Here is a 136394-nt window from a genome sequence, read left to right as displayed (position 1 = left end):
GAACTGATCCTGAGGAAACTGAAACACCATCAAATGTACCAATATGCACACTGTAGGAGTCCCAGAAGGAGAAGAAAGATAGAAAGGGCCTGAGAGAATAGTCAAAGAAATAATGGCTGAAAACTTCCCAAATTTAACAAAAAGCATGAAGATACACATCCAAGATGCTGAAAGAACTCCAAATAGGATGAATCAAATAGACCCATACTGTGTCATTTTATAATCAAACTGTTCAATTCCAAAGATAAAGAACCATTTCTGAAAGCTACAAGAAAGAAGCAATGTGTCACGTATAAGAGAGCCCTAATAAGACTAACTGCCAATTTTTCATTGGAAACCATGGAGGCAAGAAGGCAGTGGCAAGACATATTTAAAGTTCTGAAAGCAAAAAATTGCTAACCAAGAATTCTATATCTAGCAAACTATCTTTCAAAAATGAGGGAGGAATTAAGACATTTCCAGATAAACAGAAGTTGAGGGACTTCATCACCACTAGACAAACCCTATGAGGGAGTTCTGTAGGTTGAAAGGAAAGGACACCAGACGATCTACTGAAGGCACATAAAAACATAAAGATCTCTGGCAAAGATAATAACATGGGTAAATATAAATACCAATACCATTGTATTTTTGACTTGTAACCCCACTTTTTACTTCCTACAGGAACTAAAAGGGAAATGCATAAAATGTAATGATAAATCAATGGTTTGGGTCTCAAAATGTATAAACATGTAATTTGTGACAAGAACTACATAAAGATGGGGGCATGGTTAGGTATAGGAATAAACCTTACTAAAGCTATTGAAGTTAAGCTGGTATCAAAGCAAACAAGATGGTTAAATTTAAGCCCCATGGTAACAACAAAGAAAATATCAGAGACTATGAAAACTCACAGGCACAGAAAGTATAGCATAGGTTAGTGGGGATAAAGAGCAGGAAAAATGGGGAGTTAATGCAAAATGAGTGTAGAGTTTCTGTTTTGGGGAAGGGAAAATTATAGTAATGGATTGTGAAACATTGTGCAACATTGTGAAAGTCATTAATCCTGCTGAGTGGTATGCTTGGGAGGGGTTGGGATGGGAACATATATGTTGATATATGTTTGCACAATTTATAAAAAAGAAAGAAAGATAAGTTAAAAAGAGATTATGACAAATAAATGCAATACATGGTACTAGATGGGATCTAAGAAAGGCTCAAAAAGACATTCTTGGGACATAAGAAAAAAATGGAATATAGAATTAAGGTTCAGGAAGCAGATGTGGCTCAACTGATAGAGCATTCGTCTACCATATGGGAGGCCCAGGGTTCAAACCTAGGGCCTCCTGACCCATGTGATGAGCTGACCCATGCACGGTGCTACACGCGCAAGGAGTGCTGTGCCACACAGGGACGTCCCTGCGTAGGGGAGCCTCACGTGCAAGGAGTGCGCCTGGTAAAGGAGAGCTGCCCTGCATGAAAAAAAAGCACAGCCTGCCCAGGAATGGCGCTGCACACATGGAGAGCTGACGCAGCAAGATGACGCAACAAAAAGAGATCAGATTCCCAGTGCCACAGACAAGAATACAAGCAGACACAGAAGAACACACAGCAAATGGACACAGAGCAGATAACGGGGGGAGAAATAAACAAAATAAATCTTAAAAAAAAAAAAAGAATTAAGTTCATATCAATGTGACTTTTAATATGACTGTACCTAAGGTGACTGTATAAGTGAATATCCTTATTCATGGGAAATGTACATGGAAGTATCATGTGCTGAAGGAATACATGTGCAACCTGCTCTCAAATATTCAGAAAACAGTAAGAATGACAGAATGATGGATAAATGACTAGAGTGATATGATAAAGATGGCAGAGTTGTTAAAATTGGCAGATCTAGGTACCTTGTGAGGGGCATATTGGAGTTCTTTGTATGGAGTGTTACTATTTTTGTAACTGTCCTGTAAATTTGACATTATTACAAAATAAAAAGTTAACAAAATAAAAACCTGTTGGTCCTGCCTCATCTAGGACCTCATCCCGACCGGTGGCAGCACCTCCGCGTTGAGGCGATCTAGGAGGGGCCATGGCCTTCTTAGACGACAAGTTGGATGATCTTTGTACCTTGTTAATCCTTCCTTAGGCAACGTGATCGCTAATCTCGTGTGGGTGAAGTGGCAGACACATTGCTCTATGTGGGCTCATCTCTCTTCAACTAAATACCCTGCGCGTCTATCTGGATTCCCAGGCTTTGACTCCCCGAATCCGACCCATGCACAAACCGCCTCCCTGGTTTTGACAGTTCCTGGCTCATGTTATGACAGCCTATTTCAACACAAATTAAAGTACTTAACTCGATTACCAGTAGAGTGGTTTTGTGTTTGAGGATCCGGAGAACAAGAGGTCAAATGGCACAGAGAAGAAATAAGAGAACACAGAGATTTCTGTCCCCATCTATTGGATGCAAAGCTAACCAACCCAGGGCACGTTTTTAAAGTAGGGGAATGTTGTCGCCTCCATCTACCCCCTTTACATCCCCATTTCACCTCCAAAGTACTGGAGCCCTGAGGTGCCCACACTGAGCCACGCTTCCCAGGCTTGCCCAATTCAAGTCCCTATACCCAACGCCCTTGCTACTACCTGCCTCACCTCCTCCCCCAAAAAGCTTCAGCTTCGCTCAGTGTACCTGACCCCTGCTCAGTTTCAGGAAGATACCAGTCTGAACTCAGAGTCTCTCAACCTGCCTAAGGGTCTAGTCTGTGTTGAACATGCTGCTCAGCAGAACTACAAGGTTTTCCAGTGGACAGTGTTTGGGCAGCTTTGCAGGAGGTGAGGAGGATTCCACTGGGCTGCCAGCCCTCTGCAGAGTTAGTCCCCTCAGCTGATTTTTCTTTGCATGACTCTCTTTGACTCCTGAATGCACAGATTCTCTAAAAGCTCAAAGTTCTTTCCCTGTTCATCAACAATTGAGGAACTGGGCTTGCAGGAGACCTTGTACATGATTATATTGTTCATTGGTTGGGATTTTGTAAGCAGGAGTCTGCTCATGGAGCAAATTAAAACATCATTCAACTAACCTGGAGAATAGGCTACTCTTCTGGAGATACCTTGCACCAGAAAAAGAAATGAAGTTAGACTTGTCCTCAAACAATAGCTCCTTTTCCTCACCAGGTGGCAACTACTTTCATGAAAGGATCTGATAAACGTATGCATATTTGGATTGTAACAGGGGGCAATGTCTTAAAACAGTGCTTCTCAGTAGCTATAAAAAGACTTTTGTGAGATAATTGGGGACGTTTGAACATTGCCTAGATATACGATGATTTTAAGGAATTATCGTTAGTTGTTTTGTTTTTAGGAGTTATATGGTATAAATTTAAAAGCCCTTATCTTCTCGATCTACATAATGAAGTTTATATAGATGGAATATGATATCTGGAATTCACTTTAAAATAATCCAGAGTGGGAGGGAGTGAAGCACGAGGAGGTATATTTGAGACATGAATGGTCATATGTGGATAATTGTTGAAGTTGGCTTACAAATGCATGACGGTTTGTTATCCCTTTTTTTTTTAGTACCTTACTTTTGTGCTTGCTTGGAAAAAAAAAGAGATAGATAAAAACCAGGGCTTCTCAAACTGCCATTTAGGTACTGTTAACCACAGAGGAGAGCAAAAGTAGGTACACACGCGCCAGAAGGAGCCTGCAGGCAAAGCAGCTCTCTCTTTGAAATGGATTTCATAGTCTACTAAATTACCATTTATTTTCAATGTTATTTTTTGTTTTAAGTTTTAAATTACTGGGTGGAGGAAGAAAACAGTTATTGTAGCAAGCTGACAGACGATTCCTCTGAGGAAGAAATGTGTCTTGGAATACCTCTTCTTGGAACAGTTTTTTTTCCGGGAACCTGAAACCGTCTTTTATGACTAATCTTGACTGGCAAGGCACCAGGGTGCAGGTCTGGTGGGTGCGCTGCTAGGTGTGGTCCTGCAGGTTGGCTTTCTTCTCGGCCTGCAGCTCTAGCATGCCCTCCATGGTGGGTGAGCTCGGTGGCATCCTGGCGAATCCTGCCCGCCTCCACACACACGGCCTTGCCCTACACACCGTTGAAGTCACTGGAAGAGTTATGTTAAAAAGATAAGGCTCGTGTGTGGTAGCTGGGTTGGCCTAAAGTGGAACAGAGAAATGGGTCAATGCTCGCTCTGAGGGAACCTGATGTAATCAGAGGTTCCAGGGATTAGGTCGTGGATATCTGTAGGGGCCGTTACTCTCCTGCCACATCGATGTCTCATGACACACTCAAAGAGTGTTTGAATTTCTGGTTAGTTTCTTTTACTGTCTCTGGGAAAAAATGATCAAATAATTTTCTCAACCAGGAAGGGAAAGTTGAAAGTATTTTTTAACCACAATTTCCATAATTTAAACACATATAAAGACAATAGAAAACACTTTATTCATGATCCCAACCAATCATTTCCATCCAACTCTTAAACTTAATTTTTGTTGAAGCAAAAGCTCATGTAGAGTAATTCCTTTTCGTTTTACAGTTATTGACTTAGATAATGATACTGCAGCCTTAAAAATACCTGCAAAAAAGGCAAATTTGTGAGCCACTATTTTTGTTGTGGTAGTTAAGAACTTCCTGTGTTGTTCATGGGTTTGTTGTAGGAAATAGAATCTACTCTAATTGGTTTAAACAAAAATGAGTTTATTACAGGATATTAAAGGACTTAAAAATCATTAAAAGGGTAGCAGATGTAGCTCAGGGGTTGAACACCTGCTTCCCATGTATGAGGACCCAGGTTCTAAAAATAAATCATTAAATGACTTTAAAAACTGAGGAAATAGACTCTAGGAAGAAATTTCTGGAAGAACTCAAAACTGGGCCATCAAATACATTACTTCCTCTTCCTTTTTGTGACTGTAAAAGGGAACCAAGAAAAGGAAGAGGAAAAGCCAAGCTTGTTGGTATGGTGGTAGTGGTGGAAATCGATTGAGTAAAAAATTAGATTTGATGTCAGGGAAAGGAAGAGGAGAGACTGGAAAACTTAATCTAATAATTTTATTTATGTATCTACTTATATACTCATTTATCTATTTTTCTATCTACCTACCTAGCTACTAATTAATCAAAGTGGGAATCTTATGTTTATCTCTTACACAATGTAGAATTACATAAAGCTCCTTCCTGTCAATTAATCTCACACCCAGAGGTAACCTCTCTTAAGAATTTGTTATGAATCCTTTAGACTTCCTAACGTAGATATACAAATATATATAAGCGTATTATATTTATATTAAACAAATAGGTAAACACGATACATACTTTTCTATAACCTCCATTTTCACACTTAACAATACATCATTCTCAGTTGATGGGCACTAAGGTTATTCCAAATGTTCTCTATTGTAAACTGTATTGCAAAATATTTTTTAAAATATTTATATGTTTTTACACACTTATTCTATTTTCTTGGGATAAATGCCTTAAAATTGAATGTCTAGGTCAAATGTAAACATCCAAAAATTGCATTGACAGCCCTCTAGAAAGATTATTTCTATGTATACTCCTACCAACACCTGAGCCATATCAAATTACATCTGCCTTGTAAATCTTTGCCAGTTTTATAGATGGAAAGACTGTTCCAGAGATTGATCTATAGTATTTTTGTGATGTTTTTGTTACTTTTGATAACAAAAAGGGGTTGATAACCTTGCAAAATTCACAAAGACACCTTCCCTCTCCCTTCTGCCTATCCTTTGGAACAGTTGAAATAAGAGAGGAATTATTTGCTCCTCCTTGACCTGGTGTTTTATTGGGGATGAAGGTATGTAGGTGTTTGATAAATTCTTCCACTTTAACTATGGTTGTTGGGGTATTCGGATTTTTAAATTTTCTATTACGTTATTCATTTTATCTAAATGTTCCGATTTATTGGTATAGATTCTTACATTAAAAATTGTTTTACCTGTTATTACACCCCCTTTTCACTTCTAATGCGCTGTATTTATGGTTTGCTCTTGTTTTCATAATCAGACTTGAAAGAAGATTTTCTACTTAATTGTCCTTCAAAGGAACAACTCTTAGTTTTTTATATTAAGGGTTCTTTAGTTTTCTAATAAATTAGATTATGCTTTTTTGTTTTTATTAAATATTACTTTCTCCTTCATATTATTTTCTAGCTTATTTCAACATTTCATGTTTATTAGTGAAAGGTTTTAACTTTATGAATTTGCCCCTAAATATATCTTTTATTGTGTATTTTCCTTTGTTAATATCTAAATTATCTGTAATTTCAGTTTTGTTTTCCTCTTTGACATAAATTTGTATGACTATTTCCAAGTAATTTAATTTTGGAAGAGGGAAAGTTGCTTTTTCTTATTAATTTCTTGTCTCATTGCATTGTGGTCAGAATGTGGTAGTGTAATTTTACTTTTTCAAATTTTTGGATAAGGATATGTATTTTAGTTAGATACAAAATCCTAGATGTATCTACTCATTCAAGCTAAGTACGTATAATTCAAATTCTCTACATCTCAGTTATTTTGTTGGTTACTGTAAATTCAGAGGGAGATTTATTCAAATTTCCATTCTAATTGTGATTTTGTCAAATTCTCTACAGCTAACAATTTTTGCTTTTATTTATTTATCTATAAATGGTCACAACTATTATAACATCTTCTTGTTGTACTATACTTTTGTCAAAATAAAGTATCCCTCTTCATCCTGCTCTTTTGCCTCAAATTCTGTTGTCTGATATATATATTGCTTTTGTCCAATGTTTTCTCAGCCTTTTTTTTAGTGTTTTCATTTTTGCTTAAGTATGTCTTGTTAACAACATACCTCACATTGCTTTTTAAAAATAGCCTTTGAAAGTCTTTAGGTGAGAATTTAATGTATTCCTATTTTCAGTGGTCACTGTGTTTCCATTACAGTTTAAGTCCCTGTGAGGGAATCGCCCTGCCTTCAGGGACTTTCTTTCGAACTGGGGAGAAAATAAGTCATGCAGATGATTTTACCTCATACATTTAGCCTTAGGGGTTCATCTAATACTAGCTGCTTTTTGACCGATGAGGAAACAGACTTAGTGGCAAAGCTGGAAGTAGCTATTAAATCTGAATTTAAGACTGTAATAGCTAATTGCAGTCTTTCATGAAGATGGATAATTTCATGAAGATCTTCCTCAGATTGAATGACAATCTGTAGCATTGACTGTGACATAAATATGTTTAATGTCAATGTTCGTATAAAAACACAGTGTTTCCCGTGGAGTGACACATGTGCCACAGAAGGCATGATATAATTTTTGATGGTACACAGATAAATAAGTTTAATTTTAATAGTTATATATTTATTTTTGTGTACATTAGGAAAACCTATGTATCTAGCACACACTTTAATCCTTGTTAAAACTTAGAATAACATTGTTTAAAGAAAACAAATAAATAATTGTAGAGGTGACACTTAGATATGAAAAATATCATGAATGTTTGGGAAATGCTGATTTTAAGATAAGAAAACTTTTGAGGCTTAGATAACTGTGAGTTCACTCCTAGATCTGCCCCTTATAAGGCTTAAATAAAATAAAATATGTAAAAGGCCTGGCTTAGTAAATCTTTGATTGTGTAATTTCTCTAATGTACCTTTTGTTACTCCTGTCTCCTCAGATTGTAAAATCCTTCAGTGACAGGAAAAAGAAAATAATACTTTGCACACGTAAAAAGCATTATAATATTGGTTTTTTATGTTCCAGAAGAAAAGTGACCCAGATGAGCCAAAGAACCTATTTATTTATGAATCAGATCTGAGTTTTATTTTTTCAACCTCATTAAAGTCATTAAATATATTAGCACCAACAGAGGGGATAGATTTATTGGTTTTGGATCAGGCATATGGCAAGATCAATAGAAAGGATCTTTGCCTCCTAGGATCCAAATTAGCTTCCACAGTCACATGATTATTGGGAAATCCAGCTCGCCATTTAGTGAGATTCATGAGCTGCTTATTTGGCTCTCAGTTTCCTTAACAGCAAATTGAGTGCTGTACTAGTACCCCTGATTTTGGACAATTCTGACTTATTATAACCCTTTTTATATAAGTTGTAAGTTACCACTTATTATGCTTCTCTTTGATCCCTCCAGTAACTACTATTCTCTAATTAATTCATTCGTTCATTCACAGTTGCATGTGCACCTACCATGTGCCAGGCCCTTCGAGAAAACATGGTACCTGCTGCCCTCCAGGATCTCACTTAATATCAGTCAACTGGTTTATTATCTGGCTTAAAAATAATAAAGATTTCTCTCCTTAAGGAAGTCATTATACTGTGTAACTGTGGACAGAAAAGTATATATATATATTTAACTATTAGATTTCTTAAATTAACAAAAAAAGTTTCATAACAGAAACTCGGAAAGTCATTTTTCTGAAGACATACCAAAACTGTATGAGCTAGGTGATTTTAGAAATCCAGTTTGGAATTAATACCATCTTCATCTGGGTATATCCAGTCCAATCCAAAATTCTCTAGTGGAGTCAAGTGAAAGAGGAAAGACTGTCTTGGAGAACTTTCCAACTACTTGGAAAGTTAGGATGGGCTCACAGGGCCTCCCCACCCGATAGCTCAAAGAGCAACTTTATACAAATTAGAAGAAGGCAACCAATCGTGGCAGACGTTACAAAATGACACCCTGCCAGAGCAACAAATTACAAAAAGACATCCTTTCTCCGGACTGACCTAGCAAGAAAGCATCTTGGCAAGTGGAGTTCAGGCTGATTTTAGCCACATCCACTCCCTTTGTTGCGTGGCTTTGCGTAGGGCATAGTGGACACAGATGTTTGTGACTGTGCAGCTAATGGGAACAATTGAATAACAGAGCTAAACACGAGGAGATACTCACGTGGCTTGAACTGTGATCCTTGTGAAAAAGAGGTTTTAAAAATGTCTGATTTTACAAATCTTTTCAAAATTGAGTATGGTCTTATCCCAAGAAGGAAGTTTCCTCACATTGTCTTTAGGAAAATAGCTTTAGAAAAAACCTCGCATTATTCAGATTAGCCCTTTTGTCCAGAGATTACTGTCATATCAGCCACAAGAAACCCTGACAGCGTGAGGGTTAAATTTTTAAAATCTCTTCTAGTGAAAGCCCTATCTTGTTGCCTAGTGACTGTGGTGTTGCATGCTGCTGTCACTCACCTTGTCTCCTGAGAGTTATCCTCCACTCTCATAAGGAAGGTTATGATTGGACAAAGGTGACATCATAGTGCATAAAGGAATGGCTTCTCTTTGTCAAGACAGCACCAATAAGATGATCCAAGAGTTGGTACCAAAGTGTTTGGGTTCCTTTGTTTTGTTTAATATAGAATTAAAATTTTTTTGATGAAACATTTTCTTCATTTCTTGCAGAGCCAATATTGCAGGGGTTAGTAGTGGATTGTTGTCCATAAAATATCTATTGAAGGCATATAGATTACCTTCATGTCCATTTAGTCAATGCTAGCCCAGCCAAAACCTTTTCCCCTCCAGCTCTTGGTCAGCACTTGAGAAACTGAATAGATTACTGGCAGAAAATGACTACCCTGCAGCTCATTATCACACCATTTGTTGTAGAGTGGAATTTCACACAAGGCAGGTTCTTGTTGGTGCTTATCTGAGAAGTACCTAAAGTGGTTCCAAAGCATCAATTTCAAGGACAGCCTCATAATAAGACTTCAGGGTACATACACAAAGCATCAAAAGAGTATAAAAAAATGGATTAAAGGTGAAAGCAGTTGGAGAAATCTTGCACATTTTAGATAATAACCAAACTCTTTCTGATTGCTTTTGAAATTTCACACGTTTGCATTGCTTTAAGACTCACGATGGATAGTTTTTATTTTATTTTATATTTTTGCACTGACTCTTGACTATTTCAGCCATTGAAGATATTATCAATATGATTGCAGTGTCAATGGCAGATTCATTATGCCAGGCTGCTATAGTTAATCATCTGTTAAATGCTTTCTTTTCTTGGTAAATATTCAGTATACAGCATAGTCACAGCTGGTATAATTGGATAATTGCTTCCAATTAAAGCTCTATTTCAAAAGCTGCAACTCTATATAAAGCTTATAGTAGAGCTGTAACAAAGGCAGCCCCCCGTGGGAAACAGAAGAGGGAGTAAGAATTCTTTCTGCAATTCTACTGGAAAGCAATTAGAGAATACTAATAAATTATATATGGCCCTGCTTTTACCTCCACTGATAAGAAACCTGTAGTGTGTCAGCTGACATGTGTACACCACTGCCCTTCCAAAAGCTGACCACAAGTATTTGAACATTGTAATTTCTTATTTGAATAACCAACCTTATTCTTGAAGTGATTTAAAGCTGACTATACATTTCCTGGGAGAAAAATTCATCTAAAAGTACGTAAAGTAGTATTTGCACAGAATCAAGTTATAAGGAAACACTTATTCTCAGAATTATCATCTAAAACTTTCATGTAGGAAAAAATTATTTTGTACACAATTAAGAATTTAGGTTGGTATGCAAGTGAAGGCAGAAAGTGGGCGAGAGTTCTTTTAGACGAAATCATACTGGAGGGGGGGGAGGGGGGGGAAGGGGAGGGAGGGGGGGAGGGGAATTAAATAAAAATAAATCTTTAAAAAAAAAAGATTGTTTTGTATTTACTTTTACTCTACTTAAGGAATTTAATACTGAAAACAGGATCATAAGAGAATGTTTAATGAATTACTTAATGAAACCTGCCATATAGGTTAATTGTAAAAATTATCCATCTCTATTCCTTTAATACCTTAAAAAACTTGGATAGCTTAGTTCCAGTTATGTTCAAAAGTAATAAATACGTATTTTAATAGACTTTTCAGTAATGCAGGCTGACCTTTTACTAATCAGAAGTGGTAACGTTGTACCCTATGGCAACACTTGTTAATGAGATACAGAGATATATGTTCCAGGTTCAAGAGACAATCCCTTCTTTCTTAAATTCCTAGAGTCATTTGGACTTGAAGGGTATTCATAACAGGCTCTAGTATACTGGCTATATTGTTTCGTCAGATGGTATTTAAGAATCTAGTTAAGATTTACTATGAATGATTTCCAAATCTCAGGAAGTGACAGTGATGTTTTAAAAATGTAATTTTGATCCCATCACGCCTCTGACCTTAGATTCTAAGTTCTTACTATGGTAAGAGCTCTGCATGAAGTGCCTGGGAACCTGGATTCTTTTCAGACCCCCTCTCCTACAGGTCTTTCTTTGGCACAATTGCTAGTATGAATTGAATTGTGGTCCCCTCCTCCCCCAAGACACGTTCAAGGCCTAACCCCAGGTCCTGTGAATGTGAACTGATTTGTAATTAGCACCTTTGAAGATATTATTGTTTTGGTTAAGATAAGGCCAAACTGGATTAGGGTGGGTCCTAGTCCAATATGAATGATTTCCTTTTTAGGAGGGGAAAATGGATATGGTAAGAAAGAGACAGATGAATACACACGTACACACAGAAAGATATAGCCATATGACAGGAGCAGAGGCTTTGTCGTCTGCCAAGGAATGCCATAGACTGGCGGCCAGAAGCTAGGGGACAGGCATGGAAGCCTGACCCTGCCAACACCTTGATGTTAGACTTTTGGCCTCCTGAACCATAAGATTCAGTTTTAGATTTACTTTTTTTTTTTTAAAGATGTATTTATTTATTTCTCTCCCCTTCCCCCCTCCCCCAGTTGTCTGTTCTCTGTGTCTATTTGCTGCGTCGTCTTCCTTGTCTGCTTCTGTGTTTGCTTTTGTTGTGTCAGCTCTCCGTGTGTGCGGCACCATTCCTGGGCAGGCTGCACTTTCCTTCGTGCTGGGCGGCTCTCCTTACGGGGTGCACTCCTTGTGCGTGGGGCTCCCCTACTTGGGGGATACCCCTGCATGGCAGGGCACTCTTTGCATGCATCAGCACTGCGCATGGGCCAGCTCCACGCAATTCAAGGAGGCCCGGGGTTTGAACCGCGGACCTCCCATGTGGTAGAGGGACGCCCTAACCACTGGGCCAAGTCCGCCGCCTAGATTTACTTTTACTGTACTATTTTTACTACTGTAAAACCCAGCTCCTCTTGCTTAAGTCAGCTAGTCTCTGGTACTTTGCTACAGTAGCTCTGGCAAACTAAAACGCTCTTCCTCATGAACCATCACAGTGCTGCACCTCTGCTTTTGTCTTTGCCATTTCCTCTGTCGTCATGTTCCCTACCTAGATTGTTTTTCCTCCATATTTGTAGATCTTGCTTTTTCATTTCCTTCCGACCTCTGCTCAAAGAACACCCTAAAAATCTCCCTGTCCACCCATCCTAAAATTGCAAGCCTCACCTCTCCTTTTCCTCCCCTTCCCCACTTTATTTTTTTCATAGCATTTATCACTTCTTGGTAAATTTATTTCAAATTTTTATTTTGTCTTTTTCTTCCCCCTGGAAAGTAAGCTCCATGAAGGCAGAGACTTTTGTCTTTTTGTTCACTGCCAAAACACCAGGGACTGGCACATTGAGCGTATCTAATAAGTAAAGAGTGGTTGAACAAGTGAACCAATGGGCAACCATTTTTCTTATGCCTGGACAATCCTATAACCTGGTCATGAAGGCCCACACAGATTTAGGAATTAGACTTGAGTTCTAGCCATTTACTAGTTAGTATGACTATAGGCAATTTAAACCCCTTGGGTCTTGACTTACGTAAAATTGATAATATTTATCTCTTTAACTTCATGGGGTTGATGTAATGTGAGCATTGAATGAAATAACAAACAGTATATAAAATGCTTAACTTAGTGCTTGCCATGACTGGCAAGAGAAAAGACTCAATAAGCCATCATGACATTCCAGAGGATATCCATCACAGATGCCAAAAGCATCAGGTAGTTCTTAATTTAAATAAACTTTTTAAAAAGCCATTTAACAAACTAGCAACTGTTTCCACATCTCCCCAACTCTCCTCAGAAACCTTTTAATGTTTCTTTGCCTCTGATCCATCTCATAGTCCACATGGGAATCATCAGTGTGACTTGAGGGTTTTTAATTTAACTATCAGCTCTGAAACCATTAGAAACTGCCCAATTTATTTTGATTTTTATCATCTGTAACTTACTAACAAATTTTTATTAACTCCTTACTCTGAAGTTCAAATTGGGCAAATTATTTTTGTTTTGCAAAAAACAGACTACCAAGAAGCTTTCACCCCCTCAAATATGTCTAGCTCTTAACTCTTCTCCCACACCTAAGCCCTGGCTTTAGGAAATCACTGATGTGTTTTCTGTCACTATAGACGGGAAATGATTTGTCTTTTCTAAAATATATGTAAATTAGAATCACATGGAATGTATTCTGTGGAGACTGCTTTCAATTACGTTGTTTAGATCATCAGTAATTAATTTATTTTTATTTCTAGATAGTAGTCTACTGTAGGAATTCACTGTAATGTGTTTATTATTCACCTTTTGATGGACATTTAGGATGCATCCAGTTTGGGGCTATTATGAATAAAAAATGCTATGAATATTTGCTGCTTTGAACATTCTTGTACAAATCTTTCATTTCTCTTGGGTAAATAGCTAAGAGTGAAATTGCTGGGTCATATGAAAAGTGCCTATTTATATAGGAAACTGCCAAACTATTTTCAAAAGTGGTTGTACATTTTACATTCCCACCAGCTTTACATATATGATTCCCAATTGTTCTACATTAAAAACAAAACAAAACAAAAAACAAAATGTTTTCAATCTTTTAAATTTTAAACATTCTAGTGGGGGTATAGTGGCATGCCATCGTGGTTTTAATATGCATTTCCCTAATAACTAATAATATTGAACATCTTTCCATAGACTTATTAGTCATTCACATATTTTCTTTTGTGAACTGTTAGACTTTTTAACCTATTTGTTTACTAAGTTTTTGCCTTCTTAATATTGAGCTCAGGAAGCTGATGTGGCTCAAGCAACTGAGCTCCTGCCTACCACATGGGAGGTTCTGGGTTTGGTTTTCAGTGCCTCCTGGAGAAGATGAGCAAGACAGCAAGCTGGTGCGATGGGCAGGTGTGGTGAGCTGATGCAACAAGATGATGCAACAAAGAGACACAAAGAGGAAAGATAAAGAGACACAACAAACCAGGGAGTTGAGGTGGCTCAAGCAATTGAGCACCTCCCTCCCATAGGGAACCAGGTTCTGTTCCTGGTTCCTCCTAAAGAAAAGACAAGCAGACAGAGAAAGCACATAACAAATGGACACAGAGAGCAGACAGTGGGCGCAAACAACAAGGGGGGTGGAATAAATAAAAGAAATCTTAAAAAAAAATTAAGCTGTAGTTCTTTATATATTCTGAATATACCACTTTGTCGAATAGATGTATTATGAATATTTTCTCTCAGTAAGTCGTTTGCCCTTTCATTTCCTTAATGAAGTCTTTGGAGATCAAATGTTTTTTAATTTTGATGAAGTTTAGTGTCTTAGGTAACTAGGGTGGCCATAACAGGGTACCACAAACTAGTTGATTTATAATAGACATTTATTGTCTCACTGTTCTGAGGTCTAGAAGTACAAATACAAAATGTTGGCAGGGCCATGTTCCTTCTGAGACCTGTAGGGGAACCTTCCTTCCCTCTTTCTAGCTTTTGGTGGTTTGCTGGCAATTCTTGGCATTTCTTGGCTTATAACTGCAGCACTTCTATCTCTGCCCCCATTGTCACATGCCCACCTCCCCTGTGTCTGTCTCTTCTTACAAGACACCAATCAGTCTTTAGAACTGTGTAATTTGAGCACCTGCTCTAGCCATTTTTAGCCAAGAAATAATAATTTTGGGGACTCATGTCATATACCACTGAGTAAACTAAAGAATTAATATGTCAAGGTCCTGGTTTCTACTTCAAACCTTGAAGCCAGGCCCAAGGTATTCCGAATACAGCTGAGGAAAACTCTAGACACGCACTTTCCAACAAGACCATCCCTTGGCCACATGTGGCTAGCAAAAACTTGAAAGGGGTGATTCAGGCTTGAGATGTGCTATAAGTGTAAAATAAACCTGGATTTGAAGATTTTGCACCCTCCAAAAAAGTACATAAAATACATAAAATATCTCACTAGTTTTTCATATTGATTACATATTGAAATGACAGTATTTGGATAAATAGAGCTAAATAAAATATATTATTTAAAAAAAGATAACAGTCATATTGGATTAGGCACTTGTCTAATCCACTTTGGCCTCCTCTTAAGTAATCACATCATCAAAGATCCTATTTCCAAATAGGATCACATTCCTGGGACCAGGGGTGAGGACTTCAAGCTTACCTTTTAAAGATGGGAGTGGAAACACAATTCAACCCCTAACAATCAGTTTACCAATCTTTCCTAAGTACTGTTGATGGCATATTTAAGGTATCTTTGCCTACTCCAAGATCAGGAAGATTTTTCTCCTATATTTTCTGACTTCTTTCACATAGCAATATATATGTAAGTCTCTTCCATATTCTTTTCTTGGCTTCCTAGCTCTTTTTTCATTGTTGAATAATATTACATTGTATGGCTGGACCATGGTTTATTTATCTATTGTGCTATTGCAGGACATCTAGGTTGTTTCCAATTTTTGTAATTATGAATAATGCTGCTATAAACATTCGTGTGGAGGTTTTTGTATGTATTAAGTTTTCAACCTATTTGGATAAATACCTAGGAATGTGATATCTAGATCATATAGTAAAACTATGTTTAGCTTTGTAAGAAACCGCCAAACTGTCTTACAAAGGGTTATTACCATTTTGCATCCCACCAGCAATGAATGGGAGTTCCCATTGCTCCATATCCTTGTCAGCATTTGGTGATATCAGTGTTTTGGATTTAAACCTTTTTAATAGGTGTGTCATGATATCTCATTGTTGTGGGTTTTTTTCTTTCTTTTTTTTAAAATTTCTTTGTCTTTATTTTTTTTAATGTTACATTAAAAAAATATGAGGTCCTCACATATCCCCCCACCCCCCTCACCCCACTTCTCCCCTAACAACAACCTCCTCCATCATCATGGGACATTCATTGCACTTGGTAAATACATCTCTGAGCACTGCTGCACCACATGGTCAATGGTCCACATTATAGTTTACACTCCCCCAGTCCACCCAGTGGGCCATGGGAGGACATACAATGTTCAGTAACTGTCCCTGTAGTACCACCCAGGACAACTCCAAGTCCTGAAAATGCCCCCACATCACATCTCTTCTTCCCACTCCCCACCCTCAGCAGCTACCATTTGGCTACTTTCTCCATCTCATTGCTACATTTACTTCCATTACTATTCACAATAGTTCCAGAATAGAGTATTAGTAAATCCACTCTAATCCATACTCTATTCCTTCATTCTGTGGACCCTGGGATGGTTATGTCTGCTCCACCTCTGAGGGTGCTTAGATTCCACTTGGATAATGGATGTAATTCTCCTGTTTGCAGTTGTAGGCACTCTTGGCTTCCTGGTGTGGTGGCTGACCTTCTTTACCTTCCTGTTAGCTGGCCAAAGTAAGTCCAATAAACCAGAGGGTAGGAGTTGCAAGTCTGTTGAGGCTCAGGGTCTGGCTATCACATGGACAGTCCAGAGATTCAGGTCCCCTGAGTATACACTAAACCCCAGCACCAACCACAGGTCCAGTATAAGTGACAGGAGAGGCTTGTGAACAAAGATCACATCTGAGTCCAACTCCATCACACTCAGGAACACAAACTCCAAAGTAGGGCCAAATGACATGGCACTGAAGTCCATCTTCCATGACCATAGGACCTGTGGGTCTCTGTAACTCTCAGAAGAACCAATACTTGGGGTTGTATCTACTTTAGCTGTCTCTGGGACTCTGCTGAGGTGTGTATAAGGGCGACTCTTCTGATGACCACCTGGCTCTTTTTTGGAGACTCATAGCCATATAAACTCATTTGTCCTTTCCATTTCCCCCTTTTATTCAAGGTCAAAAAGCATTAACTCCTGATATTACATGTAGGCTGAGATATTCTGCTGGTGTGAGTTGACCCTTTTATTCAAGGTCGTTCTCCAGCCACATCATCAGCTGTTACTTGGTAGTAATTCCTCAGTGCCAGGGAGGCTCATCCCTGGGAATCATGTCCCACATTGGAGGGAAGGCAATGCATTTACATGCTGAGTTTGGCTTCGAGACTGGCCACATTTGGGCAACGTGGAGGCTCTCAGAACGTAACTCTTAGGCACCCTGCAGCTCTAGGCCTAGTTCTTATTTCATGCACATAGGCTCACAAGCATAGTCATTAGCATCAAAGGTTCATTGTTGGACCATCCTTCCTTATTGGTCTTAGACATTGCACTTGGGGGATTGTTGCTGTTCCATTAGGGAATGCGACAGAGCTCCCCCCGGCCAGGAATTCAGCACTTCCCCAGCTGTCATTCCCAACTGTAATGACTATGAAAATAACCAAATATTTTTATGCACCTGCACATATGCCCTGGAGAACTCCCTCCCAATCATGTGCTCCCCACCAATAACACCCCACACCAGTATTCCTCCCCTGCCACCATCGAACCCCTCTGTGGTCCAAAACCTCCTCAAATATGAAGTCCAATATATTACCAGGTGAGGGACGAAACGGGGTCCCTGTTAAGGGACGAGCGGGGTCCCTGTTGCGGGACGAGTGGGGTCCCGTTGTGGGATGAGCGGGGTCCCTGTTAAGGGACGAGTGGGGTCCCGTTGTGGGACGAGAGGGGTCCCTGGCGTGGGGAAGAAAGCCTCGTACGGCCACTGATGCTTCCCTCGGGGGCTCCGAAGGCGTGGAGGGCGCACGACCCAGGAAGAAGTCGTGGAGACAGGCTTATGGCACAAGTCTGGTTTATTGCGGAAGGGGATGCAGATTTATAGGATTGGGGAGTGGTGTGGCAGGTTCTGATTGGCTAGGGCAAATGCTGTTTCCATATAAGGCAATGTTCTGGTGTTGGGCTAGTGATTGGCCAGTAGAGTATGTGCTAACTCTTGATAGGCTGACACTGTTACTAAGCTGATAGGTGGTTGTAAGCTGTTGCTGGGCAAACAGCGTACTAAGAGATTAGCTTTAAGGGAGGGGGGAGGGGAAGTGAGAGCTGGGCTAGGCGGGAGATAGGAAGGGGGAGGGCAGTGCCGGCTAGCCGTTAGCAGCAAAGGCCTAGTCAGGCGTGGTCACCTTGTCTAGGCCCAGTGGGCAGAGGCGGTGTCACCTCTTGCCGCACTGTTTGCCACTGAGGCAAGCCGGGTGCCCCTCCTCCCACAACCAGGTTCCATTAATAGTAAAATGGAACATAGTGATGGGTTTAAAGGTTAGATATAGAATATATACTAATTTAGAAAAATTAAAGTAAAAATAAATTGGAGTATCAAAAAATTAAAAAATGAAAAAGCATTGTTTTTGATGTTTTGCCTTCCATCACGGCAAAAGTGTTGTCCTGTATACACATTGGTAAGGCAACTTCTTCCATCTCTTCCTCAGTGTCTACGTCCTTTCTTTTTCTTTTTCTTTTCTAATTATTAAGCTTGTCTTCCCCAAAGTTTTAGACCACAGTAATTCATATATACAATATACGGTACTCCCACATATTCAACATCAGACACTTTGCCCCTTCCCCGGCAATAATCTTTTTACATGTTCATACTATGTTTACTGCAACCGATGTACAGATATTGAGACAATAGCTTTCAAACAAGGTTATACTTGGGTTTACATTGTGGTTTATATTTTAGACTATACAATTTTCTAAATTTTTAGTTATCCTATGTTTTACATTATGATTTACATTTTAGCCTATAGGTCTCTATACATTTTTGGTGTAATTTAATATGTCCTATATCCATCCTTGCATAATCTTGTGGAACACTTCCATTGTCCCACTGTTACATTGATTCCACCTATTCAATACCTCTTTCCCCCTCCCCTCAGGGCCCACAGTGACAATCACTCTTCATTGCTTGAAGGGCCATGTTCAGAGATACTTGCCACAATGTTGAGGGCTTGACATGCTCAACTGCCCTAATGCTTCGGGAGCCATTATTTCTCTCGAGAGATACAATTCCCTCTATTTGAGAACATCAGTCCTCCCCAGGATGTGGGTATACCTTCACTCTCATTGTATGCATCTCCATCCAATGATATAACCCACTATGACAAAATGAATACTCACACATTACCTAGAAGCCTGTCCTGTGTCAGATTCTCCCCATTAAGCATCTTAAACAGGTAACCTTCTTTTTTATATTTTTGAAAAAGTTTTCTCTACATTATACTCTCAACCACATACCTGACAATCTCCTATGTTCATATGTTCCCCCACCCACCCCCCAATTTCTTGGGCCATATTACCCATCCTCCCATCCCTAGCTCCCCTCAAACCCACAAAGCCCCACCCAAAGGTATCCTCATGCCCCCATTTTATCCCTTCCCTGTACAAATACTTACCTCCAGCTTATCATAGATTTCACCCAGGTAGGTGTGAGCTCACAACCTTCCTCTACTCCCCAAATTCCTTTAAGCCTATCATCTGGTCTCTAGCTCTCTGAGGCAGCTTGGTTTACTTATTTCATATCAGTGAGGTCATGTAGTATTTGTCCTTCAATGCCTGGGTTGCTTCATTCAACATAAAGTTCTCAAGATTCATTCATGTTATCACATGTGTTTGTAGTGTATTCCTTCTCAAAGCTGAGTAGTATTCCATTGTATGTATATACCACAGTTTATTTATCCATTCACCTGTTGATGGGTATTTGGGTTGATTCCAACTTTTGGCAATAGTGAACAATGCTGCTATGAACATTGGTGTGCATGTATTGGTTTGTGTTCTTGTTTTCAGTTCTACTGGGTAAATACCCAGCAGTGGAATTGCTGGGTCATATGGCAAATCTATCTATAGCTAGTTTTTTGAGAAACTGCCAAACTGTCCTCCAGAATGGCTGGATCCTTCTGCATTCCCACCAGCAGTGGATGAATGTTCCCATTCCTCCACATCCTCTCCAGCACTTGTATTCTTCTGTTTTTTTTTTTCATAGCTGCCAATCCTATGGGAGAAAGATAGTATCTCATTGTAGTTTTGATTTGCATTTCCCTAATAGCTAGAGATTTGGAGCATTTTTTTCATGTGGCTTTTAGCCATTTGTGTTTTTTCTTTGGAGAAGTATCTGTTTAAATCTTTTTCCCATTTTTTAAGTGGGTTGTTTTTCTTTTTATTTTCAAGATATAGGAGTTCTTTATATATGCAGAATATAAGTCTCCTATCAGATATATGGTTACCAAATATTTTCTCCCATTGTGTAGGTTCTCTTTTCACTTTCGTGACAAATCCCTTTGAAGTATAGAAGGCTTTAATTTTGAGGAAGTCCCATTTATCTATTTGTTCTTTTGCTACTCATGCTTTGGGTGTGAAGTTCATGAAGTCATTTCCTATTACAAGGTCCTGTAGATGGTTCCCAACATTGTTTTCCAAAGTCTTTATGGTCTTGGCTCTTATATTTAGGTCTTTGATTCATCTTGAGTTGATTTTTGTATAAAGTGTGAGTTGGTAAACCTCTTTCATTCTTTTTTTTTTTTTTTCATGACATAACCATGGCGACTGGTCATCACAGAATTTTTTTTAAAATATTTATTTATTTATTTATTTCTCTCCCCTCCCCCCCACCCCAGTTGTCTGTTCTCTGTGTCTATTTGCTGCATCTTTGTCCACTTCTGTTGTTGTCAGCGGCATGGGAATCTGTGTTTCTTTTTGTTGCGTCATCTTGTTGTGTCAGTTCTCCGTGTGTGTGGCACCATTCCTGGGCAGGCTGCACTTTCTTTTGCACTGGGCAGTTCTTCTTATGGGGCGCACTCCTTGCATGTGGGGCTCCCCTACGCGGGGGACACCCCTGCATGGCACGGCACTCCTTGCGCGCATCAGCACTGGGCATGGGCCAGCTCCACACGGGTCAAGGAGGCCTGGGGTTTGAACCGCGGACCTCCCACGTTGTAGATCGATGCCCTAACCACTGGGCCAAGTCTGCTGCCCCTCTTTCATTCTTTTACATATGGCTATCCAGTTCCCCAAGCACCATTTTTTAAAAATAAAGATTTATTTTATTTATTTCTCCCCCACGCCAGTTGTCTATTCTCTGTGTCTATTTGCTGTGTGTTCTTTTTTTTTTTTTGTCCACTTCTGGTATTGCCAGTGGCATGGGAATCTGTGTTTCTTTTTGTTGCGTCATCCTGCTGCATCAGCTCTCTGTGTGTGTGTGGCGCCATTCCTGGGCAGGCTGCAATTTCTTTCACGCTGGGTGGCTCTCCTTACAGGGTGCACTCCTTGTGCTGTGGGGCTCCCCTACAGGGGGGGCACCCCTGAGTGGCACAGCACTTCTTGGGCACATCAGTCCTGCACATTGGCCAGTTTCACACAGGTCAAGGAGGCCCGGGGTTTGAACCGCAGACCTCCCACATGGTAGATGGACACCCTCTCCACTGGGAGATGTCCACTTCCCTCTAAGCACCATTTGCTGAAGAGGTTGTTCCCTCCCAGTTGAGAGGATTTGGTGGCCTTATTGAATATTATATGACTCTATATATGAGGATCTATATCAGAACTCTCAAGTCAATTCCATTGGTCAGTGTGTCTATCCTTGTGCCAATACCATGCTGTTTTCACTATTGTAGCTAGTTTTGAAAGTCAGGTAGTGTGATCTCCAATTTCATTTTTCTTTTTCAATATGTCTTTGGCTATTCGGGGCCTCTTTCCTTTCCAAATAAATTTCATAGCTAGTTTTTTTAGTTCATTAAAGAATGCTGTGTTGTATTTTATTGGGATTGCATTGAATGTGTAGATCAATTTTGGTAGGATAGACATCTCAATAATATTTAGTCTTCTTATCCATACCAGGGAATATTCTTCCATTTATTTCAGTCTTCTTTGATTTTCTTGAACAGTGTTGTGTAGTTTTCTGTGTATAAGTTTCTTACATCTTTAGTTAAATTTATTCCTAAGTATTTGATTTTTTAATTTACTATTGTAAATGGTTATTTCTTTCTGGATATCCTCCTGAGATTGCTCACTATTGGTGTAAAGAAATGTTACTGATTTTTGTGCATTGATCTTATAACCTGGGACTGTACTGAACTCATCTATGAGTTCTAGAAGCTTTCTTGTAGACTTCTCAGGGTTTTCTATGTATAGGATCATGTCATCTGCAAATAATGAAATTTTGACTTCTTCCTTTTCAATCTGGATGCCTTTTATGTCTGGTTCTTGCCTCAGTGCTCGAGCAAGTACTTCAAGGCAATGTTAAATAGAAGGGGTGATAGTGGGCATCCTTGTCTTATTCCTGATCCTAGAGGGAAAGATTTTAGGATTTCACCATTGTAAATGATGTTGGCTCTGTTTTTTTCACATATACCCTTTATCATGTTCAAAAAATGTCCTTGTATTCTGATCTTTTGCAGTGTTTTTACCAAGGAAAGGTGCTGTATTTTGTCAAATGCTTTTTCTGCATCTATAGATACGATCATGTGATTTTTTTCCTTCCATCTCTTTATATGGTGCATTACATTGATCGATTTTCTTATGTTGAACCATCCTTGCATACCCGGAATGAATCCCACTTGGTCATGGTGTATAATTCATTTAATGTGTTGTTGAATATGATTAGCAAGTATTTTGTTGAGGATTTTTGCATCTAGGTTCACTAGAGAAATTAGTCTGTAATTTTCCTTTCTTGGGGTGTCTTTGTTTGGCTTTGATACTAGGGTAATGTTGGCATCATAGAATGAGTTAAGCAATGTTCCTTCTGTTTCAATTTTTTGGATGAGTTTCAGCAAGATTGGCATTAGTTCTTTCCAGAATGTTTTGTAGAATTCACCTGTGTAGCCATCTGGCCCAGGGCTCTTCTTAGTTGGGGGAGGTTTCCTTTTTTTTTTTTTTAATTTCTGTCTTTTTTTTTTCTTTAACGTTACATTAAAAAAATATGAGGTCCCCATATACCCCCCTCCCCCGAGTTGGGAGGTTTTTAATGACTGATTCTATCTCTTTACTTGTGATTGGTTTGTCAAGATCATCAAATTCTTCTTTTATCAATGTAGGCTGCTTATGCATTTCTAGTAATTTGTCCATTTCCTCTAAATTGTCCTTCTTGTTGGAATATAGCTTTTCAAAGTATCCTCTTATGATAGTCTTTATTTCTGTGGGGTTAGTGGTGTTATTTCCTTTCTCATTTCTTATTTTATGTATTTGCATCTTCTCTCCTTTTTTCTTTGTTAGTCTAGTTAGAGGTTTGCCAATTTTATTGATCTTCTCAAAGAACCAGCTCTTGGTTTTGTTTATTTTTTCAAGTGCTTTCTTATTTTCTATTTCATTTAGTTCTGCTCTGATCTTTGTTCTTTCTTTCTTTCTTCTTCCTTTGGGGTTACTTTGTTGTTTTTTTTTACTAATTCCTCCAAGTGTGCAGTTAGTTCTTCAATTTTTGCTCTTCTTTTTTGATGTAGGAATTCATGGCTATAAGTTTCCCTCTCAGTACTGCTTTTGCTGTATCCCATAAGTTTTGGTATGTTGTGTTATCATTTTCATTAGTTTCAAGGTAGTTATTAATTTCTTTTGAGATTTCCTCCTTGACCCACTGTTTTTCTAAGAGCGTGCTGTTTAATTTCCACATCTTGTTGCAAAATCTGGGCCTCTGGCCCTTGCAGATTTCCAGCTTCACTCCACTGTGGTCAGAGAAATTATTTTGTATGATTTTGATCTTTCTGAATTCATTGAGACTTTCTTTGTGGCCTAGCATATGGTCTATCTTGGAGCATGATCCATGTGCACTTGAGAAAAATGTATATCCTGCTGTATTTGGGTGTAATGTTCTATATATGTCTATTAGGTCCATCTCTTCTGATATACTGTTTAAAGTTTTTGTTTCTTTATTGATTCTCTTTTGAGAAGCTCTGTCCAAAGTTGATAGTGGTGTATTAAAGTCCCCCACTATAATTGTAGAGGCATCTATTCCTTCACTTAGTTTTTCCAGTGTTTGCCTCACATATTTGGAAGCACCCTTGTTAGGAGCATAAATGTTTACGACTGTTCATTCTTGAAAGATTATCCCTTTCACTAATATGTATGTCCATCTTTGTCTCTGATATTAATATAACTACTCCTGCCCTTTTTTTGGTTATTGTTTGCTTGTAAGATTGTTTTTCAGCCATTCACTTTCAACCTCCTTGAATCCCTGGGTCTAAGATGAGTTTCTTTTTTTTTTTTTTTTTTAATTAATTTTTTTTATTGACTTTGTAATAATGTTACATTAAAAATATATATGTGAGGTCCCATTCATCCCCACCCCCCCACCCCCCCTCTCCCCCCCCAACAACACTCGTTTCCATCATCATGACACATCCATTGGATTTGGTAAGTACATCTTTGGGCACCTCTGCACCTTATAGACAATGGTCCACATCATGGCCCCCACTCTCCTCCATTCCATCCAGTGGGCCCTATGAGGATTTACAATGTCCGGTGATTACCTCTGAGGCACCATCCAGGGCAGCTCCATGTCCCAAAGACGCCTCCACCTCTCATCTCTTCCTGCCCTTCCCCATACCCATCGTCCACCATGTCCACTTTTCCCAATTCCATGCCACCTCTTCTATGTGGACATTGGATTGGTTGTGTCCATTGCACCTCTATGTCAAGAGGAGGCTCAGATTCCACATGGATGCTGGATGCAGTCCTCCCATTTTCAGTTGTAATCACTCTAGGCTCCACGGTGTGGTGATTGTCCTTCTTCAACTCCATCTTAGCTGAGTGTGGTAAGTCCAATAAATCAGATTGTAGGTGCTGGAGTCTGTTGAGGCTCAGGACCTGGCTATCACATTGTCGGTCCAGAGATTCAAATCCCCTAAATATAAAAGATGAGTTTCTTGTAGACAACATATAGATGGGTCATATTTCCTTATCCAATCTTCCAATCTGTGTCTCTTAACAGGTGAATTTAATCCATTGACATTCAGTGTTACTACTTTCAAGAAAGTACTTATATTAGCCATATTTTCTTTGGATTTGTGTTTGTCTTATGTTGTTAGATTTTTTCCCCTCTTTTTGTAGTTTTAGTTGTTCTCAAGCACTCCTCCAACTCTGTCTCTCCTGTTTGTTTCTTTCCTCCTGCAGAACTCCCTTTAGTATTTCTTGAAGGGTAGATTTCTTGTTGGCATACTCTCTTAGTTTCTGTTTATCTGTGAATATTTTGAACTCTCCATCATTTCTGAATGCTAGTTTTGCTGGAGAGAGTATTCTTGGTTGGTAATTCTTTTTTTTTAGTACCTTCTTGCCTCCATGGTTTCAGATGAGAGATCACACTTAGTCTTATGGAGCCTCCCTTGTATGTGATGGTTCTCTTTTCTCTTGCTGCTTTTAGTATTTTCTTTTTGTTTCGTGCATTGGATAATTTGACAAGTATATGTCTTGGTGTGGGCCTGTTGGGATTTATGCTATTCGGGGTGCGTTGTGCTTCCTGGACATGTACATCCATCTCCCTCCATAGATTTGGGAAGTTTTCAGCCATTATTTCCTCCAACACCCTTCTATCCCCTTTCCCTTCTCTTCTCCTTCTGGGATGCCTATAATGCATATATTTGTGCATTTTGCATTGTCATTTAGGACCCTGAGTCCCTGCTGGATTTTTTTGATCTTTTTATTGATTAATTCTACTGTCTGTTTGATTTCAGATGTACTGTCTTCCACATCACTAATTCCTTCTTCTGCCTCTTCAAATCTGCTGTTATTTGATAAGAGTGTATTTCTGATTTCTTGGATTGTGCTATTGATCCCCATCATCTCTGTGATCTTTTTGTGCATGATCACAATTTCTTCTGTATGCTCTCCAAGTGTTTTCTTAATATGCTTAATCTCTTCCTTTACTTCATTGAATTGGTCCATGATACATGTTTTGAGAGCTTTAATTACTTGTTCGGTGTTCCACTTCTCTTCCTGGTTTTTAGTTTGTTCATTGTATTGGGCCATGTTTTCCTGATTATTGGTATGGTCTGTAGTTTTTTGTTGCTGTCTGGTCATCATTTTATCTTGTTGGGTTTATTCTGTTATCTTCTTATTCTAGCCTTGGGGTTTAATTAATTGTTGTTTTTGTGTGCAAGTTAAGTCTTCTCTGTCACTATTTTCTTCTTATTCTATTTCTTATTATTGGCTAAGTTCCCTCAAAGGAAAATATTAGGTCCAGAGAAAGCAAAAGGGGTAAGAAAAGAAAAATATAATAGTAGAATTGATAGTGAGTGTTAGCAGAAGAACCATGTGAGATCTAGGAGAATGGATATAGAACTCATGGAAGCTGTGTATAGTTATAACCATAAAAAAGTGGAGTACCTATAATGAGATATTAAACTGAATATGGGGAGGAATATACTATGAATTAAAAGGTCAGTGTGGTCAGGAAAGAGAGAAAAAGAAAAGAGGACAATAACATAAAGCATGAATAAATTATAGAAAACAGATTAGAGGTATTAGAGATAAAAAGTCAGAAATACTGGGGGCTAAACAGAGAGAAGTGGAATGTAAGAGAAACAATAAATGATAGAGGAGAGAATGATGTACAGGAAGGGGATAGTGTTGGTAGCCAAAATCAGTATCACAGAAAAGAGAAAATTGAGGATCAGGAAGCACAACAAATAAGAAATGTTGCCTGCAACATGAATATGAAAAAAGAAAAAAGGGTGGGGGGTGGAGTAAAAAAAAGAGAGAAGGGGAAAAAAAAAAGCAGAGAGAGGGGAGAAAAAAGAAAAAGGAAAAAAAGGGTGGTGGGGGGAATAAAGAAGAAGAAAAAAAGAGAAAACAGACCAACAAAAAAGACCAGACAAGGCCTCAGGCAAAGAATCCTCTTTGCAATTGAATAAACTGCTTAGGAGTCTGGCCTTCCCCCTTTCTCCCTTTCTCACCTCACTTCCTTTTCTCCCAAGGCAGCAGGAAGGCTGTGTGAGGGCTCCTGTAGGAAATTCAAATGGGTCCCTGGTGAACCAATTCACCAGAGAAAATAATGACTCTTAATTTCTTGAGAGCACCCACCCATTGCCAGGAACCCTAAATATGCTATTGGAAGCCTGTAAAGCACGTCCTACTGTCCCTCTCCCTTAGGTGTGCTACAAGGTGGCTGGTTAATTTTCTGACTCCACCTTCTCCCAGACCAAGTTTCCTATCCCAGGGCATTTAGGTAAATTGGGCTCTCTCACCAGACTTGCCTCTTCTCTATTCCTAGGCTCTCCCCAAGTCAGCTAATATCTCTTCCAAACTCAATAAAAAGGGGGGAACCAGAAAATTGCACCTGCACTCCTTGGCCCCTCTGCACCTCCAACCTAGACTCTCCCACTTCTGGAGTTAGTCTGCATCTGGAGCAGTAGGGCAATGCCCGATTTCTGGGAGTGCTGGGCTCAGGAAACAGAGGCCCGGGAGAATGTGGACTTGGGGTATTTAGCATGGGCTGCGTGGGTTCAGAGGACACAGGCTTGGGGTTCATGCATTTGGGGGACACAGGGCTTGGAAACTCCAACCCACGACCGGCAGTTCTCAGTGAACTTTGTGACTCTTAGCCCTAGGGGGAAGGGATTTACCTTCCCATGGCTTCTGCATTCAGTGTTAGAAACTGCACTTCTACCTTGAGCAAACACCAATTCTGCTGCAGTCTCTCCAGATCGATGTCCAGACACCTCCTGCCCTGCAGGTTCCCGAAACACTGCTCCGGTAGGACTCTGTCACCACACAGCTGGTCTTCTGTAAGAGAGCTGACGACGGTGAATTTACTCAGATGCCATCTTGCCCCCTTCCTCTTGTTGTGTTTTAATTTGCAATTCTCTAATTACATATGATGTTGAGCCTCTTTTCATATGCTTCTTTGCCATTTGTGTATCTCCTTTGGTGACATGTCTCTTTAAATTGGCTTTTTTTCTTATTGTTGAGTTTTAAGGATTCTTTGTATAATTTGGGTATGAGTCCTTTATTAGATGTGTTTTGCAAAGATTTTCTCCAAGTCTATGGCATGTCTTTTCAATCTCTTAACAGTGTCTTTTATAGACAAATTTTTAAGTCCAGCTTACCATTTTTTTCTTCAATGGATCATGCTTTTGGTATTGTATCCAAATAGACATCATGAAATCCAAGGTCACCTATGTTTTCTGTCATCTTATAGAAATTTTACAGTTTTGCATCATACATTTATGGAATTTTTGTAGAAGGTATTGTCTGTATCTAGAGTAATTTTTTCTTGCATGTGAATATACAGTTGTTCCAGCACCCATTTGTTGAAAAAGACTATCCATTCTCCATTGAATTGCCTTTTCTGTTCAGTCAAAGATCAGTTGACGATATTTGTGTGGATATATCTCTGAGCTCCCTGTTCTGTTCCATTGATCTATTTGTTTCTTCTTTCACCAGTATCATACTGTCTTGATTATTATAGCACATTTTAAGTTTTGAAATCAGGTAATGTCACTCTTCCAACTTCTTCTTCTTTGGTATTGTGTTGGGTATTCTGCCTCTTTTACCTTTCCATATAAACTTTATTTTTTATTTTTTATTTTATTTTATTTTTTAAAAAGATTTGTTTGTTTGTTTGTTTATTTATTTATTTATTTCTCTCCCCTCCTCCCCCAACCCGGTTGTCGTTCTCTGTGTCTATTTGCTGCGTCTTTTTTGTCCGCTTCTGTTGTTGTCAGCAGCATGGGAATCTGTGTTTCTTTTTGTTGTGTCATCTTGTTGTGTCAGTTCTCCATGCATGCAGCACCATTCCTGGGTGCTTTTTTTCGCGCTGGGTGGCTCTCCTTATGGGGTGCACTCCTTGTACATGGGGCTCTCCTATGCGGGGACGCCCCTGCGTGGCAGGGCACTCCTTGTGTGCATCAGCACTGCGCATGGGCCAGCTCCACACAGGTCAAGGAGACCTGGGGTTTGAACCGTGGACCTCCCATGTGGTAGATGGATGCCCAAACCACTGGGCCAAGCCCGCCACCCTATTTTTTATTTTTTAATGTTTAGAAGGCCTGGTTCTTTCAGCAGTACTTATTGCCACCCACTCTGCCTGGCTCTGGGTTGGGCATGAAGAAATCACCTGAGGGTAAGAGGTAGCCCTTACCCTGGAGAGAGTTTCAGCCTCCTGGGGGAGTCAAGTAGGACAAAGAAGCCTCATACTGAAGGGGCTGACCTGCAGGTTGACAAAAGGTAGAATCTGGGTCAGGGAAGGCTTCCTGGAGGAGGAAGCATTGGGTTGGACCAGACCTCAGGCCCCCTGGGTGCCCTAAAAGAACACCTGTGCCTGGGTGGGTCTGCCCACAGGATGGAGGCTGATGGGGAATCCTACGTGAAGTACCAGGTCATTGGCAAGAACCATGTGACAGTGCCTACACACTTCTTCAAGGTGCTGATCCTGGAGGCAGCAGCTGGGCAGATCGAGCTCCACTCCTACATGGTGCCCAGTGGGCCTGTGGACGAGACGATCCCGCTGGAATGCTTTCTGGTGCCCATCGAGAGCATTGAGTGGGCCTCGGCTGCTCTTCATGCCAAACATCCTAGCACGGGCAGGCAGCCTCAAGGCCATCACTGCTGGCAGCAAGTGAGGGAGGCAGCCTGGTGAGACTGAGGGTAGATGGGAGCTAGCTTGCATTAAAGGTGGTTATTTTTGGAGACAAGTCTTGGCTGTGTCTGTCCCAGGTGACATGTAGGAATTCCTCGCTTCAGTGCTGCTTCTTCAATGTCTTGGGCCAGACAGAACCTTCAGCTGGGCCGGACCACCTGCCTGGGGGAGGCCAGGTTGCAGGGCAGCCAGGGAGATGAGGATGGCTTCCTCAGTGTGGATGGTGCGGCTGCCGTGGCTGGGACAGGTGTTGACATACAGGTCGAAGAGGACACTGGGTTCAGCCACCTCCAGGTTCAGGTCGGGGTCCACTCCAGCTTCTCACCCCTGAAGGCCCCCAAAACCCACGAGGGCATGCCCGAAGCTGGGGAGCTGGGCAGAGGCCCCATCTGAGCCTCACTCTGATGTCCCAATGGTCAGGTCATACCCATCCTTGAAGGGGGCCTCAGCCAACACAGCACTGAGGCAGGAGGCCAGCTGGACAGCATAGCCCCAGTAGAGACCAGCTTTGCTAGGAGGGTCCTGTGATGATACAACTTTTCGACGGGAGGTCTTGCTTTCTGGGAGTAGCTTCTGATTCAGTTATACGGTAACCCAAAGTCCAGGCTCTAAGTTCTGGTCAGTCTTCACCTCCTTCTTCATGCCACAGTTGACAAAGAAGCCGTGGCCCGGCCGGGTGGGCCGGTCCAGCACAGTGCCCTCTAGGAACTCAGACTCCTGCTCCTGACGCATGTGACGGGGGCTATCCAAGGGGTTCACGAGCCCTGCCAACTGCAGATCCTGGTGCTTGGGGAAGAAGGCCTTTCGCAGGTGCTCAGTTCCTTCCACTTCCGCCACTCCGCCCTTCCGCCGTGTTCACCCGGCCAGCAGGGCCGCCCCAGCGCGCTCCGCCATGGTCCGCCGCCCACTGCCCTCCATGTAAGCTCTAGAACCAGTTTGTCCATGTGCACAAAGTTGCGGAAATTTTGATTGGGTTTGCATTGAATCTATAGTTCAAATTGGGAAGAAATGACCTTAACAATACTGTCTTCCTACCTCTGAACCTGGATTGAAAAAAAAAAAAATAGATAAAGGACTGTTGAGATTTGTTCTTTTTTAAAAAAAGCTTTATTTTATTTATCCTCCCCTACCCCCGCTTCATTGTTTGCACTGGCTGTCTGCTGTGTCATTTGTGTGATCATCTTTTTAGGCAGTCCTGGGAAGCCAACCCAGGACCTCTCATGTGGGAGGGAGGTGCCCAATGGCGTGAGCCACCTCTTCTCTGCTTGTTCTGTCTCCTCACTGTGTCCGCTCACCACACCAGCCCTGCAAGCCAGTCGTGTCTGTTCGCTGTCTTGCTCATCTTCTTTAGGGGGCACCAGAAACGGAACCCAGGCCTCTCATGTGATAGGTGGGTGCCCACCTGCTTGAGCCACGTCTGCTTCCCTCTATTTCTTCTTGATTCAGTTTTGGTAATTTTTCTATTAAGAAATTAATTTATTTCATTTAAGTTCTGGATTTATTGGTATAAAGGTTGTTCCCAATGTTTTATTATCTTTCAATGTCTGTAGAATCTGTCCTCATGTCTCTTTCTTTTTCCTATGTGGTTGTGTCATCTTTTTGGTGTGTTGCTTCGCTGCGAGGGGGCCTGCGCTTCCCCACGCCATGCAGGACTGGGATGCCTTTTTTTTTTTTTTTCACCAGGAGGTTCCAGGGATCAAATCCAGGTCTTCCATGTGATAAATGGGAACTCAATTGCTTGAGCCACAGCTGCTTCCCATCATGTCTCATTAAGTCATCCCTGATTTTGGTGATACGCCCTCTTCCCCCTGCCCCCTCCACTAATCAATCTGTGTAGAGGTATATAACATATTTATCTTATAAAAACTGTTGTTTCATACATTTTGTACAGTTTTCTAGTTGTTCATGGAGAAGCTTAGTCCTCCATTATGGCTGCAAGTCATTATAGTGATATTTTTAACTGTGTAACACCTTCAATGGCCTCCCTATGTTCTTAAAATAAAAGCCCAAATTTTTAAACTTGACTTCAATGTCATTGCAAGAACTGGCCCCCTTTTTGCCTTGTAGCCACAGTAGATTTTAATTCATTTCACTGAAAACTGCATGTTTCCTCCTTCCACAGGGATCTTGGTGAATGCTACCACCCCTACCTAGAACAATTCACATGCTTCCTTCCCAAATTAACATCTCTGCTTCTTTCAGATTTCAGTTTAAGTCACCTTACGGTAGCCTTTCCTAGAACTTCAGATTAGATATGTTACATGTTCTCATAGTCCCCATATAGTTTTCTTTCATGGCAATTACAATTCATAATTGCAGTTTTACTTTTATATGCAAGGGATCATTTATATTTGCTCACTAGGGGCACACTGTATTTCCAACACCGAAAGCACAATGCTTGGGACTAGGCACGCAAACCCTTAGTGAAATGATACTCAGCTCGTTAAGGGGGAGGAACTTTTCTCCAGTCTTCTCCAATATACAAGATTATATGAATTTAGTTCCATTCCAGAGTGCTTTAACCTGGTTGCATTCTTAACTCCTTTTTCCCGGTAGACAGCAATTTTGCTTTAGTTTCTTAAATCTTCCCTAAATGAATACTACTTTCAACAATCTTTCTCTTTTCTATCCAGCTCCCAGTCTCCTTTTACTAAGCTTTCCCAGAAATGACTTAATACAAGTATTTTATTGAACCAAAATCTTGAGGGTGAGGAAAAACTGTAATTGAAGTAAACTGACAAAAATTTTGTCACTTTCAGTTAAGGAGGGATTGTTATCCACTATATTCTAAGCTAAATCAGGCGGGTTTTTTTGGTTTGTTCTTTTAAAAGATTTTATTTAATTTTTTCTCTCCCTTTCTGCCCCAGTGTCTGCTCTGTATCCATTTGCTGTGTGTTCGTCTGTGTCCACTTGCAGTCTTGTCATGTAGCACCAGGAAACTATCACTTGCTGTGTCATCTTGCTGTGTCAGCTCTCCATGTGTGCGGCACCACTCCCGGGTGGGCATTTTGTGCGGGGTGGCTCTCCTTGTGGGGTGCACTACTTGCGTGTGGGGCACCCCTATGTGGGAACACCCTTATGGCATGGCACTCCTTGCACACGGCAGGACTGTGCATGGGCCAGCTCAACACATGGGTCAGGAGGCCCTGGGTATCAAACCCTGGACCCTCCATATGGTAGGTGGATGCTCTATCAGTTGAGTCACAACAGCTTCCCTAAATAAAGTTTTATAACTTGTCTTGAAGTTCACTGGAAAATGCTTCTACTTTGCAAACATTTGTAAACAAACTTTAGGAACACAAACTGCTCTTAAATATAGTAATTGAATTATCTCTACATACAGAAGTTGTTAGCACATGACTACTTGTCACTCGACAGCTTCAGGCTTCAACTTTCATGAAGCATAATGACAAAATCGGTATTCTTAAAAATCAAATTTTCATTCTTAAAGATTTTCATCAATTTAAGTTTGTAGTTTTTGCTAGTTTTACTTCTAATTTGTGAAAATTTACAATGGTGATAGATTATGTACCCCAGAAAAAAATGTTCTTAATCTTAATCCATTCCTGTGGGTGTGAATTCCTATTATTTGAGGCTTTACGAAGAGAAATTCACACAGAGAAATGGAAGGTGGAAGCCAACAGAACCCAAGGAGAAAGGAGAGGACACCACCAGTGACAGGAAGGTCAAAGAACTCAAAGACTGCTGGCCAGCCAGAACACTACCAATCCTTGCATCTGAAACCCTAAGCCGATCAGGTCCTATTACGTCAACCCATTGTACGGTATTTGTCACAGTAGCTGAGAAATTTAAGGTGATAACTATCAAGTTAGTATGTCCTGAAATTCTTGAGGAAAATGCCGAATGCATTATTAACCCATATTTTAATAAGGGAGTTTCTTCCTAAAATATGTATTTCTTTCCTCTTCAGAGCTAGTTTGAGCTAAAAACTGGTGACTGCACAATAGTGACAGTAAGTCCTTTAAGGAACAAATATGACTCCTAAATTGTTATATTTTTAAATGAGTGTTGTGCTTGAAAGGAATGCCTTGGAAGGAATGGGGGCAGAAAGAGAGCAGTGGTAGTTTAAAATCAGTATGCTGCCTCATTTGACTTATTTTAAATAACTCTGTGTAGAAAATACTATTTAAATTACCAGCCCAGAGCTTAAGGGGGGATACAAATAGAAAAAGTTCAATTTAGGAAACTTAAGGAAGAGGATCATTTCCTTAATGACTTTGGCGTACAGTGTTTGAGGTGACATGTAAAAACAAGGAAAAACAACACTTTCAAAAATGAAACAGATTTCTAAAAATTCTGAAATTTAAATATTTTTCATTTGCATGACTCCAACTTTGTAACACTGCAATGGAGAGTATGTGTATATAGGAATATGAGCCACCTACATCTACTTTACTTCCCCAAAGAACAAAAGAATACAAAAATGTTATAAAACAAAGTTTATTCTGCAATACTTTATCATAATGAATTGCATCTCTTTGGTAAAAATAAACTTTATAAACATTTTAATAATCAGAGATTAGGAAAAAATCTAAACATTTGAAAGATGCTTTTAATATGAGCAAAAAAGACTGGCAACTGATAAGTGGTTCCCTCATGGCTGGGTCATCTACTGGCAGTTACAACTCAAACTCAGGACAACTTTTAGCTACATCAGAAAAGAGGATAAGGAAACAGTTTAATGACTCAAATGTCTTGCACTTAAAAATAAATAATACTTACAATGAATTGGCAATTATACATTTTATACACTATATGATGGCAACATAATACTTTAAAATTAAGCACTTAGTTTAAAAAGAAATGTACAACAATTTAAAAACAAAGTTTTGGCAATGGCCCTGGCAGTTAGATACAAAGAATGTGCTTTAAGAAAAAATGGCAGGTGTAACATTAAAATACTCTATGTTCCCTTTCAATAAATATTTTGACTACATGGTTAACATACTGAAGTAAACTTTGTTTTAATCAAAGCTTACAACACATTCCAACCTAACAAAAACCATAAAATATGTGCAAACCAGAAAGCCTCAAAATTTCATAATGAAATGATATGGTCTCCACAAAAGGTTAAGTTACTGCAGTATTTAAGACGATAGTCTCTACAGTTTTGTGAAGTATTCACATCTGCTGCTTAAATTGCTGAGAAAGGCCTCCTGGTTTACCATGACACATACATTCTTTCCTTAACACTTCTCTAGCATTGAATCCGTGCTAACATAAATTCAACTGACCATCTAGCATGAACCCTTTATGTAATGCCTTAGAAAATAACAAAAGAAAAAAAATTTATATATGTAAACTCTAATATATACAAAGGAATCTAAATTACGAGACATCATGCTGGCTATAAGGAGGGAAGAAAGGCTCAAAGGTGGAAAAAAGGAGGTGGTTCACCAATAGTTAGCTTGTCCATGAAATACAGGTTTTCTTTTTCTGAATTTCAAAAGTAAAACAAAATGTTAACTAATTTAGTAATATATTGCACAAATAAATTTCAAAAATATATATCCAAAAACACTGATTCTACTTGATGTGTGACAGATGAAGACTAATTGTGCTGAGTCAAATCTTTTACTAGGGATCTATTATGAACTGGAATCAGCTGCAACACAATTTATTGACATAAGGAAAATTATGTTCACTCAAATCAGTTTTAAAATATGTTGGGAAATCCCATATATAGCCTCTCCAGAGTTTCTAAGTCATTTTTATTGTAGTAAATGTTATTAATATATTATTGGAAATACAATTTCCAGTCCATAGGCCTTAGAATGACTCTTTAATTGGGTGGTAATCAGCCATGTTTCTCACCATTTTTGAGAAATGGGATCATAATTTTTAAGAAAGTAAAAATAGGGGATATGGATTGTGTAATTACAAAGGTTCTTCCCCTTTGGAAGTATCTGTCTTGGTATATTAGCAAACAGTCAAGGACTGAATTGTGTAGAAGTAAGTATAAAATAGCATGTACCTTCCTCCTATTAGCTTTTGGTGCACAAGTGTTTATCCTCCTTGTTGTTGATGAAGCCAATTGAAATATTTTTATTTGTAATAAGGTACATAAAGAAGAAAAGAAAAGCAAGGAATTTAAAGAGTAATTATTACTTACATTAAGACAAAATAATTTTGAAGATCCCTTTTAACAGCTGGGAGTGACTCCCCTATTCTTATCTCTGATCATTTTCCTTTATTTGTAAGAATTACCTAACAGACAAGAACCAGGGAGAATATCTGTGGTACAGAATTTCAACAGAATAAAATAAATTGGAACCGGATCAATGAAACACTGTTATTAAAGTCTATGCAAGGGACATGGTAAAGAACTTAGAATAACTGCAAAAACCTCATTCCTGCATGCTTAAGGATTATTTTTCATTATCAACTATTACTAAACTTTAACAGCACCATTTATTAATGTGGGTATGAAACAGAACAGAGAACATTAATGTTATCCCTGACTTGAAGTCTTGTCAATTGAAACAGATACTTCGTTTTTCTATCATGCCTCTCATTTTATAGTTTTACCCAAGTAAAATTTTGAAGTAAAATATGAGTATTTCTTGCCCCCCTTGCCCCCCAAAAATCCAAGAAAATACTTTTTGGTTCTAGAAACAGATGAATGCAGCAAACCAATATTATGAACCTGATTCTGTGTACGGGTATGTAGAGATTTAGGAAATTACCAGAAAAAAACCAAACAAGGTTATTGTCTATGAAACAGAATGTAGCACGAGGTATGACTGAACTTTCAGAAACTTGCTTCCATCACTGTAGGAAAAAATATATAATAATTGTTTAGTTTTACTAATACTCCTTATTCTTTCCAAATAATATAGGGAAACTATTCAAATGAAACTATGAAAACATGTTTTGCACAAGCAGATTTTTTCAAATACTTAAAACACCTTAGTCAATGCACTTTTCAAACAGTAATACACAATCTTTTAAAAGGATTAATGGCACATATATAGGTGTTATACTGTCCACTTCCCCAAAACAATGTATTGTATATGATTTACTTTTATATGCATTTTGAAATCCATAAAGGTATTTGTCTTTACAGTTTTGTTAAATCCTTTGTAATTAGGTATACATACAAATTTAATTCATACAAAGCTTGGACAGAAGTTTTTTCCTAAATGAACTACTTTTATTTATGAGGACATAAGTATTAATAATAAGCATTCAAAATGTTTATCTTAGCTTATACTCCATTCCTATTATAAGATTCTCAGAATGCAGTATATTTACCAAGCAAATGAAAGATTCTGTTATTGCAAAAATGTGTCAAAATGGGTGTTACTCCATAACACACTCTATGGCTATCTCCTTTCATTGGATAGTTTTTATTGACAATGACAGCCAGTGGCTAAAACAAAACAATGGAGGCAAAGCACTCTGGGAAAGAAGAACAAAGGGCCCCAATAAATGCTATGTAATATTCGTGAAGTAAAAAAATTTCAAAGGTAACATTGTAATAGGAATTTCAGTGGTCTTGATAAAAATTATACCACAAAATTGCATTTTCTCAGTCTTAGAACTCTGTTGTATTCTAATTCTATGTAAACAAAAAGAACTTTCTAGACATCTAAGATTTTTTCCAATTTATATTTGACTTTGTTCAGGCAATTAAAAATAATTAAAAACAAAAACTAAGAAAAAATAAAAATCCAAATCTTATCCTACTGGATTGTGTATGCTGGGATTATTTGAGAAAGATATCAGCAAAAATTTAGCTGGATCAGTGACTATCATCAATTATAGATTGGAAAAATAAAACGAAAAAAGTTAGAGTTGCAAATTCTCACATTTTGACATATTGATGAAAGATCTTTTTTTACAATTTTAAGACAGCCTGGGGATTTTCTTATATAAAAAGTTCCAAATCTTGGAGACATTTATCACAAAAAGTATGCTCTTAGGACTTCACATCATATGTTTATGATTGGGCATGATCCCAACAGCAATTATGTCATAAAAATAAAACAAAAATGTTTTGAAAGAAAAAAGTAATTAGCACCCCTCCCCCATCCCAAAATGAAAGAAGTCCATTATGGCTTTGATATCCCTGGTAAAGAATAATGTAGAAGAATATTGCCACACTTCAAATAATTTCACCAAGAAAGTATTTCTATTTTTTTCTCTGCTTTTGACTTTGTATCTTTGCAGTACTTATTAGAGAACCCAGACATGTACGAATTCCAGCAAGGTGGAGCAGAGATCCAGCTGCCTCTTTGAGCTCCTCATCAATTTCTTGACATGACTGTTTCCGCATCTTTTTGCCTGGCTGCCCTTTTTCAGAGGTATCTGCACAAGCCTGTGATGCGTAGCCACTGTCTCCAAGAGGATCATCTTCATAATCAATGTCTGTATCTTCTTCACTATGAAATCCTTCACTGCCATCACTTCCCACATGGCTACTCTTTGGGATAAATTCATACACCTCATCCACAGACGACAGGGAAGACACACTAGACCTGGATGCGCAACGCTGTGCAGCCATGCTGTTTGCACTGTAGTTGTGATCTTCCTTTGGATCAATGCTGGTGGCTAAAGAATCACTATCTTGTAAATGCACGGCACTGGGATGATTAAATGCATTGCCATAACTCCTCTTCTTTTGCAGTGCTGTTTTAAGAGGAAGAGGCTTCTCACCTGTGGAAAATAAATCTTCCATCAATGGCATGTGATTACAAAAACCAACAGGCCACTTAAAACTACTCTATCACCCCATGCTGTAAATGCTTTAGATTAGTAATACTTTGCAGGATTTTTCTTAGTTACACAGATCATACTATTCTGTAAGCATTAATCTGACATCTTTTAAAACCATGTAACAATATGTCTTGACGTTCTCATGGAGAACATATTTAAAACTGCTGCACTGAAAGCCTCAGTATGAATGTGCCACTGTTCAGTTAACCATATGCTTCTTGATATTTAGATTGTTCCCAGTTTTTCACTAGAATAATGCTGTAATGAAAATCTATTTTGATGCCTTTTCTCACACATACAAATCTTTTTCTAAGACAGATACCAAGAAGTAGAATTGCTAAGCAAAAGATATATACACTTAAAATTATAATTGGTACTTTAAAATTTTCCTCCAAAATGCCCGTACAAATTTACACCCAAACAGTGTCTATAACCATACCCAGTTCCCATATTTAACACTTTACATTTTCAATCATTTTAGTTTTTAATAATCTGATGGACAAAAATATTAGTATCTCAATATTATTCTCACTTCACAGTTTCCTGACTACTAAAGAAGTTGTACATCTTTTCACATGTGCATTGATTGTCCATACATATTTCCTCTTCTGAGACCCACCTATTCATACTGTTTGCTTATTTTTATGCTGAACTATTTCCTTATTTCTTACTTGTAGGAGCCTTTTATTTATTTTAAAAAAAGATTTATTTCTTTCTCAACCCCCATCCCCATTGTCTGCTCTCTTGTGTCCATTCACTATGTGTTCTTCTGTGTCTGCTTGCATGCTCGGTGGCACTGGCAATCTGTGTCTCTTTTTGTTGCGTCATCTTGCTGCGTCAGTTCTCTGTGCATGCGGCACCACTCCTGGGCAGGCTGCACTTTTTTCATGCTGGGTGGCTCTCCTTGCACGTGGGGCTTCCCTACACAGGGGACACCCCTGCATGGCATGGCACTCCTTGTGTGTGGCAGCACTGCGCATGGGCCAGCTCACCACACATGTCAGGAGGCCTTGGGTTTGAACCCTGGACCTCCTATATGGTAGGTGGACACTATCAGTTGAGCCATGTCTGTTTCCTGGTGCCTTTTAATTTATATACTAGATATTTGTCCTTTCTTTGTCTGATGTTAAAAATATATTCTCTCAGGGAAGTGACTGTAGCTCAATTAGTTGGGCTCCTGTCTACCATATGGGAGGCCCTGGGTTTGCGTCCTGGGGCTTCCTTGTGAAGGCAGGCTCGCCTGCATGCCTCAGAAAGCCACAGGTCCACAAGCGCCATGGAGTGCTGCCCAGCCTGCAAGCGCTGTGGAGAGCCAGCTCAGCAAGGTGATGCAACCAAAAGGGAGACAAGTAAAAACAAAGAAGAGCGCACAGCAAACGGACATGGAGAGCAGACAGCAAACAAGTCGCAAGAGGGGTGGGAAATAAATAAAAAATACAAACAGAAGAATGCACAGCAAATGGACAGAGAGAGCAGACAGCAAGTAAGTCATGGGGGGGGAGGGGATTAAAAAATATATATACTATAAATATTTTGCTGTTAATTTAAATTTACCAACCTTTCCTTTGTGGATTTGCATTTTGTATCTTAAAGAAGGATTTCCTATTATAAGATTCTAAATATATTTCCTATATTTTCTTATTTATAATATTTATATTATTTTTCTTTATTCACTTTGGGTTCTTTAAACTTACTTTCTCAATATCTATTTATTTCTCTATTTCTTAGATAATGTAAAAAGATCTATCACTGCATTAACCCATTCTCTCAATTGTTCATATAAATTAATGGAAACATAATAAAACAGAAATTAAGTTATTCAGATGAAAACACAATTTAGTGGAAAAGAAGTAACTTTGCCTAGAAAAGGCATTTTTTTTTGGTCTTTATTTGCCATTTATTACAGAAATTGAATCCTTATTTTACATAAAAGGTACTTTAAAACCAATAAAGCTTATCAAAATCTACTGAATTTTAGGCAAAGAGATTTATCACTAAAGTACAGCTTTACATGGTAAACCTGAGGGCCCCAAACATGAAACTCATTGCAAAAATCTTACATTTTCTAAAACAAAACAAAACAAAACAAAAACATTTTAAAGTTACATTTAAAAAGGTACTCACAAAAATGTATTTAAAATATAAAAGCATGATTGCTTACATTCTAAAATTCCTTGTTCAATAGAAGTATTTAAAAGCATCATTGCAGTGGCAGCATCAATATCAGATTCTGGAATGGGAAAGAGTCGTAATGTTAATGGTCTTTATAAAAGAGAAGGGTATTATTAAGTATTTTCATGTACTCAAAGATAACCAATGTTAATATTTTGGTATATATTCTCATTAAAAAGAAGTATAAACACATATTAAACAAAAAAATGGGGTATAAATACACATTATTTTGCAATCTACAAATTCACTTAAAGTTATGAAAGTTTTATGAACCGTATCATATAAAGTAGAATGGAGACATACTAGAGGTAGTAACAGTTCTCTTCTTTATTCACAATAAAATGAAAATGAAAACCTGAAACTACATTTCAGTAAGGTTTGACTTTAAACAAATTAAATTAGCTAAAATATATATTAAGGCATTACTATCTTTTAGCATTTTTACCTTGAATAATATCCTTATCTCTCTCTCTATATATATCTGCAGTTGTGAAGGTCTGTATTAATTACATACTAGCTACAGAAGATTTAAAAAACTGTAATTGGTCAGTCTATATATGTGAAATCTATAAATGATAAATGAATCATTATTGCAGGCATATAATTTAGCCCTTAGTTATAATTATACATGTGCCTATAAGCAACTACAGATTTCCATGATCCTCAAGAGGTCAAACAGCAAGAGTACTTCATAAGAAAAATGGGCTTTAAAGGGCTAATAATATAATCAGCAGGTTCCACTTCAGATAAGGTCATTTTCCTCTCATATCTACTTATATACTAATATTGAATGTTTCCCAACTTGGTGATCTATTAGGCCACAAAACTGTAATTCTATGAAAAGTGAAATGGTATATTCTAAAATGTGAGGAAAAGTTAGAATGTTTATCAATTCTAGATTATAAAGGATTTATTTAAAATAAGACTCAGATATGAAGCTTTCCCATCACTACTTCAAAGTTGAAAATTTTTTTAACCCAAAGTCTTCCATTTTACTTGTTATATCTAATTCTAAAGTTAAGGTAGAAAATAAAGCCTGGAAAATACTGGCTTGGATTTTCTCCAACTTAAAGGTAAACTCTCTGAAGGCAGGAAATGTTATTATTATTTACTTTAACAAACAGGTTTAAGTAAATCAGAAGATGGTTGCTATGAGAGAGCACACGACTCGATAAGCTCATATCCATCAAACAGAATGTGACCTCATGAAACAACACTGTCTACAGTAAGATCTTCCCAATTAAACTGTCACCTTCTTTAGGGAGGGAACATGTCTTATCCTCTATGTTAACATAATGCCTAGAACAACAGTAGGTACTTGATAAATGTATAATGAATACGGATATTATACCTTTGCCCTCTTTTTCTTAGATTAAGTTGATTATCATCAAAATAATAACTACCATTGAGTACTTTCAGTGCACCTGTCATGTTCTAAGTATTTTACTTGTATTAACTCATCTAATCTTCATAATTTTATGATGTGGGTACTATTAATATTTCCATTTTAAAGATAAGAAAAGCGACACAGAGGTGTCTAGGAACAGTGGAAGTAGGATTTGAATATTGGCAGTCTACTTCCAGAAACCAGGCTTCTAATTATTAGTCTATCATCATCCCTTAGTATTTACTAAGCATTCATGATTAGAGGAGGAAAGTTTGCAGAATATTACAGAATCACTGGGAACTCTCTAATCTGCTATTCATTAAAAAAATTGATTGTGCTAAGAACCTGACAACATTCTAGGCTGCGAGAATATTATAGAAAACAAAACAGGAAAATCCCTATCCTCTAAGAACACAAAGAAATAACTATAACATAGCATGTTAGATACTGATAACACTAGAAAGAGAAAAATTAAGCAGGATGGGAGATAAAGATAGTGTTGAGGTAGGTAGCTGCAATTTTAAGTACAGAGTTCAGGGAAAGCCTCATATAGAAGGCAATATTTGAGCAAAAACTTGAGGGAGCTTGAGAGAATGAAGTCATGTAAATATCAGAAGGAAGAACATTTCAGGCAGAGGGAACAGCAAGTACAAAGGATCTGAATCAATGATGCCCTACATTCTATAGCAAGAGGCCAACAAAACAATGACCTCTCCAATTCTTGTTTTTTAGAATGAGAACTAAATAAAATCTGAGAGTACAGTATTCTAACATGTTTTTGGAAAAAAAAAAATTATAACTGCTAGCACATATAGTGTCTCTGTGTGAATTGGAAAAAAGGCAATGTTTCCTCTAGGTGAATCCTTCCCCAATTATGGCACAGCTTGGAAAATGGAGAGTGAGCTAGATTTCAGACCCTGCTCATTTGCCTCAGTCAGGTGTCTTTTCCAGGCACAATTTGCATGGTATTATGCAAAGGTGCTGGTGGAGGGTGAGGTATGGGAACTCTGCCCATTATGTATGATGGTTTTGTAAGCTCACAATTTCTATAATAAAAATATTAAAAAACAGCAAAAAATGAACCACTATAAATCTTTTGATTTTTTAAAAAAAGAGTATATCTCTAAATACTTTAAGAATAGGTTCTAAATAAACACCAGAAATTACAAAGAAAATGTTATATGTCCAAAGAAACAAAATGCTGGGTAAATTTTCCCTAATACCATTCTCAAAATATGTATATAAACTGGGCTGAAAGAGTAAGTGTCATCTTGGGATAATAAAAAGACAAATGAGGGCAGCGGACTTGGCCCAGTGGTTAGGGCGTCCGTCTACCACATGGAAGGTCCGCGGTTCAAACCCTGGGCCTCCTGGACCCGTGTGGAGCTGGCCCATGTGCAGTGTTGTTGCGTGCAAGGAGTGCCCTGCCATGCAGGGGTGTCCCCCCATGCACAAGGAGTGCACCCATAAGGAGAGCTGCCCAGCGCAAAAGAAAGTGCAGCCTGCTCAGGAATGGTGCCGCACACATGGAGAGCTGACACAACAAGATGACGCAACAAAAAGAAACACAGATTCCCATGCCACTGACAACAACAGAAGTGGACAAAGAAGATGCAGCAAACAGACACAGAGAACAGTCAACCAGGGTGGGGTAGGGGTAGGGGAGAGAAATAAATAAATAAATCTTAAAAAAAAAAGACAAATGAATATTAGCAATATCTAAATGTAAAGAGAAACGTATTTACCCATGCAGGTAACACCAAAATGTCCACTTGCCTTATGTCAAGTCAGAACTTTATACGAAACAGGCTCTGCCTAACTTCTTTGCAGAATTCTCTGAAGCTTTCACATTCTTTCCCTCACTTATTTTTATATACATCAGCATATTGCTTCTGAGGCTTAGCTTTGTGTAGTTCCAAAAAGTCTCTGACACATAGAAGGTCTTTTAGTCTGAGAATTCCTATTTTTAAAGTTCATGAAAACATCTCTAGGATCCAAAGCAACAATCCTAGAAAACATCATTTTAATATACTACTAATCTTATGATATTAACTATAAGGAGAAAACAGATAATTCACATTTTTAATATTCTTAAGGGAAAAAAGTCTATAAAATTCTGAAAGTTTGCTGATTGACTTTTTTTTGGTAACCATATTCAAAACTATGTATTTCAGTGCTGTTAATTACCTTCTCAATGTTGTGCTACCATCACTACCATCCATTACCTTTCCATTATCCCAAACAGAAGCTGTTTAGGATTAAATATTAACTTTCTCACCCCCCTACCCCAACCCTAGCCCCTGGCAACCTATATTCTACTTCCTGATTCTATAAATTTGCTTATTCTAAATATTTATTATTAGTGAGATCATACAATATTTGTCCTTTTGTGTCTGGTTTATATTACTCAACTAGATGTCTTCAAGGTTCATCCATGTTGTCACATGAATCAGAACTTCATTCCTTTTTATGGCTGAATAATATTCCATTGTGTGGATATACCACATTATGTTTATCTATTCATTGGTTGCTGGGTACTTGGGCAATTGTGAATAATGCTGCTATGAACACTGACGTGTTATTGACTTCTTAGATTTAAATTCTTACCACTTAATCCATACAAGAAATATTTTGAACTATATATTCTTCCAGGGGTTGGTAAATTTTTTTCTGTAAAAAGGGCCAGAAGAGTATACATGTTAAGCTTTGTAGGCCAAGAGGCAAAACCATGGATACAATAGGCTTCTGGTGCCACTACTTTGCTTTGCTGTTATAAATGAATTGCGTATGGCTATGTTAAAAAAAATCTTTATTTTTGGACAGTGAAATTTGAAATTTATTTAATATTCATATGTTTTTGAAATATTCTTCTTCTGAGTTTTCCCCCAACCACTGAAACCTGTAAAACCATCCTTAGCTTAAGGGATTTGCAAAAACAAGTGGCGGACCAGCTATGACCCATGGGAGATAGTTGGACAACCCATATTCTGGTCTAAGACAGATTTGAAAAAATAAATCTACTCATGATATTATTAAGATATCAAATCCTATTAAAGTAAATGGAAAAAAAAAGAATATAAAACTTTATATATATTATGAACCTAATATTCGGAGAAAAAAAATGTCCTTCTCTCTCTTAATATATGCATATAAATATATCTACTCACAGACAGCACCAAAAGAACTAAAGGAACTACATCAAATTCCACATGTTAACAATAAAATACATGGTCACTTTTACTTTCACTTTCATAAAGTGTTGTTATTGTCCACATCTTCTACAATGTACATTTGCTACTTTATACTTAGAACTTTTAAAAAAAAATCCTGAATTTCAAACGGTTTTATTATTTAAAATATTGATCTCTACACATACCTTTGAGGGTTCGCACTTGGTTCTGCTTTAGTACAGAGTTTAAATAGTGAGGTGATAAAGAGCCACTGAAAAATACAGAGAAAAGGAAAATGTGCTTATAAAAATTATTTTACTTTTTAAAAAATGTATTCACAAATACAACTAATTTGTACCACTAAGATCAAGAATGGTCTGCCAAAGCAGGAAGAGCAAAGGCTTTGGAATGGAAAAGATCTAAGATTAAACCAAACCATTTGGATGATCTTATGTAAAATAATTAAGCTCTTAGTTTCATCTGTAAATTTGGAATAATGAAATCTCCTGCATAGGGTTGTATAATAATTAAACAACAGTGCATTTAAAATGCCTGGAACAACAGATAATACATAATTGTTAATACTTGTTTTCAATGTATGCTTAAGTTTGCTGTAACATCAGTATAGCTGTTACTACAAAAATGAAAGCATTTATCAAAGCAAATGTTTAAGGAAGACTGTATGGTAATGACACCAACTTAGAAAAAGTATTATACAAAAATGTTACAATGATAAAAAATGTTATCTTATTTAAAATTAAATATACTTTTTACTTGATGTCTTCAGGTCAGCATTTATATTGCAGACAATTAAAATGATTTAACTTTTTTTGTAACTGAATTCATATTACAACTTTCTTTGGAGTTCAATTATACTGTAACCAGAGTATTGGCTACATTTTCTAGAAGATCCCTTACCTTTGTGGAGATGAAGAAGGGGTGTAAAATGTTAATGCTGAGGAAAAAGGTTGCTTTTTCAGTGCCTGTATGAGATTTGGTTTATATTCTGGATCCACGCACCATAAGGAACCTTTTCCATTAACCTAAAATAAAATATACAAGACCTAATGACCTGGAAATTTTAGACATATACAATTAAGTGTTTGAACGTTTTTAATAAATATATTTGGGGGTGGCCCAAACAGTACTTTTGGAGTACAACACAAAGGTTGAACTAAGCTTGCTATATGCATGCACTATAGTGATTGAAAGCTCTGGAGCCAAACAGCTTGGGTTCCTATCTCCATCCTTGCCACAGTAGCTGCTTTGTGACCTGAAGAAAATTACCTAACCTCTATTGCGCTGTGGTGTTATTCACTCATTTGTAAAGAAAGGACAAAAACAGTAACTTCAGAAAGTTGGTATGCAATTTAAATTAGAATGTGCAAAGTGCTCTGCACAACGCCTGGCACGTAAGAGCCCCAGGGATGCACAGCCCCAGGACATGCCATTCACAACAGAAACTGAGAATGGCACAACCTGGAGTTAGGCAGTGAAACAGTCTGCATGGTCATGTAAGGTGGCCCTGCCCATGGTAAAAGGTAAACAATTGTTGTTATTATTATGGAAAACCAAACCAAAACAAAACAAAACAAAAAATTAAAGTTTCTGTACTGCAATATTCCCTCAAAATAAGCAATATGGTATTAAGTGATTCGTCGCAGAATAACCTTAACTCAATAGTTATTTTAAACAATTGTTAATGACATTAACCGTGGTTTTAATTTCCATTTAAAGTAAGTTTAAATTTAAAAAGTGAGCAATTTAATGAAAAGTGTGGCAATAATCACAGAAGCTAGTAGGGAAATAACTGCGGAATAAACACTTTTGTAAAAGATTTTAAAAAGAGGAAGCATCATACTTTTCCTCAAGACGGTTAAGTTACAATATGTGAGGGGCTTCAGGATAATATGGCAATAAGCACACAAGTCAGTCCAGATTCCCACGGAAATAAGCAACAGAATCCAAAAATAATGGGATTCACATCAGTGCTAGATACTAGAGGAACCAGAAACCATTTTAGCTGAAGAGCGTATGGGAGAGGCCTAACATGACATGGGATAGCTTACTGTGAAGGTGAGCAGACAAGACATCTGAAGACCCTCACTAATATTATCTAACATGCAGGGTAAAGGTCAGGTAATGGAAGAGCTGGCGGAGTCATGTCTATTGGGGTAAATAAAAGTTGTTTCCCATAAAGAAATGGTTTAGTTAAAGCTATGTTTGCAATGTGAACAATGTATTATATATAAAACATATTGCTATCCCTCTGAAGCAAGTTTCAAAGATTCTAGGTATCTATACGTATCTTTGAAAGTACATTATATTTTCATAAGGACAACATAGCAAGTCAAAAACTTCTACATTGCTCCCAGGCAATGACTGAGCAAAATGGGGAAACTAAAACCAGCAAGAGACTCCTCTAACAGGCAACCTTTGCCTGCGGACTCTCCCTATCAGTTTGACCAAGACTTTCTCAGGATTGTATTGCACTTCCTACCCGATCCTTCCTTCCCACTTCCCTTTCATAGTTTCTCATACATGCATTGCAGTCTGAAAGTTCTTATTTTCTTCTGCTCTCTCTCCCCTCAAAATCTCTTGCACATCTAATCCTGTAATGGTCACTGCTTATCAGACAATCTGGAATGACATGGCAGCCTAGAAAATCTGAAGGAGGGCCTAAATGAACTGTATTCACATGGTTCCACAAAAGCTCTTTAGGTATAAGGTGTTTACTTGATAGAAGCCTTAGGCAGCTGTGTTCTTCAAATTGGACATAATCTACGTAACTGAAATGTGTTCATGGAGTTTCAAAATCACTTCCCAATTTTGGTCAACCAAAAATATATTTTCCTTCCACGTGACAATACAGCAGCATACTACCAAGTCTGATCAAGGCTAAAATCCAGGAAATAGATGCTGAACTTACGACGCATCTCCACTGTGTATCACTGAACTAGAGTTTGTTCTGGTCCACGATTACAGTTTTACCATATGTGATTCTAGCCTGTCAACAACAAATACAAGTACTGGTCCTACTGCCACAATGGACTGTTTATAGAAAAATGAATCAGTCACAGAATAATCTCGTTTCTTTGAGTTTTCCTTTATTACCAATAAATCATATATTTATTACAAAAGACCTTTTTTAGACATCTTTATAAGTTCCCAGTAGCAACTCTTGGGACATTTATCGGGTGCCAGGAGTCCACATGCCAAGAAAGGAACGCGTGCTGGCACTCATTACCAATTTAAGATGACCTAGATGGCTACACCAAACAAAGAGCAGGAACATGTCTCCAGCTAGTTTCTGAAGAGGGTAACTGTGCCAGCCACAAAGTATAGATACTGCTTCAGTGAGCTGCTGGCTGCCACACAAACACATAAAGACATGTTTTAGCACAGAGGTAAAACATTGCTCCACCAGAAAAAAATTAATTTTTTCCTATTATCTTGGCCTGAACACTCTCTCAATTTCCAACTCTAGATAAACATTGTCCACCCTCTATGAGAATGAGCAAAGGAGGGAAGGAGAATCTCCAAACTTGTAAAAAGATATTACAGTTCAAAGGAGGAGCTACCTTGAGAGAACTGGATATTTTTTTTAAGAAAGAAAATGAAAAAATTATAATTCATGTTCTCAAAAGATTTAAGGGAATAGATTATTTGAGATTAGAAGGAAGTCATTAAGAAAGAATAATCTCAACTCAGAAAGGTCTATGTCCAGATACTATAAAATTAAAATTGCACTGAATGTTTATAACCTCAGGAAAAAAAAGAGAAAACATATGAACACACACATTGGTGAAAATTTTAAAACATTAATGATTAAAAACAAAACAAAAACAACCTTGCAAATATCAGGTTCCTCACATATATTAAAGGTTACAGTATAAATGACCACAACCACTTTGGAAAGCTATTTGGCAATACTTAGAAGTCAAGGATGTAAATGTCCTACAAACAGTAAGTTTACTTCTAGAAGTATTTCTGCTTTAGAGTAACTCTCAAACCCATAGACAGAGACGCATAAGGATGTTCATTGCAGGAATGTTTTCAAAAGGGAGAAAATCCCTGTTTATCAAACTTCATTAGAGAAAGGGATCTATAAACCATAATTTATTTATACAGTGGATTATAATAATTTAAAAACTAAGTTCTATGGTTTTTAGCCTCCATAAATCTCAAAAACAATGTAAAGTTAAATAAAAAAAGACTATTTGCTCTCATGTCAATTTTTAAAAGACCACAGAGTAATGCTATACTGTTTAGGATTCATGCATCTATAGAAAAAGTATAAAAAGATGCAAAAAAATGTGACTTCAGAATAGTGAATATCTCAATGGGGAGAGCTACAGGGCGAGAGTTTGCAATATATTTTGTTTCATTTATTTAAAAATAATTGACATTAACATATCAAAATGTTAAGATCTATTAAATTTGGATGATAGGCACATGTGTAATTAGTATATTATTTTCTGTATTTTATGCATGAAACAGTTCATAATTTTTTAAATAGTAAAAAAACCCGATTTATTCTACAAAGGCATAAAATAGTCTCAAATCAGATTTATCCCCTGGTACATTAACTCCAATAAGGGCAACATCGCACAAAAGTGAAGGCTTAGAAAACATTCTACCCTATGTCCGTCTTTATTTATCTATTTTTATTTATCTCTGCCCCCGTCCCCCCTGGTTGTCTGCTCTCTGTGTCTATTTGCTGTGTGTTCTTCTGCATCTGCTTGCATTCTTGTCAGTGGCACTAGGAAAATGTGTCTCTTTTTGTTGCATCATCTTGCTGCATTAGTTCTCCGTGTATGTGCGGTGCCCTCCTGGGCAGGCTGTGCCTTTTTTCATGCAGGGTGGCTCTCCTTGTAGGGCGCACTCCTTGTGCGTGGGGCTCCCCTACGCAGGGGACACTCCTGTGTGGCATGGCACTCCTTGCACGCATCAGTGCTGTGCGTGGGCCAGCTTACCACACGGGTCAAGAGGCCCTAGGTTTGAACCCTGGACCTCCCATGTGGTAGGTGGATGCTCTATCAGTTGAGCCAAATCTGCTTCCCTCCTATGTCTTTCTTGAAAAAAAAAATCACTTACGTAAATACTGCAGTCAAATGAGACATTAAAAAAGTTCAAGATTGGCACTGCATGTAAAACCAATTAAATGTGGTGAAGGCTTGATAATGGAAAGTTGGAAATTTATAAATACTCTTGTGTCAAAAAGATATCCAAATTACAATTTCAGATTATTTAGTAAATAAAGGATACATGAAACATCATTACATCAAAATGTAATGAATGTGGCCAAAGGTCTACTGATAAGTAAATTTATATCCTTACATACTTACATTATTAAACAAGAATTGAAATATCTGAAATAAGCTTTTATAAAGTCTAAGAGGGAAGGAAAAAGAAAATGATAAAATTATATAATTTAAATATATTCTATACAAACAACATCAATAAATCGATAAATTAGAAATGAGGGAAGTGGATTTGGCCCAATGGATAGGGCGTCTGCCTACCACATGGGAGGTCTGCAGTTCAAACCCTGGGCCTCCTTGACCTGTGTGCAGCTGGCCCACATGCAGTGCTGATGTGCGCAAGGAGTGCCGTGTCATGCAGGGGTGTCCCCCGCATAGGGAAGCCCCACGCTCAAGGAGTGTGCCCCATAAGGAGAGGGGAGGGGAGAGAGAAAAAAAGAAATGAGGAAAAGAATGGAAAAGATTCAAAAGATAGTGTTCTAAAAACCTAAACAAATTAAGGCTGAGCTAGTCAAATGTAATACCTGAAGTACTTCAGGAACTGTGATATTACCTGCTAAGTCTTCCTTTGGGATTAATCTTTCCTCCTTTATTATTATTATTTATTTCTCTCCTCTTCCCCTCCCCCCAGTTGTCTGTTCTCTGTGTCCATTTGCTGTGTGTTCTTCTGTGTCCACTTGTATTCTTGTCAGCGGCACCCAGAATCTGTGCCTCATTTTCGTTGCGTTATCTCACTGCATCAGCTTTCCAAGTGTGCAGTGCCGTTCCTGGGCAGGCTGCACTTTTTTTGCACTGGGCGGCTCTCCTTACAGGGTGCACTCCTTGTGCGTGGGTTCCCCTAGATGGGGGACACCCCCGCATGGCACGGCACTCCTTATATGCATCAGTACTGCACATGGGCCAGCTCATCACACGGGTCAGGAGGCCCTGGGTTTGAACCTTGGACCTCCCATGTGGTAGGCAGACACCCTATCTGTTGGGCCAAATCCACTTCCCAATCTTTCCTACTTTATTGAATAAATATCCCTACCTGTACATCCTTACCAAAAACCTGACTACAAGCTTATTTCCACAAATGTACCACACACCCACACAGAAGCCACACACAGAACTCCACAGCCACCCAAGGAGACCAAGGTGCACTCTCACCCTGCTTCACCAGATCTAAACACTACTTTTAGAGTGGTTAAGAGTATAAGCCTTTGAGCCAGAATGCCTAGTTTTGGAATCCTGGCTTTGTTGCTTACTAGCTATATAACCTTAGGAAAACTTCCATCTCTTTTGTGTTTCAGTCTTCTCAAATAAATTCAAAAATAGTACTTACTTCAAAATTACCATATTATAAAAATTAATTCATGTAAACATTGCCAGACAAGTCAAAAAAGGTTGGCTATTATTATAGTTACATTTTGATTTACGTTCATTTTCTTTTTAAAATTTTAAAAATTATTTCTTCTAGTCTAATAGTATGCATTCTTTTTTCTGCCTCTATTCTACTATTGAAATTAAATTTTAATAAACATTTTAAGACTTTTCTCTATAAATACCAAAAATTAATATACACTGTCTTTTCTATTTAAAAATCCTTAATATTTTATCACCCTTTACAACTACATTATTAACAATCATTTAGAGTACAATAAAATTTACTTGTTTACTATTCCCCTTGCGCGCATCAGCACTGTGCGTGGGCCAGCCCCACACGGGTCAAGGGGGCCCTGGGTTTGAACCGCAGACCTCCCATATGGTAGACGGACGCCCTATCCACGGGGCCAAGTCCGTTTCCCAGTAAGGCAGTTTTTAACATCCTAGCAACCTAAACATATAGGAAAAGAAAATTCACAGGTTTCATATCACAATGACATATAGAAAGAAACAACCAATTTATCAGGTGAGATTTTTTACTGGCTGTTTTTTGTCCGAGGGGTGCCAATGCAAACTACCATAAATGGGTTGGCTTTTATAAAGGGGATTTACTTGGGATAAAAGCTTAGAGTTCTAAATCCATTTCTGAAATGTCCAAATTGAGACACCATCAGAGGTGCTACCTCACCAAAGTCAGCTACTGCTGATCCTGTTGTCTGACTACCTGGCGAAACAAGATGGCCACTGATCTCTGCGAAGGTCTCTGTCTTCCCCTCCAGAATCTACCAAATCTGGAAGCCTAGCTGTGAGGAATAGGACTTGTCTCTTTCCAGGCCTCTTCTATCAGTCTTGGCTGCTCTACTTTCTTCCTGAGTTCACCTGCAAGCTATCAGGTATATGGTTCGTCTCTCCTTGAGCCTCAGCTTTTTGAGCCTCTTGGGGGCTTTTCTCCTTATAGCTCAGCTGTGGGCAAAACTGGAGTCCTTTCTCTCACATGGCAGGATCAAATATATTGGTGCCCTTTCCCAGTGTCCCTGTTTTTATCAGACCCAGCAAGATAACAGAGACTGAAGTGAGTCATGTCTCATTGACATAGATCCAATTGAAAGAGTCTCACAACCCACAGGAATCGATTAGTTCGCAAACATAATCTTTCTCTTTCTGGGATTCATAAAATAATTTCAAACTGCCACCCTGGCCTTCAGCAGCAAGATATCACATGAAAAATAATAAACAAGCACTTGAAATTTGTATGTTTTTTCAAGAACAGTTTTACAAATGTCTTCTTTGATTAAGAGATAAATTTCTTAAACTAGATATATGTTCTGTCACGTGACCCAAATGTGTTTTGATGACAGGAAAATAAAACTTTAAAATGTTTTCATCCACAAAATCCTTTGCCTCAAAGCCAATTTAGTTTCATATAGAAAAGATATGCATGAACTATTTTTCATATCTTGATTAAGACAATTATTCTAGCCATCTTTTACCTCTGTATTCCTGAGATAACAGTCCTAGAAAGCATCTAGTTCAAGTCTATTTTTCAAATTCTATTATGAGGGAAGCAGATGTGGCTCAAGCAGCTGGGCACCCGCCTACCACATGGGAGGTCCCGGGTTCAGCTCTTTGTGCCTCCTAAAGAAGATGAGCAAAACAGCAGCTGACATGATGAGGAGACACAACAACGAAACACAATGAGAGACCCAATAAGCAGGGAGCAGATGTGGCTCAAACAATTGGGTGCCTCCCCTGCCACATGGAGGTCCTGGGTTTGGTTTCTGGTGCCTCCTAAAAAAAAAAAGGCAAGTGGACACTGAGAGCAGACAGTGAGTGCAAACAAAAGGGTGAGAAATAAAAAAATTCTATTACGAGAAGACTGTGGATTGCTTTGATCACAGAAGAACTGCTATCTCCTTGAAATAGTAAATCGGAAGACCTGGTATTAAAAACTTGGAGATACAGGGCAGTTAAGTAACTTGAATATGGTTTCAACTAACAATTTGGTTTGTGTTTCCATGGCAGCACTTCCTTTTTCTGGGTCTGTTTATGAACCATTGGTAACAGAAAAAAATTATGTATTTGCTAATCCATGTTTAAGAGTCCACAGCAAAAAGGAACTTATTTTTAACTAATTCTCACTTAAAAACCTTGCCTCTTTATTATTATGCTTAGATGACAGAATATAAATAATGAAGAGTTTTACATGTTAAATATAGTTTGAAACTAAATTTGCCTATAGAAAGAAATCTTGCATAAAATGGAAACAGGAAATATGCATTCTCTTTCATATACTTTGCATTTTGGAACTTGAAGGCTTCTGAATTTATTTGGTAGAGAATCACTGAAGGTTTTGAAGAAGGAATACATTAAGAGCTGAACTTTAAAATAATTTATCTTAATGGAAGTTTTTAAAGAATAGACTGAAAGAAGAGGCAAAGTCCACTATTCCTGAAATATTTTATGTACTTGCTCATACTTTTTAATAGAGTTGCCACCTTGACTACCTTTCAGTGTTTTTTTAAGTAATTGATTAAAAAGAACATTAACTCCTGTTTATAACAAAATGAGCTTTTAAAAATAGTAATATAGACTTTTATAAGGTGGTTAGCATGATTTTTTTCTCCTATGATTCAGCTATTAAAGCAAGTCATCACTACCCAAATAAACAGACTAAAATTGTACTAAACTAGACAAAACATTTCATTCCTTATTTCTCATCTAAAATCTTACAGTTATAAAATTTTAGGTTTGGCTTTATAAAAATTTAGAAAAATAGATAGAACTTGGATGTTAATGTTTAAATAAAAATACACACCAAGTCTAACACTTGTCATTTTAAAACTTGAGGCAGACAAATACCAAGTCAAGATTTTTTTAGACCTATCTTTTAAGAGTAGTAACTATGATATGGATGATAGACAGAAAAAGAAAATCTAATGAGCAGGTACATCAGTTGGTTGGGTATCATTACCACATTGTTTGATCTGGACCTTGGCATTTGTCTTCTTACGATTATTATCTCTAGATAACAACTATGCCTAAGAGAAGTGCTGTCAAGCTTACCAAACAATTCCAACATTTAATGGAAGTAGCTATAACCTACTTACCTTCCAGAGATTGGAAGAAAAATATTGTCATTTTGAGGCACTGATTCAAAAATTGTTTCACAAATTAAAAAAAACACACAAGCATCCCCAATTCTACTTGAATGTACTCATTTCTGTAAAAATCTCAGTAGGCAAAGTAGTCTACTAATTTTTGTGAAGATCATACCTACAAGTTCCTTCTTTCCCATGCTGACTTATGGGGATAGCTTGCTAATTTTTGTCTCAATATATTACAATTTCTTTATTTATCTTCATATTCTTTCTCTCATAAGATGGTTTCTCTTTCTCTTTACCAAACTCTACCAGTATTCTGGATTGTATCCTTCCCATCCTCTAGCTCTCACTTCTTTAATTCCCTTCTTTTGCTGGTAGGCATTTCTTATTTTAAAAAATGCTTACATTAAATACATATACAATACATACATTAAAAGATTATGGATAGGGAAGTGGTTGTGGCTCAACTGATAGAGCATCTGCCTACCGTAGGGAGGGTCCAAGGGTTCAATACGCAGGGCCTCCTGATCTGTGTGGCGAGCTGGCCCATGCGCAGTGCTGCCGTGCACAAGGAGTGCCGTGCCACGCAGAGGGACCCCATGTGCAAGGAGTGCGCCCGGGAAGGAGAGCCACCCTGAGCAAAAGAAGTGCAGCCTGCCCCAGAAGTGGCACTGTACACATGGAGAGCTGATGAAGAAAGATGACTCAACAAAAAAGTGACATTGTTTCTCAGTGCCGCGTGACAAGAATGCAAGCGGACACAGAAGAACACACAGTGAATGGACACAGAGAGCAGACAATGGGGGGAAGGGAGAGAAATAAATAAAATATATCTTAAAAAAAAAAAAGATTATGGATAAGACAGAAGCAGGCCCTTTTGATCACAACCACATATCTTACTGCACTGGGCCTATTGTTCCACAAATTATTTAATTACTTTTTAAAAGATTTATTTATTTATTTCTCTCCCCTTCCTCCCCCCCGACCCCGGCTGTCTGTTTTCTGTGTCTATTTGCTGCATCTTGTTTCTTTGCCTGCTTCTGTTGTTGTCAGAGGCACGGGAATCTGTGTTTCTTTTTGTTGCGTCATCTTATTGTGTCAGTTCTCCGTGTGTGCGGCGCCATTCCTGGGAAGGCTGCACTTTCTTTCACACTGGGCGGCTCCCCTTATGGGGCGCACTCCTTGCGCATGGGGCTCCCCTACGTGGGGGACACCCCTGCGCAGCACGGCACTCCTTGCGCCAGCTCCACACAGGTTAAGGAGGCCCGGGGTTTGAACTGTGGACCTCCCATGTGGTAGACGGACACCCTAACCACTGGGCCAAGTCCACCACCCACAAGGTATTTTTTTTACTACAAACCAATACCACAGTGAATATTCTTATATACATCTTCTTGTGCACATATATGAATGTTACTCTAGGAGAGAAATCAAGAATTTGAGCTGCTAGTCAAAGGAAATGCATATTCTTTATTACAATAACAAATGTCAATTTATCCTCAAGAATGGTATATTAACTTATACCCATCAAGGGTATGAAGTTATCAATATTTGCCCATTTCCTCCCCTATTTTGATATTATCAAATATTTTATAATTTTTTGCACTGTAATGGATAAAATCTGGTGGGTTTTTTTGGTTGTTGTTGCTCCTTTAATTTGTATAAAACTGATTACTAGTGAGGATGAACATCTTTTATGGCCATTTAAATTTCCTCCTCTGTGAACTGCCTGTTCATATTCTTTTTCTATTAGATTTCTTTTTGCTATTGAATTATAGGAGTTCTTTATATATAATGGCATGCCGCTAACTGTAAACATCTCTTTTCAGTTCCACATTTAATGATAGGATGTTGGTAGCTTGAAACTGGCCATGATGAGGCTATTATTCATGGCAATCTGTAAAAGCTACAAGCCCCCACCATCACAGGCAGTTAAATATTTACCAGTACATCACTGATTATATATTTTGAATCTTAATCCTTTGTTTGCTATTTGTCTTAATGATTTCCTCTTAGCCAATCATTTTCAAGTTTTCTGCAACATTTGATACTGTTGCTTATTCACACTTAAACTTACCTCTCTTAGCTTCCATTATATCATACTTTTCCCAGATTCTCCCATATATATATATTTATTGTTCTGTAACCTTTGCCAAGAGTTCTCCTTCCTGTAGATTTTCCATGTCCCTGAAATTTCAGTTTGTCTTTATTCTCTCAAATCACTCCACAATACTCAAAAGCTGATGCTGTGACTTGGAACTTTAATCTCATATCACTTTAATCCTTGTCCCATATTTCTAATACCTAGTAGACAGTTCCCCTTTATGTCCCATTATAAGTGTAAACAATCTAGGTTTAAACCCAGAAAATTAGATGATGCAACTCAAAAATAAAATCTAACAATGCAATAGCAAAAGGACATATCCAAAATTCCCAACACTAAAAGGGAATTCACATTAGCTTCCATATCTCCTCCCCTACTTATAACTATCTCACTACGAAACATCTTTTTACTTGGAAAACTACTAAGGAAAATTTTTAAATTTTATTTTAAACTTTTAATCTGAAATACCTTCGAACTTATAGGACAGTTAGAAAAAGCAGTACAAACCCCATATAGAAAACTCAAACATACCTCTACCCTCCCAGATACCAAGATCCACCAATTTTAACATTTTGCCACATTTGCTTATTATTCCAACTTCCAACTATCCAGCAATCTATCAATTCATCTATCTATCCATCTGATTATTTATCAATCCACTTTCTGAACATTTGAGTATAGGTTGTACACATCAAGCTCCTTGAACACGTAATGCTGTTATGTACATTTCCTAAGAACAAGGATATTCACTTATATATCCACATTAAGCAGTTACCAAGTTCAAGAAATTTAACTTTTATATAAAACTTATTGTCTATGTTCCATTTTTAAAAATATGTCCCAATAATGTCCTTTTGAGCCTTCTCTCCTCCCTTCTTAGATCCTACCCAGATCATGTATTGCCTCTGCCATGGTCTCATTGCCCTAAGTTGCTCTTCTTTTTAAAAGTGTGTTAACATATATACAACATAAACTTTCCATCTCAACTATACCCAAGGATGTCATTCAGTGGCATTAATAACATTCATTATTTTGCAGAGAACCCTCACCACCTTCCATTAAACTTTCCCATCTTCCCCAAAAGAAACTCCACACCTATTTCGCATTAACTCCCCATTCCCTCAGTCCCTACCACTGGCAACCTGTACGTTAATTTCTGTAACTATGAGCTTGCATATTCTCCAATATTTTCTTTGTAGTTACTATGGGGTATAAATTTAACATCAAAAATCTATAACAATCTCATTAGCTTTGATACCAACTTAGTATCAATAGTAGATACAAACTGTGTTCCTAAACCCTTTAATCTCCCCACCTTTATGTCATACTTCTCACAAATTAAATGTTTATACACTATGAGTTCATGCCATTGATTTATCATTACATTTTATGCATTTGTCTTATAGATCAGGTAGGAAGTAAAATGTGGAGTAACAAACCAAATACACAATAGCACTGGTTAACAAAAACATAAGTATGTGTTTGGTGGGGACGGATTAATATTAAAGCATTCTAAAGACCTTGTATTAAACCAACACAGAGTATGAATATGATTACCATATTTCTTTATTACATGCATATTAAAATATTCACAGTAGCCACTAAAAGAGAAAACCAAGGATAACATTACCAAAGTAACAGAGGAAAAATGGAATGAAGGGATAAAAAATCAATTCAAAAGAAGGGAAGGAGAAGGAGGCATAGGGAGTATTTTAAGATATATTGAGTTGGAGATACCTTTGGTTGCCAATTTAGGTCTGGAGCAAACAACAAAAAAGACAAAATAGTGAATACTGAAGTTTAAAAGGTGGTTGCAAGAATAGAAGACACTGAAAGAGATAGAGAATCCAGGGAACTAAACACAGTGTTATACAAATCAAGGAAACAATGAATGCAGGAGGGTAGCTAATCATAGATAATCATGCTCCAGTTTTAGGTTGGATGAGACAGAAAAGAAGTCAATGGATTTAAATACAAGGAGGGCAATAATGACTAACAACTGCTTAAATCCCACATCTTGGCAAGTGGATGTGGCTCAAGTGATTGAGGCCCCGGCTAACCAAATGGGAGGCCCCAGGTTTGGTTCCTGGTGCATCCTGGAGAAGATGAGCAAGACAATGAGCTGGCATGATGGCAGGTGCAGGGAGTTGATGCAGTAAGATGATGCAACAAGGAGACACAAAGAGGAAAGACAATGAGAGACACAACAAAGCAGGGAACTGAGGAGGCTCTAGCAATTGAGTGCCTTTCTCCCACATGGGAGGTCCTACGTTTGGTTCCTAGTGCCTCCTAAAGGAAAGATGAGCAAGCACAGAGAGCACACAGCAAAGAGAAACAGAGAGCAGACAGCAAGCAGAGAGTGGACGCAAACAACAAGGGGGGTGGGGGGAGGAATAAATAAAATAAATCTTTAAATAAATAAGTAAATAAATCCCACATCTTCCTTGAAATGATCTTTCCATTTGCATGTTATTATTAACTTGTAATATTCCTTTGGAAAGTAATCAGACATTGTTTGAAATAGGTCATATTGCCCTGTCCTTTATACCATCACAAGTACAGGAAGACCCTATCATACACCTGCTTAAAATTTTTTAATTCATTTTCACTAAAAGCTGAAATACAAATAATTTGGCATGATATTCATCATCTTTCAGATTCTAGACCACTCTACTTTTCCATCCTGCTCTCCTCTATTACTCAACCATAGTGAATATGCCTTCTACCCCAAGCTGCATACAAAATATTGTTGGTTTTTTTGGGTTTATACTGCCCTTGTTCTCTACCCTCCAGAAAACCTATGCTTTTTTTTTTCAAAGTATACTTCAAAGGCCAACTTTTCCACAAGATTTCCCTAAACCTACTAGGTAATAAACATTTCCTCCTCTGTGATCAGAGAACACTTTGCTTATGTTTCCCTTTCTGTTTTGAATTATGGGTGTTTGCCTCTTTATCTACTAAATGTAAACTCCTTCAGGCCAGGAACCATCTTTGAATGCCCACTATACTTTACACATACTGGGCTTGCAATTAAGTTTATTTACTTTATATACTGTGTTTCTTACTTGGCATATAGTATTCTTCCAAACTCCACTCGTGCAACCTAACACCTGATTCCAAAGCTTACACATTTCTCCACTGCAAGTTTCAGCAATAATGGCTTTTCACAAATACTATTATTTATTACAATAGAGTTACAGAATTAATATAATTATTTTATTGAGTTGCTTATCACTTAAAAGTTCTTCCTTTAGAAAAATACCTTTATTCACTCTGGACACCAATGATGAGGTGATCCCATTACATATCCTAAGAAATGAGGTATACTGAGTTTACAAAGTAAGATAAATGCCTCATTTATAAGTTTCCAATTCCTAGTTCACTGTTTGTGGCACTTTCCATTTATGAAAAGTGACTCAAACAGGGCTTAGAATTTATAATAGTGTACATAATAAAATGAATCATGAAAAATAGCTACAGGGCAGGCCAGAAATGAACTGGAAAAAAAATCTTCTAGGATTTACGATACCAGGGGAAGGCTGGACACTGCCTATAGGAGAGAGGGGCAAAGGAAAAGAACTGTGGCAGCAAAACTGCAAGTTAAAAGCCGTAGCTGCAAAAGTCAGCACCCTCCCCCACATTATAGACACTTTTGAATTCTCAGTCATTGGGCCAGCAGTTACAGGAAAAAGGGACAGAGGGATCCACCTCCCCAGCAAAGGGGAGAGAGAGGAACACAACCTAAGGCTGACTCAGCTTCTGATCCACAAATCTGGTGCCCAGGAGCCATTCCATGCTGGGTTGGGCCAGGCTTTGTTTGACTTGCGAGCTAGCAAGGGACTAAAGAGATTCAACCCTTTCAATCGTCCTCTCTACTGACTGGGACTGGTTGTTGAGGACACAGAGGGGAGTGGAATTACTTCCTACCTGGGAAGAGAGGGGGCTGCCAGCAAAGGTTAGAAAATGGCCTTTGAGAAAGTTTGAATTACAAGGCTTATAGTTTCCAAGAAAGACCCTCTGTCACACTGATCCAGTCTGTGTTGCAGCAAACAAACTCTGACCAGGCATTAAGCGCCATCTGCTGGCAGACCAAGGAAGTGCATGTGAAGAAATTAAAAGTAAATAAGATAGGCTTTTTCCAACCTTTAAAGCCTCCCTCCCCAAGGCCCTAGGAAATGGGTCTGCAACCCATTACCGGGTCCAGAGTCCAGTTTTGAGTAACTAACAAGGACGATCCTAAAGACCCAGAACTTGTTGAACCAAGAATCAAATGACAGCAGTACACACAGCCTCCCATCAATAAAACCCTATGAGAGAAAAATCTAGCATCACCACCCTAATCAGATGCCTAAACATCAGGAAAAACCAAGTCATACTAAGAAAATGGAAGAAATGACCCAAGAAATATATCAAAGCACCAGAAGAGATGCAGGATTTGAGAAAAGTAATCGAGATGCACACAAATTTTCATTGAGTTGAAAAGTCAACATAGCTAAAGAGACAAAGAACATCAAGAAGACAATGAGCAAGCTCAAGGAAGAATCTGAAAACCTGAATTAAAAAAATAAGAGGTTTGTTACTTTCACTCATGGAAATATATATTATAGGTGAGATCAATAACACATTAGAGCCATACAACAGCAGACTGAAAATGATAGAAGAAAGAATTAGTGCTATTGGAGACAGAACAGTTGATAGTAAAGAAAGAAAAGAACAAAGAGAAAAGAATGGAAAAAAAATTGAGAAGGGGTATAGGGAGTTGAATGATAACATGAAACCCAACAACATATGTATCATGAGAGTTCCAGAAGGAAAAGGGAAGGGAAATGGGGCAAGGGTATTTGCGGAAATAATAGCTGAAAATTTCCCAACTCTCACAAAAGAAATGAACTTAAATGTCCAAGAAGCACAGAGTGCCGCAATCAAAATAAATGCAAACAGACCTACTCCAAGACACATATTACTCATAACGTCAAAGATCAGAGATAGAGAAAATTCTGAGAGCAGCAAGGGAGAAGCAAACCATCACATACAAGGGAAGCCCAGTAACAGTGTGGATTTATCATCAGAAATCATGGAGGCAAGAAGACAGTGGTGTGATACAGTTAGGATATGAAAAGAGAAAAACTGCCAGCTGAGAATTCTTTATCCAACCAAATTTTCCTTCAAATATGAAGGTCAGTTTAAAACATTCACAAACAAACCAGGAGAGTTTATAAAAATGAATCAAACTTTGCAAGAAATATTAAAGAAAGCCTTATAGCCTGAAAGAAAAAGACAGGAGAAAGAGGCCTGTAGGAGAGTATAGAAGGAAGAATAGCAGAATGGGCAACCAAAAGAGTAAAAAGACAGATGAAAGTAAGAAATGACATGAAAACCAAAGAATAAAATGGTGGAAGTAAATAGTGCATTTACAGTAATATCATTGAATGTGAATGGATTAAACTCCCCAATTAAAAAATACAGGCTGACATATGGGGGAAAAAAACTATGTGTCATCCCTATGCTGTTTACAAGAGACTCACCCGAAACCCAGACACAAACTAGCTGAAAGTGAAAGCTTGGAAAAAAGGTACTCCACACAAATACTAACCAAAAAAGAGCAGGGTAAATATACTAATACTGGACTAAAGACTTTAAATGCAAAAAAGTTGAGATTCAAAATGCCTTTATATATTAATAAAAGGGACAACCCACCAGGAAGAAATAACAATCATAAATATCTACGCACCTAACTAGGGTATCAAAAAATACACGGGCAAACTCTGGCAAAACTGAAGGGAGAAATGGACATCTCTACAAAAATAGTTGGAGATTTCAACACATTATAAACATCATTAGACAGAAGATCAACATGAAAACAAGAGAACTTGAACAATATTATAAACAAGCTAGATCTAACAGACATATACAGAATGCTGCACCCAAACTCAGTGGGTTATACATTCTTCTCAAGTGTCCATGGATCTTTCTCCAGGATAGACCACATGTTAGCTTACAATGCAGCTCTCAAAAAATATAAAAAGACTGAAATTATACAAAGTACCTTCTCAGATAATAATGGAATAAAACTGGAAATCAATAATAGACAGGACAGAGGTAAAAACACACTCCTAAATAACCAATGGGTCAAAGAAGAAATTGCAAGTGAAATCAGTAAATACATTGAGAAAAATGAAAACAAGAACACAACTTATCAAACTTATGGGTGATTGTGGGAAGAAGGTGATGGACTAACAGGCAGAGCTGAATGCTCTCACAAAAACAGTGGCGAAAGAGCCAAAAGCTGTCCGAGGGAACTGCTTTGGGGATCAGCAAAGCAGCACAGTGCTACACAACTCCCAGGAGGGTGAGGGACAGAGAGAAAAAGAAGCCAAAACGACAAATATGAGTTACCAAGCCCCGTGATGGTTGGGCATGGCTCCCCACCACTACCCCCAAAATATTAAGCTGGAGAGGAGAACAGATGTCTTCTTTCAGGGAAAGGGGCAGGGAGGCTGGGGTGCTTTTCTTCAGTGATTTCAGCCACCAGAGCCCATTCTGAATCTCTGACCTGGAGATTCAACATAGGAACAGAGTAAAGCTGTGACTGAAACACCTCCATAGAAAGGTACTCTTATTTATTTAAATAAGAATAGGAGGTGACGGACTTGGCCCAGTGGTTAGGGCGTCCGTCTACCACATGGGAGGTCCGCGGTTCAAACCCCGGGCCTCCTTGACCCGTGTGCAGCTGGCCCATGCGTAGGGCTGATGTGCGCAAGGAGTGCCCTGACACTCAGAGATGTCCCCGTGTAAGGGAGCCCCATGCGCAAGGAGTGCGCCCTGTAAGGAGAGGCGCCCAGTGCGAAAGAAAGTGCAGCCTGCCCAGGAATGGTGCCGCACACACGAAGAGCTGACACAACAAGATGACGCAACAAAAAGAAACACAGATTCCCGTGCCGCTGACAACAGAAGCGGACAGAGAAGATGCAGCAAATAGACATAGAGAACAGACAACCGGTGTGGGGGGGGGAGGGGAGAGAAATAAATAAATAAATCTTAAAAAAAAAAAAAAAAAGGGAATAGGAGAGTTCTGTTACCACTTAGGATATAGAAAGCTACAAGAAAAATGACATACTCAATTGTGTCCAACACCTCCCACTGACACTAGGCAGAGTTCATCTACCATGATGGAAAAGTGCAAGAGACTGGGTTGAGCTCTAGAACAGTGCTGTCAACAGCACTTTTTACAGTGATGGAAATATTCTTTATTTGTGTTGTTCAATACACAGGCACTAGCCACATGTGGATATTTAGTGATGGAAGAGTGTAGCACTAAACTTTGCATTGAATAGATGGGAGAGGCAAGAAAAGTTCTGCCACTGAAGTACAAGTATATAGGGGCTGCCTAAATCTAAAGGTAGAGCATAAGATCTGAGAAACCTGTCCTGCCTCCACTAGATCCTTTCACCAAGTAATAAGCAAACAATCTATTGCTGTGGAAGGGGGAAGAGCATGAGAGAAAGAGAGAGATATACTCTACCCTCCTCCCACTGCCAAACAAGGCATAAGGTGAAAGATAAAGGTAGAGCAGCAATGCTAAGAAAAATCATATGACCCTCCAGTCTTCAACTGAGCACAAAGTATGAGCAGTCCATCTCTGCAGGAATTTGAAGCTTGTAATGTATTTGAGGGTAACCATGGCAAACACAAACTCCAAACCCAGTTCAATTATCAACTAGATTGATCAATACTTGTCCACACTAACAACCTGAAAGAAGAGGAATGCCTGTTTCTAGTGTTTCTCAGTCTCTAGTATTCAAACATCTTTGACATTCAATCCAAAATTATGAAACACACACAAAAATACTAGAGATAAAACCATCTGCAAAAACAGATCCAAAGAGATGGATCAGATGTTGAAACTATCAAATACTTTAAAATACTTATAATTAATATGTTAAAGGATCTAGTGGGGAATTTTAGCAGAAATGGAAAGTTTTTAAAAGTCAAATGAAAATGAAAATGCTAGAAATGAAAAATATGAAGTTCTTTGTTGGGACTATCAGTAGAATGAGCACAGCACAGGAAACAGTGAACAGGAAGAAAGCTGAATAAGAATTCACAAAACTGAAACAAAGAGAAGAAAGAGTTGCGGAAGGGGTAGAAAACCCAAAGGGTGGAGCAATAACAAATGGTTTAACGGTTTAACACATTTCTATTTGTTGTCATAGAAGCAGGAGAAAAATCGAGGCAGAAGAAATATTTGAAGAGATAATGAGCAAAAAGTTTCTAGAATTGATGAAAGATAAACCACAGAGCTAAGAACCTCTGAGGAACCAAAGTAGGATAAATATAAACACATCAGGGGAGATGTAGCTTAGTGGTTGAGTGCCTGCTTCCCGTGTACAAGGTCCTGGGTTCAATCCCTGGTATCTCCTAAAAAAAAAAGAAGGAACACACATCTAGGCCCATCATAGACAAACTTCTGAAAATTAGTGATTAAGAGAAAATCTTGAAGACTGTCTATAAGAAATATCACATTGGTAAAAAAGATAAGAAAGACAGCAGACTTCTCATCAGAAACCATGCTGGCCAGAAGACAACAGAGTAAAATCATTAGTACTGAAAGAAAAAGTGTCAACCTAGAATTCTATTACCCACTCTCCACCCCCCAAAAAAAGTGAAAAAAAAAAGAATTCATTGCCAACAGACCTGCACTAAAGAAGTGTTAAATAAACTTATCCAGACAGAAGGAATTGATAGTAGAAAGGGTATAAAGGTCAGCAAACTTTTTCTGTAAAGGGCCAGATATTTAAATATTTTAAATGTTGCAGGCAATATCGTCTCTCAACTCTATCATGGTAGCGAAAAGCAGCCATAGACAATATGTAAACAAACAGGTGTGGCTTTGATTCAATAAAACTTTATTTACAAAAGCAGATTTGGATGGCAGGCTGCAGTTTGCTAATCCTTGATCTACATAAAGGAATAAAGAACAGAAATGGTAAAAATGTGGGAAAACAAATTTATTTTTTCTTGAAATTCTTATAAAATTGACTGCTTTAAGCAAATACAGTAACAATTTTTTATATGGTTTATAATGTATGGCAATGATAGCAGAAAGGAAGGAGGGAACAGGGGAAGTATGCAGTTGTATGGTTCTTACAAAATAGGTGGAATGGTGTAATATTATTTGAAGGCAGACTGATAAATTAAAGGTGTATACTGAAAGCCACATAGCAACCACTAACAAAAATAAAACAAAGAGGTATACCCAATAAGTCAACAGGAGAGATAAAACCAAATCATAACAAATACTCAATCCAAAAGAAAACAGAGAAAGCAGAAAGGAAAAAAGAGATAAAGCAAATAGAAAACAAACAGCAAGGTAAAAGATTTAAACCCACCCATATTAATTACACTAACGTAAATAGTTTATATTCTAATTATAAGGCAGACTGTCAGACTGAATGAGAATAATATACTGATGCAGTTATAAGAGCACTACAGAAACGAAGTTTAGAAAATATTCTTTCTCAGAGGTTCTTACATCTGTGGAAACTAAGAATGCTAAAAAACTAATTTATATACCTATAGCAGACTGAACATAATTCTGCTAGATTTAGAACAATACTTAAGAAATTTTAAAACAACTCAAATGAAAGCAAATGGTGAGCTAATATAATCAAGCTCAAACTGAAGTAATTTTTTAACTCCCTTGATTTTCCCATATTTTAAAACCTAAATGGTAATCCACCCCCCCCCACTACACACACACCAAAATATAGCAATGTTCATAAACACTGACCTTTCCATGGCTTCTTTCCACTTTCTGAAAACATTTATTTAGGGAAAGATTATGTCGAACAGAATTCTTCCAGCCTGTTGGTGCAGTAGCAAAATATGGGAAGCGGTCCAGAATCCAGCTATAAATTTCTTTGACAGGCAAACATTTATTTGGAGAGTGTTCAATAGCCATATAAATGAGAAGACTAAAGGAGTAAGGAGGCTTTGAGGTTGCTGATTTTTTTTCTGGTTTCTGGTAGCAAGACTGTTCAAAGGATGGCACACCATCTCCCTCTATGTCATACAATGGACTAACAATAGGAAGACCCTCACTTCCAAGGCTGAAATTTGTTAGAAGATTAGTACTTTCATGAAGCCAGTTCAAGTTTGTGAGTTCATCATCTGCTGACTCACTGTCCACTAGAGTGGCCTTTGGCCCAGGAGCATCAATAGCTTCAGGCAAGCTTCCCATTTTGTAAATCAGGCTTAATCCTGCAATCTTTTCAGCTCCTGGGGTTTCAGCTCTCTTATCTGAAGTCATTCCAATCACTGGACCCATTTACTCTTACAGTTCTGCAATAAAGGAAACAATTATCAATGTAATTCTTAATATTCTTAACTTCTGGGAAAAGGTTAAGTATCTGCAAATCAGAGAAATTTTGCAATTATTTTACATAGTAGTTAAGTACAATATTTGTATAACAAAGACAGTAATGGTTATAATACAAGGAACAGAACTTATTTCATACTGGTTGAAATGGTAGTAAATAAAATATAGTGTTATAGTACCATATGTATCAGTGATAGAAACAAAATTAAATAATGACTTTTAAATACTTGATTAAGTACCTAGTCCACAGTAACCCCCTAAATAAGTAGTGGCTATTATTATTAAAACTAAAAAGATCCTTTATTTGATTTATGACTATATTCTAAGAACCTATGATTTTTACTCTAAGTCTCACATATGGTTCAATCCTGAAAATAACCAAATTTGAAATATTATTTAGCCAATAACTCCAAACAGGTTTTTCCCTCAAATATGAAATGTTTACTATAAAAAGGGGTAAACCATTTCTAAAATTTTTACAGTATATTATAATAAAAGGTGGTAACATGGGAAGTGAATGTGGCTCAAGCAATTGGACTCCCGTCGACCATATAGGGGGTCCTGGGTTTGGTTCCTAGGGACTCCTGGTGAAGGTGAGCTGGGGGAGACGGCCCATGCTGCGAGCTGACACAACAGCACGAGGCAACAAAAAGAGACTGAGGAAAGACAATTGAGAGACACAACAAAACAGGGAGTTGATGTAGCTCAAGCAATTGAATAAATGTCTTCCACATCAGAGATCCCAGAATCAGTTCCCTGTGCCTCTTAAAGAGAAGATGAGAAAAGACAAGCAGACACAGAAGAATGTGCAGCACAGAGAGAGCAGACAGTGAACCACAGGTGGCAAGGGGGGCGGGGAGGAATAAATAAAATAAATCTTTTAAAAAAGTGGCAACATTTCTTATTCACCATATTCATTCCCAGTGAAGGTAAATCTATAAATTCATTATTTCTTTTGTAAATTCTAGTATTTTTAACTTTGTTCTAGATCAAGTACTGACAATCTCTTAGTAGGGTTTAAACTATTTTCAGTAGGAAAGAAAAAGTTCTTTCTAAACGATCCTTTTTTATTTTTATTTTATTGAATGACTTGCTTTTTTAAACACACTTCAATTTAAATAAAAATGAAAAACCTGTCTTGAGAGAATAACTGACCAGAAAAGAAAGTGAAAGAATATGCTATTTAATTCATTTTCAATGGTCATAAAGATACCTCTGAATTTCTGAGTTCAGTGAAAAACTTTCCATGTCTTCCATCATTCTATTCTATCTACTTACACTTACATAACTGAAATAAGGGGAAGTATCTCCATTTTATTGTACTTAGAACATAACTGGCAACCTACATCAAGAATTATGAAAACTGGCCAATTTTTAACATAGAATAATAAATGTGGGGTCCTAATAACCTACTTCTAGATGTAGTTTCGAGCACTCAATTATCAGTAACAGTAATAGCTAAAATTTGGGAGGCCAGTCATTGCACTTAATACTTTATATTCTAAATGTCAATTAACTACCAAATAAACCTTATAAAAAATAGGCAATGTTATTAACCCACTTTTATAGATGAGGAAAAAATAATTCAGAGGGGTTAAGTGGTCCATTTAAGGTTATCCTGGCTAGTAAGTGGAAAAGCTAGGATTTAAATCCAGATATCCTCGCAATAGTATATACACATCACTCATGGGTAACCAAAGACCTGAATTCTATCCATTTTAAATCTTAACACTATTCTCTCCCTAGCCAGTCCCTATCTCCATCACTTACACCTATATCTGAGACTTGAAACACTCAAGACTTTATAAAAAAAAAAAAAAAAAAAAGGAAAAGGTCAAACTATAACAACGTAGGTTTCTGTTTCAGCCTACTATCAAAACCACACACACAAACGTGTTTATATATGCACACCATATATTTCACAGCTGACATCTTGTCACATGTTATTGACCAAATTTATTTATTCATTTTTATCACCAAAGTCTCTCTACCCATAGAGAATACAAAAGTGTGATGAATGAGAATTCATTTGTGAAGGAAGTCTTGCTTCTTTAAAACAAACCAAAGCAAAACAAAAACAAACAAACAAAAAACAACCAAAAAACCACTCTTTAGCACCCAGTGTCCTAATAAAGAAGGCAGTAACTAATTTCTAATGTTCCATTCTTCCTTTTTCATCTGTGTCTTCACTTATATTCAAATCATAGAGAACATAAAATTATAGAGTACCAAATTGTAGTGTCAAACATTTACTGAGATGTTACTACATCACACACAGTATGCTATGGGTTTTAAAATGAATCATCTCTACTTACTCTGAACTACCAATTAAATTAAATCTATGTATAGTCCTTTCTTCCTGACTGAATTCCATAAGGGGTAAAAGAGTACTTTACTTTTGTATTCCTAATTGATCATACCAAATGCTGGGCATGAGCAGGAACTCAAATCATAATGATTTAAAATGATAAGAACTTAAAAGCACTGTGCTAACTTAACTGTCTTTAAGTGTTATAAGAAACAACTCCTTAAAGGTAGGAAACATTCTCACGTAACAATCAGAAAACTGAAATTCATTGTTATGAATAGGAAAATGGAAGGTAAATAAGCCATTTACCTAAGGTTCTAATGCTAATAAAAGTACCAAAATTATAAACCAGCCATTTCAAGTTTTGTCCATTAGATGACACTCAATTTTTTAAGGAACTTGTATTCTTAGCAATACTAAAACAGAAGCATTGAGTTGTTTAATGCAACAGATACTCAAAAATTAGTCTCTTAGTAACTACTAACTAAATAATTCTCATTAGAAACTAATTTACATGAGAGCAAACATATGTTATTCCTCTGAATGACAAGTTTAGAATATTACTTTCAGATATAAACCAATACTATGGCAACAAATATGTCAAGGAGTTTCAAAGAGCAGACGCACACAAAGTTTTTTAAAAAAACGTACTGATATTAAAAGGCTGAGATTTTCTTAGTAAGATATGAACTGCCACTATATTTTCAAGGAGGAAAAAAAAAGCTGTTTCTAAACTATTTAATGAAGTCCATTTTTGCTCATATTAGCAATGGTTTAAAAAATATCAAATATGCAATTTTGGGCAAGGACCTAGGAAAGCTAACTAGTAATATCTATCAGGAATCATTCAAATTTTCATTATCTTTTGACCAAATAATTCCACTTATGGGCCAGTTTGATGAAAGTAATCTTATGTATGGAAAAAAATCTCTCTTTTACACATACACCATACACATGTTCATCTAAGAATATATCCAGTAATAGAGAAATGGGGAAATAAACTAGAGCACATTTATTCAGTCTAATATTTAGAGCCCTTAAACTGATATCTTGAAAACTGTGAAGTAAACAAAAAAGCTTACAAAAACTTCTGAGGAAAAGAAAATATAACCCCCCCCCAAAAGCTATTATTTTACTAGCAAATTGGCAATTTGTTTTTCTATTTTCTAGTTTTTCTTTAATGCATCTATTATTTTTATAGATTAACCTTAAAGGGAAAAAGATTGCAGTAGATTATTTTTAGATGTAGTATTTCCATTACACACACACAAAATCAACTTACAAAAAGGTTGTGGACTATTAGTCAAAGGGCTCAAGTGAAGAACAAAACTATCTCTTGAATTCTTAGTATAGGCTGGTCTGTGAAAAAACAACAACAAAAACTAAAACACAACAACAAAAACCCTCTTCTGCAACACAAATTAGCTCACTAAGCAGGATGGGGATGATTTTAGTATAATGTGGAAATCACATGGATTTGTACATGATTTTCCCAGCCTATTAATGTTTTTGCACTACCAAGTGCAACAGCTGAACCCAAAATAGGCTAACAGTGGAAAGCAGCAAACTGCTGAAAATATAGTACTGCACTCAATTCTCATTCAACCCATGTTTTTCCTCTCCCTTCAGTTTGGCCACATGCTCTTTCTTGGAATAGTTTAATGAGTCCTTCTCTTAAAAATCTTTGTATACTTTTACTCATATCTCCATCACCCTGCCACTTCAACCTTTTCTTGTGCAGTCTATTAGGGCAGCTTCATCTCTTTTTTACCCCTTTAAACTGACTCTAGTATATATTTGTAACAAATTTAAGGTCTTTTAAAATATTCTAGTGTTTTTACTAGGATTTGTTTAGTTAGCATTCTGGTTACAGTGTTACATAAATTTTAGGTAAATTGACACATCAGCTGTGCACAATTTTAGCTTTGTCAGAAATATATAATATTAAAGTGTATATTTCACAATAAAATCAAAGAAAACTTAAAGTTTTATATATTTTGAAAATTCTAGTTTTATTGGGAAACCACTTCTTAAAATGAATGGAAACAATGTAGCAACAGAACATGAATAACAGGCATAGAGGTATGCTTCATAAAGCAAAATGAATAAATAAAAGGAAATCTGAGCTAGTGATGTAATACTTCCTTTTACTAATCGTTTAAGAACAATAGTTCAACAAACCACATATAAACTGTTACATAAAATAAATGTCATTCAAAATGAACATTAATGGCCAAGAGAATATGGTATGGGAATTGAAAAAAATGTATCAAGTTTTTAGGAGTGTAACTACCATAATTCAAGAATTAATAAATCCACAAATAAATCAATTTCTAAAACCAAGACTTTTCCACAAAGTCAAGTAGATAAATATATTAAGCATTTTAGCAAAAGTACATATTTATGCTAAAACTTCAAATCTTCTACATTTCAGGAAGGAACAGAATTTCTTCTCACAACAATTTTTATTTTTTTTATTTTTTTATTTTTTAAATTTTATTTTTTTTATTGACTTTGTAATAATATTACATTAAAAATATATATGTGAGGTCCCATTCAACCCCACCCCCCCACCCCACCTCTCCCCCCCCCAGCAACACTCGTTCCCATCATCATGACACATCCATTGGATTTGGATCTTTGGCACCTCTGCACCTCATAGTCAATGGTCCACATCATGGCCCATACTCTCCTCCATTCCATCCAGTGGGCCCTGTGAGGATTTACAATGTCCGGTGATTGCCTCTGAAGCACCATCCAGGGCAGCTCCACTCACAACAATTTTTAAAGTGGAAAGTTCAAATAAGCACAGTACAATCACTCTGGGATCCCTATATAGAGCTTTGTTTTATAACCTGCCATGTTATTTTGAGAAGAGGGTTCACAATTTAAACACACATTTTTTTCACAGCTGTGCAGCTCATCCACCTCCTAAAGGCGTCTGAGATCTGCTCATGTGCAAATTATGTTCTATACTAGAGTGAAATTCTACTCTAGAACAAGAAAATAAAATCATACTTAAATTCCCAAAAGGTTAGAAGAGAGAATTTTTGCTTAGGTTGCTATTAACATTGGCCTGAGAGGAAACACTTTACTGAGACTAAATAAGAGAAGGAAAACTTAGCCACAGAATTTTCAATATTATTCAAAGTCTAGTGTGCAGCATCACAGGGAATTAGAGGTTTTACTTTGATAGCCTTTTTACCTTCTAAACACAAAACTTTAGCTTTAATGACACGGATTTTTCAGTTATCTTGTTTTTCCACGCTTTTAATTGATTGTATTAAACACTGAGTAAACACACAAAACAACTTGTTTTCTTTATGGTTTTATCACATTATTAATAGATCCCTAAACATTTTATAACTTAGCTTTTCATGCTTTCTAAACATCATATAAAATTGAGTCATACTGACTATGTTCTGGGACTTTTCTTCCCCATCAAATTCATTAACATTATTTTAGCAGTAATTCTTCATTTTCACAAATAATTAAGATTCCACTTTATGAAAACATCACATTTATTAAACTCTTAAGGACCATTTGTTTGTATTTGAGGCTACTACAAGGATTAGTGTTATGGACATCCTTGTTCATATCTACTGGAACACAAGAGGCAAAATATGTCTAAGAGTAGGAGGTAAAATTTGGTGGTCACAAAGTATTCTTATCTTCAACTTTGATAACAAACCACTTTCCAAAATGGTTGAACCAATTTACACCCTCACTGGGAATGTATTATGATTGTTCCATGTCCTTGTCACAAATTTTATTTTCTGCCAATCTGATGACTATGAAATTCTATCTCCTTATGATTTTAATTCACATTTCCCAGATTTGTAGTGAGCTGAACATCTTTTGGTTGCTGTTTAGGTTTCCACTTCTATAAAATGACAATTGAAGTATTTTGCCCTATTTTCTACAGGGTTGTCTTTTCCTTAATAGTTTGTATTATTTGGATACTAACCCTTATAAGCAATACAAATATCTTTCCTCAGTAGATGGCTTGTCTTTTTAGTCTCTATTAGTTGTCTTTTAATAAACAAGTTCTTCATTTTTATATTGTGGAATTTATTAGCACTTTTCTTAATGGTCTGCAGTTTTGTGTTTAAGAAATACTTCCTTATCCCAAAGCCATATTTTTATTCCATATTATCTTCTAAAAGTTTTATAGTTTTTACCTTTCATATTTAAGTCTTCAATTCACAAAAATGTATGTATTTTTTACCCAATTTCATTTTTTCCATATGGATATACAATTGTTCCAGTACCATTTATTAAAAATTCCAGAAGATGGTGGCTCAGTAAGGAGCTCCAAGAGTCAGCTTGTCCTACAGGACAGTTAGTAATTATCCAGAGCTTTCTAAAACACCTAACTGGGGGGCCCAGGAGTCCAGAAGAGCATCTTGAAACATCCTTGAAAGAATGGAAGGAGAAGACTGCCCATCTGCAGTGAAGTTGCATGAATAGAGCATTCCACGCCACAGAAGCTGGTACTCATCCTCCACTGGTGGCAGAAACTGACTTGGAAGCTATTCTGTTGATGGAATTGGAAGCTCCATTTACCAAAAAAGGGGAAGGAAGAGATGGTTGGCCACTGACTTCAGCTACTGTTTAGTAAATTTGACTGGCTTAAAGTATAACTTTAAGCTGAAGTTTTAACTTGTCCGAGTCAAAAAGAGTTCAGGAGCCGCCATTTTAACTCCGCCTCCAGCATGAGGCCAATTGAAAATCACAGTGATAGTATGGACCAGCTTCTTTCCACCCAGATTGAAACCACAGCCCTAGCCTAGGCTGCAGCCCCATCTCCAGAAGGGAGGAAGCTGGAGGGGCCTGCACCAGGCTCTCCAGATAACTGCAGGTGCTTTTGGCTGGAACAGGATGAATAGGTGGACACCTGAGGCTCCACCTCAATAGGATAGGAGGGGATTGGGCTTTTCCTCAGCTTCTCTGGGCAACTGCAGGCACTTTTGGTGCACACAAACTGGTTTGTTGAGTACTTCAATTCCATCTCCACATTTGCCCTCTCCCCCTGTAGGATAGGACAGGGCTGGTATTTTCTCAGACTATCCAGGAAACTGCAGGCTCTTTTGGCCTGCAAGAACTTGACTGTAGGGAGCCTGTAACTCCACCCCCACCCCCGATAGGGCAAGAAGTGGTAGTGTTTCCCCAGCCACTCTGGGTAATTGCAGATGCTTTTTGCCCATACAGACTGAAGAGTCGGACACCTATAGCTCAATCTCCACCCCCAAGAAGGATATGAGGGGAGTTGTGTTTCCTCAGACTTTCCAGGCTATGGCAGGCACTTTTGGTCTACACAGAATGAATTGCTGGGTGCCTGTGGTTCCATCTCCACCTCCTAAAGGGCAGAAAGGACAGTATTCTGTCAGCCTCTTAGGCAAGTGAAGGAATATTCAGCCCACATGGATTACATTGTTGGGCATTCCAGAGGGTCTGTGCTATTTTAGTCTACCTGGGCAACTGTGGTTATTTTGGACCCACGTGGCATAGATTACTGCCCATACCTGCAGCTCCATCCATGCCCCAGGCAGGGGAGGAAAGCATGTGAACCTTCATCAGTCTCTCTGGACAACTACAGAAGGTACTGGCCTGAAAGACTTGGATTATTACACATGGCTGCAGCTCTGTCCCTACCCCTGGCAGAGGAGAAAGTTGGGAGACACTTCATTAGTCCCTAGGGCAACATGGGCAGTTTCAGCCACTACAACTTACATTACCAACTACATCCTTGGCTCTTACTACAAAACCAGGAAGGGAGAAAAGGCTAGTAGCCCTAAATTAAAGAGAGGAACTGCACCTAGAATAAATACATCTAGGAAGCCAGATGCCAAGACACCAACAAAAAAATTATAATCCATACCAAGAAACAGGAAAATATGGCCCAGTCAAAGGAACAAGAAAAGCCTCCATATGACACAAAGGAGTTGAGACAACTAATCAGAGATGTTCAAACAAATCTCCTTAATAAATCCAATGAGCTGGCTAAAGAGATTAAGGATATTAAGAAGACACTGGGTGAGCACAAAGAATAATTTGAAAGCATATTTAGAAAAATAGTAGGTCTTACGGGAATGAAAGGCACAATAAATGAAATTAAAAAAATAAAAATACACTAGAGACATGTAACAGTAGATTTGAGGAGGCAGAAGAAAAGGATCAGTGAGCTTGAAGATATGGCTTCTGAAAGCAAACATAAAACAGAACAGATGAAGAATGGGAAAAATTGAACAGGGTCTCAGGGAACTAAATGACATGACAGCAAGAGATGTGCAAACATACATGTCTTGGGTGTCCACAAAGGAGAAAAGAAGGGAAAAGGGGCAGAAGGAATATATGAACAAATAATGGCAGAAAATTTCCCAACACTATTGAAGGACATAGATATCTGTGCCCAAGAAACAAAACATACTCCCATCCAAATAAATCTGAATAGACCAACTCTGGGACACATCTTAATCAGAATGTCAAATGCCAAAGACAAAGAGAGAATTCTGAGAGTAGTAAGAGAAAAGCAATGCATAACATGTAAGGGATACCCAATAAGGTTAACTGCCAATTTCTCAGCAGAAACCATGGATGCAAGAAGGCAGTGGTAATATATACTTAAGATACTGCAAGAGAAAAACTGCCAGCCAAGAATCTTATAGTTGGCAAGACTGTCTCTCAAAAATGAGGGTGAGTTAAGAATATTCACAGATAAACAGAAACTGGGAGAGTTTGTAACCAAGAGACTGGCTTTATAAGAAATACTAAAGGGAGTACTACAGCCTGAAAAGAAAAGACAGGAGAGAGGTTTGGAAGAGAGCCTAGAAATGAAGATTATAGCAGTAAAAGTAACTAACAGTGTAGAAAGAGTGTTGAAAATAAAATGACAGATAAAAACCAAAGGTCAAAATGGGTGAAATAAGAACTGCCTTTACAGAAATAACATTGGATGTTAGTGGATTAAAATACCCAATCAGGCGGTGGACTTGACCCAGTGGTTAGGGCGTCCGTCTACCACATGTGAGGTCCGTGGTTCAAACCCCAGGCCACCTTGACCCGTGTGGAGCAGGCCCATGCACAGTGCTGATGTGCACAAGGAGTGCCATGCCACGCAGGGGTGTCCCCTGCGTAGGGGAGCCCCATGCGCAAGGAGTGCACCCCAATAGGAGAGCCACCCCATGCAAAAGAAAGTGCAACCTGCCCAGGAATGGTGCCGCACACACGGAGAAATGACACAACAAGATGACGCAACAAAAAGAAACACAGATTCCCGTGCCACTGACAACAACAGAAGCAGATAAAAAGAAGAACATGCAGCAAATGGACACAGAGAACAGACAACCAGGGTGGGGCGGGAGGGGAGATAAATAAATAAATCTTTTTAAAAAAACACCCAATCAAAAGACAGAGACTGGTGGAGTGGGTAAGAAAATACTATTTGCTATCTACCAGAGACTCACTTTAGACTGAAGGATACCAATAGACTGAAAGTGGAAGGCAAGAAAAAGATATTCCACATATGCAGTAACCAAAAATAAGCTGGAGCTGCTATATTTTTATCAGATGAAACAGATTTTAAAAAGCAGTCTTTTTTACTTTGAGAGGTGAAGAATTGTCTCGTTTGTCTGTTTTTTGTTTTAGTATTATAATATTATGGAAATACTGAAAATACTCTAATAATGATTGAAGTGATGGATGCACAACTGTGATTACACCAAACACCACTGATTGTACACTTTGATGAACTGTATGCTTTATTAATATGTATCAATAAAATTGATTTGTTAAACAAGTTTAAAAAATTAAATAAAATGTATATGCACCTAACCAGGATGCCGGAAGATACACAAGGCAAACACTGGTAAAACTTGAGGGAGAAATAGATAACTCTACAACAATAGTTGGAGACTTCAATATGCTGCTGTCAGCCTTGGATAGAACATCTGAGCAGAGGATCAAGAAAGAAACAGCTTGAATAATATGATAGATGGACAAAATCTAATAAACAGAACATTGCACCCCTAAACAGAAATCTAATATACAGAACATTGTAGCCCTGAACAGCAGGATATACATTCTTCTCAGGTGCTCATGGATCTTTCTCCAGGATAGACCATATGTTGGGTCACAAAGCGATCTCAACAAAAACAACAAGATCATAATTATGCAAAATACTTTCTCTGATCATAATGGAATTAAAGTTGGAAATCAACAAGAGGTGGACATAGGGAAAATTCACAAATATAAGGAGATTAAACAACACATTCTTAAGTAATCTGTGGGTCAAACAAGATATTGCAAGAGATTTCAGAAAATATTTTGAGACAAATGAAAATGAGAACACAACATCAAAACCAATGGGACATTTCAAAGGCAATGCTGAGTGGGAAATTCATAGTCCTCAATGCTTACATTAAAAAAGAAAGAGCTAAGATTGAATATCCAATTTTACACCTGGAGGAACTAGAAAAAGAATAGCAAACTAAACCCAAACCAAGCTGAAGGAAAGAAACAGTAAAGATGAGGGCAGAAATAAATGAAATTGAGAACCAAAAAACAATAGAATTTAAAAAGCCAAAAGTTGGTTCCTTGAGAAGAATAACAAGATCGATAAACTGACAAAATCAAAAAAGAGAAGATGCAAATAAATGAAATAAAAATGAAAACAGGGACATTACTACTGACCCCACAAAAATAAAAGAGATCATAAGAAGATACTATGAACAACTGTATGCCAAAAAACTAGACAATGCAGACAAAATGGAAAAATTCCTAGGAACATACAAACAACCTACACTGACCCTAGAAGAAATAGAAGACCTCGACAAACCAATCACAATTACAGAGATTGAAACAGACATCAAAAAACTCCCCAAAATGAAAAGTCCATGGTCAGACAGTTTCACAGGTGAGTTCTACCAAGCATTCAAAGATTTAATACCAATCTTACTCAAGCTCCTCCAAAGAACTGAACAAAAAGGAAGCTACCAAACTCATTCTATGAAGCCAATATCACTCTGATACCAAAGCCAGATAAAGATATTACGAAAAAAAAAATTACTGACCCATTTCCCTAATGAATACAAATGCAAAAAGCCTCAACAAAATACCTGCTAATCAAATCAACAACACAAAAGAATTTACTCATGATAATCAAGTGGGTTTTATACCGGGCAGACAAGGGTAGTTCAGCACAAGAAAACCAATCAGTGCAATATACCACATTAATAAATCAAAGAAGAAAAAGTACATGATCCCATCAATTGACGAAGAAAAGGCATTTGAGGGAAATGGATGTGGCTCAAGCAGTTGGGCTCCCGCCTACCATATAGGAGGCCCAGGGTTAGATGCCCAGGGCCTCCTGGTGAGCGCAAGCTGGCCCGTGTAACAAGCTGGCCCATGCGGGAGTGCCACCCCATGCAGGAGTTCGGGCCAACGCAAAGAGCTGGCACAGCAAGATGATGCAACAAGAGACACAGAGGAGAGACAATAAGAAGATGTGGCAGAACAGGGAGCTGAGGTGGTATAAGAGAGTGATTGCCTCTCTCCCACTCTGGAAGTTTCTAGGATTAGTTCCTGGAGCCACCTAATGGGAATACAAGCAGATGGACAGAGAGCAAATCGACAGAGAGAGCAAACATGGCAGGGGAGGGGGTGAGAAATAAAGAAATATTTTTTAAAAACTTCAATGCTAATGACATTTTTTAAAAAAAGGCATTTGACAAAATATAACATCCTTTCTTGATAAAAATCATACAAAAGACAGGAATTAAAGGACACTTTCAACATTGATAAAGGCCATACACGAAAAACCCACAGCTATTATATTCATTGGTGAAAGACTGAAAGCTTTCCTGTTGAGATCAGGAATAAGACAAGAAAGCCCACTGTCATCAGTATTGTTTAATACAGTGCTATAGGATCTAGTTAGAGCAATCAGGCAAGAAAAAGAAACAGAAGAAAAAGAAGCAAATCAGAAAGGAAGTAGTAAAACTTTCATTATTCTTAGATGGTATGATCCTATACCTAGAAAAGTACCATAAAAGCTACAACAAAGCTGCTGGAGCTAATAATTTCAGTGGAGGGTCAGCATACAAGAGCCATACAAAGATATCAGTGGTATTTCTACATGCTGATAATGTGTAATCTAAGGAGGAAGCCAGGAAAAAAATTCTAATTACAATAGCAACTAAAACTATCAAATATTTAGGAATAAACTTAATCAAGGATGCAAAGCAACTGTATCCAGAAAACTATAACGCACTGCTAAAAGAAACAGAAAAAGACCTAAATAATTGGAAGGACACCCCATGCTCAAGAATTGGATGACTAAATATCATTAAGATGCCATTCTACTCAAATTGATATACAAACTCAATGCAATCCCGATAAAAATTCCACCAGCATTTTAAAAATAAATGGAAAACACAATTATCAAATTTATTTTGAAGGGTAAAGGGCCCTGAATAGCCAGAAACATCTTAAAAAGGAAGAACTAAATTGGAGGACTTTCATATTTCCTAGCTACAGTGGTAAAAACAGCATGGTACTGGCATAAAAAAGGACACATAGACCAATGGAACCAAACTGATGGTTCAGAAACAGACCTCACACCTATGGTCTAGTGATTTTTGTCAAGCCTATCAAATCCACCCTACTTGGGTAGGAACAGTCCATTCACCAAATGGTGCTGGGGAAACTGGGTATCAATAGCCAAAAGAAAGAAAGAGGACCCCTATCTCACACCTTATACAAAAATTAACTCAAAACGGATCAAAGACCTAAATATAAAAGCTCTGTATTAGTCAGCCAAAGGGGTGCTGATGCAAAGTACCAGAAATCTGTTGGCTTTTTTGTTGTTGTTGTTTAAAGATTATTTATTTATTTCTCTCTCCTTCTCCCCTGCCCCAATTGTCTGTTCTCTTTGTCTATGTGTTGCGTCTTCTTCTTTGTCCGCTTCTGTTGTTGTCAGCGGCATGGGAATCTGTTTCTTTTTGTTGCATCATCTTGTTGTGTCAGCTCTCCATGTGTGTGGCGCCATTCTTAGGCAGGCTGCACTTTCTTTCATGCTGGGCGGCTCTCCTATTGGGGCGCACTCCTTGGGCGTGGGGCTCCCCTACGCAGGGGACACCCCTGCATGGCACGGCACTCCTTGCGCGCATCAGCACTGCACATGGGCCAGCTGCACATAGGTCAAGGAGGCCCAGTGTTTGAACCACGCACCTCCCATGTGGTAGACAGATGCCCTAACCACTGGGCCAAGTCGGCTTCCCTGTTAGCTTTTATAAAGGGTATTTATTTGGGATAGAAGCTTACAGTTACGAGGTCCTAAGGAGTCCAACCTAAGACTGCTTTCTCACCAAAATCCGTTGCCATGTGTTGAAGCAAGATTCCTGGTCTCCCCTCTCTTCTTCCTCTTAAGGCTCTGTGGGCCCAGCTACTTGCTATTTCAGCTGTAGGCTGGCAGAGGGCTCATCTCTCAGGGCTTCCTATATTAGTCTGGCATAGGGCTTGTTTCTTCCCAGCCCTTATCAGCTGCTCAGCTGCTCTCTTCTCTTTAGCTGCAAACTGTTAGGCAAATGGCTCAGTTCTCCCAGGCTTTAGCTGTTTAAATCTTCTCTCCTCTGGTATATGGAGTTTACTCTTTCTGTGTCTTCTTGAATGAGTGTCCATTTATATCCATCCACCAGGGGGTGAGGACTCAACCCTGAGTCACACCCTACTGACACGGTCAAATCTAGCAGTTCTTAACCAAGGGTCTGTGAACTTGAATTGAAATTCAAATAAACATTATTCTTGTGAGGATGTGTTGGTATGGGTGTGATACATTTATTATATAATACACAGTATAGTGTGGACTTAGTAAGGAGTCTGTGGTTTTCACCTGACTGGCAAAGGGGTCTGTGGAAAAAAAAGTTAAGAACCCCTGCCCTAAGTAAGACATGTCACCTGAATCTAATGCATTCAAAGGGTATCATGCCCAGAGGAACAGACTAGTATACAAACATAATTTCTCTCTCTTTTTTTTTTTTGATTCCTAAATATCAAACTGCCACAAGCTCCTAGAAGAAAATGTAGGAAAACATCTTCAAGACCTGGTGGTAGGTGGTGCATTCTTAAACCTTAACACTGAAAGCACAAGCAATGAAAAGAAAATGTGGATAAATGGGACCTCCTCAAACTTAAAACACTTTTGTGATTCAAAGGACTTTGTCAAGAAGGTGAAAGGCTGCCCATTCAATGGGAGAAAATATTTGGAAACCACATATTCAACAAGAGTTTGATTTGCATTCTATATAAAGAGATCATACAACTCAACAATAAAAGAGCAAAGAATCCAATTTAAAAAGGGGTAAAAGACTTAAATAGGCATTTCTCCAAAGAGGAAATACAAATGGCCAAAAAGCACATGAAAAAATATTCAATATCACCAGTTATCAGGGAAATGCAAATCAAAATGACAATGAGATATCATCTCACACCACACAAAATGGCCATTATTTAAAAAACAGAGGGGAGCAGATGTAGCTCAAGTGGTTGAATGCCTGCTTCCCATATACAAGGTCCCAGTTTTGATCCCTGGTACCTACTAAAAAGAAACAAATGGAAAAAAAAAAAAAACCCACACCCACGCGCTGGAGAGCAGATGTAGCTCAGTGGTTGAGTGCCTGCTTCCCATGTAGAGGATGTGGAGAAACAGGAACACTCCTTCACTGTTGGTGGGATTGTAAAATAGTGCAGCCTCTATGGAAGATAGTTTGGCAGTTCCTCAGGAAGCTAAATACAGAATTGACATAGGATCCAGCCATTTCTCTACTAGGATTATATCCAGAAGAACTGAAAACTGTGATGCAAACAGACATCTGCACACCAATGTTCATAGCAGCAGTATTCATAACTGCAAAAAGATGGAAACAACCCAAGTGTCCATCAATCAATGAATGGATAAACAAAATGTGATATATATATACAATGAAATACTATGCTGCAGTAACAAGAAATGAAACTGAGACTCATATGATAACATGGATGAATCTTGAAGACATTATGCTACGTGAAACAAGCCAGACATAAAAGGACAAACATATGCATGGTCTCACTAATATGAACTAAATACAAATAAATGCATGGAGTTAATAACTAGAGTATAGGCTATTAGGAGATAAGGAGGGCTGTGAAGGAGTACTGATGCTTAATGTATGTGGAAGTTTTAATTAACTTGACTGTAAATGTGTTGATGGTAACATGTTACAGTGAATAAATGGGATTGTGGCTGAAAATGGTAGTCTAGAGATGTAAATGTCAATTGAAAGAAAGCTAGAGAATAATTTAGGAACTCAAAAACACAATTAAACAAGAGGTGGATGAGAACTGTGGTTAACAGTACAACAGCAAGAACGGCCTTCTGTGAACTAGAATGGATATACATCACTATTATGGTTGGAATGTGGAAAAGCATGGGAAAAATATAATTAATGTAACCTATGGACTATAGTTAACAGCAATACTGTAATATTCTTGCAACAATGCCTAAGATGTACTGTGTTAATAGGGTAGTATGAAAAAAATGCCAAATGCATGCTATGGACCACAGTTAGTGGTAACAGCCTCCTAATATTACCTCAAAATCTGTAATGAATGTTACACAACGGAGTGGTGTACTGGTGAAAGGTTGTTGTATGGGAATTCTACGCATGTTTATAATTGTTTTGTAAGCTCCCAATTTCTGTAATAAAAAAATATTCTTCAAAAATTCCATCCATCCTTCCTGTTGGAAGCAGCAGTGCTCCACTGGCCTTTAATATTCTAGCCCATTTTTGCCAGGTACACCAACAATGCAAGGCCTTTTACCTGGGTCATTTCTCAGAGTTGTGTTTGTGGCAAGCAAACCTAAGAGATGAGGTAATGTCTCCTTCCAAAGAGAAGGCCAGTTCCATTACCAATTGTTCTTTCATCTATGAATTATCTAAAAGACTGTCTCTAATTTCCAAACACATCCAATTTTTCTAAAAAGAAATTTTTGTTATTGATTTCTAACTTAACTGAAATGATATTATACTTGGTCTATAGGCTACCAATCCTTTGAAATGTGCTGAAATTTAAATGAAATTTGTTTAAATGGTCATACTGATTCAGCTCTTTCAATAGTAATTGGATAAAATATATTTATGTCCATTAGATCAAACTTGTGTTAATTATTGTTTAAATTTTCTATATTCCTACTGATTTTTTTTTTGGGGGGGTCTCCCATTATACTGGAGAAATTTATCAATTTCTCCTTGTATTTCTGCTAATTTTTGCTTTTATGGTTAGGGATATTATTTGCATACAAATTTTAAATTCTTATATCTTTCTGGCAAAATGAACCATTTACCATTATGTAACAATTCTATTTCTAGTAATTCTATTTGTACTCAAGTCCATTTCAAATAATATACCAGTTTTCTTTTCATTAACATTTGCCTGATGTATCTTTTTCCATCATTTTACTTTCAATCTGTTTCTTTGCAGTTTGTCCTAAACGCCATAGAGCTAAACTTTAAAAATATAAGGCGCATATATATATATATATTTGGATTTATTTCTACCATCTTAGTTGGTATTTTGCACTATTTCTTTATTTCTCTCTTTTCTTACCTTTTTTGGGGGATTATTTTCTCATTCCATTTTTTCTCATCTACTAGTCTGAAAGTTATATGCTTATTTCTATTAAGTGTTACCTTAGAAATTTTACCATACATACATATCAAAAGCCAAAGTTACATTTTTCCCCTGAACAATTTTAAAAAGATCCTTTTAACACAAGCTCTATTAACCTCTTCCTGGTTTATAAAATATTAACCATATTTTAGTTGTAGCTTTTCTTTTTAACTCCATAAGACACTTTTACTGTTTACAGTCATTTTTAAAATTAATTTACTCACATACTTACAAATCTCTTTGATCATCATTCCTTCTTGAATCTCAGACTTTCTATCTATGACCATTTTCCTTCTAAAAGTACATAATTAAATGTTTCCTTTAGTCTGCTGGTGAACTTTCCAATTTTCTTTTTCTAAGCATGTCTTTAGTTTGCCCTCATCCTTGAAAGATATACAGAATTCTATGTTGACCATTATTTTGTTTTGGTGTATCATTTCTTGGTTTGCTACTTCCATTACTGTTATTGAAACCCAATATTCCTTTGAAGGTAATTTGTCTTTTCTCTTAAAATTTTTCTTTATTAACCTCTTTTTAAAATTTTCCATTTCTTTGCAGCTCTGGGCTACACTCTGGATTAATTTCTTCATATTTATCTTTCATTCTACAATTTTTCTTTGATGGGTCTCTTTGCTTTTGTTCCTATCCATTGAGTTTTTTTTAAAAAATTAATTAATTATTTATTTATTCTCTCCCCTTCCCTCCCCCCCCCCACCCTGGTTGTCTATTCTCTGTGTCTATTTGCTGCAGTCTTCTTTGTCCGCTTCTGTTGTCAGCGGCACAGGAATCTGTGTTTGTTTTTGTTGCGTCATCTTGTTGTGTCAGCTCTCAATGTGTGTGGCGCCATTCCTGGGCAGGCTGCACTTTCTCTCGCACTGGGCAGCTCTCCTTATGGGGTGCACTCCTTGCGCGTGGGGCTCCCCTATGTGTGGGACACCCCTGTGTGGCATGGCACTCCTTGCGCGCCTCAGCACTGCGCGTGGGCCAGCTGCACACAGGTCAAGGAGGCCCAGGGTTTGAACCACGGACCTCCCATGTGGTAGACGGATGCCCTAACCACTGGGCCAAGTCCGCCGCCCCCCCACTGAGTTTTAATTTTAATTATTATATATTTCAATTTCTAGAACTTCTGATTCTTTCAAGTTTCTCATTGAACATATTAATGTACTTATCTTACATTTTACATCTGATAAGACCAAAATATGAATTATTTGTAGAATCTGGTTCTGATTTTCACACACTGTGCCCTTCCTTGGATGATTTGCAATTTTTACTATAAGACATTAATTTTCATTGAAATTTTACCAATGGGAATTCTTTGAGCTTTGGAATGAAATTAGGTCCATTCAGAGATGATTTGTATTTGCATCTTCTAGGTTCCTGAGGATACTAACAGTCAAGGATCACTTTAAATTCTGAGCTTGAGGTTTATAGTGTGAATCCAAGTTACAAACCAGTATGAAGGCTGGTTTGTGATAACAAATTTTCAGTGAGAATGTATTTTCCCCTTAGCAGCAATATTCTAAAAAGGTAATTTTCTTTGTGGTCCCTGGGGACATAAAGGGAAATAATTTCTAACCTCTCTTACATCTAGAAGGTACAACCCCATGGGGCTCCAGATTAATGGGAAGACTATTTGCTGCCAGATGTCTCACCTGGTCCCGGCCTGGGCTTTGCTTCCTGATCTCTGAGGCCCATAAGGCATGAAAAGGGAGGCTCACCTGATCTGGCAAGCACCCTCAAGGCAACAGCTAGTTTCAATACTCTAATTTCCTCACTGGGTTTCCAATTCATATTTGGTCTAAGTATTTTTTACTTTTGTGCTAGCTTATTGGTACATTTTTTCCCCCATGAAGCATTTTATATTGTTTTCAACAGAAATGCGGTCTGGGTACTTCTTAGTTTACCATGCTGCAGGAAACAGACATATACATTTTTGTGTGATATACATTTTTGTCTGATAGAGTATTGGTTCTTAAACTGTTTTCTGCTTCAGCACACTTGAACAAACTGACATATTCCTGTCAGTAAAAGGGACACATTATGACAGCAATTCCCAACTGGAAGTAGGTAGATAGCATGTTCCTGGAGGTGAAAGGTAGATACCAAAACTCTAGGTATATATTTTTAAAAAGAGTGCCTTTCCCCATCTCCCTTAAAAATCATATTCCTTAAAAATAGGAAACATTTTAACTCCTTAATTATGATTTAGTTTCATCATTATAAACAAGGAATTGTAATAGAATAATGTGTGTAGGGCAAATATAAGGCATTTGCCACTATATCTGTGTTTCTCAAATCAGCATACCATGGACACAGTTTTGCAAACTTTCATTTTGTGCTTTCATTTCAGCAACAGTGTAAAAAATGTATTTTACCATTTTTAAAAATAAAAGTGAGAGACAGTTTTAAAGAACACTACTTCAGTGGACTAAAGTTGTTTTTCAAAATGAAAACTGTATGTTTTTTCTTTATACAAGTTTGAGAAGCCACAGCTCCATTCTAATAAAGGTCTCACATTGCTGTGCTTGAATACCAGATTCTTAGTTCCATATACCCTATTCCTCACTTGTACTGTAGTCACTGTACCTGTTTACAGGCCTAAAATCCTTTATCTAAAATCCTTGGGGTCAGATATTATTTCAGAATTTTGAATCTTTTGGATTTTAGAAGGAATTTCAAAACGAACATGATAAATATATATTCCAACTAAAAGAGGTAAATAAAGACCACCTACAGCTTCCTACCAGTTTAGATCATATTTTGTCACTAAATGGGAAAACTTTTGGTTTTCAGAACATTCTGGATTTCTAAACTGTATAAATGGAATTGTAGATCTATTATCTACTATAGCCTGGAAAGCCAGATGAATTTCATATAGCCTAACAGTAACTAGGAGCTGAATAAGGGTAAAGAGCTTGCCTTAAAGTACATGAATTTAATGGATAGACTTTGTGACTTTTTTCCCCCCACAGCTACTTAGAAGTTCCTTTTTGCCTTTTTGTGTTTTAACAGTTGAGGATTCATGATAAACAAGCTCCTCGTAAGTTAGAATGTATCATATTCTATGAATTACTAAAATGCCGGAAGTATCTAAATATACATAGGAACTTAAAATACATTGTAAAGCTAAAGTATTAGCTATTTTGGATTATGATTACAGTATCTTTACATCTAGCATGTAGATAAAAGGTACAGAAGGATATGAAAACATATGATTGAAAATAACCTCTCCTAGTCCTTTTTTAAGGAGCTTCAAGAATAAATTTCTGGGGAAGCAGAATGGCTTAAATGATAGGGCCTTCACCTACCATACGGGAGGACCCAGGTTCGATTCCTGGGACCTCCTGGAGAAAAAGAAGAGATGGCGTGCCTGTGTGGTGAGCCAGTGCCCGCATGGAGAGTTGAGTGCCTGCGTGAGTACCCATGTGGCGAGCCAGTGCCCACGGGGCGAGCCAGTACCCATGCAAATGACTCAGGCAGGAAAATGATGATGCAAGAAAAGAGAGGCGAAGGGTAAAGTCAAGATGAAGCACAGCAGAGACCAGGAACTGAGATGGCACAATTGACAGGGAACCTCTCTCCACATCAGAGGTCCCCAGGATCACATCCCAGTGAATCCTAGAGGAGAAAGATGAGAAGAGATAACAAAAAGAGAAATAGATACAGAAGATCACACAGCAAAGGGACACAGACAGTAAAAAAACAGCAGAGTGGGAGAGGGGAAGAAAAAGAAATAAAGGTATATGTTTAAAAAAAAAAAGGAATAAATTTCTGGTCCCTAGTACACTCATGGCTCTATTATAGCTATTAAGATTCTATGGAAAATAATGCACAACTGAAAGGCTCCTTTCTTGAGAAAGGAATTAACGTATGTAATACTAAGACACACTGAGTAGAAAGGGAGCAAGGGAAGGGCATGGTGCAGAATATTCGAAGTTAAAATCGTAAAGGATAAGCAATATCATATTATTTTAAAATCTCAAAAGTAAAATCTAAATCATTATTCTTGATATTATAATGACATCTGGAAGCAATGAAACAGAGGGTAAAAAGCATGAGCTGTAGAGAGACACTGCCAGGGCTCAAATTCCAGCTCTGCTATCACTACCTGTAAGACCTATCAATTTAGAATTATAATAGAACCTACTTTCAAAAGATTGTTGGTACAAATGAAACAAAACCCCAACATTTTAAGAATTATTATCGGCTTTCTTCCTAAAGTAGTAGATTTATAAATGCCATATTCCTCAAATATAAAAATTGGGTAGAACCAGTAATACTATATTTTGAAGTTTTGAAATTTCAAAAAAAATATTCCAGTATTAAGGATGGGTGTCCCTCATGACCAATGACATGCACTGGTTAGGCAGCTAACTGAAACTAGGACTTCTCAGAAGAGGGCTGCAATAACCATTTCATCGTTTTCTTTATTATGCGACTTTCACTTTCTTATTCTATTTGTTTTCGTGCACTTTTATGTTATATTGCTATTTTGACAGACATACTGTATGATAAAACCTCTCTCCAAATCTTGTGGTTTAAATAATCTAAAATAATTAAAGCATATAAAGTTTTAGCATTTTGTTATTAATAACCCCAAAAAGGTCTAAATTCTTTTATTAACAGTACTCTGCCTGATGCCAATACTCTCACACACAAAAGATTGCAAATAATAACAAAGGAAATAACTATAGTACTTCTGAAACAAAAATGTTGAGTTTTCACTATTAATGCCATTCTTAGCAGCAACAACAACAAAAAAACCAACAACAAACAATGCTATAATCAAAACAGGACAGAAATATAATTATCTTCATATATAGTTAGAGTCATTTGTATCCAACTAATTCAGAATCTACTATCCTGCTACAGAATCCTTATAAAGTTAAAATACTCAAAACAGTAATTTCTTCTCTACTTTCAAGATATTGCTTCTATTGTTAATTTCAGCATAACAGCTGTAAATAAGTTAAAACTATGGATTCATGAATATAAAAATTTAATGACCACAAAAACAAAGTTCTCAGTTCAGCTATTATCATAAACATAAGTTTTTAAAGTATACTTTAGCAAGTAATATAGATCCATACCAAATAAGGAATAACTACAATTAACTCAATTCATTTTATTAATGATGTGCTTAACACTTTAAAAATGTTTTTAAAATTATATTATTGAATCTCCTCATGCTACGTGCAATATCTTCAATTTTAACTAAGTTTTTACCTTACCTATATTATAGTTCTTAGAGCCCTAAGCTATAAATTATTGTTCACTATATAATTTTTTAGTTGTTAAATATTAACATTTAACCCATTATACTGCCTAAGAATTCTTTAGGAAATATAAATTAGTGCTCAAAAAAGACTCAGATTAAAAAAAATTGTAGTCAATATTTGATATACTCATTCTCATTTATTTTTTCCTTGCACCTTCAAGCTACTTCACTGAATATTTCTTTCCCTGTTACTTAGACAGGTTACTCTTCAAACTATGTCAGTATCTGACCTACAGATAAAGTTTCTCACCATTTTTAACCTACTACTCTAGCTCCCTACTTAAAATCAGTCACATTAAAAACTTACTTTAAACATCTTAATTCCTGAAACGAGACAAAGGAATGAGAATTTTTGGTTATACTTAATTAAAAGTGCTTATAATTTTAAGTTTCTTTTTATGTGGTCTTAAGACGTTAGGAAACTTTACTTATAGGAAAATATCTACAGCAGAGCTAAGACAGAAGAAAAATCCAAATGTTTATGAATTAATTGAAACTCAATTCATTTTACTGTAATTTAAATTTTACCTCTGATTAATATTTACTATATCATGAAAAGAAATTTCCATTCATTTTCTCTCCTCTCCTTACTTCCAATCCCCTTTGGAATAAACCATATGTATTAATTAATGATGATAAGGTGTCATTCCTAGAGTTATTCAACAGATAAGCTTAGTATAATAAACTTCGCATAAAACATGTTAGCAGTTTAAAGATAATTATTTTCTAGATCTGAACAATTCCTAACTTTTAAAGAAAACAAGTTTCTTCCTGTTTATTTATAAATAAGAGTTGGCAGCAAAAATAAAGTCTAATATTTATTGAGCACATAATGTTTGCAAGGCACTGTATAATAAACCTAACAAACATTAGAGCATTAAAAATATTCTATCATCTCAAAATTTCTGAAAACCTTGGTAACCTCAATGTAAAAAAACAAGACATACAAAAAGTAGGATCTCATAAACCTTCCTATTTATTTAAGAATACATTCTTTGTTTGGATTAAAATATATAAATACTGTCCATCCCATAAAACCCAACACTGAGATTGGAGGATAGATTCAAATCCCAAATGTACTGCAGAAAGATGTATATTTGATTATAATGCTACATGATGTCATGTATCCAGGACAACTGGAGCATTATGGTCTCTTAGGGATAAAACTGCCTCTTGGTCATAGATTTAGGTGACACAGCATGTGATCCATTGTCTCTAAACAAAAAATGTGTGCAGCTGCATTTTCTAGTCTAGATGGGGGAGGGGCAAAGAGGAGAGAATACAAAAGGGTCAAAGATTTGTTTCATAGGGAAACCACTTCTTAAATGGGGGTAAATAAAGAAAAAAAATTGAGAAGAGAAAAAACACCTTTCTCCAACTCATACTAAAAGCAGAAATACACTAAAATCTGGGGGAAAAAACAAAAAACTTTGCCGCAATCTTCCACAGAATACACCTTTCTCCTACCCTAACTTACCAAGATACACTTTGTAAACTATGGTTTATATTCCACTTCTACCTAATTAATTTTTTGTTGTATGCTCATAGAAAAGAATTCCCCTTCACACTGTTGCAGCATTTCTCTCCAAAATGTCTCAGTTGTTCATCAGTTTCTTGGGAAAGTTAAAATGAAGGAATAGCTTTATAAGTTAAAAATGAAACACTTCATTCTAACCAGTAAACATGAAATAAACCTGAAATTTTATGTATTAAGACCAAATAATATAATACAAATAATCCTTAGGCCATAATCCTGCCTTTGAAACAGAGAAAAGCAGTAAAGAAGATAGAAATTGAATGAGAACTGTTTTCTCTAATGAAAATGGCTATTTTTTAATGTTTTTGAAAATGTTGATAAAATAATTTTTAAACTTCTGCTGTTATCTAACAAATAAAAAATAGCATGAATTTACCCTACATATTATTAAATGTAATCACAGAAAAGAATCAGAACTGGTTTTGAGTAAATCTACTTTGAAAACCCTCAAACTTTGGGATCACAATCAAATGTCCAAATAAAAATGTGTTAAACGCAGAAAATAACTGAAAGCACAGAAATCAAAGAAAATAACTAACAATGGAAAGAACTGTCCTTACCAGGACTAGAAATATTATCACCTATGCTCCAAATCATAGTGACCAGTTAGCCAACTAACACTTTAGTTCTTTGAAAGCCTTGTATTGCACTTGAAAAGTTACCTGAAAAGGAGCAAAGTTACAGAAACCTGAAAGTCAACAGATCTGATGTTCTAAAGTACAAGGGTAATAAGTTTGACTGGCATTTGAATATAAACAGGTGTATTCTTTGTCAGCAAAATTTATTTATGTATAATATCATTTTAATGTCTTGAATATAAGCCTAAATAATTAGGCAGTCATGTCGTGAATCTCCTGAAATGATTTAATTGCTCTACTGGGAATAAGCATCTTTTGAAAGTACATTCATGATTAGAATTACATTTAATAAAGGGAGACAATGATATCTTTATCTAACTAATAGTCTCTGATGTCAAATGTGGAAAGCAGGAGTAAAATGACTTAGGACTCCACACTGCCTAATTTAATATGCATTTCTTAAAAAAAAGGGGGGGGTATGAGTAACAGAATTAAGTTGACTTTAAATAGGGCTATACTAACCCTGTATATTCACTTAAATAAAATATATTAATACCAAAACATGTTAAAATTATTTATGCAGTTAAATAGACTATCTCCACAGCATTTTATAGGGTTATACCCTAATAAACAATTAAGTTTTTAAATGAACATATGTAATAAAACCTCAATTCTAAATAGTCATATCAACTGCAGCTATGTACTGCTAAACAGCCTAGGACCTAGGACCTACTACCCTCCTACCATATAGAGTCAGCAACTGCACAGATGCTAGTTCTATCTATAACATATAGAATACTGGAAGAGAACATGGATTTTTCAAAAAGTAGATCAATTTTTATAATGTTTTCAGGTTTTTTTAATTTTTAATTTTGACAGGCTGAGTTTGAGATACCTGTGAGATATCCAGGTAGATACAGTGGGCATTTGGGATATGTATGACAGTTCATGAGGTCTGATCTCGAGACAGATCTAGGAATATTTAAATCTGAAATCTACCCATTTCTTTTCCTGCTCACTATCACAACTATATTTGAAATCAACATCATCTTTCATCTAGATCACTACAACTGTAGTCTATCTCAATCTAGCCTCTATGGTTGTTTTCTGCACAACCATATATGGTGACCCTGACAATATCTTCTTAAATTAGTCTCCCTGCATCTATGCCTGACCCTTTCTTAATTTGTTCTCTATATTATAGCAAGAGTGATCTTTTAAAAAATTCAAATGTCCCTTTACTACTTAGTCCACTGAGGAGACCCTTAGGTCAACCTAAAGACCAAAATCCTTAACAGGGTGTATAAGACCCTGCATGATTTAGCCCCTACCTAACTTTGCTGGCCACATCTTTTACCACCCTTTCCCTGTCTTCTCTTCATATTCCTGAATCAACCATACTTTCTCCTCCCTCAGGGCCTTTACAAAAGCTAGTTCTACCTAATAGTTATTTATCTTTCATTTCTCAGCTTAAATCTCTTATGGGAAACCTTTTCTAACACCCCAGACTAAGGAGGGCCCTCAGTTCTATTCTTCCATAGTATGTTGTACTTTTTAGTAATATTCATCACATCTGAGATGGTTTAATACCTATTTTTCCTGACTGAAAGCTCCAGAAGTGCAGAGTTGGTTGTCTGCTTTTCTTTACTGCTTTATGTTAAAATATCTGTTGTCTGACCAATCTTGGTTCTAGCTCTGCTACTACATAATTTTCAACATTTGTAAAATGATACAGTTGGATTCTCCTTCTACAAAAATTTGAATGCTAGTCAAAAATGAAATTCCAATATTACTAGCTTTCCTGTAGATAAATACATGTAAGATCTACATTTCCTACATGCATGTACATTTCTTGCATGTGTGAGTGTGTTGGTAGATAGACAGGGAAAGAGAGGCAGTGCTAGTACTTATATTTTGAAAGAATACAGCTAACATTGACCGAATGCTGATAACAGGTTTTAAGTGCTTTACTAGCATTAAATCTTTTAATCTTCATAGCAACCCTATCAGGTAGTTGCTACTATTAATTTTCATTCTTTAATGTGTAAACAGATACAGAGAAGTTAAATAGCATGCCCAATATCACAAACCTTTAAGTGGCAAAACAGGGATACAAGCTCAAACAGCATGGCTTCCAGAGCTCACACTCTTCACTACTAATACTGGCTGTTTCCCTGTCTAGAGTACTTCATAAATACAAATAAAAAGGCTTTAAAAAGTACATATTAGCATCAATATCTGAATCCCAAGCTAATGCTTTTCTATTTGAAGTTAGTCCAAACTACAATAATCCTGATCAAATATTTCTTGTGCATTTCTCTATTTATACACTTGCTTTTGATAGCATCTGGATTGCCTACCTTCCCTACCATCATTCAGTCAAAACACTAATATTTAAAGCCTAATTTAATGACAACTCCTCCATGTAATTCTCACCCCAACTTATTTTAGGGATTTTTGTCTCTTCTAACCACAATGTTTCAATAGCATTTATATGTCTTCTTTTTATTGTAGTTATTTGTGTCAAAAGCTCAAAAGATACAATATGTGGAATCAATTCGTAAACACAAAAGTTCTGTGCCTTATAAAATACTGAACCCAGTCTAAGACAAAGGGAATGTTAACCAGAGAATAGGAAGCAATGAATTCAACATCCCTAGGCAGAGCACTTTAAATACGTACAACCTGCCACTACTTTGATGCCAACTAGATTAGAAATGCAAAAGGAGAATTAACCTAAATTATGCCACATAATTAAGTTTTGCATCATAATCAATTAAACAAAGGACACATTTTAATCAAATTATGTGAACAAAAAGTTTAAGGATAAAATGATATTAGAAATATATTTATTGAGCAATTTATCAAATACAGTATACTATGCCAGATATATTTTCCATGCTGCTTTGTCATTTTTTTCACTTCCTTAATATCAATTGTTTGCTTAAGAGGTATTTGGAAAATAGTATTATTTTAACAAAAGAAAACTTTTAAAAAATATTATTTATTTAAATTCTACCTGAATAATATGTTATCTTAAAGCATTTAAAATTTTTGGAAGTCTACAGTAAGTCTATGTGTATGAAGTATTACTAATGGAAAAGACTGTAATAACAAACATATAATGAGCTTATTAAGGATATTGATAAACTGAGTAAGCCTACATTAGGGAATAAAAAAATGAATCTGGGACCTGGCGGAAAACGATGGCTGTGAAATACATGGCTGTGGGAACCATCCCTGAGGGAAAGATCCCACGAGATGGCTGCGGGAAGAATATAGCACGAACTCCCTGTTTGGAACAGGATTTCCGCTGAGATCAAGGAAGAGACCCAGATATTCTCAAGATGTCTTGCCATTGGACCCCTGGGGAAATTGAAGGATGGGGTAATCAATCAAAACTGCAAACAGCTGGGACTCCTCCCCCAAACATTAAGGAGAAGGGTAATTAATGGTTTAAAAAGCAAGCACAGAAGTTAAATCAATCTTTTTTCTTTTTCCACTGTTTTGCCCTTCCTCATTCTGCCTGGACCAGCATACAAGCACATCTTGGAACTTGCTATCTGTAAGGGCGATTTGTAATCTGTAAATCAGCCCTTTTAACCAGTTTTTTGCCCTTTTTCCTTCACTCTGCTTGGACCAACCTGCAAGTATAGCTGGGGGCAATAATCTGCTATTTTCCTTCTCTTCTCCCACTTTCTTAATAAACTACTGGCCTAACTAAACTGGAGTGTTCTTAAATTTTATTTTGTAACACAGCCAAGAACCTAGGGAAAATCCAGCAACAAAACCACTAAAAAAGTTTGTATCTAAACCTCCATTATGAGTATACAATCTATCTTACCCAACCCCACTCCTTCAGAAAAGTTAGTTCCTGCCCCCTCTGTGTTCCCACAGCACACGAGAATTTGTCTAGGAGGGTATATCACACAATGTAATTATTTACTTACATACATCTGATTCCTAAAACAAATTAAGCATTTAATACTTGTTAAATGAATATCTTCACCTTACACAAATTATTTACTTTTTCTTCTAAATATCAAAAGAATTCTCCATTAAACTTCCTGATTATTTAATTCATGTCTGAATTATTAACTTTAAAGGAAATTGACAAGTCATCAAACTCTCAAAATGCTAGCCAATCCATATTAAGCTATTAAATCCAATTCCTTCTCTGTAAAATAAGAGTGGCTCTAGATAAAACATAACAATGCAGGTTAGCTTTTAAATACTGGAAGAACTAGAGCAACACAAGTCAAAGGCATTAACATTCATAAACTCATATCATTTTTCCTTTTGTATCTGGCTTATTTCACTCAACATGTATCTTTAAGATTCAAACATATCACATGTACCAGGACTTCAGAAACAAAAATGACTAGAGGCAGCAATATAAAGACTGGTAATGAGCATTAAAACACTTGTTTACTTAGAACTCAAGACTAAATGAAGGCTAAAAGGGAGAGATCACAGTATGCAAGAGCCATATCATTTGGTAATGCAGTAATAGTCCAACTATTTTTTTTAACCAGCTCCCAATTATTTATAAACATTCTACTCTCAAAATACAGTCTTGCCTAAAACTTTTATTTTCTTTCTAAATGATGGGAACAATATCAAGAGAATCAATTCTTGTTTAATTTTGAAACTCTTCTTACTTTTTGATGAGACTAATACAGAAGAAAATATAATTGACAACCTGGGGATTTGCCAAATCCTGAGTCTGGTCTTAAACACTTTACAGGAATTATCAATTTTTAAAAAAATTTATTCAAACTTATCACTCATACTTGAACATATATAAACAACAAGTGTATAGTAATGTTGTGAACTTACAGAACAAACATATATAACATCACACAAGACTCTCATAACTTACCCCACCACTAATACCTTGCACTGTTGTGAAACATATTTAACTAATGATTGAAGAGCATCCTCAAAATATTACTACTAACCAATTTCCCCCCAAAACACCCAATTATTATTTTTATATCTTTTATATATGAATATACATAAAGAATATATATATAGTAAAAGTTGTGAACTTACAAAGCAAACATGCATAACATCATACAGGGGCCCTGTAACAGTTTGATATTACTGATGAATTCCAAAAAAGAAATATTGGATTATGTTTGTAAACTGATCTTTTCCTCTGGGCATATTAGATTATATTGGATTACTTGATTAAGTAATTATGTAAACCTCTTGTGTCAGTAGGGCACAAAGGGTGGGGACTCACAGTGGGAACTCACAGATAAAAGACACGGCAAAGGACAGAGTTGGGGGGTTTTTGATATTGGAGTTTTGATGCTGGAGCGCTGGGACATACGCTCACAGAGGAAATAGAAGCAAGACCCTGGAAGGGAGGAACCCAGGAAGCCTGAACCCTCGCAGACATTAGCAGCCATCTTGATCCAACATGTGAAAATAAACCTTGGTGAGGGAAGTAAATTATGCTTTGGGGTCTGATTATCTGTAGGCTTCTACCCCAAATAAATACCCTTTATAAAAACCAACTGATTTCTGGTATTTTGCATCAGCACCCCTTTGGCTGACTAATACAGGCTCCTTACATCAACCCTCCACCAATACCTTTCATTGTCGTGAGGAATTTGTTACAAATTATGAAAGAATACTGTCAAAATCTTACTACTAATTATAGTCCTTATCTTAACATTTGGCTAATTCTCCCCCCCCTACCTACCCTATTATTATTTTAAAATATATTTTTATAACAGAAGTTGTAAACTTACAAAACAATCATGCACATGTGAAGAGTTCCCAAACAACACCCCTCCTCCAACACACCACTCCCTGGTGGAACATTTGTTACAGATTATAAAATAATATCATCCAATTATTACCAGGTCCATAGCATACAAATGGCACACATTTTCCATACTCCCCCATTATCAACACAGTATCTCTGGCATAGATGCAAGAATATTACATTACTACTAACCACAGTCCATAGGTCACTCCAGTTGTATTTTTCCTGTGCTTCTCCACATTCCCAACACCCTGCAATAGTGATGTACATTTGCTCTAGCTAACAAAGGACACTCTTGCATCTGTACTATCAACCATAATTCTCATCCACCTCTGGGTTTACTGTGCTATTCAGTCCCTAGATTATTCTCTAGCATTCTGTCAACTGGCATTTACATCCCTATACTACCATTTTCAGCCACGAACCCATTTATAAACCAGCTATTACTCACTATTAACTGTTACCATCAACTCTGTATATTTCCACACTTTTACAGTAAAGCTAATTAAAACTTCTACATACATTAAACATCAGTAGTCCATCTCAGTCCTTCTCTTAACTCCTTTAAGAATCCACCACCTACCACCAGGTCTTGAAGATATTTTCCTACATTTTCTTCTAGAAGCTTTATGGTTCTAGCTTTTATATTTAGGTTTCTGATTCATTTTGAGTTAGCTTTGGTGTGAGATAGGGGTCCTCTTTCCTTCTTTTGGCTATGGATATCCAGTTCTCTTAGCATCATTTGTTGAATGGACTATTCTGCCCGAGCTGGGTGGGTTTGAAAGGCTAGTAAAAAATCACCTGACCATACACATAAGGTTCTGTTTCTGAACCATCAGTTTGGTTCCATTGGTCAATTTGTCTGTCTTTATGTCAGTACCATGCTGTTTTTACCACTGAAGTTAGGTAATATGATTTAAAGTCTGGAGATAATAGTCCTCCAACTTTACTTTTCCTTTTTTAAGATGTTTCTGGTTATTCAGGACCCTTACCCTTCCAAATAAATTTGATAATTATGTTTTCCTTTTATTTTAAAAATGCTGGTGGAATTTTTATAAGGATTGCTTTGAATCTGTTTATCAACTTGAGTAGAACTGACATCTTAATGATATTTAGTCTTCCAACCCGTGAGCATGGAATGTTCTTCCAATTATTTAGGCATTTTTTGATTTCTTGTAACATTGAGTTGTAGTTTTCTGAATACAAGTGCCTTGATCATTGGTTAAGTTTATTCCTGAATATTTGGGTTTTATCTGCCATATTTTATTTCATCACTCTTTTGACACTGTTACTTTTATTGATATAATCTTCATTTCTAGACTCTCTTCCAGGCCTCTCTCCTGTCTTTTCAGGCTATAGCACACCTTTTAGTATTTCCTGCAAATCTGGTCTCTTGGTACAAACTCTCTGAGTTTCTATTTATCTGTGAATATTCTAAACTCCCTCTCATTTTTTTCTATTTATCTGTGAATATTCTAAACTTGCCCTCATTTTTGAAAGACAATCTTGCCAGATAAAGATTCATGGCTGGAAGTTTTCCTCTTACAGTATCTTAATTATATCATACCACTGTCTTCTTGCCTCCATGGTTTCCGGTAAGAAATCAGCACTTAATCTTATTGGATATCCCTTATATATTATGCATTGCTTTTCTCTTACTGCTCACAGAATTCTTTGTCTTTGGCATTTGACATTCTGATTAGTACGTGTCTCAGAGTTGGTCTATTCAGGTTTTTTCAGATGGAAGTATGCTGTGCTTCTTGGACATAGATATCTATGTCCTTCAATGGGGTTGGGAAATTTTCTACCATTATTTCTTCAAATATTCCTTCTGCCCCTTTCCCCTTTTATTCTCCTTCTGGGACACCCATGACACATATGTTTGCACGCCTTTTCTTGTCATTTAGTTCCCTGAGACCTTGTTCAATTTTTTCCATTCTTTTCTTCATCTGTTCTTTTGTATGCTCGCTTTCTGAGGCCATTTCTTTAAGCTCACCAATCCTTTCTTCTGCCTCCTCAAATCTGCTATTATATGATTCCAATGTTTTTTAAATTTCATTTATTGCACCTTTCATTCCCATTAGATCTGCTATTTTTCTATGTATGCTTTCAAATTCTTCTTTGTGCTCATCCAGTGTCTTCTTAATATCCTTAATCTCTTTAGCCATCTAATTGAATTTATTAAAGAGATTTGTTTGAGCATCTATGGTTAGTTGTCTCAACTCCTTTATGTCATCTGGTGGCTTATCTTGTTCCCTTCACTGGGCCATAGCTTTCCTTAGAGTATTTTTTCTGAGTGCAGTTTTTCTCTTAGTTTAGGGCTTCCTATCCCTTCTCTCTTGCTGGTTGTGCAGTAGGAGTCAAGATGTAGTTGGTGCTGTAAGCTGTGGAGGCTCAAGCTGCCCTCATTGCACCACGGACCAATGAAGCTTCTTTCAAATTTCTCCTTTGCCAGGTGTAGGGACAGAGTCATGGCTGTGTAGAATAATCCAAGTGCAGGCCTAGACTGTAGTTGCCCTGAGAGACTGATGAAGTTTCATGCTCCTTCCTCCCCTGCCTGGGGTGGGGGTGGAGTTGCAGGTATGGGCAGCAGTCTATGCAGTGTGGGTCCAAGATGACCACAGTTGCCCTGGTAGACTTCTGATTTTCAGTCTATGCCTGCCAAAGTTACCTGCAGTTACCTGGATAGGCTAGTGCAGGGCTCACCAGCTTCCTCTCTGCCAGAGGTCGGGCTGAAGCCTAGGCTAGGGTTGCAGGCCAATCTGGATGAAAGAAACCTGTCTCTACTGTCACTGTAATTTTCATTCAGCCTGGCTTCCCCTCATATTGGGGGCGGAGTCAAAATGGCAGTTACTGGCCTCTTTCTGACTTTGGGACAGGTTCAAACTTTAGCTGTTCTTAGGGTTATCCTTTAGCCAACCAAATTTACTAACCAGTAGCTGAAACTGGTGGCCAACCATGTCTTCATCCCCTGTTTTGGGAAATGGAGCTTCCAGTTCCAGCCACAGAATAGCTCCTGGGGCAGCCTGTGCTGCCAAAGTAGAATGATCACGGGCCTCTGCTGTGTGGCCTATAGTTTCCTGGATAGGCTGGTGCAGGTCCCCCTAGGCTTCCTTCCTGCCAGAGGCGGGTCTGGGCTTATGCTACAGCTGCAATCTGATCTGGATAGAAAGAAGCCAGTCCCTACCAGTACTGTGAGTTTCAGTCTGCTCCACTTCCCCTCATGCCAGGAACAGAGTTAAGATGGTGGCTACTGGCCTCTTTCCGACTTGGACAGGTTCAAACTTTAGCTGTTCTTAGTATTATACTTTATTTCACCAAATACACTAATCAGTAGCTGAAGTTGGTGCCCAACTGTCTCTTCCTCACCCTTTTTTTGGGAAGCGGAGCTTCCATTCCCAGCAGCAGAATTGCTCCAGAGGTGAGGGAAGGCCCGACAGTGCAGCCGTCCAAGCCATGAGACTTGCGCTACAAGACACGGGACTATGAGTAAACTAGCTCCCACATGCCCGTGAGTAAACTCAGGGATGGTCTTTAAAGTGCTGAGTCATGGGGCGAGGACAGTGCACATGCGCCGAGCCGCCATTTCATCTCCTTCCACCATTTTTGCTAGTAAATCTATAGTTACCATATATAGACATATATATAGACATATTGCTGTCCCAACCAATCAGATGTTTCCGCGTTCACCCTATATAACTCCTGTCCACCACCCCCTCCCCGGACTCGCTCGCAGATCGCGCATAAGCCCGCGCGCCCTGGCTCCCCTGCTTCTGCCAATAAAGCTGTCTACTTCTCCTGGCCAGTGGCTTGCGTGAGTTTGTAGCACAGTCCCCCTTCGCTGACTAGCAGCCCCAGCCAACAGTCCCCGGCACACGGCTAGTGAGGTGTGTCGACAGCCCGCGGCTCACGAAAGCGGTGCGAGGAAGGCTTCCAGCAGCCACCGTGCAGCGGAGAAAGCGAAAACAACATCCGTGCCGGCAGCGCGACCTCCCCCCCCCACCCCGGCACAGAGGCAGCTTGTGTCTCCAGTGGAGGATGGGCACCGGCCTCTGTGGCATGGAGTGCTCTACTTAGGAAACTTCTCTACAGATGAGCAGTCTCTTCCTTCCATTCTTTCAAGGATGTTGCAGGATGCTCTTCTGGTCTCCCGGAGCCCCCAAACAGGTGCTTTAGATAGCTGCCCTGTATCAGGAGCTGACTTGGAGCTCCTTACTCTTCCACCATCTTGCTGGTTGTCTCAGCCCAAATATTTTTCAGATGAAAAGAAAGTGTGTATAGAATGTATGGGAAAAAATTAACTTTTCAGTAAACAAAATTGGTGGTGGTAGTGTTAGAATTGGTATCCTGAGACTGTTGAATGTGTAAAGGGTAATAAAGGTACTTAGTACTGTTGAGATGCTAATTATATTATCCTCTGGGTCCTTGAGAATCAGAATTCCTAGTGTGGAAGAATGGAAATTTAGACAAAATGAAGAAAGGCTATGTTAAAGCCTTGAAGTTTTGAATGTGAATTAGAACTACCAATACGAACTCATGAGGTATTTTATCTTCTAAATGCTAGCTCTGTCCAGTAGCAATGAAGAGCATCCCTAGCATTCAAACTGTGTGGTCTTGAAATATTTTTCCTGTTAAAAAACTAGAGCTTCTTGGAAAAATGCTTGATTGAAAGTCTGAGGCAGGACTATATAAGATGAGCCTAAAACATTCTGATATCAGATAGCAAGGAAGCTATCACAAAGATATCAGGGTCATAGTAAAAAGTCTTGCAAGTAAAATGGAAAAGGCTTCTATACTAGCCAGCTAGGACAATTTGAGTTTAAATAAAGATAAAAATTGCAAAGCATTAAAACCCCTAAATTTATGATTAAAAAAAACAAACAAAAAACTTCCTTCTGGGGATCACAAGGAACTACTACCTTGAAAATTGCTTAAATAAAAGGAAAGAGCCCAAGCAAAATCCAGCATTTTCTACATGATCCATACCACTGGCTAACTAAATAGATGACAGAAAGCATCTGCTCATAAAATTATTCCAGTAAATAAATGAAAACAAAATTATGGAACTGAAAATTACCATTTTGCAACTTGTAGTGTATTAATGGTTCTAAGCAGTGAGAATCAATAGCTACAAACATTAAAAAAAGAAAAAAAAAAAAGTAAAAACCAGGGAAGCAAACATGGCTCAACTGACAGAGCGTCCATCTACCATATGGAGGGTCCAGGGCCTCCTGACCTGTGTGGTAAGCTGGCCCATGCACAGTGCTGCCGCATGCAAGGAGTGCTGTGCCACGAAGGGACTCTCCCACTTAGGGATGCCCCACAAGGACAGCTGCCCTGCGTGAAAAAAGTGCAGCCCACCCAGGAGTGGTGCCGCACACACGGAGAGCGGACACAGCAAGATGACACAACAAAAAAGAGACACAGTTTGCCAGTGCAGCCAGATAATGCAAGTGGACACAGAAGAACACACAGCGAATGGACACAGAGCAGACAATGGGGGGAAGGGGAGAGAAATAAATAAAAATAAATCTTAAAAAAAAAAAAAGAGTAAAAACCAGAAACTATGTGCCTTCTTGTGAAAACAAATAAACCAAAAAAACACTACCAACTAATCTTGGCAATGGAATTAAACCTTAAGTCTGATCATGCCTTTGGATACAACTGCCATTTGTAGGAAATACAAAAGACAGAGGAGCACGCTGAACCACTCCACAAGTACTTAATGAACAAAATCCAGACTATGGGAAGCTATGTATCAAAACACCCAGGATTCTTCAATAGATAAATTATAAGGAAAAGAAAGAAACGGAGGGAGAACATGTAGACTTAAAAGCTCTCACAAGTGTAAGGAAGGGAGGCTTAATTATGGTGTCTAAGGATGCATATTTGGGAAACAAAACCAAAAGAAAAAAACATAATTAAGTGATTTTCAAAAAAGTCAGGATAGTGGTGTTTTTGTTGTTGTTGTTTTTAAAGAAGAGAGGCTGTTAACTGGGAAGGGGAACATGGAAGGGCTTTAAGGTAGCAGCTGGCAAAATCACATTTCTTAACCTGAAAGTAGCTAGAATGGTTTTGGCCTTAAAATAGTTCACTAAGCTACATATTTGTTTTATGTGTTTTTCTACACTTATGTTTTATTTTCCAATAAAATAGATAATTCTGGAAAATGAAAAACTGCAACTGATATTATTTTAAAGCTACTTCTATGTATCATTAAAATACTGTTTAATTATTGATTATCTAGAGCTAGGGAAGGCATGCTAAGGGGTGTAGAGGTTTTCTTTTTGGAGCAATGAAATAATTCTAAAATTTTTTGTGATGATGAATACACAACATTGTGATTATACTAAAAGCCACTGATCATACATTTTAGATAGATCTTATGGTATGTGAATATATCTCAATAAAACTGCTTAATAAATAAATAATTGTACAAGAATAGCCAGAAATAGCAGCTATGTTTAGCAGGGGAAAGAAAGATTGACAGATGAAGAATTTTGTCTGTTTATATTATTGAAATAATGAAAATGCTCTAATAATGATTGAAGTGATGAGTGCACAACTATGTGATTATACCAAACACTACTGATTATACACTTTGGATGAACTGTATGCTTTATAATATATATCAATACAACTGATTTCTTAAAAGAAAAAAAAAAGTAACAAAGAGCTTTTAGAATAACGTACAAAACAAATTAATAAAATTACTTCAAACCAAGAGGCTAATTTTCCCACAATGTTTCTCTATGATATTTGGCAAAAAGGACAAAGAGTTAAGTCTACTATATAATTACATAGTACCAACCTGTTGTGTTTCTCATGTTTAAGAAGTATTTTGACATTTACTCATTCTTAGAATAAATTGCAACTAATACTTAGAAGATTTTTTAAGATATACTATAAAACTGCCATGAAAATTCACCTTGATAAACAAACACGGTAATAATAAAAATATATAATTAAATTCAACAAGCATTAATCCAGTCGTGTTATGTTAGGGATACTTACAATTTTGTTGAAAGGATAAGAAACATATATAATAGAAGGCTAATAAGTGCTTTGAGAAAGATACACAGTACAATGGATCTAGAGGTAGAAAAGAGCCTCTCACCTGCTCTGCTACATTAACATTCTCACCAGGCCCTTGTCATATTCCTCCAATACATTCTCCCAACACTGGCAGAATCTTTCCAAAGCCAAAATCCCCCTTTGTGAATTGCACAGAGGTATTTCAGATGCCAGATAGGTGACAAATACATGACACTGATCTATATAAGACAATAAAGAATGATGGGGACTGCTTTGCCTAAAGGGGACAGTGGTGGGGGGGGCGGTTTAAGAGAAACAGCCACTAATAAGCTTTAGCCAATTATTACCATGTAGGAACATGGAATCAATGTTGCCACACTATGCAATTTTTCAATTTTGTGTGAAATATACCAATATTTAAATGTTGGCAAATAATTCAAAATTTGAAAAAAATATTACAAGCCATACAAAAACAGCTATAGATGAAGTCTGCAAACCCTAGCTTAGAACAACCATACATAAGCTCCAACAGCTGGCCCCCAGGTATTATCAGAATTGAATAATGGTGGTCTTCCCAATTCAGAGGAAAGGTTTAAAAAAATATTTTTTTCTCCTATCAAGTTTTCTTAAAACTTTAGCACCTGCTATCATTGGTCTGTTAACAATAGGCAACATATAACAAAACACAAGAAAAAGAAGTTAAGTATAATATGATAATTACCTCAAAACAGCGAAACTCGTTTTGGTTGTAATTGTTTTTATAAGCAGTTGTCCTCATAACTATCATTTTATACTGCATAAGCATTGTATGGTCAAATTTACTATTCCTAATATTGTTCATAGATTGTATGGTGGACTCCATGCATTTGTTCTTTAGCAAAACACCATGAGACTCCAGAAGAACCAATGGCCTAATAATCAAATCTAAAATATTTGGTATGGCAGCCTACAATTTCTCTAGAAAATCAGGCTTCTATTTGCCACCATTTCACAGCACCCCAAGCTTACCCCAAGCTTCCTAAATATACTATGCTCATTCACTCTTTCAAGTTTTTATATGTATTTAAAGTTCTCTTATCACCTGCTTTAACAATGCTCAAAGTCACCAGTCCTGGGAGACTTACTTGAATTATTTGTTTTTTTCCTTCACATTTCCTCAGAATCTTATACCGACTGCAATCATGGACCTTCCTTGCTACTTGTGGTTATTCATAATTATTTATCACCTGCCCATCTCTGCCACTAGACCAGTGGTTTTCAAACTTTTGATGCTAACCCAAAATAAAAACTACATTTTTCATAGAGATCCACAACACACATACATATATAACTGAATCAAAAGTTTCACAAAATAAGACTTTTACATTGAACATATACAACACGCTAAAATTTTCTATTCAATTTTTTATAAAAAAGAAATGTTGGCCACAATTTATTACATCGAATTTATCACCCATCTGAAAAATACTGCACTAGAATATTAACCCCTGTAGGCAGAATTCAATACATTCATTTTTGTGTATCTAATATCTAGAAGGCCACTACATTTAGTAAATAAATGTTTAAATGAATGACTATAGAAGGATGCTATACTAGAAAAGTCAAAGAGTAAGCATTTAAAGTCAACCAAACCATAAGCCACCAACTTACTTATGCAATCTTTGACATATGACTTGACCTCCTAGAGTCCCAGGAAATAACACAGCTTACTTAACTCACTGTAAAAACAGAGTAATAGCTTTCCTGCCACATAGCAGGTATTTTATAAATATTAGTTTCTTCTCCCTACCTTGTAGTCTCTCCTACTTTTTCCTGGGGACAAAGAAAGATACTGGCACATCCTCCTGGCCCATTTTTTTTTAAGATTCCAAATTTTTAAGACTCCAGGTCACATAGTACAGAGTCTGACAGACAATGAGAATGAAACACTCCTTGCAGGGTTGTTAATAATAATTAAACTATACTCTTATACGTCTAGTATAATATAGTGCCAATATATAGTGGGCACTTAATAAAGGGTAGCAATGATTGCTATTATTATTAACAAATGTTTTCAACCAGCATAGGAGAAGGTAGCATTTAGCTGAACTGTTAAGTTAGGAGGGTTTAGACAAAGCATAGTGCAGACAAAACAAACAGTAAACTCTTAATTTACAAGAAATCTCTTCCCTTTTTTTCTTTATTTCCTCTTTTTAGAATAAAGAAACAAACCAGACAGTTATAAATTTAAGTATCAATTCCCTTAATCTTCTACCTCCAAAGTTACGTATAAAACTAAAAAAAAATCAACCCAGTCTCATTGTAAAATTCTAATTTAAATATTAATTTATGTTCAATGAGAAGTGCAATATAAAGTGTATTAATAATATATTTTAGAAAAAATTTCATTAACAGTTCAAAGCAAAAGTATTTTGTAGTTAATCCAAAGCAAAAGTATTTTGTAGTTAATCCATTAACTAGAAAAAAAAAATAACTGGAATCTTCATTCAATAAATCTTGGGCTAATCAAATTTTATTCTCCAATAAAAAGGTATTGGTTTATTAATAACATTCCCAAAGTTAGAATGCTCTCACTCTTCTAAATGTAAAGTGACTCCCTACAAATAAAGGTTTCATCACTTTTAAAATTTTGACCAATATATTCTTTATTTCCCCTCAACCTTACCAAGAATTTTCTTATATCATCTGCAAATTTTGTAAAATAAGACAAAAATTACTAAATTACCCTGGTAATTCAACAGTAATAAATCTACTTAGGGAGAATCAAGGTAATTTTACATTATCCGTGTTGGTAGAAAAAGAGTTATTTTATGGTATGTTAACCTTTATGATACTAGCAAACCATCTATATGGCTACTTAAAGAAAGAGCTTTATTTAGCCTTTTAGGCCTTATAATAATTTGATAACTATGAATGAAATTAAGATCTATATAGTGAGGGGATAATCCTATTTTATATTTAAATCAGGCAGACTCCAGAAGAATAGGAATTATGTCTCTCTTGCTTACCACTGTATTTTTAGCACCTAGATGCTCAATAAATCCATTCATGTTTAGATGTCGATTTAGAGGAAAGAAAATTAGGTCAGAGGAATAAAGAATACAAGAGTCAAAATCAGGTTAAGGCCTTGAGCATGGGCTGTGCTTAGTGACTTGCTTCCAAAGAATAGACTACGGAAGTGGGAATGGGGGTAGAGGGAATAACTCTACAATGGAGAAACCTCGCAAACATGTCAGGTGATAAGATTAATGTCATCAGTGATAAATCATGTGGGTAGCATGTACCTCTGATACGATGTGATGAGAATGACACTTCACCTCTGTCCTCTTTCTCCCTAAAACCCACGACCTCAGTGTAATCATGAGAAAAATGTCAAAGAAATCCCAGTTGAAGGTATTCCACAAAATTCCTGACTAGGACCCCTCAAAACTGTCATGATCATTAAAAACAAGGAAAGTCTGAGAAACTAGGACTCTGGATCAGAAAAAGGGTATTAAGGAAAATACAGTGAAATCTGAATAAAGTTTAGTTACTACTAATTGTAGCAACTTTGTTTCCTTAGTTGGAACTAAAGTAACAATGGTAAATGTACCATAGTGATGTAAGACCAATACGGGACACTTTCTCTACTATCTTGTAACTTTTCTGTCCATGTAAGCCTATTCTAAAATTAAGTTGATTCAAATTTAAAAACTAGGTTACAAGAAATAAGGAATTTATGAATCAAAATCAACATATAAAGCAAATACTGATAAACATTCTTTTGGTCCCTTTATATTTGATGGTAAGACAGAGATAGCATTCTCATACAGTGGAAACAAGCTATTCATAAAACAATACCAACAGGTATAATAGGGGGGCATTTTCTGGACTTGGGAATCATCCTGAATGACATTATGACAACAGATACATGCCATTCATTATATATCCAGCCATAACCCACAGAATTGAATGGGAGAGAGTGTAAACTACAATGTAAACTATAATCCATGCTTAGTGGCAATGCTCCAAAATTTGTCCATCAATTGCAATAAATGTACCACACTGATAAAAGATGTTGCTAATGTGGGAAAATGTGGGAAGTGTGGGGAGCAGGGCATATGGGAATGCCCTATATATTCTCTGTAACATTTATGTAATCGAAGTATCTTTAAAAAATAAAAAAAGTGGGAAAAAACAAACAAAAAAATAATACCATAAGTCTGTAGTGTTAATTATAAAGTCAAGTTAATTATGACCAAAGCAAATGCCCCTTGAATCCTAGATTCCCAAAACATTATCCCTGTTCTTCAGTACTTCAAAGAATATCTGACAAAAATTCACAATACTACTGTGACCTCTATATGAATGGATTACTTTACCCTTTCATCTTCAGTCACTTCAGGTTATATTCACCTTGTTATCTCCCACTCACCTTAAACTCCGCTAACTAAAGTCCTCTTTCTTGAGATTACCCAACCTAACCTCCCTCTCTGTTGATTTTCCCTCCTACAGATCTCTCTCCTTAGCATTCATCTCCAATCCCACAGTAAATAATCAGTCCTGTATAGTGTAGTCAAATGAATCTTCCTCAAATAAGGATTTTATCATATCATTCCCCAGTTCAAATGCCATCCTTCTTTTGTACTAAACCATATTTAAATTCAGAAGCAGTGTTCCCAAGTCCATCTATATTTATTCTATAGTATCGTTCCCCTTACTTGTCAAGAAAGATATTTCTATCCCATCTCCGCATCTCATACCAGAAGTCTTGCCTTTCCTTTATTCAGAAAATAATCAAATATTCACTACATATATGACATATGCCTGAGAAAAGAAAAATCCTCTGGGTGGCCAGTGACCTTTTATCTAGTTGGAATGATAAAACCTAAAAACTAACAAGGAGTATGGAAATTTGTTTCATTCAATGCTATATCCTCAGTTCCCATAAGAGTACACAGCACACAGAGGATGTTCAAAAATATTTATTAAATGAAAACAAGGTAGTATAGAATGCTAAAGTCCCAAAGAATTATATGCTGTTATAGAGGGAAAGAAAGAATGTTTAGTTGAGGGATAAAGGCAGCTCTAAAATTCTATGATTCCAAGGCTTCTCAGGTCAATAAGATTTCAGTCAGGCCTCAAGCTTGAGTGCGTACAACTTCATAGCTATGAGAATAAGTACACATGCATTTCCAACAGAAAACTGTTACATTTGTAAAAGTAAAAAGTAAAATTGTAATACCGTATTGAGGTAGTGAATAATGAACAGTTCTTGTTGTTAGTGGAAAATGAGATGGGAGAAGGCTGGGACCAAAGTTTGAAAAGTCTTGTGAAGAAATCTGTATTCATTGTTGACATAAGTGATTTTGGTCATAAAAGTTTGATTAATGTAATGGGAGTAGTATGAAGTTAAGATTTTAGAAAGCAAGAGCCTTCATTTAACCAAAAAGCCTCTTCTATTTAAGGTTTCCCTCTCTTCTTAATTCTTGCATCATACAATTTAATACCTAATCATATCCTCTCACACTGTCAACTCTTTTTTCCCCATGTGTGTTAATCTTATCTCTTCAATCAAAGAATAGGGACTAAATCTTAGACCTCTTTTTCTTCCCTAACAAATCAGTAAAACATTGGGCCCTTAAACTATTTTTGAGAACCTTTCTATATTTATTATTTATGCAAAATTCAGTTATTAAAAAAACACTCAATAAGCAAAAAAAACCAAAAAAACAAAAAGCAAACAAAAAAGATTTAAAAATACACAAAAAGGAGATAACCAGTAAACTGCAGTAAAGACAAGATTTAAGTCTCGTATGGGTGGCACTTTCTAAAGTTTCATTTTGATAGTTGGATCCCATAACTAATAATTTAGTTATCTTCCACATGTTTCCAGTGGTTCTTGCTTTATATAAGTATTTCATCACCTCATTTACTTTCTTTTCACAACTAAGCATTACTTCCAGTGGTCAGCACATATACTAATTTCTGCTGTATTATCTTTTGTGCACGGAAGCCTAGAGTTCAATATTTTTATCTATTTACTTCACTAATTGAGAACCACTGTTACTTTGTAATTCTTAAATTCTAATAAATGGTACTGCTACAACTTAAATTCACTATACATTCTACACATTTCCTGCGGTTTAGCATTATTCAAGTAAAACCGATTCAATAAAAACACATTACAGAAATAATTCAAATCCACCAAAACATTCACAAAATGAAAACTGATGCATTAGGAACCAGGGACTGTAGTTAAATACTAAAGTTTTCAAACTCCCTAAAAGTTTAGTGTTTTTATCTTATCTTCAACTCTTTGTCTTCTTACTTTTATAAACACAAAAAATTCATTTCATTCCCTTAAAGTGAAACCTTTTCATGTTAACATTCATATTAACTGCTAATACCATCCCAAGAAATGCTTAAGAAAGCACACATACAAATCAAAGGAATATTCATTTTATCCCTTCAGAAAGTATTTTTGCTGATAATAGACTTACAACTTTTCAGGTCACAATTTTTATGTAAAGAGAAAAAAATTTATAAAAGTAGAAAATCCTCAAGAATGTGATTTCTGATTATATGTGCACCTGTCACTGATGTTTTTGAAGGTCAAATTATTATTATTTTTTTGAGAGGGGAAACTCCATACTGTAATAATTTCCCATCACTTCCTAATACTTTTAAGATTTTAAAGATGAATCAACAAAAGGGCAGAAAAAGTAGATGTGTTAACATATACCTTAATAAGATTGCGAGTAGACAAAGGAAAGTCTTGAGATTTGGATGGAGCAAGGATATATACATGTAAACGGTCAACATTTTTTACTCCGGGATCTGAGAAAGCACCAAAATAAACGTGGATGGGAAGCTACACCTTTACAAAATCCCTTGGCTACCAGTGAAACCTTAGACCCTCGTGCCGCTGGAGCACTCTAGCTCTCTGTCGGCCACGTGGCTGTCACAATCAGGAAGCAGACAGGAGAAACAGCATAAACTAACCTGGAAAGAAATAACCGCCCTCTTCCCATCCCGCTGGATTTGGGGCAAAAGAAAGTCTGAGTCATTTTTTTGCATACTAAGACTAAGTACGGAGAAAACAGGTAAATACAGGTGCTGTTTTAAAGAGACGTTAAAGCAGAAACCAGGATCAAGAAGACCCAGAGTGCGGCCTCCCATTCAACTAGACACCCCAACTTCCGAGAGAGGCGGTGGGAACAAGGACCTTTTGCAAAGGGTAAAGGGGTGGAGTTAAGGTTGGAGGAGGGTGCACTTCTGCACATGGGCCGCTTTTCCCCTAACTCCCCCCGTCCTCTCGAGTTCTAGGCACGCTGCTGCAGGAGTAGGGCGAACTCAAAAGGGTGAAGGGCCTCACAGACGGTCTCCTTCTACCTGTCTCCCACGGCAGACCTCTCATCCTGCCAAAAGAGAGGACTTAAGGGCAGCGGTAAGCACGGCCCCAAAGGAGTCTGCAAACAGGAAATGTCCATGTTGCAGCCTGAAACACTAACTCTCAGCCTACCAAGACAGCCACCTTCCGAGGCCCTGGGGCGCCTGCCGGAGAAGGGGCGAGACGGCGCCGGGTCCGCCACCCCACATCCGGGACCCGCCCTGCCCTCGCCGGCAGCCCCGCGGTCCCAAGTTCAATCCTGGCCGCGCCCGGGTTACTTGGCGGGGCCGCCAGAGGCTGGACGAGCACCCCACGCCCGGCACGTCTCGCTCCACTTCCAGTCAGGGGAGGGGGCGTTGCAGGGTCCCCGAGAAGCTTGGGGACTTCCCCTAACATCCGATTTCCCCCGAGTCGAGCCCTAATCGTCTTCGGGGCCGCTTCAAAGCCTTCCTTGAGAGTCGGCACCTCTCGCCGCGGTTTCCGCCTTGCGACAGCTCCTCCCGGGTGGTCAACACCTCTCAGGAAAACTCCTAACTCTAGGGGGCCACACTCTCCTCAATTCGAGATCCCCAGGAACCCACACGCGATCCCAGCCGCGAGCAGGGAAGAGCCCCGCGCCGGCACCAATTCCTCACAGAACAAAAATGTCCGGGAGCGTCACGGGACAGCCGCCTCGGCGCCCCACGCCCGACGCCAACCGCACGCGCTGCCTCTGCGCCCGGGAGCGGCTCGGGGCCGGGACGGAGAGTGCGGACGCCGGGCGGCACCGGCCCGGCAGGGCGCCGCTCGGCCGGAACTCACCGTCAGATGCGCCGCCGCAGGGAGAAGGTGAGGGACCGGCAGGGGAAGACACAATATGGCAGAGCCCCGCAGCTGCTCCCTGCGGCTTCCAGCAGCCGCCTCCGGGAAGACGCGGCAACGAGCAGGCAGCGGCAGCTGCGGTGGCGGCCGCGGCAGCACCACATCCCCCTCCCGCTCTCTTCCTCCCCGTCCCTCCGCCCTCCCCCACTGCCATGGCAACGCGGTGCCAGGGAGATTAGCCCCGCCCCGCCGTCCCCGCCTCCCGCTCCCCTCTAAAAGGGGCTGGCCCCTCCCCTCCCCTCCCGTCCCCTCCCCTCCCCCTCCCCTCCCCCTCCCCTCTCACCTCCTCTAGACCCGCTGGGCTGCGACGCTGGGGGCGGGCCGGAAGGGCGGGTGGGGGAGGGGTGTCCGGAAGGGCGGGGCTGGCGGCGGGAGGAGAGGTTGTGGGGTGGTGCGGGTTTCGGGCTGAGGCAGGGTGGGGAAGGCGGGAAAATGAAATGGCCTCGCGCTTTCCGGGAAGAAGCTATAGGACTGCGCCTGGGGTGCGTCGCGGGGGGGCGGAGCGAGGGCGACTACCGGGCAGATCTGCGGGCCGTGCCTGTGTTGGGGTTCCTGCGACGTCCCAGAAATACACTGTCCCCACTGTCCCCAACAGCCCGGTCTTCTGCGGGTTTCGCCGAGAACTTCCACCACTGGCCAGCCTTTGAAAGTGCTTTATGAACCGTGGGGCATTAATATAAACTTAAAGTTTATTACTCTCGTCTGACAGAAATTTGATGTGAAAACTGAGCTCAGCGTGTTTGTGGTGGAAGTAAATGGACTTTGGAATCAGACCCAAAATTTAATAAGCAGAGCATTTACTGAGCGCTCACTAGGGGCTTAAGGACTGTGCTACGCCGTTTACATGCATTATCATAATCATAAACATAGAGTTGCCAGATAGATACTGAAAGCCCAGTTAAATCTGGATTTCAGATAAACAGAGAATGCTTTTTCAGTATAAGACTGTCTCATTTGGGATATAAGTCCAGTTTATTTTGTTTGCTAAGTCTAGCAACTCTATTTTAACACTTAAGCATTCCTACATTAAAGGTAAGGCAACAGAGGCTTAGAAAAATAATTTGCCAATATATAGTAAGTGGCTAAGCTAAAACTCGAGTTTACTGCTATCATTTTGATCCCAATGATTAAATCTCCGAATTTATATAAACACATCTTCAAATACCTGTCTCACAAAGGTATATGAAAAAGACCGGGCAATGGCAATGACTGACTGAGGCATAAAAGAAGCTCAACAGAATAGGAAGAGGAGTTTCCTTCCTGAACAATGAATGATAATTGGATATTCACAGTGTACCATGTTCTGCATATAAAGTGAACTGACTATGAAGCAAGCTATCTGCTGGTAATAAAACAAGTCAAGCAATGGGAATGACAGATACAGAAGAATTGTGAACATCGGACTATATAAAAACAAACGGAAGCATTCAATCCCTTCATTCCACAGATGGAAGCACTGAGATTATATGATTTATCCAAGGCCATCTATGATTTCCATTTGTTTTTCATTACACTGTCCTGGAGGGCCTAACAGCTGCATTCAGTGTGAGAAGCCACAAGACAATTAGAGCAAGAGTTACTGCAGTTCTTCAAAGCAATCACTGTTGCCCCCTCCTGTGGACAAATTTAAGGAAGTTCATGGAGGAACAGAGTAGTGGAAAGGGAGTAGTGGAAAGAATAGAAGGGAAGGTTGAGAGAAGGTGACTTCTCTGGAGCCATAGCCTCTTCAGACTTCAGTCTTATTTTCTCTCTGCTGGCCATTGTCATGGTGACCACGGACATAATATAGGTCTTCACTGTATTACAGCTTATTGTACTAATATCTTACTTGCTATAATGGACTTTCATTTTTCTATTTCCTTCATTACTCCTACTCCCATCTTTTTTAAACCCAGGTGGCCAAACAGTCCTTATCCACTCTGAAAGAATCACAGAATTTGAGAGCTGGAAGGTACTTTAGAGATATATCATGCAGGAGTCCAATCAAAGATGAGGAAACACAACCAGAAAATTTATGTAACTTGTCCAAAATCAAATAATGAATCTACCTCATCCTTATCCATTAAGTTATCTCTGTTGGTCCTTTCTACTACTGATTCAACCCAGAGAAGCTGGGGATATTTAAATAGTTTCTGGGTGGGGCTCAGGTCTCTTAGCAAATCTGTCATACTCTTGGTTTAGAGTCTAGGGATATTTGTACACCTAGAGGTTATTTTACAGGTGTTTGAACCAAGGCCCAAGGAAATGTCTGATTAAAGATCATGATGATTCAAGGTGAGTAGTTTATCTAGGAGTTTCCAAGAACAGAAAAGATAGGAAAGCAGAGCTTAACTCTTTAGGAAAAAGAGGATGATGGCATTTAAAAATCTCTTGTGAAGCTTGTATTCTTTTTCCAAAATATTTTGAAGGAACATACTCAATGATGAACTTTATTGGAGGACAAATACATTAGCAAATGTGTTGTTTAAAATGCCCTCATATTTAGATTGAAAAGTGTTAGGAACTAAAATATGCATTTTTATGTTTTCATTGTATTTGTGGTATAATACTAATATATTTACAAAAGACTCTGTGATCATGAATTGATGATTCTAAAAATAATCAGTTTCCCAATAAGGAATCTAGACTTCAAACCCCCTTGAGGTGAAGGACCAAGTCTTTTTCATTTTTTTGGTGTAATTTCTTAGGACAGCATCTGGTAGAGAGGGGATATTCAATAATATTTGTCAATAATAGAATTATTTATATATGTAAATATATCAAATTATATGATACCAGAATTAGAATACAGCATTTCTAAGTAGTGGCCTGCCACGTGGGCTAAGAATTTACAAAATTATGAGTAAAAATCTAATTTTTTTTTCTTCAAGGATATTTTTCCAATGCATTTCTTAAAAGTACATGCCTATATTTAATAATATCTACATTTCTATAATCTCTGATACTGGAGGTAATGTGGAAAATTTTTCCTGCTGAGGATACTAGTAAAGCTCAACAAAACATGTAAAAATGCTTGAAGATACCAGAGGGGTAACAAGATAGTGAGGCATTACCAGGCCATCATCTGAGGAATAATGGAGGCCCTTTTATTCACTCATTCCATAGGTTACTAAGAGGATAAGGAGGGGTGGGGGACAGAGATTAGAGTTCAGGACATGCAAAGGGAGAAAGGCGAAGACCCTGTTAAAGCCCCCTTTCTTTGGACTGAGAACCCAAATCACTATAACGTAGTCGTAGAGAGGCTACTACTCAGTTTTCAAGCCATCACAACCATGAAATTGAATTAGGATCATTCCTTTGAGTTAATGCCTCCATGGACTAGACAGAAACAAACTAAAATACTTTCTGGAATAAGATAATATCATCCTAGAACTCAAATCTTTTCTGTAAACAATTTTGCAAATACGATGTCTAATACAAAGTAAAAAATAATCACACAAGGAAACAAAAACACAGCAAAATAGTGCTGCTATGAACTTTGATGTACAAGTATCTGTCTGAGTTCCTGTTTTCACCTTCTTTGGGTATATACCTATGAGTGGAATTGCCAGGTTATATGGTTATTCTACATTTAACTTTTGAGGAACTCCATATTGCTTTCCAAAGGGGCTGTGGTTTATATACCAAATTTTCATAGCAGTATTATTCATAATAGCCAATAGGTAGAAATAACCCAAAAGTCTACCAACAAATGAATGGATAAACAAAATATGGCATGTATATACACAATAGAATATTATCTGGCCATAAGAAGGAATGGACTTCCAGGAAGATGGCATTGGAATAGTTAGGCGGGGCTCAACTCTCTCACAGAAACAATAGAGGAAAGGCAAAATGCTGTCCAATGGATCAGTCTGGAACTCTGCAGACCAGGAGAGTACTTCATACACCCCCTACCCCCACTCCCCCTCGCCCTGCCCCGAAGGGTGAGGAACAGAGAGACAAGCTGAAATGAAAATCATGAGCTATTAATCCCCATAGCCAGGACTGGAATCAACCCTCCACCCTCAAGGTGAACAGCCAGGATAAAATCTCTGGTTCACTGCACCTACTGAGAGGGAAATGGAAATCCTCTTTGGGAAGAGGGAGGGTGTGGCAGAGGGTGCAGAATGGTTTCTCTTCAGTGAATTTGGCCAGCAGAGCCTGCTTTGAATCTTGGCTCTGGCCAGACTAGAATCACAGGCAAGCGGTAGTTGAAGAGTCACCTCTACGGAAAGATTCACCAATGAATGCTATCTGCTGGTTGGCCAAGAAACTGTAGGGAGAAAAACCTGTTTAGGTATTTCTTGTCCCAAACTCCTGGGAGCTTATCTGTACCTCATTAATGAGTCCCTGGCCTATTTTAATAACTTAAGCTGGACAATTTTAAAAACTTAGAATAAGTTGAACCAAAAATCAAATAAGAGCTATGAAACAAAACCACTAGACATGAGAAAGAAAGTAATTATCAGAGTAAATTCACCAACATATGCAGATACCCAGACATCAGCAAAAAATTACAAACCATACTAAAAAGCAGGAGGGTATGACCAAACCAAAGGAACAAAACAAAAATCCTCATGGAACATAGAATTTAAGACAACTAATCAATGATAATCATGTAGATCACCTCAATCAATTCAAGGACTTGAAGGAAAATATGACTAAAAAGGTAAAGGATATCAAGAAGACACTGGCTGAGCATAGAGAACAATTTGAAAGTCTGCAAAGAAAAGTAACATAGCTTACGGGAATGAAAGACAATGGGTGACATTAAAAATACATTAGAGGGAAGCGGATTTGGCTCAACGGACAGTCCACCTACCATATAGTGTTCAAACGCGGGACCTCTTGACTCGTATGGTGAGCTGGCCCATGTACAGTGCTGATGATGTGTGCAAGGAATGCCATGCCACATAGGGGTGTCCCCCACATAGGGGAGCCCCATGCACAAGGAGTGCACCCTGCAAAGAGAGCTGCCCTGTGTGAAAAAAGTGCAGCCTGCCCAGGAGTGGCGCTAAACACATGGAGAACTGATGTAGCAAGATGACACAACTAAAAGAGACACAGATTCCCAGTGCCACTGACAAGAATGCAAGCAGACACAGAAGAACACACAGTGAATGAACTCAGAGAGCAGACAACAGCAGGACGGGGGAAAGGGGGAGAAATAAATTAAAAAAAAAAAAACATTAGAGGCATATAACAGCAGATTTGAATTGGTGAGGGACAGAATTAGTGAAATCGAGGACAGGACATTAGAACTGGAAAAGACAGGAGACTAGAAAGAAAAAAAAAATGGAAAAAATGAAACAAGGTCTCAGGGAATTGAATGACAACATGAAACACACAAATGTACAGATTAATGGTGTCCCAGAAGGGGAAGAGAATGGAAAGGGGGCAGAAAGAAGAAATAATGACTGAAAACTTCCCAACTCTTATGAACTACATAAATATCAGTATCCAAGAAGGACAATGCCCCCAAACAGAATAAATCCAAATAGACCTATTCTGAGACATCTGCTATTCAGAATGACAAATACCAGAGATAAAGAGAGGATTCTTAAGGCAGCAAGAGAAAAATAAAGTATCACATACAAGGAAAGCTCAGTTTAAGACTAAGTATTGATCTCTCATCAGAAAACATGGTGGTGAGAAGAAAGTGGTATGATATATTTAAGGTACTGAAAGAGAAATACTGCCAGCCAAGAATTCTTTATCCAGCAAAACTGTCCTTCAAAAATGGAGGTGAAGGAGTGGATGTGGCTAAAGCAGCTGAGTGCTTGCTTTAAACATGAGAGGTCCCGTGTTCAGTTCCTGGTACCTCCTAAAAAACAAACAACAAGAAAAACAAATGAAAAAAACCAACTCAGTGAAGCCTATGTGGCTCAGTGGTTGAGTGGTGGCTTCCCACATATGAGGTCCTGGGTACAATCCCCTGCCCCTGGTACCTCAAAGAAAAAGAATAAAAAAGAGGGAATGAGGATGAGTTTAAAGTCTTCACAGACAAATGAAAACTGAGAGAGTACGTTACCCAAATCCAAGATTTACAAGAGATACTGAAGGGACTGGTGCAGTCTTAAAGGAAAAAAACAAGGGTAAGAGACTTAGAGAAGAGTGGTGAAATGAAGATTATTAGTAAGTGTAAATTAAAGGGTAAAAAGACAGACAACAGTAAGATATGACAACGGAAAGTCAAAGGATAAAATATATGAAGGAAGTAATACCTTTATGGTAATAATATTTTAATTAATGGATTGAATTCCCCAATCAAAAGAAATAGATTGACAAATTGGATAAAAAATTTGAGCTGTCTATAAGAGACTCAACTCAGATATAAGGACACAACCAGGCTGACAGCGAAAGGTTGGAAAAAGATATTCCATGCAAATAGTAATCAAAATAGATCTGGAGTAGTAATACTAATATTGGGCAAAATAGACTTTAAATGCCAAATGGTTATAAGAGATGAAGAAGGTCATTGTATATTAGTAAAAGGGGCCATTCACCAAGAAGAAATAACTATAATAAACATTTATGCACTGTGGCAGTTTGAGATTATTTATAAATTCCCAAAAGAGAGATTATGTTTGTAAACTAATCTATTCCTCTAGGAGTGATACCCTTTGATTGTATTAATTCAGTTGGGTGTCTTTGCCTAAATTATGTGAAAATTAGGGCTTTGATTTGACCACATCAGTAGGGCATGACTCTGGTTGAGTCCCTACCTTCTTGGTGGGCTGATATAAAGGGACACTCACTGAAGAAGACACAGAAAGAGAGATGCTAGAGGAGATAAGGCTCAAATAGCTAAAGACCAGGGAGAGCTGAGCCATTAATCTGATAGTTTGCAGCTGAAGAGAACAGAGCAGCTGAGCAGCTGATAAGACCGGGGAAGAAATGAGCCCTAAAGCTGATATCAGAAGAAGCTGGCGTCTTGAGAGGAAGATGAAAGGATAGATGAGGCAGAGATTGCTCACCATCTTGCTTCAACATGTGGTAACTGACTGGTGAGAAAGCAACCTTGAGTTGGACTCTTTAGGGCCTTGTAATTGTAAGCTTTTACCCCAAATAAATGCCCTTTATAAAAGCCAACAGATTTTTGGACTTTGCTTGAGCATCCCTTTGGCTGACTATACATGCACCTAACCTGGGTGCCTCAAGATATATGAGGCACACAGGAGCAAACCTTGGAGAAATGAAGGTCTCTACAATAATAGTAGGAGACTTCAATACACCACTTTTAGCATGGGATAGAACATCTGGACAGAAGATAAACAAGGAAACAGAGTGCTTGAATAGTATGATAACTAAACTAGACCAAACATACATTTATAGAGCACTATATAAATTCTTTTCAAGTGCTCATGGATCCTTCTTCAGGATAGACTATATGTTGGGTCACCAGACAGATATCAATAAATGTAAAAAGACTGAATTTAAACAAAACACTCTCTCTGATCATAATGGAATGAAGCTGGAAATAAATAATGGATGGAAAAGGAGAAAATTCACAAATACGTGGAGGTTAAACCGCACACTCTTAAATGAACTGTGGGTCAAAGAAGAAATTGCAAGAGAAATCTGTAAATACCTTGAGACAAATGAAAATGAGAACACAGCACATCAAAACCCATGGCATAAAGCAAATGCAATGCTGAGAGGAAAAATTTTAGTCCTCAATGCTTACACTAAAAAAAGAAGAAAGAGCTAAAATCGAAGACCTAACTGCATACCTGGCGGAACTAGAAAGAGAACAGCAAATTAAGGAGTTTTTGTTTCTGTGTGATGGAACTGGACTCAGATGTGATCTTTTTTCATAAGCCTCTCCTGTTACTTTTACCAGAACTGTAGTTGGTGCTGGGGTTTAATATACACACAGGGGACCTGAATCTCTGGACTGACCGTGTGATAGCCAGACCCTGAGCCTCAACAGACTTCAGCTCCTACACTCTGGTTTATTGGACTTAGCCCACTCAGCTAATATGGACATGAAGAAGGTCAACCACCACAACAGGGAGCCAAGAGTGCCTACAACTGAAAGCAGGAGGATTGCATCCAGCATCCATGTGGAATCTAAGCCCCCTCTTGATATAGATCTGGAGGGGACACAACCATTCAAAGGTCCACAGGATGGAGGAATAGAGTATGGATTTGAGTGGACTTACTGATAATCTATTCATGAACTATTGGGATTAGTAATCAAAGAAAATGTGGCATTGGTGTGGAGAAAGTGGCCATGGTGGCTACTGGGGGTAGGGAGTGGAAGGAAGAGACGTGATGTGGGGGTGTTTTCGGGACTTGGAGTTGTCCTGGGTGGTGCTGCAGGGACAGTTACCAGACATTGTATATCCTCCCATGGCCCACTGGGTGGACTGTGGGAGAATGTGGGCTATGATGTGGACCATTGACCATGAGGTGCAGCGGTGCTCAGAGATGTATTCACCAAATGCAATGAATGTCTAATGATGGTGGAGGAGGTTGTTATTATGGGGGGAGGAGTGGGGTGAGGGGGGTGGGAGGTATATGGGGACCTCATATTTTTTTAATGTAATATTTAAAAAAAATAAAGACAAAAAAAATCCCAAACTAAGCTAAAGGAAAGAAATAATATGTATCAGAACAGAAATAAATGAAATTGAGAACAACAGTAAAATAAAATCAACAAAACTAAATTTGGTTCTTTGAGAAGACCAATAAAATTGACAAACCCTTAACTAGACTGACAAAGGAAAAAATAGAGAAGATACAAATAAATTAAATCAGAAATAAGAAAGGGAACATTACCACTGACCCTGCAGAAATAAGAGAGATCATAAGAGGATACTATGAACAACTGTATGCCAAAAAACTAGACAACACAGATGAAATGGACAAATTCCTAGAAACACACAAACCACCTACATTGACTGTAGAAGAAATAGAGGACCTCAAAAAATAATCATAAGTGAAAAGATTGAAACTGTCATTAAAAACCTCCCAAAGGGAAGCAGACTTGGCCCAGTGGTTAGGGCATCCATCCACCACATGGGAGGTCCGCGGTTCAAACCCCGGGGCCTCCTTGACCCATGTGGAGCTGGCCCAAGTGCAGTGCTGATGCGCGCAGGGAGTGCCATGCCTCGCAGGGGTGTCCCCATGTAAGGGAGCCCCATGCGCAAGGAGTGCGCCCTGTAAGGAGAGCCGCCCAGTGCGAAAGAAAGTGCAGCCTGCCCAGGAATGGCACCGTACACACGGAGAGCTGACACAACAAGATGATGCAACAAAAAGAAAAACAGATTCCCATGCCGCTGACAACAGAAAGCTCCCAGAGATGAAAAGCCCAGAATCAGATGACTCATAGGTAAATATGATCACCTGAGCTACATTGACTTCCTTGAGTTGCTTTTTTCATGTTTTTTCTTGTTGTTTGTTTTTGTTTTTTCAGGAGGCACCAGGAACTGAACCCAGGATCTCATATGAGGGAAACCAGTATGCAACTACTTGAGCCACATCTGCTCCCTGATATTGATATTGATCAAGCTCTTCCAAAAAAGTGAACAGGAAGGAATGCCGTCAAACTCATTCTATGGGGAGCTGATGTGGCTTAGTAGTTGCACACTGGTTTCCCTCATATGAGATCCTGGGTTCAATCCCTGGCTCTGGTACCTAAAAAAACAAAAACAAAACCACAACTCATTCTATGAAGCTAACATCACCCTAATACCAAAACCAAATAAAGATACTATGAAAAAATTTACAGACCAATTTCTCTAATGAATATAGATGCAAAAATCCTCAACAAAATATTTGCAAAACAAATCCAAAAACATATTAAAAGAATTATATACCTTAATCAAGTAGGCTTTATACCAGGTATGCAAGAATGGTTCTATACAAGAAAATCAATGTAATAAATCACATTAATAACCTGAAGAAGAAAAATCACATGATCCTCTCAGGTGATGCAGAAAAAGCATTTGACAAAATACAGTATCCTTTTGAGGCAGGTTAGTATAGTGAAAGAGGGAAGGCGTTTCGGATCCAGCAGACAACATGATGACAGACAACAAAGCTGTGAGACCCCACCTGAAAACCTCCTCAGGGTAAGGTAGCTACTAAAGAACAAAGCTGGAAAGATTCTGCAAGACCTTGGCCACAATATCCCATTTGGGACTCTTTCTGGGGTCAAGAGAAGCCCCAGATACCTCCAAACAACAGGCCTGCCATTGGTCCTCTGAGCACTAATAGGTGGGAATTGTAAGGCAACCAGTCAGAACAGCAAACAGCTGGGGCCCTTCCCCAACATTATAAAGGGGAGGAATAAAGGTTTTAAAAAGGCCTAACCCGGGGCCCCACAAGTGCAACTCATCCTCCATGCTTACATTAAAAAAGAATACAGTTTAGGACTGTATTCTTTTCTTGAGTCTTACTGAATTCTTTACTTCCTTGCCCTCCCTATGATGTGTCCTTAAATTCTTTTATGCAACATAAGCCAAGAACCTAGAAGCCCAGAACCCAGAGTGTTCTGCCAATATATTATTTTTTTAAAGATTTATTTTTATTTATTCTCCCCCACATTGTGTTTTGTGCTCACTGTCTGCTCTCTGTGTTCATTTGCCATGCTTTCTCTTTGTCTTCTCTCCTCTCTTCTCATCTTCTCTTTAGGAGGCACTGGGAATCTGTTCCAGGACCTTCAGTGTGGGAGAGAGGAACTCAATTGCCAGAGCCACCTCAGCTCCCTGGTTCACTGCATCTCCCAATGTCCGTCTTCTGTGTTTCCTTTGTTGTGTCATCTTGTTGCACCAGCTCCCCACATAGGCCAGCTCTCCACGTGGGCCAGGTCTCTGCATGGGCCAGCTCACTTTCACCAGGAGGCTCCAGGAGCCAACATATTCTTGATAAAAACACTCCAAAATATAGGAATAGAAGGAAGCTTTCTCAACATGTGAAGTGCATATATGAAAAACCCACAGCTAGCATTGTACTCAATGGTGAAAGACTGAAAGCTTTCCCACTAAGATCAATGAACAAGAGGATGCTTACTGTCACTCCTTTTGTTAAATATTTTGCTAGAAGTTCTTGCTAGAGTAATTAGGCAAGATAAAGAAATACAAGGCAACCAAATTGGCCAGAGGGCCAAATTCATCTTGCCATCAGTTTTTGTAAATACAGTTTTATTGGAACACAGACACATATATTGTCTATATCTGTTTTTGTGCATGTATTAGGCAGCCAAAGGGGCGCTGATGCAAAATCCCAGAAGTCAGTTGGTTTTTATAAAGGGTATTTATTTGGGGTAGGAGCTTACAAATACCAGGCCATAAAGCATGTTATTTCACTCACCAAAGTCTATTCTCACATGTTGAAGAAAGATGACTGCCAATGTCTGTGAGGGTTCAGGCTTCCTGGGTTCTTCTCTTCCCAGGGCTTGTGTCTTTCCAGGCTTAGGGTTCCTCTCTTCCTGGTTCTCCAGCTTAAGGCTTCAGCATCAAACTCCAACATCGAAACTACAACATCAAAAACCCATAACTCCGTACTTTGCCGTGCCTTTTATCTGTGAGTCCCCACCCACAAAGGGTGGGGACTCAATGACCTACTGGTGCAAGAGGTTTAGATAATTACTTAATCAAGTAAACCTATGAATCCAATATGATCTAATATGCCCAGAGGAAAAGATCCGTTTAAAAACATAATCCAATATTTCTTTTTGGAATTCATCAAACTGCTACAGTGCTATAGGACAGAATTCAGTAGTTGCGACAGAGACTAGAAATGGGTGCAAAGCTGAAATGTTTACTATCTGGCCCTTTATGTAAAGGTTGGCTGATTCCTGCAGTATCAGTTGGATATAGGTGAGGGTCTGTAGAGACCTAGAAGTCAGCTCTTGTAATAATGCTCTGAGAGTGCATAAACTCTCCCACCTCTGCAAAAAAAGCACTACTGGGGAAACGGTGCTGAAGAAGTATTTTGAGAAAGAAACTCAAATGAGTTTGAGGGATCTAACACAGTAAAGAATATAATCACTCAAGGGAAGCAGTTGTGACTCAAGCGACTGAGCTCCTATTTACCGTATGGATGACCTGGGTTCGATTGCTGGGATCTCCTGCTAAAAAAAGAAAAAAAAAAAAGGTGACCTCCCAGACCTGCATGGAGAGGCTGGGTCCCTGTGCAGCAAAGCAACAAACCAAAAAAAAAAAAAAAAAAAAAAGATGATGATGCAACCAGATAGAAAAAATTTAAAAATCATTCAAATATATGCTAAAGTTTTTACTGAAAGGGTAGAAGGGCACAAGACAGTTATTCCTTAATTAGAGAAGTTCATTAAGTTACTAAAGTTAGAAGAAAGTGTTACAACTCCCTTTTTTTTTCATGGTTGATTATGTATTTATTTATTTTTTAATATTCAATGCATTTATTATTTCTTTTACCACTTACATGGCATGAAATCTACTGTTTTATTCTTTTTTTATTGTCTTTTTTAAAAAAGATAAATAGATTACACAAAAACAACTCCCTTTATTTTTTATTTTCATTTATTTTATTTTATTTTTTTATTTCTCTCCCTTTCCCCCTCCCCCCCACCAGTTGTCTGCTTTCTCTCCATTCGCTGTGGGTTCTTCTGTGTCTGCTTATATTCCTGTCAGTGGCACCGGGAATCTCTTGCATCATCTTGCTGCAACAGCTCTCTGTGCATGCAGCACCACTCCTGGGGAGGCTGCACTTTTTTCGTGCTGGGTGGCTCTCCTTACAGGCCGCACTCCTTGCGCTTGGGGCTCCCCTACGTGGGGGATACCCCTGCATGGCATGGCACTCCTTGTGCTCATCAGCACTGCGCATGGATCAGCTCATCACACGGGTCAGGAGGCCCTGGGTTTGAACCCTGGACCTCCCATATGGTAGGTGGACACTCAATACCATTGAACCAAATCCACTTCCCACAACTCCCTTTAAATAACTAACTTGTGACATATTTCCCAGGATATCCATAGTTAGTTCTTGCTCAGATGAACTGACTGGGGCATAACATTTACTCTATGGACAGATTTTTAAATGTTTGCCCAAAAAGCTAAAATACTATTCACCTTTCAAAAGAGAGAGAGAAAAGAATTACTGAGATAAAGAAACAGATGCTGGAGAGACAGATGCTAGGAAGACAGATGCAGATAGACTGAGACTTTGATGGGGATGGAAGCTTGAACTTACACTTTTGGTAAACTTAAGATCATTGTGAGAAAAATCTTTCATAATCAAAGTCTATTTAGGTGAATGGGGAAAAATTAGCTTTAAAAACCTTAGAGATCATTCTAGTCCCTTGCTACTCAAACTGTGGGTATGAGACCCAGCAGCACTGGCATCACCAGGGAATTTATTAGAAATTCAGAATCTTAGGCACCACCCCAGAGCCACTGAATAAGAATATGTATTTTACAAGATCATGCTGAACATAGGAGAAACACTGAATCAGAACAGTATTTTTCAGACTTTTTAAAGGAGTGGAACAGTTGTTTGTTTTTGTTTTAATGAAATCTTACATGGATCCCAAATCTCTAGAACAGATTAAAGTAGATCTTCTCTGGTTGAAGATGGGAGGATGCTGAAAGGCAGAGAAGGCGAGAAAGACCCAGGCATTTCCTGCCAAGGCCTGGGCTTTCCAGGAAGATGGCCACTTATCTAACAGAATAAGAAGTAATATCAGAATCTTCTGGGCCAGGCTTTGTCAAACCCTCAAGCCCTCCTTTACCTCCACCTCATTGAGAACCTCTACTACGGGTCCCTGTTAGTGATGGGTCATGTCCTGCCACAAGAGAGTTGGGAATTTTTAAAAGCTTGTGAGTCACTGATCTAGATCCCTTTGTTCAGCTAAAATATAGGGAAACTCAAGCTCAGAGTGTAACCTAAACGAAAATACAGCTATGTTTAAAATTATATTGATTACTAATAAAAGAAGCAAAACTAAAGCTTCAATAATTCTTACAGGAAAAACAGCACTAAAATTCTGTATCCCCTCAGTCTCAGTTTTCCCTAGGTACTATAACAAATACCTTACTGTGGGCTGGCTTATGCAACAGGAATTTATTGTGTCATACTTTTGAAGGCTAGAAGTCTAACATCAAAGTCTTGGCAGGACTTGCTCTCTCTGGGAGTCTGCAGTGCTCCTCCATCATATGGCAATGTCTCTCTCCAGTATCTGATTCTCTGGCTTCCACTGACTTCTGGCTTCTACTGACTTCTGGCTTTTACTGACTGACTGTGTCCAAATTTCCTTTACTTAAAAAGACTCCAGTTATGTGGATTAAGGCCCACCTCAGTTCAATTTGGCCTCATCTTAACTAATAGGATCTGCAAAGATCCTACTCACAAGTGAGTCCACACCTTAACTAAACAGCATCATCAAAGGTCCTATTTACAAATGCACTCACATCCACAGGACTGGGGGGTTAGGACTTGAATGTCTTTTGTGGGGGACATAATTCAACCTCCAACAATCAAGTGGAGAGACAGTGTGTGCCGTTTTTAAAAACCCTAGACTTCAAGAGACCAGGGTTTGAATCCTGATTCTGTCACTTACTAACCTACACAAATTATTTAAACCTCTTCTAAACCTCTTCATGGGTAAAATGGAGATAATAATAAAGCCAGCTTCAGAAGGTTGCCATAAGATAAATGCGTATGAAACATTTATTACATATCCTGGTGAATAGTAAGTGTTCAATAAATGTTAGCTGCTATTAATATTATTTTTAAACAAATAGCAACTAAAAATGCAATCCATTTCAATTTCTTAAAAAATCATCTAAAAGGATTGTACAAGTGAAGCTAAAGAAGACTTTCTTATCCACTGCTCTAAAAGTAAAATAACATATTTGCAGCAATAGATTCTATAGTAAATAGAGTTTATTCAAAATTGGATACTGCAATTGTGAAAACATTTTTTGATAAGTGAGGTAAATGTTTAGAGAAAGGCAATGAGTATTAAAGAGATTCTGAATTACATTATAGCAAATGCAACTTTTTAGTCCTCAGTATTGTTGCGTTTAGAGTCAGGAATTTTTAAGGACTTTGGTTAATTTCTTCTTTTGATCTCGTTGGTTGTGCAACGGCAAACCCTGGAGTCATTCTTGGTTCTCTCTTTCTCTCTTACCTTCCGAATGTACCTAGAATCTCACCCTTTCTCCCCCACTCTACCTTCAAGTCTAAGCCACTGTCATCTCTCATGTGAATTGCTCTACTAGCCTCCGGACTCCCTGCTTTTACTCTTGCTACCATGCAGCATTTTCTCAACACAGTGGACAGAGTGATCCTCTTAAAATCTGTTAGTTCATGTCCCACCTCATATCAAAACCCTCACTGACTCCACATTTCACAAAGAATAAAGCCAAAATCCCACCAGGCTTTACATTATCTAACCTCTCCTCCAAACCCCTATTGGTTCCCCTGCTCTTTCTTGAATGTGCCTGGCATGCCGTGCTTCACGGCCTTTGCTCTATGCCTGGAATGTTCCTCCCTCAGATAACTGCTTAACTAACTCTCTCACCTTCTTTAAGTCTTTGCTCAAAATTTACCTTCTCATTAAGGCTTGCCTTGACCTCCTTATTAAATACTGCAAATTACACCCAACCATTTCCCAGGAATCCCAATTCCCCTTGTACTTTACTTTTCCCATAGAAATCACCATCTTCTAACACACTAGATAGTTTATTTATTATGTTTTGGTTAAGTCTGTCACCTCCCACTACAATGTATGCTTCACACATAACAGTTTTTGTTTTATTTATTGGTGTATTCCAAACATTGAGAACAGTACTCAGCATGTAGTAATCAACAAATATTTGTTCAATTAATTAGTTCTGTGCTTAGTAGTTTACTGTGAGTCTGTTACAGTGTCTTCGTAAGACAAAGACTAAACCAATTTTATATAATCATTTAACAAAGCAAATAATTGCAGGAGTTGGGGACTTTTCCATTTTCTTTCTCTTTGTTTTCAGTTTCATGTTCATCCTACCAATAAAACCCACAAATGTCCTGAATATGATTCAAGCTGATGTGCACATTTCTTCACCTAAGAGGCATGCCCCTCATGTGATTTAATATATACATATGCCATTTCCCACTTCTAGTCCTCAGTTATACTCAATTTATGAAGAAAAGAGAACTTTTATATCCAAATATTATTTTTAGGACTGTCTCGTCCAATATTTTGACTGAAAGTCACTCGTTCTTAGGCCAATAATTCAGGTTGGGACTATTGCAGTAAACAAAGGAAACAATAGTGGTGCATAGCAGAAGATCTGTGAGATGGGGCAATGTTGAAATAATCCCCTCCATACACTACTGAGACAGGAAAGAAGACAAATTTAAGGAAGGCATTAATAAAGTTGTGTGCTGTGGAGTGTGATTCATAAAACTCTCCCTTGGTTCTTTTACAACATCTTGAGTAAAATTTATTAGATTTGTGCAAAAGTAATTACAGTTTTGCATTATTGAAATTTGCCATTTGATATTGGCAGACATTCTTAAATAAATATGGTTACATTATAATCATTTTAATGTGCATTTCTCACTTTATGTTTTTTTGCTAATGACATTACTTTCTGTTTACTTTATATTTATTTTACACTTTGGAGGTATTAGACAAAAAGCAAATTCGAGCGATTTTCTTATCTGTGCTCTAAATGGGTCATAAAGCAGTGGAGACAACTCGCAACATCAACAACGTATTTGGCAGGAACTGCTAATGAACCTACAGTGCAGTGGTGGTTCAAGAAGTTCTGCAAAGGAGAGGAGAACCTTGAAGTTGAGGAACGTAGTGGCTGGCCATTGGAAGTTGACAATGACCAGTTGAGAACAATCATCAAAACTGATCCTCTTACAACTACATGAGAAATTGCTGAAGAACTCAATGTCGACCATTCTATGGTTGTTCACCTTTACAAGGTGAAAAAGCTCCATAAATGGGTGCCTCATGAGCTGACTGAAAATTTAAAAAATTATTGTTTTGAAGTGTCTTCTCTTTTTCTACGCAACAATGAACCATTTCTTGATCAGATTGTGATGTGCGATGAAAAGTAGATTTTATATGGCAACCAGGGATGACCAGCTCAGTGGTTGGACCAAAAAGAAGCTCCAAAGCACTTCCCAAAGCCAAACTTGCTCCAGAAAAAGGTCATGATCACTGTTTGGTGGTCTGCTGCTAGTCTAATCCACTATAACTTTCTGAATCCCAGCAAAATCATTACATATGAGAAGTATGCTCAGCAAATCAATGAGATGCACCCAAAACTGCAATGCCTGCAGCTGACATTGGTTAAAAAGAAAGGGCCCAATTCTTCTCCATGACAGTGCCCGACTGCACATCGTACAACCAATGCTTCAAAAGTTGAACAAATTGCGCTATCAAGTTTTGACTCCTCTACCATATTCACCTAACCTCTTGCCAATCAACTACCACTTCTTCAAGCATCTTGACAACTTTTTGCAGGGAAAATGCTTCCACGACCAGCAGGATGCAGAAAATGCTTTCCAAAAGTTCATTAAATCCTTAAAGCATGGACTTAAAAAATTTTTTTTTCTCTCCCCTTTCCCCAACCCCCGTTGTTTGCTCTCTTGTATCCATTTACTGTGTGTTCTTCTGTGTCTGCTTGCAATCTTGGTGGCACCGGGAATCTGTGTCTCTCTTTTTTTGTTGTTGCATTATCTTGCTGTGTCAGCTCTCCGTGTGTGTGGTGCCACTACTGGGCAGGCTGTGCTTTTTGCGTGGGACGGCTCTCCTTGAGGGGAATACTCCTTGCACGTGGGGCTCCCCTATGCGGGGGACACCCCTGCGAGGCATGGCACTCCTTGTGCATGGCAGCACTGTGCATGGGCCAGCTCACCACACAGGCCAGGAGGCCCTGGGTTCGAACACTGGACCTCCCATATGGTAGGCAGATGCTCTATCAGTTGAGCCACATCTGCTTCCCAGCATGGACTTTTATGCTACAGGAATAAACAAACTTATTTCTCATTGACAAAAAGTGTTGATTGTAATGATTCCTATTTTGATTAATAAAGATATGTTTGAGTGTAGTTATAATGATTTAAAATTCATGGTTTGAAACTGTAATTCCTTTTGCACCAACCTAATATATTCCTGGGTGGCGTATGTAGCTCAAGTGGTTAAGCACTTGCTTCCCATGTATGAGGTCCCATTCAATCCCTGTTACCTCCTAAAAACAAAACAAACAAATGAATAAAGCATTAATTGGGGAGCAGATGTAGCTCAGTGGTTGAGTACTTGTTTCCCACGTATGAGTTCCTGTTCCTGGCCTCAATCCCCAGTACCTCCTTAAAACAACAACAGCAACAGTGTTGCATATCAATATTTGAAGGGTGGGTTTTCTTTTGAAGGAATTTGAAGGTATTCTGATTCCTACTTCAAGGATGGTATGGGACAGAAATAGAATTTTCCCATTGCAGGGTTACATAAAAAAGTTTTAGGCATAGGATAAACAGGATTAATAAGAACCTATTCAAGTAGCCGAGAGAAGTGTTGGGAGAGGGACCATAGAGGTGACCAAAAAATCATATAATTAGAGTCCTTATGTTTAGGAACCTGTCTCTCAAAGGTACCTGTTTTAAATGTATAAATGTTTCCTAAAAAGTGAGAAATCAGGAGGGTCCTGATTATGTTTAATTAATATACTTGTTGAGGTTAATTAGCTTCTTTCATATATATAATGAGTAGAGCTTTGAGAGAAAGGAAAGAGGGAAGTATTCATAGTGAGGATAGGACAGGAATTTCAGAAATGTTGGAGGCAAGGTATACTGCCAACAGAGTTAGACAGGGATTGGCCCCATAGTACATGACCTGGGGAATTGGAAGAGGATGTCGTTGAAAGTACTGGTACTTAATGTGAGAGGGTAGATCATGTTCTATTCAACTGCATCACATTTTTGCTTATTATCATTCCTGATCTAAGGTTTAAAAAAAAAAAATGTCAAATCACCTTTTAATATAATCAGATTAAGGGACTATTACAATTATAAAATCAGTTCGCTATGAAGATCATAAGAACAAAGACTGTTTTACAATGCTGAGATATTTATTCTACAATTAGATAATATATATATTTTAAAAATCTGTGATTCTTAACAACACTGATAAAATGGACAAATTTTTAGAAAAACACAAATCACACTGACTCAGGCTTTTTATCTTTGGGAGATTTTTGATGACTGTTTCAATCTCTTCACTTGTGATTGGTTTACTGAGGTCTTCTATTTCTTCTAGGGTCATTGTGGGTTGTGTGTTTCTAGGAATTTGTCTATCTCCTCTACATTGTCCAGTTTTTTGGCATACAGTTGTTTATAGTATCCTTTTATGATCTCTCTTATTTCTGTGGGGTCAGTAGTAATGTCCCCCCTCTCATTTCTGATTTTATTTATTTGCTCTGGTCTTTTCTTCTTTGTCAGTCTAGCTAAGGGTTTGTTGATTTTGTTGATCTTCTCAAAGGACCAATTTTTGCATTTCTTTATTCTCTCTACTGTTTTTTATTCTCAGTTTCATTTATTTCTGCTCTGATCTTTATTATATCTTTCCTTTGGCTTGGCTTGGGTTTAGTTTGCTGTTTTTTCCCCTAGTTCCTCCAAGTGTGCATTTAGATCTTCAGTTTTAGCTCTTTCTTCTTTTTTAATGTAAGCATTGAGGACTATAAATTTCCCTCTCAGCACTGCCTTTGAAGTGTCCCATAGGTTTATTTTATTTTATTTATCCCCTCCCCCACCACCTGTGCTCTCTGTCTGCTCTCTGTGTCCATTTGCTGCACATTCTTCTCTGTCTGCTTGTCTTCTCTTCTTGTCTTCTCTTTAGGTGGCACCAGGTACTGATCCTGGGACTTCTGACATGGGAGAGAGGCACTCAGTCACTTAAGCCACCTCATCTCCTGGGTCTGCTGCATCTTTCACTGTCTCTCCTCTGCATCTCCCTTCATTGCATCATCTTGCCTTTCCAGCTCAGCTCTCCACAGTGCAGGCCATCAGCTCTCCATGGCCTCCCATATGGTAGAAGGGAGCACAATCACTTGAGCCACATCTGTTTCCGCCCCCCCCCATTGGTTTTGATATGCTGTGTTCTCATTTTCATTCATCTCAAGATATTTGCTGAATTCTCTTGCAGTATCTTCTTTGACCCACAGATTTTTTATGAATGTGTTGTTTAATCTCCATATATTTATAAATTTTCCCTTATTCCATCCATTATTGATTTTCAGCTTCATTCCATTATCAGAGAAAGTGTTTTGTATAATTTCAATCTTTTTTGATTTATTCAGAGTCATCTTGTGACCCAACATATGGTCTGTCTTGCAAAAGGATCCATGAGCAGCTCAAGTAATTTTTGACAAGGCTGTCAAACCCACACAGCTGGGTCAGAGCAGCCTATTTAACAAATGGTGCTTGGAAAACTGGATATCCCTATCTAAAGAAAGAAAGAGGACCTCTGTTTCATACCTTATACAAAAATTAATTCACAATGAATCAAGGACCTCGATATAAAACCTAGAACTATAAAACTCCTAGAAGAAAATGTAGGGAAACATCTTCAAGATCTTTTGGTTGCTGGTGGTTTATTGGAACTTACACCCAAAGCATGGGGCAATAAGAGAAAAAATAGGTAAATGGGACTGCCTCAAAATTAAACACTTTGTATTTCAAATGATTTAGTTAAGAAGATGAAAAGACAGTCAACTCAATGGGAAAAAGTCTTCAGAAACTATATCTGATAAGGGAATGACCATGTTATACGTAGATATCTCACAAGTTAACAACAAAATGACAAGCACCCAGTTAAAAATAGGCAAAAAAATTGAATAGCCATTTTTCCAAAGTGGAAATACAAATGGCCAAAGACACATGAAAAATTGTTCAACATCACTAGCTATGAGGGAAATGCAGGTCAAAACTACAATGAGATATCATCTCACACCATACGGAATGGCCATTATTTTTTAAAAACCAGAAATCTGTAAGTGCTCAAGAGGATGTGGAGAAATAGGAACTCCTTCATTGTTGGTGGGAGTGTAAAATGGTGGAACCTCTGAGGAAGACAATTTGGTGATTCCACAGGAAACTAAATATAGAACTGCCATATGATTCAGCAGTCCTGCTACTAGGAATATATTCAGAAGAACTGAAAGCAAGGACACAAACAAATATTTGCATACCGATATTCATAGCAGCTTTATTCACAATTGCTGAAAGAAGGAAGCAACAAGAGTGTTTGTCAACCCATGAATGGATAAATAAGATGTGGTATATTCATATGATGGAATATTATTCATCTGTAATAAGAAATCAATTGAGGAAGCACATGACAACATAGAGAAATACTGAGGATATTATGCTGAGTGAAATAAGCTGGGCACAAAAGGATGAATATTATATGGTTTCACTGATCTGAACTAAATATGGTGCATGGATTTAGGGAGTTGGACTATGAAGTGTAGGTTGGTAGGAGATGGAATGTGGGATGAGAAGGGGCAGACAATGCTGGGTATATATAGACTGTTTAATAAGGTCAAATGCAAATATGTGGTAATCGGTGGACTTGATGTATAATGAATGTAAGAAACACTGTTGATTTATGGATGTGATTGCGGCCAAAACGAGTAGTCTAAGGTGATTAATGCTAGTTGGAGAACAGCTGGAGGCTAATATAAGGAAATGTATAACAATGATTTTGGCAGTAGATGAGGATTGTAGTTAATAACATAATTATAGGAATGTTCTTCTACAAGGTGTTAAGAATGTTCTGATACATGGGAAAATATAACTAATGTAATGTATAGACTATAGTTAACAACACTGTAATGTTTTTAGAGCAAAATCAAAGTTGGTACTATATTAATGCTAAGGGTGAAAAAAAAAGAATACGGGGTTTGGTTTTGTGAAATATAAATATGATTAAGCATTATTTTTCTCTTCTTCATTATTTTCATTAATAAGGAGAGCTCGACTATGTCATTTAACTAATCTGTGTTCATCTGTGTATCTTTCTGAACACTAGAGGAACAATTGAGTTAGTAGATGAAATTAGATGAGATAAAAGTACCTGGACAGAACTTTTCAGGAGGAATGCTTCCATAACTTGTTGAGCTACCTTCTTCTGTTATTTTATTTTTCTGAGTTTGAAATAAAGTTTGAATTGTAAAAGTCTTTGATTCTTTAATCAAGTTACACTATTTCTTAAAACAAAGTAATGGTAATAATTTTTAAAAAAACTAATATGTACTCTTAAAATCATTTATTTCAGGTCATAGACCTGACCTGAGTTTTTATGTTCACGGATTCATCTCCCACTGGCCTTTTATTTCCAATGAAGATTTTGCTCTCATTTATGCAAATTCTTAACAACAAAGACAATTTGGAGCCCTAAATTTTTAAAATGTTGATTAAGTATATACAATATAAGGTAGACCATTAGGCCCTGAGCAGGAAGATAAGGAAATATAGATAAATAGAAAAGACTAGAGGATGCTAGTTTTATGCTAAAGAATGTAAATTCTGACTTGGAGACACAACGAATATATCCTTGAGAAGATGCAAGAAGATAATGAACAGTATATATGGGTAAATAAGAGATACACCATAGATCACTTTGGGGAATTGGGGAAGACTTTAAAGCCTTAAGGAAAAGATGAATTTGATTGATCATTGAAGATTAGACAGGAGTGTTAAGTGGAGTGCGAAGGGGAAAAGAAGTGATATTCTGGGTAGTAGAAGAAATTAATGGTTCCATGTAATCGAAGGCCTTAAACCCTTCAAAATTTAGACATTATAATTATCTACATTTTATATGGTAAGTAAAAATTCTTTAAAATGTTTAAGTATTTTGTGTACAATGTTTTCTTATCTACTTATACATCAAAGCTTCAAAATGCTTTTTGGAAGAATTGCCTTTATTATTTTGACTACTTGGCACCGTAACTGACTTGAATTCTGATAGCAATAGCATTTTCATCTAAAAAGACACTCTAACACTTGAATTCTGACAGCAATAGCATTTTCATCTCAAAAGACATAAACATGTACACACAAATACACACAGGTATTTATGATTTCTTTTTTGGCATGCTCTGGAAGTAACTATAGTTTCGTAGGCAGAGCTGGCTTTATGGCCCTGTGTATAGTCCTATAGAGCCTGTTGCTCAGAAAGGTCCTGTACTTGGGGTTTAACTACCATAATCTCATCTTCCAATTCTTAATAATTTTATCTTTGCATTTGTATTTTGTAAGTAAGTCTGATGGCACAGTGGAGTAGGTGTGTGTGCTTGGAGCCTAGGCCCACCTCTCCCTGCCTCTAAGATGAGTTCCCAGATATCATATTCCCCATTCCCTGGCACACGAAGCCCCACCCGACCTCCCTCCCTTTGTCCCTGCCCAGTGACCTCTTCTACCCAGGGCGGAAACCAGGCAATGTCAGTGGAGGGGAAATGGGACCTGTATTTGCTTTAACCCTCCCACTCTAGCAGGGATCCAGGTATGGGCATGGAGAAGGTTGGGTTGGGCATGTGTTCCTGGCAATATTGTGGGGCAGAGTATGATGACGACAGTCCCTGTCCTGGGCTGGCATTTGGGGGAGTACATTTGGGGAGTGTCCTGGCAGGGGTGAAACTCTCACCCTCACCAGATCCAAGTACAAAGTGCTTCTTGTTGCAGTCCTCTG

The 136394-nt window shown here is 37.9% G+C and overlaps 1 protein-coding gene and 1 pseudogene across 2 annotated transcripts; both read right to left on the bottom strand.

Annotated features, from left to right (window-relative positions):
* Positions 1–29128: 29128 nt before the first annotated feature.
* Positions 29129–30450, bottom strand: LOC101439130 (putative methyltransferase C9orf114; annotated as a pseudogene).
* Positions 30451–34043: 3593 nt separating this feature from the next.
* FOXN2 (forkhead box N2) lies at positions 34044–113234 on the bottom strand. Of its 2 annotated transcripts, none has more exons than XM_023588861.2 (6): positions 113019–113234; positions 66691–67241; positions 45985–46109; positions 45273–45337; positions 40499–40567; positions 34044–38277 (listed from the first exon to the last, which is right to left on the bottom strand). In XM_023588861.2, exons 2-6 carry the CDS (start codon positions 67225–67227, stop codon positions 37754–37756), a joined length of 1320 nt encoding a protein of 439 aa, XP_023444629.2. In that variant the 5' UTR covers positions 67228–67241; positions 113019–113234; the 3' UTR covers positions 34044–37753. The 2 variants fall into 2 exon arrangements, with proteins under 2 accessions (XP_023444629.2, XP_004458828.2); XM_004458771.4 differs by lacking the exon at positions 113019–113234 and adding an exon at positions 112676–112959.
* Between the last annotated feature and the right edge of the window lie 23160 nt (positions 113235–136394).

The sequence above is a fragment of the Dasypus novemcinctus genome, chromosome 17 (assembly GCF_030445035.2).
Source record: "Dasypus novemcinctus isolate mDasNov1 chromosome 17, mDasNov1.1.hap2, whole genome shotgun sequence".
NCBI lineage: Eukaryota > Metazoa > Chordata > Mammalia > Cingulata > Dasypodidae > Dasypus > Dasypus novemcinctus.
This window is presented reverse-complemented; position numbering and strand designations above follow the sequence as displayed.

Bases quoted from the DNA above. Each gene is read 5' to 3' on its own strand.
- FOXN2 (XM_023588861.2), bottom strand. From the start codon at position 67,227: ATGGGTCCAGTGATTGGAATGACTTCAGATAAGAGAGCTGAAACCCCA. The intron at 40,568-45,272 runs GTATGTGTAGAG...TTCCCATTCCAG, and splicing joins CCAAGTGCGAACCCTCAAAG to AATCTGATATTGATGCTGCC. The intron at 38,278-40,498 runs GTAAGCAATCAT...TATTTTCCACAG, and splicing joins TGAACAAGGAATTTTAGAAT to GTGAGAAGCCTCTTCCTCTT.